A 144,179-nucleotide genomic window follows, 5' to 3' on the forward strand; every position below is an offset into this window, starting at 1 on the left:
TAATGTTTTTTCTTGACTTTAGCACTAAGACCATCATTATAATATTAAGTAGTAGTGTGAAAATGGGCATTCTTGTATGGCTTCTTTTTATAGAAAAATCATTCTCTTTCACCACTGAGTGCGATGTTAGGTCTAAGTTTTTTGAAGATGCCTTTTGTCAGGTTGAGAAATGTTTCTTCTATTCTTAGTTTGTTGTTTTTATCACAAAGGCTTTTGAATTATGTCAAATGGTATTCTTCTGTACCTATTGAGATTTTCATATGATTTTTCTCTTACATTCTGTTAGTATTGTCAACTGCGTTGATTTTCAAACGCTAAAGTAACTTTATATTCCTGGGATACTCTCTCCTTAGTCATGATGTATTCTCTTTATATTCCTGTAAATTTCTTTTTTTAAAGGATTATTATTATTTCTGTTAATGAGGGATATTGTTTAATGCTTTGTTATAATGTCTTTGTTTGATTTTAGTGTCAGGGTAATGTCGGCCTCATAAAATAATTAAGAAATTGTTCCCCACTGAGGTATTTTCTAAAAGATTTTGTAGATGTTTGATATTATTTCTTCCTTACAAGTTTGATAGAATTAACTATTGAATTCATGGGTCTAGAGATTTTTGTGGAGTGTAACTAGGAATTTAATTTCTGTTGAGATATATATATATATATATATATGTTTTCAGGTTTTGTTTCTTCTTGACCCAGTTGTGATCATTTACATCTTTCAAGGATTTTTTCCCCTTTTGCCTATGTTGTCAAATTTATTGGTGTAAAGGTTTTTAAAAGAATATTTCTTTATGAATGTTTTGGTTTAATATTATTTAATTTCTGTAATGTCTTAATTATGGGATCTATAGTCATGTTGCTTCTTTAATTCCTGATACTGGCAGTTTATGTGTTTCCTCTTTATCTTTTGATCTAGGTAGAGTGTTACCAATTTTATTGATTTTTTAAAAATATTAAATTTTGGTTTTATTGATTTTCTTTATCATTTGTGTTTTATTTCACTGATTTCTGGTTTCATCTTTATTATTTCTCTTTTCTACTTGAGTTCTTTTTCTATCTTCTTAAGGTAGAAGCTTAGCTCATTGACATTAGATGTTTCTTTTCTAATATCTAATGCTTAAACTATTCCTCTAAGCATCACTTTAATTGCATCTCACAAATTTTGATTTGTTTTCACTTTCATCCAGTTCAAAATATTTTCTGATTTTTCTTTGACACATAGGTTATTTAGAACTGTTCTGTTTAATTTTTACATAAATTGAAAAATTTCAGATATCTTTGTTATCTTTCTAAGTTAATTCTGTTTTAGTCAAGGAACAAAATCTATTTAATTTTATCCTTTAAATTATTTTGAGTCATTATAAGGTCCTGCATATTGTCTATCTTTGTTACTGTTCTGTGTCTACTTGGCAAGAATGTTATCTTGCAGAGTTTGGGTGGGCCATCATAAACGTCAATTTGATCAAGTTGGTTGAGAGAGTTCTTTGAGTCTTCTAAGTAATTACTGATTTTCTATTTGTTCTATCTTTACCTGAGAGAGGAGTATTAAAACAGCTAACAAAACTATGGATGTATCTATTTCTCCTATCAGTTCTGTAAATCTTGCTTCCTTTTTTCCAGTTCTGTCTTTAAGTTGATACACAATTGATACTATTATGTCTTCTTGGTGAATTTATGCCTTTATCATTGTAAAATGTCATTTATTATCCCTTTTGGTAATTTTGGGGTTTCCCCTCCCTGTGGCACAGTCCAGAAACTGACCGTGCACAGAAAGCTGTGGCGATCATAGGGCTCAGGGCTTGTTCCCTTTCTCCTTGGGATCCCAGTCTGTTGGTTTAGGTCTGAAAGCAGTTGTTCCATACACTTTATCCAGCCTTCTCTTGGTTATGGTGAAAGGTAAGTCCGGATCCTGTTACTCTCCCATGGCTGGTAACAGAAGTGTGCCAATTTAATCGTGACATATTTTATTACTACATTTAACAGATATTTATGGAACACTTAGTGGAAAGTCTGGAAATATCAAGATAAGAGAGTCACAGACCAACGCTATACAAACAAGTAAAAAGTTATAATAGTGTGGCAGCTTTCAGATATGGCCCCCAAATTCTTTTATACTCCTTCCATCGAAGGTTGGATTTTATTTCCTTTCCCCGTCAGTGCAGATGCTGCCACAGCTTGTCCAGTAGAATATGACTGAAACCCTGCTGTGCCCGCCTCCTAGCTCAGGTCTTAGAAACTGGAGGTTTCCTCTTCCTGCCTCTTGCAATGCGCAGCCTGATATGCTGACACGTGGGAGGTTCCCTGGAGGTGTTCTGGGCTGCAGCCCCAGTGACCCCACGGACTGCCAGTATCAGTGGCCAGACAGGTAAGTGTGCAAGCTTTCGAATGACTGCAGCCCCAGGTGTAAAGTCATCCCAGCCTTGAGCCACCCCTGCTGACACTGTGTGGAAGAAAGTCAAGCTGTGCCTGCAGAGCTCTGTCGACTTTTTTGATTTGCGAGCAAAGGAAATGATTATTGTTGTCCTAAGTCGCTAAGGTTGGGTGGTTTTTATGTAGTAAAAGACACTTGGAACAAATATAATACCATTAAGTGCTATGATAGAAACGGCCAATAATCAACTAACAAATACTTATTACATGCCTAGTACAGGTCAGGTGCTGAGTTAGGAAAGGCTTTTGGGAATTGAAATTGAGTGGAGGTTTAGAGAGGGTATGGAATCAGAGCAGGAAAGGCAGAACGAATTGCTTGTTTGAAGACATGGAAAGTATGGGGGCATCAGAAAGACTAAAGTAGAGGGGATGAAAAAAAACTTTAAAAAAATGAGGGACTTCCCTGGCAGTCCAGTGATTAAGACTCTGCGCTTCCTGCAGGGGGCATGGGTTCGATCCCACATGCCACTCAGTGTGGCCAAAAATAAATAAATAAATAAAATTTAAGAATGAGATTTTCAGGGGCCAGTTCTGTAAGGATGTAATGCTAAGGAATTAGAATTTAATTATTTCTTTAATGACTGTATTTCCCATAAGCTATACTCCATAAAAGAGCTTTTATCCCTATGATATTTCCAGCATCTAGTATGGTACTTCGTACACATAAGGAGTTAATAAATATTTATTAAATGACTGAGTGACTGAAGAACCATATGAGAATTTTAAAGGAATAACATAATCAGATTTGTGTTTTAGAAAAATCATTCCAGCAGGGGTGTGGAGAATGGTTTGGAGACAGGTAGGTGTATTAACTCAGCTGCCATGAGAAAATACCATAGACTGGGTGGCTGAAACAACAGAAATTTATTTATTTTTTACCATTCTAGAGGCTGGAGTCTGAGATCAGGGTGCCAGCATGGTTGGGTTCTGGGGAGCTCTCTCTTCCTAGCTTGCAGATACAGGTGCCTTTTCATTGTGTCCTCACATGGCAGAGAGAAGAGAAAAAGGAAGGTCTCTGGTGTCTATTCTTATAATGGCACTAATCCCACCATGAGGGCCCCAATCTCATGTCCTCATATAAACCTAATTACCCAATTATCTACCAAAGGCTCCACTTCTAAATGTCATCACGTTAGGGGTTAGGACTTCAACATATGAATTCTGTGGGGACACGATTCAGTCCATAGCAGTAGGAAAGGAGAAAAACATAGTAGGAGCTGAATGTAATAATTCATCCAAAGGATGATAAGAGTGTGAACTAGAGTAGTGTTAGTAACGTTCTTAGGGTATTTCTTTTCCTAAACCTTAGAATTATAGTTTTTTCCTGGAGTAACTCCACTTGCATGTTGCTCTCTTGTTTTTAAAGACAGAAGAATTTTCAAAGTCAAACAAACAAAAAAAAGGGATTTAACATTTTTAAATTAACCATAGAATTTCATAAACACATATTACAGAAACACTTGAAAGTGTCTCTACAACGATTAAAAAACTATGGTAAAACTAAAAGTGAAACTCATGTATTTAATGTTTCAGGGGATAATAATGGAAAGCTAACCTCAAAATACAAACCACTTGCACTTTTTCTATTTGGTTTTATGTTAAATAATATTTAAAATGTTTATTATTTATAGCACATTAATGATAAAAGCCCCAAAGAGCTATAACCATTCTTCTAGGTCAGAATACATAGATAATGCTATCAAGACTAATAGTCATGTTATTACTTCACTATTTCCAGTGCTCACATATTGATGATCAAGGCTTGAACAATTTGATCACTAGCTTATCGCTGGCAACAGAATTATTCAGCGAAGCACAAAGCACATCCAAATGCATCTTCATAAATATTTGGCTCTGATACATGGCGATTATGATAATGTGCCCCAGACACTAATGCCCGGAAACTTGAGGTAGACACCTGTTTCTGTCAGCCCAGTAATCAAGAACCGGTTTTTGAGAGAGAATGCTCTGCTTCACATACCAAGAGTGATGTTTTGGAAGAACTGTATACTCATCATAATGAAACACAAGCAAGTTTTGGTAATGGCTCCTTAAAATATTAAGAACCGGGGGCACTAATGTACCACATTTTTTACATTGCTGTGTTAACTTTTTTCTGCTCTTGAAAGACATATAGAATCATCACTAAAATATCTGGAAAATATAAAGTGCCTAAAGAGCAAAATATCACAAGTCTTACCATTCAGAGATAATCTGAATATTCTCACCTATTTCCTGTCAGAATTTAAAAGTTGGGGGTATTTTGTAATCTCATATGGTTTTGTAAGCTGCTTTTACAAACTCATGTATTTAGATGTCTGTCTATGTAAATATAGATCTATATTATCACCTTTAATAGCCGGGGAGTTTTTACATTGTGTGTACTATGATTTACTGAACGACTACTAGTTAAAACGATTACTTACATTTATTTAGCACTTGCTGTATGCTGGGCACCTAAGAGCTTCGTTTGTGTGAATCCATTTGATTCTCACAACCTGATTATTACTCCTGTTTCATACCGATGAGGAAACTGAGGCACCAAGAGGGAAGTAGTGTGTCCAATCCCTAAATGTCGGGCATTTTCGTGTTTAACAATGCTCTGATATTATAAACAAGGTTGCCATGAATATATTTGTTCACGTTCTTAAAGAATGTCTTTAGGATGAATTGAAAAAAGTAGAATTGTTGGGTCCAAAGGTACTCACGGTTTTAAAAGCTTGTGTTACATACTTCCAGATATTTCTTGTAGGGAGACTGTAATAATTTCATCCAACATTATGAGTGTACGATTCCCCACATCCCTGACTCTTTTTCATCTTTGTCTCAATGAGAAACACGTATCTAAATGCTACTCTAATCGTCATTTTTCACTTTTAGAAATGGGACTTCATTCTTAATGGATGTTTCTAAGTCCTCGTCATATTCCACAATACCAATCCTGTTGTCCACACGTTGTAAACGTTTACATGCTACATTCGGAAGTGCTCTAATTTTGGTAGACTTACATAACTTCAATTTACATGCAAGATGCTCTAAGTTCCTTCCAAGAGGGATGCAAAATTCTTTAGAAGATGCTGCTTAACATTTCTACAGGATATAATATTTTTGTAAAGTTATAAATAAAATGACGAAATAGTTTAAGTTATTACGAATCACTAATCAATCGGTAGCTCCATTTTTCAGTTTTCTCTTTTTGCTCGGTTTGGGGCGGGGGGGGGGGCGGGTATCGTAGACCTTCTTGCGCTGTGCCACTGCTTTGCCAATCACCGTAATCGCTTAGTGAGTGCACAGTCAGTCAGTAGGTGCCAACGCCCAGCCAGAAGTGCTTTTGACCAAGCCTCCAAAGCGGGCGTTCGGGGCCTCTCGGGAAGGTGCCAGCGCAGCCTCAGCCGCCGCGCGCCCGACACTCCCCTCGTGGGGACTCTGGCCAAGCCGCCCCGCTCACATGACTTCACCGAGCAAGTTCCTTGTCACCGCAGGCAGAGAATTGAACTCACAGCCCTTTTACTTAGATGCCCTCCAGTGAAGGGGCTTCCCTCCCCCTCCCCAGGGACCACAAAGTTGTGACAACCGACGGAACGGGTGGGAGAAAGGGATCTCCCCTCTCCCCAGCCTCGACCCCTTTTCTTTCTACTCAGCCTCTGATTCACGCCTGGGCTCGCTAGTCGGCTTCGGCGCGCCCGGAGGACCCCGTCCTCCGGAGGTTCCAGACCAAAGCCAAAGCAGGAAGCGCAGGCATCACGGCCACTCTCCCGTGTAGCTAATCAAAGCGGGGCCGGGCGGAGGGTCTCTGGAGTTGGGCCGGTTTGGGCGGGGCAGGTTCCGGGCAGGTTCTGGGCAGGCGGCGCCGAGGGCGCCCAGATTCCCGACAGGCTCCGCGCCGGGGGCCTTCGCGGCTCCTTCGCTCCTGTCGCCGCCGCCGACGCCGCGGTAGCTGGGTGTCGGTGAGAGGAGGAGCTGTCGCGGAGCCCTGGGGGTCCGTCTCGGTCGCTGTTTTTGTCTGAGGAGCCTTCCTTCCTCGGTCGTACCCTGACTCCCGCGGTGTCGAGAGGGAGTCCCTGCGGACACCTCAGCACGCAGTGGAGATGCCTCTCTTTGCCACCAATCCCTTCGATCAGGACGTCGGTAGGTGCTTCTGCCGCCCCCTGTCCACCTCCGGCGGACCGCGAGCCCTCTGTGCCCGCACCTGGCGGACGGTCTGGACCCCCGGGCCGGGCGAGTCCTGCCCCTTCCCTGAGGCTCTTTCTGTAAGAGTTTGGAGGAGGTTGGGGGCTCGGCGCATCCTCTTGGAAAGAAGGGGGACTGTGAGAGCCTGGGAAACGGGCCTTGAGCTGGGGCTGTGGGTTCCGAAAGAACTGCTGGAGAGGTGGGTGACGAAGGCCGCGGAGGAACAGCTGGGGCGGGAGCTGGTGCTGGGACGGTGCTTCTGGGAGGACAGAGTTGAGAGCTAGGGAGTCTTCGCTAGCGTAGGATGATAAGCCCTGTGATAGAGTGTTTCCCGGGACACATGTCAGACATCTAGAACTAGGGGAATGTTTTAGGTTGGCTTCCTTAGGGGACTTTAAAATCTGTGATAGAACTGTAGCGGGAGGACAGAGCTTCTGGTTCAGGGTGGACTGTCAGAGATCTTGGGAGAGAATGATGAAGATGGAATACTTGGCAACAGTGTAGACGTCATTGGGGGCCGGAGACACTGGGCTGCCTTCCTTGGGTAGGTCTCAGTACTTTAAGTGTGGAAGAGGACCTGGGATCCGAAAATGCTAATTTGTTCTGAATTTGAAATGGTCTATTTTTGGTTTTCTGAGTCATCGGTTTTAGGTACTGATCATACCAATTCAACAGGTTAGTTTGTGTGTGTGTGTGTGTGTGTGTGTGTGTGTGTGTGTGTGTGTGTGTGTGTGTTTTCCTGGTCTGAGGGTAATAATTACAGGAGTTTGAGTTTTCAGGGAGAGAATTTTGGGGTGATTTGAATGCTCCTAGCATTTGGGGCGCACACGTGTGGAGTGAAAGCAAGTTAAATACCGTGCCTAATTGCTAGAGTAAAGAAGAATAAGGACACCCTAATGGAGTTGCTTTTCATGTCTTTGTATATCTTAATGATAAAAGGTTTGAATCTTCTTTTTAACTCTAATTTACAGCCTGCCACTGAAGCTTGAAGGTTTGGGTTAAGACTAGAAAAAGGTTCAGTCCCATCCCTGCCGCTGCCTAGCTCAGAGTGGAATCATGGGCAAGTTACTGGAGCCCTTTGAGTCCCAACATCCTTGTCTTTAAAGAGAGGGAAGACGCATTCTGTTTGTGGTTCAGTGGAATAGTATGTGTAGCGGGGCCTCCTACAGTGCCTTTATATGGTGGGCAGCGACTAAATGATAGCTTTCTTCGGTTCCAGTTTAAATGAATGTCCTGAATCTTAGCAGTGGATGGAACTTTAGAGCTGACTAGTAATAGTTAATAAATAACTAATTTGGAAATTACATTTAATTTAATAGGCAGTTAGCACACACTGTTTACAGGACACTGCTCAGTGACATAAGAGAGCGATGAGTAAGCAGCATGCTGCTGCTCTCAAGCAGATGTGTAACTTACCACGTTAACTTCCAGGGCAAATGCTTAAAGTAAAACAATTTCTTAACACCTTCTTCTTCTGTTTCCAGCACCTTGATCTAGTTTTCATGTTCGTATGTAATCTAGCTTCCAATTACCCAATCACTTTTATATCCTGTTGCCTTTTGAACCCACATTTCCATTGGATTCTTAATGTCACACCTTTCCCAGTACCTACACCACCCAGTTCAGACACAGGCTCCTTCTTGCTTTTATACTTTTGCTTGTATTATTTCTTCTACCTTTCTTCACCTACTTATGATTAAAAGTCAACTCAGAATCCAACTCATACCTGAGTCATTTCCTTATTACTCTAACCTAGGGTTTCTTATCAGCGTCACTGCAGATGGTTTGGACCAGATAAATGTCTTTTATCGTGGGCGTCTGTCCTCTGCAATGTAGGCTGTTTAGCAGCATCCCTGACCTGTCCCCACTAGATGCCAGTGGCACCTCTCCCCACCGAAACCCCAGTTATGATTTAAAACATCTCCAGACATAGCTAGGTGTCCCCTGGGGGCACAAAATAGTTTCCAGTTAAGAAACACTGCTCTAGCCTACTGTAATCTCCACCCTTTTCAAAACTCCTGCAACACTTTTTGTCTTTACCAAATTATTTCGCATTAAAGATAGTTATATCTTGTATTAAGCCCCTGAACTCTTTTATTGGTTGCCACAGAGTAGGTGCTTAATAAAAGTTTGTTGAATTGAGAACGTATCCATTGGGCCTGTAGACGGTAAGCTTCTTGAGTGTAGGAACATTGCTTTGCTCCAGAAAAGCTTACTTTTTGTTTGTTTTTTTTTTTTGCTTTTGTTTGTTTGTTTGTTTTTGGCCACGCTGCTGTGTGGCTTGCGGGATCTTAGTTCCCCATTGAACCCACATGCACCCTCGGTAGTGAAAGCGTGGAGTCTTAACCACTGGACTGCCAGGGAACTCCCAGAAAAGCTTACTTCTTAAAGTTAGGTTTTAGTGTTTGGATCAATTCTCTCCTCATGATCCATGTATCAAAATATCGTGAAAGTTTATCTAAGAAGACCTGCCGGAGACCCCAGCAAATCATCCTTGGACAGAGTCCAATAGACTCCCATTTAAACTTTTTCACTAGCATGTAGAATATAGTATGTAGAATACATTTAACAATATTTCTTCTTACTTTGTCAGTGAGTATGTCAGTGATATTAAAGTACTCCCACTAACTCACTTGATATATTTATCACTTAACATTAGCGTATAGTTTTACTACTTCAAAATTAATTGCCTTTAGCTTTATTCATCAATAAAGTGAAATGGTAAATTGGAAATTTACATACTGATATATACCACATAACATTTCATATAAAGAGATAAAATACTGGTGATCACTTTTCCTTTGAAGAAGCGCCTAAATATGTTACTAGAATGTGAGCTCCATGAGGACAGGCATTTTTGTTTGGTTTGTTCACTACTGTATCCCTAACACGTAGACCAGTCTCTGGCACTAATAAACATTTAGTAAACACTTACTGAATACATGAATCTCATTTTGGATGTTATATTTCTTGCTAAGTTCAACTCTTAAATTATGAAGATAACTCATTCCATCAAGCTTTTATTTCAGAGTCCATGGTGACTTGTCTTGCCAAACCCATCAGTCAATTCCTAGTTCATTTCTTTGTTGATCTCTTAACATTCCTCTTTGATGTACTTTATTCACTTGGTTTCCAGGACACCAAACTTTTTCTGATTTTCTGCTTAGCTCTTTTTTAGTCTTTTTGGCTTCTCCTTTTTGTGACTTCCAAATCTTCAGTTCTAGAACTTCTTTTTTGAGACTTTTTTTCCCCTTGGAGTCTTAGGAGGCAATTTAGCTTTGCACTAAGAATTCAGACTCTGGAGCTACACTGCCTGAACTCAATTACCAGGTTTGCTGCTTCCCAGCAGTGTGACTCTTTGGGTTAGTTGCTTAGATATTCTGTGCCTCAGTTTCTTTATCTTTAATATGGGATAGAGAGATGATAATAGTTTTTGGTTTCTTCCCCAAACCTGCTCATTCCTTCACTCTTGCCTGTTTCAGTAGATGGCACTGTTGGTATTTACTGCCACTCATCTCTAATGTCTAGGAGTCATCACTGATTCTTCTTTTTCCTTCACGCTTCATATCCATGCTATCAGCAAGATCTTCTGGCTCTACTTTAAAAATATATCCAGAATCTCATCACTTCTCCGTCTCACATCACTATTATCTTACTCCAGCCATCGTTCTCTCTTTCATAGACTGTGGCAGGAGATTTCTAGAAGGCTTCTTTGCTACTACTCTTGCCCCTTACAATCAGTTCTCATTTACAAAGGTCAGTGATCTTTTAAAAATCTTAGGTACTGTCATTTACCTGCTCAGAACCTTCCAGGAGCTTCCGATCCCACTTACAGGGAAATGCAAGTTCCTTAGTGTGGCCCATAGTCTGGCCTTTCCTATGTCTCTGATATGATGACAGTCTCCAAACACTCTCTCTCATTCTAAGCTTCTTGGGTCTGAATATGCCAAGCTCACTCCTGCCTCTCTATCTATATTGTGCTGTTTTCTTTGCCTAGGTTATTTTTCCCCCAGGTATATGTGAAGGTCTTGATGTCCATCACATCATTCAAGACTCTGTTCAGAAGAGTTTCTAAGAGAGGCTTTCCCTGATTACCTTTTGTAAAAAATATCCATCTTTACCCTCTCTGTGTCCTTGTTCCATTTTGTTTCTTTATAGTACTCAGCTACCTCACATTGATTGATTGGTTGGTTGATTGATTGCCACCTGTGTAGAATGTAAACTCCATAAGGACAGGAACTTTTCATTTCTATTCCTAGTACTTCAGGGACAGTGCCTGGTACATAGTAAGCACTCAATAAGTATTTATTAGAGGATGAGTTATTGATATCTTGCTATCTTTCCGGTCTTGCATATCTATTTGGTGTTCTAGTATCACCTAAAAAATCAATCTATCAGAAAACTGAACTTATCTTTCCAGTCTAGTTCTTCCTTCATTATGCAGTTATTTTATAATGTTCTAGTTATGTTGATTTGAAACCAAAGAGGCATCTTTGAATCATTACCCTGCCTCTACCAAGTCATCATGTCTTTGTTTTTATACTACATTGCATTCCTAGTCACACTACTTTGGACCGGCTCGTAGCCTATGGAATTGGACATGTTTTTAGTCTGTGTTGCTAGCCCAGTCAATATCAAACCACAACCAGTTTCATCTTCGTAAATGTCAATGTCACATTCTTCTTCTGCAGTTTAGTGTGATGGAAAAACCTTGCTTGGGCTTTGGGTTTAAATTGCAGGTGCAGCATTTGCTCTTAGTAAGTGGGCAAAATATGGACATAGGCAAGTACAGAACCCCTCTGAGTTTTCCTTCCACTTGTGTGAATAGGGATAAAAATATCTACCTCAAGGAGTTGCTATGAGGAACACTTAAAAAGCACAGGACGTTCTAACTCTTTATTGGAGTTGAATATTCCAATTCAGCATGTTCAAACTCATATTCAAATTTCTCTTCTCAAGTTTGCTTTTCCTCTGTTCTCATGACTGGTACTTCAGTTTACTTAGTCAGATGTGTCAAGAACCTGGGAGTCATTCTTAAATTCTGTAGTTGTAATTTTCTACATCCCCATGGCAAATATATACTGTCTGCTGTGTCCCAGCCACCCTGAACTTGCCCTCCAGGATTCTGGTGCTGCCATAGTCTGTGTGCTTCTCTTCCTGATAGCTCTTGAGTCCATTCATCTGTCCGTCCGTTCAGGCCTCCCATCCTTTCTGTTCTCATCGCCACTGCCCAGCAAGTTTAGCTTGCTCTCTTAGGAGAGTCCGGTAGCTCTGTTATCCCTGCCTCCAGTCTGTCCCCAGTCATTCTCCAGGTGACAGTGATATTTCTAAAATGTAAATGTAATCATATGGCTCCTCTGATTAAAATAGTTCAGTGAATCTACAGCTTTTCACAGGAATTTGAACTTTTCAACATAGCATATAAGACCTTGTAGCATGTGGCTCCTTTTTTTACCTCTTCAGTCTCCACTCTTTTCCTCAAGGCATATTTCCTTGTTGGTCTTACACCACGGCTTTTTCATCTGTGGATCCTCTGAGCTGCCATACCTTTCTCTTCATTAGTCCCCATTAAGGTTGTTTTGAGGAGATGATGCACGGAAAGCACTTAGCCCAGTACCTGCCATGTAGTACGTTCGGAACCTTTAGAGGCTACTCAGATTCTAAGGGCTGGAATCAGTTACTGTAAAAACATCCTCAGGAGAAAAATGTAAAAATCTAGAATACAGGTCTGTTAAAGGTCTGATATCCACTGGGTTAAGAAATTTTGTGCTCATTGTTTCTTCTGTACCTATTTTACTTCTCCTGTAAGCTCTTCTTTCTAATGCGTCTAGATTTTCGTTTCTATGTTGTGCTCTTTTCTGAGATGCTTTCATGCTGTTCCTTTGACACCTACTTCCCTTTCTGGTTAGGAGAGCTTCAGATTGCTCTCCCAATGGAATTTCCCGTGGTCAGGAGGGGTAGGGATATTTGGTGAAACAAACGTTTTTGAAAAATTGATTCCGATCTCAAAAAGAGGGTAATTTCTTTAAGACTTGCTTTTTCCATTGGCCATTTTTGATGAACTTTCATGTCTCCAAACTGATTGAATGACAGTCTTTTTCCTGTAGCCTGAATGTGATGGGCAGTCATCCTCTCAGCATTTCTTACCTCCCCAAATCTTTGGCAGTCATAAATTTTGAGAAAATCAAAAGTAGCTGCTTATCAGAAAAAAGTGCTTCAATCCATTGAGAAGACTACTGAAATTCAAATGAGACTCAGTGTGTGATTTTTCTGGGTACTGCTAGGCAAATTTCTCAATCTCCTCTTTTTGGGTAGAAGGAAAAGGATAATCTGAGGATAAAATGAGATTATTATGAAGCTTCGAATTCTTTAGAAGCAAGTGTGTGTTATTTTCCCACATACCGTGTTTTTGTCTTAGAAAATAAATAGTTTTGAATTCATTTGCTATTCACAAAGCCATGTTGAACTGCTGCTGGTAGTTTATACTTTTCTGATTTAAAAAGTATTTGTTGTTTTACAGTGTAGAAGAACTGCTATAGCTCTTGATCTTGAGGCAGCATCAATAAATAATGTGAACAGTTCTAGCGTTCTGAAATGGGTTGCATTTCTGATCTGTGTATATAAGTCTGAGTCAGATCCTGATCCTGCTTGTGCATAGGAGAATGTTTAGCATAGTATCTGTTAATGACCGTACCAGACACTCCTGGGTTTGCCTTAATTCAGATCATCCTTAGTTATGATAATAGACAATTTGTATTTTAACAGACATAAGCTTGTCATTTCTAGTTAACTATTTACTTTTTAATAAGTTAAGTTTTAATAAGCTTAACTATTTTTAAACAGAGTGATAGGTTTTAAGATTTAAGTGTGTTCTTTTTAAAGAATGCACTAAGCTTTTAAAAAATCTGCTTGGCTACCAGTCAGTGAGGATGATGAATTAAGCGCACTACCAGATCAAAGTGATAACTTGCTTTCCTTTTTCTAAGATGAAGTACAGTCATCCCTCAATATCTGCAGGACTCCCGTAGACACCAAAACTGCAGATGTTCAAGTCCCTTATATAAAATGGCATAATGTTTTCATATAACCTACGTACATCCTCAAATATACTTTTATTTTTTTTAACTTTATTTAATTAATTTATTTATTTAGGCTGTGTCGCAGCATGTGGGATCTTAGTTCCCCAACCAGGGATCAAACTCGCGGCCCCTGCAGCAGAAGCACGGAGTCCTAACCGCTGGGCTGCCAGGGAATTCCCCTCTCATATACTTTTTAAATTTTTTAAATTTTTTATTTTTGGCTGCGTTGCGTCTTCGTTGCTGTGTGTGGGCTTTCTATAGTTGTGGTGAGCGGGGGCTACTCTTCATTGCGGAGCACGGGCTTCTCATTGTGGTGGCTTCTCTTGTTGTGGAGCACAAGCTCTAGGCATGCAGGCTTCAGTAGTTGTGGCTCGCGGGCTCAGTAGTTGTGGCTCACGGGCTCTCGAGCGCAGGCTCAGTAGTTGTGGCACACGGGCTTATTTGCTCCGCGACGTGGGATCTTCCTGGACCAGGGCTCGAACCCATGTCCCCTGCATTGGCAGGTGGATTCTTAGCCACTGCGCCACCAGGGAAGTCCCCACCCCTCCCATATACTTTAAATCATCTCTAGAATACTTGTAATCCCTAATAAAATGTAAATGTTATATAAATAATTGTAAATACAATGTAAACGCTATGTGAATAGTTGCCCACACACAGAAAATTCAAGTTTTGCTTTTTGGAACTTTTTGGAATTTTTTTTCTGACTATTTTTGACCTGTGGATGCTGAATCTGTGGACTGTAAGTGTTAGACTGGAGGATATTGTTCAGGATGACTCACTCAGTCTTCTTGGGCTTCAGAGGTATTGGGAGTTTATGGGATAGGGCTCTGGGATTCCTAAATTAGAGCAATTCCACTTGAATTTACTTCATATATTGGTTTCCTTTAAGACAAATATTTTATATAAAAGAGATTGTTGAATAATAAAGAATTTTACTAATCTTTGTCCCTGTTTTCTGGAAGGGAACCTGTAAATCATTGGAATTTCCTGAGTGATAGGAGTGTCTTTCTAACTCATGGTGGGTTCCTGGGACAATACCTTGGTTTATGCTACAGAGATGACTCAGCATGGGGGCTGGTGGCTCCAAAAAGACTAACCTTTTGATAAAGATGGCTGGGACTTTGAGTCACACGATATCAGCTAGACCTCCAGAAAGGGGGAGGAGGCCTGGAGATTGAGTTCTAGGAGGTGGCCAATCATTCAATCAACTATACCTTCATAATGAAACCCCAATAAAAACTCTGGACACTGAACCTCTGTTGAGCTTCCTGGTTGGTGATACACACTGATGTGCCAGGAGGATGGTGAGTCCCGAGGGCACAGAAGCTTTGCATTTGAGAGCCTCCCAGACCTAGTCCCATGCGTCTCTCTTCATTGGCTGGTTGTCATTTGTATCTTTTATAATAAAACTGTAATTATAAGTGCTTTTCTGAGTTCTGTGAATTATCGAACCTGAGGGGATAGTGGAAACTCCTGAATTTGTAGCCAGTTGGTCAGAAGTGCATGTGGCTGGAAACCCTGGAGCTTGTTTCTGTGTCTGAAGTGAGGGGAGACTTGGGGAGTTCTGTGCCCTCAACCTGTGAAGTGTGTGCTAACTCTGTGTAGTCAGCATCAGAATTACATTGTAGAGGGTTTCTGCATTGAAAAGTGAAATTTGAAAACCATTGAAGTAGATGCTATTAAAGGTCCATGTTTCTATGACGTTTATGGATTCACATTGCAGTTACATGATTAGATTTCTTATTTATTGAGCATTTAGGCTGAAAGCATGAACATTGAAAGAATTACCCAAAATAGAAATTGTTATTTTCAAGGGATTTACAATTATGGAAGCTTGAACAGGTCAGTTTGACTCAGTTACCCTCTTGGCATACCTGCCAGCAAGAACAAATTAAACAGCATTTAAACATTTGCTTTCAAAGTAAACCATTTAGTTTCCAGAGTAATGTTAAGTTTCTCATTATATTTTCTTCTTTTCCCTCTTCCTTTTTGGCAACAGATTCATTTTTTCTTAAAAGTCCAGCTCTGATCAGATTGTTTCCTTGCTCAAGATTTTCTAGGCTTTCTGGTGTTTCTTGAATTAATACAGATGCCTCATTTTGTATTTTGGGTCTTAGAGTGCTTCCTGCCTTTCACAAAGTAGTCTCTATTTCAGCCAGCCTACATTCTTCTTTATATTTCTCTTCTGTTTTCATAACTTTACTGTATTCACTTAAATAGAAATAAGAGTTTATTTTTAATCCTGTTCTCCTCTGTCTTAGTTTCTAAATATATTAAGAATCCTTTCCTGATACTCATTCTCTCTCCTCCCAGGTGTTTACCATTTTTTCAATTTGCTTTAGGCTTTGTATTTTTTGTGTGTGATATTTTTTCTATATATATTCAGGTCTCTATCTGTTGGTTTCATTTTCCGTTTTTAGAGTCTGAGCTACTTCAGATAGGGTCTGGCCTAGACTAGAAACTTATTCCATTTTGTTGAATATCTGTCCAGCTTTTGTAATTTCCTGCAAATAAGTCACCTTACCATGATCTCAGATGTTTTGGACATTTGTGTTAATTCTTAACAGGAATTAATTTGTGTGAATAATCTGCTTTTAGAAAATGGTAGGGTAATTGGACATAGGTACCCTATCTGCCACTACCCATTGGTTATCACCCACTGCCACCTTATTATTTATTCTATGGATAGTTCTCCATGGCAGTGACTTAACGGGTAGGTGTTGCTATAGCCGTTGGGACCATGATATGGCTCAGGTATTGCAAACCTACAAAGAATTTGGACAGAGTTGGCTGTTTGTATTTTCTGCTTTTAAACTGGCTATGACTGACCTCCAGCTCTCAGTAATAAGTCAAAATGGGGAAGTAAGTGTTGCCTGTTGAACGAGGTAGCAGGGCATTGAGGGGAATAGGGGATCAGGAATTTCGTTATCTCATCACCAAGACCTATCATTATAGGTAAGAATCTTGGTAGGGATCAGGCTTTCTACCCCCAAACCATCTCAGGTTAAAAAACATGTAAATATTAGTGAAGATCTTGGAGGTGCTGTCTTTTAACATATCTGTTCTTGGCATTACAGTGCTCCAGTCAAGACAGGTTGCCTTCTGCTTTGGTGTAGTTTTTGTTTCAGAAGATAACAGTTACTTCTTTTTGAAGTTTTTTTCCCTCTTACATAGGCTCTTGTTTGTTCTAAGTTGCTTTCTTCTGCGTTGGATTTGCTAATATTTTGTTGAGGATTTTTGCATCTATTGATATTTTCATGAGAGATATTGGACTGTAGTTTTCTTTTCCACTAATGTCTTTGGTTTTAGTACTAGGGTAATACTGTCCTCATAGAATGAGTTACGAAGTATTTCTTCGCTTCTGTCTTCTAGATGAGATCGTAGAGAATTGGTATAATTTCTTCCTTAAATGTTTGGTAGAATGCACCATTAACCTATCTATGCCTGGTGCTTTCTATTTTGGAAGGTTACTGATTACTCGTTCAGTTTCTTTAATGGATATAGGCCTATACGGATTGTCTGTCTTTTCTTATTTGTGATTTGGCAAATGTGTTTTTTGAGGACTTGGCCCATTTTTTCCTAGGTTATCAAATTTGTGGGCATAGAGTTGTTGTTAATTACTGTGTGCTTTTATTCAACACCACCAAGAAGTTTTTCAGTTTTCAGTGAACACTGACTAGATATCCCAATATTTAGCTCAATTCTGACACTATCTATCTACCTAGGGAGAATATCAGATTCCACAGGTTAAGGGCTCAGTCGTACAAGACTGCCTTCACTCCCCACTTCAGGTGCCAGTCCAGGAGGTTACCTGTGCTTCTGACTGACTGGCTGTAGATTGGAGGCTCCCATGATTCTTTCATGGCTCTTCACCCATAGTAGTATTCATTTAATAGCCTTTTTATGTCCATGAAATCTGTAGTGAGGTCCCCTCTTTCATTTCTGATGTTAATAATTTGTGTTTTCTCTCTCATTCTTTTTTTGGTTACCCTGTCTATCAATTTCGTTGATCTTTCCAAACAACCAATTTTTGATTGTACTGATTTTTCTCTCTTTTCTGTTTTCAATTTCATTGATTTCTGCTCTAAATTTTTTCCTTTTGCTTACTTTGGATTTAATTTCCTCTTCTAGTTTCCTAAGGGGGAAGTTTATGTTAGAGATTTTAGATTCTCTTTTCTGATGTATAAATTCAGATTTCCCACTAAGCATTGATATCAAATGCCTCCCACAAATTTTGATAGGTTGTACTTTCATTTTTGTTTAATTCATAATATTTTAATATTTCTCCGGTTTTTGACCTGTGTACTATTTACAAGTGTGTGTTATTTAATCTTCACATATTTGGGGATTTCCCAGCTCTTTTTGTTAATGATTTCTAGTTTAATTCCATTGTAGCCTGTTAGCAGACATTGTATGATTTCTAGTTTTTAAAATTTGTTATGGTGTGTTTTATGGCCCAGAATATGGTCTGTTTTGTTACGTTCCAGGTGAGCTTGAGCAGAATGTATTCTGCTGTTGTTGGATGCAATAGTCTACAGATGTTAATTATATCTAGTTGATTGATGGTGTTGTTGAGTTCAACTGTGTCCTTAAACTGATTTTCTGTCTACTGGAACTGTCCATTTCTGACAAAGAGGTGTTGAAGTCTCCAGCTATAATAGTGGCTTCATCTGTTTCTCTTTGCAGTGCCATTACTTTTTATTTCAGTTATCTTGACAGTCTGTAGTTAGGCACATGCATGTTAAGGATTGTTGTCTTCTCTGAAAATTGATCCCTTTACTATTATGTAATGCCTCTGTCCCTGATAATTTTCCTTGCTCCAGGGTTGGCTCTGTCAGAAATACAGCTACTCCCACTTCCTCGTGATTAGTGTTAGCATGGTATATCTTTCTCCATCCCTTTATTTTTAATCTATATGTATCTTTATATTTAAAGTGGGTTCTTGTAGATGACATATAATTGGATTTCATCTTTTGATCACTCTGACAATCTCTGTCTGTATTTAGACCATTAACATTTAAAGTGATTATTGATATTGTTGAACTAATATCTACCATATCTGTTACAATTTTCTAGTTGTAGCCCTTGTTCTTTGTTCCTGTTTCTTACACTTTCCCCCTGCCTTTTGTGGTTTTAACTGAGCATTTTATATGATTCCATTTTCTCTCTTTTTTTAGCATATCAGTTATCCTTTTTTTCCTACTTTCAGAATTTACAATATACATTTACAACTAGTCCAAGTGCACTTGCAAATAACATTGTACCGCTTCACTGGTAGTACAACTCACCTTCTAGTAGCAAACTATTCCTAATTTCTCTCTTTTGTTCCTGGTGTCCTTGCTGTGATTCATTTCACTTATACACACGCCTGCACACACACACACACACACACACACACACACACACACACAAATACGTACACACACACGTGTATACATGTCTCCTGTATCCTCTCCTTGGAGAACTTTTTAAAACATTTCTTGCAAAGCCAGTCTGCTATCAACGGGTTCCCTCAATGTTTCTTAGTATGAAAAAGTCTTTATTTCTCCTTTCCTTGTGAATAATTTCACAGGGTGTATAATCCTAGGTTGGTGGTTATTTTCTCTCCACAGTGTTTGATTCCATTCTCTCCACACTGTTTGATTCCATTCTCTCCTTGTTTGCATAGTTTCTGAGATGTCAGGTGTAACCATTATGTTTACTTCTGAATAGGAAAGGTGTTTTTTCCTGCTGGCTTCTTCTTAATTTTTTCTTTATCTTTGATTTTCTGCAGTTTGAATGTGATATGCCTAGGTGTAGAGGTTGGTTTGTTTGACAGGTATTGTGCTTGGTGTTCCTGGAGCTTCCTGGACCTGTGGTTTGGTGTCTGACATTAATTTGGGGAAATTCTGAGTCATACTTGCTTCAAATATTTCTTCCATTTCTTTTTCTCCTTCTTCTCTGGTATTCCAATTATGCCTTTGTTACAGCTTTTATAGTATCCCACATTCTTGGATAATCTGTTGCAGTTTTTTCCCCCCTGCCAGTCATTTTTTCTCTTTGCTTTTCAGTTTTGGAAATTTCTATTGACATATCCTCAGGCTCAGAGATTCTTGCCTCAGTCGTGTCCAGACTGCTGATGAGCCCATCAAAGACATTCGTTTCTCCAGTATTTCTTTTTGATTCTTTTTTAGAATTTCCATATCTCTGCTTACATTGTCCATCTGTTCTTGCGTGTTACCTCCCTTTTCCATTAGAGTTCTTATTAGCATATTAATCATAGTCTTTAAAATTTCTGGTCTGATAATTCCAACATCCTTGTCATGTCTGAGTCTGGTTCTGATGCTAGTCTGGTCTCTTCCAACGGTGGTCTTTGCATTACAGAATGTGGCTTGCTGGAAGCTGGAGACGATGTACTAGATGAAGGGACACCAGCCTTTAGTGGTGTGAGGATCAGGTACTGATAGTCCTGTGATTAGGGCTCAGTGAGCCTCTGCCCCGGGGAGTGAATTTTCGTGTGCTGCTCTCCCTTAAGTTGGGACGGGATGGCTACAGTGGGCTGGAGTTGGATATTCCCCTTTTCCCACGTAGAAGGCTAGAGCAGGCTAGCGTTGGGATTTCCCTTCCCCCAGGTGGGTTAATCTCTGATAAAACTCTAGTTAGTTAGGGGCTGGTAAAATTATTTCTCTTGAGAGTAGGCCTTGTTAAGAAGAGAATACTCTGGTGTATTTCAAAATTATCAGTTTCTCTCCCCCTGCTGGAAAAAATAGGAGAAATTTTCTGTGATATTCACCTTGAGAACTTGGGAGAACCCATGGAAGTAGAACTCACAAAAGGGCTTCCCTGGTAGTGCAGTGGTTAAGAATCTGCCTGCCAGTGTAGGGGACAAGGGTTTGAGCCCTGCACCGGGAAGATCCCACATGCTGTGGAGCACCTAAGCCCGTGCACCACAACTACTGAGCCTGTGTGCCACAACTACTGAAGCCTGCACGCCTAGGGGCCTTGCTCCGCAACAAGAGAGGCCACCACAATGAGAAGCCCATGCGCAGCAACGAAGAGTAGCCCCTGCTCGTGGCAACTAGAGAAAGCCCGCGCGCAGCAACGAAGACCCAATGCAGCCAAAAATAAATAAATTTATTTTTTAAAAAAAAAGCTCACAAAAGTGTGGGGGGAGCTCCCCTGGTGGCGCAGTGGTTGAGAGTCCGCCTGCCGGTGCAGGGGACACGGGTTCATGCCCCGGTCTGGGAGGGTCCCACGTGCCTCAGAGCGGCTGCGCCCGTGAGCCATGGCCGCTGGGCCTGCGCGTCCGGAGCCTGTGCTCCGCAGCGGGAGAGGCCGCAGCGGTGAGAGGCCCGCGTACCGCAAAATAAATAAATAAATAAAGTGTAGGGGCTCCCCAAAGCCTAGGCTTCTCTGGAGTTTTAAGTCTCCGACTTGTGCACACTTCTCCTTTGGTAGTTTGTCAGTTTCAGTTTAGATTTTTGTGCCCTGGTACTGGTTCCTGGAGATGTTTCTGCTCAGGGGCTTCTGCTCTGTTAAGTTGTGATTCTGTGTATCCACCTATCTGTTTGTCTCATTTTGGGGGCAGCAGTTTGCCCTGTGACCTCACTTCTGAGGCATCTAAGAAGAGTTGTTGACTTTTCACTTTGTTTACTGTTTTACTTGTTAGGATGAAGTGAATACTTCCAAGCTCCTTACATGCTGGACTGGAAAATGGAAGTAATTGCTTATTTTTGGTGCCTAAGTCTCAACTATACCTGGTATCTCCTTGTCTAGAAAAGAAATTTGCTTTACCTGCAGAAAGTAAACCATCACACATTTGCTCCGAGGGGGAGAGGTGATTGCTAGAGCCTGTAAGGAAGCAAAGTAGGGACTACCTACATTTCAAACAGCATTAACCGATTTTGCTAACTTGGAGGTCCTCTTTTTCTTCTTCATTCTCAATTGCAGACATTCTTTCTGCTATGAGTACTTGAATTTTCTGAGGATTCAACAGACTGGTTCTTTTTTTATTTTTTAATATTTATTTATTTAATAGATCTTTACTGGAGTATAATTGCTTTACAATACTGTGTTAGAGTGAATCAGCCATATGCATACATATATCCCCATATCCCCTCCATCTTGAGCCTCCCTCCCACCCTCCCTATCCCACCCCTCTAGGTTGTCCCAAAGCACCGAGCTGGTTCTTAAGCTTTTTTTTCTTACTGCCAATACAGGATTCACCGTTCTTGGGTCTTCTAAGTAGTTTACCATGTATCAATGTTGTCCTATAGCTTTTGAGATATTGTTGCTGTTATTGCTTCTCATGTTTGCCTTATCCTTGTGTGTTTGTGTTAAAGAAGAAAAAAGTCCCTTTATTGTAATTAAGAAAGGGATCTAAATTAGGTGATTTGGTTCAATCTGCCATACCTCTGTTGTTGTTTTCAACTTGTCAAGTTTTTATTTAAGGGAAAATATTCAGTTAAAGCTTGGTTTTCTTTTGCTCAGCACTGCTCCCCCACCCCCGCAACAACAGAATCAGCAAAACTAGATAGTTAATTAATTTAATTACCTGAAACATTTTGTTAGAGATCTGTGCCTAGTCATGCTCTTTTGCTGGCAAGTAAAGCTAAGAATTATTTGAATGAAAATATTCCTTATTTTAGTCTTTCTGTGTGCAGAAAGGGATAGATTTGTGCGCATGCGTGTGTGTGTGCGCCTGCGGGTGTATTTTTATAACAAAAAATCAGTGGCCTATTTTTTTTTCATACTAAGTAACAAACAAATGAAGTATAAATGGGGAAAATAATTATGATAGGTAATAAGGGTGCCCTACCTCCTTTTAAAGATGGAGTTAAATATTTCATTAACCAGGTGTTGACAACTATTGTGATTTGTTGATATTTGATTATACTACAGTTTGGTAATTTGAATGCGATCATTTACCTTGTAAAGATTTTTAAAAATAATGTGTCTGCGATTTCTTTTTATAATATACAGAGAAAGCAACCAGTGAGATGAATACTGCTGAGGATTGGGGCCTCATTTTGGATATTTGTGATAAAGTCGGTCAGTCTCGCACTGGGTAAGTGTTGCAAAGTTTCAAAGGATTTTTATTTATTCTTCCTGTTTATTAACATGAATGAAACAAGAGTTAGAAGGTAAAGCATACTACAATCACAATTTAGTTTAAAAAGAGAATGTTTTTGCTAGTGAGATTTGAGGAATCATCCCATTTAGGTTACTCCCTGTAACCAGGAGGGACAACATGACTGGTAACAATGTTGATACTTTAATTATTCTCCCTTGTCCATAATTGCCTTCTGAAATCTAACTTTTCCCACTGATTTTTTAAAAAAATTTTATTGAAGTATAGTTGATTTACAATGTTGTGTTAATTCTTGCTGTACAGCAAAGTGATTCAGTTATACATATATTCTTTTTCATATTCTTTGCCACTGTGGTTTATCACAGGGTATTGACTATAGTTCCCTGTGTTCTACAGGAGGACCTTGTTGCTTATCCATTCTCTATGTAATAGTTTACATCTGCTCATCCCTAACTCCTAGTCCTTCCCTCCCCCCACCCACCCTTGGCAACCTCAAGTCTGTGCTCTATGTCTGTGAGTCTGTTTCTGTTTCATAGATATGTTAATTAGTGTTGTATTTTAGATTCCACATATAAGTGATATCGTATGATATTTGTCTTTCTCTTTCTGACTTCGCTTAGTATGATAATCTCTAGGTCCATCCATGCTGCCGCAAATGGTGTTATTTCATTCTTTTTTATGGCTGAGTGGTGTTCCATTGTGTGTGTGTGTGTGTGTACACACACACAATGGATATATATATCCAATGGAATATTATATATATATATGTGTGTGTGTGTGTGTACACACACACAATGGATATATATATCCAATGGAATATTATATATGTGTGTGTGTGTGTGTGTGTGTGTATTCCCCAAATCTTCTTCATCCATTCATCTATTGATGGATATTTAGGTTGTTTTCATTCCCACTGATTTTTAAAGTCATCAGTGATTTCTCAATTACCAAGTTTTTTGGTTATTTCTGTGTTCTTTTCTTCTCTGTCACATGTGCCCATTCGACCCAACTAATCAGTGACTGTTGAAAGAGAGACAGTTTTAGGGAAATAGAATTGTAAACTTTCTGGCATACAGACTTTTTGGTACTACAGGGCTTTCTCATCAGTGCCTCAAAGGGATTTACTGATGTACAGAGTAATGGTTTCCTTCATTCCTGGGCTAATAACGTCCAGTTATTAGTAGCCACATTTACCCCTTTGTGCCACACAAATATTGTTTTATTTACGTACTTTCATGTGAAGAATGTTTGGGAGCACTGCTGGATTCTGCTTGATTCTTCTGGTGGTAATTTTAACTCTCTGATGGTGCCTTCTCTGGCTCTTCTTCCTTCCCTTCTAAATAGAGATAGTTCCTTAAACTTTCTTTGATCCATTTTTTTACCTGATACTTTTTCTTTTGAAATTTCCCAGCTTTCAAATTTCTTTATGTGACATCTGTAGTTTTAGCTCTGAATCCCTAACTCAAGCACTAATATTGGGGTTGCAGCATAATTTCTGAACATCACACTACATAAGCCGTGGCCTCACATCTAGAATCCTGAACTCATGTCTCCTTTTGCTTTAAACCTACATTCCCTCCTTTGTCCCCTGTCTCTGTTAATGACAAGGTTATTCTTTCATTCACACCTAAAGCCTCAGACTCTCCTCTGCATTTAGCTTTTTACTAAATTCTGTCAGCACGCCTCCATAATATCTCTCACGATATTGATGTCATAGAGTCTCCTTAGTTAAGTTCTTGAACATTGGTCAAACCAGGTGGGGCAGTTTGTGTTTAAGTCCTTTCCACCCCGTCACTCAAGCCCTTTTTAGTACGTAATGTGCTCCCTCTGGCAGGTTCCGAAGATTGTGGCCTTGACCATCCCCTTTGTTGTCTTTGCATCCTTTCCAGCCTGGTTAGTTCCTTAATTTAGTTGATGTTTGAGTAGTTACTGTGTGTTATGTGTCTGTTCCTTCTTCTCTACGTCTATTGGCCCCACTTTACTTGAGCCATCCTTAACCACGCCTAGCCTAGTGAATTAACCTTCTGGCGTTTCCTTCTGTTTCCATCTCTTTTCTGTCCAGTTCTTATAGCCGGTGGCCATATGACAACTCTGACCATGTTACTCCCCTGTCTTCCATACTGAGTTAAGTCTAGTAACCTCCTTAGGCCTCTGAATCATTTATTTTTCATTTACTTCTTTTGTAGTTACTGATCTTTTCAACTCAAATATTTGAACTGCCAGTGCTTTTCTGCTTTATTGTAATGCTTTTGGTCATTGTGTTCCTTCAGTGGCGAATATTCTCTTCTCCCATCTCCTATCTCTGTGTCTCATATCCTTCCAGACCCACTATGGATATTATTTCTTCCACAAAGGCCTTCCTTATCCCTAGTACTGAAAATCATTATCGAAAACCTGAATCCTCAAAACACTCTATCAAAACCAATCTTATTTGTGTTTTGCCTTGTATAATAGTAATTTATATACATCTAGTAGACTTAGATTTGTAGGATGAAAGGTCTATGAATTTTTGTTGTGAGGAGGAAAGCAAATCGCTTAGTGGCTGAGAGCATGGCCTTTGGAGTGAGATTGCCTGGGTTCAGATCCTGGCTCTGACTGCTTAGCTGTGTCACTGGTGGGTAAATAGTAACTTTCTTTTCTAGTTTGCTACAAGAGAATAAAAATAGTATCTTTTTATAGGGGGCTTGTTGTGAGTGTTAGATTAGTTAATATATATAAAGTGTTTATAATAGTATCTGGTGCATGGTTAAGTGGGTACACCTCTGCCTCTTTGTTTTTTTTTTTTTTTAATGGCTTTACAATGTTGTGTTAGTTTCTGCTGTACAATGAAGTGAATCAGCTATATGTATACATATATCCCCTCCCATCCTGCCCATCTAGGTCATCACAAAGCACCGACCTGAGCTTCCTGTGCTATACTGCAGGTTCCCACTAGCTATCAGTTTTACACATAGTAGTGTATTTATGTCAAACCTGCCTCTTTTTGATTAAAATGATATTTTGTGACAGTTTGTCTGTTGAGGACTAGGTATCGACCTAGCTCCATCCCTGTGTATTTTGGAGATAAAACTTTTATCTAGCATTCCAGCTGCAAAGTCCCTCCTCTCTCTTTTCACTCCATCAGTTTTCTTTTTATCTTTAGTCTGGTAGTCTTCATTTTGTAGATACTTTTTATAATAATTTGATTAATTGCTTGAAATGAAAGGACAAACTCCCTTTCATTACTAGAAATAGTCCATATTTTTCTAGTTAAAAAATAAAGTTGTAACCCACCTAAAAATCCTGTATGATGTGTCATGGAGATTTAAAGAGATCAATTTGTTTTTCTTCATGTTAACATTATTATACTAGAAATGATAATCTGTTATTTTTTTCCTGTCTTCTCCTGTGATGAGAACTGTTCAGATCTACTGTCTCAGCAACTTTCAAATGTGCAACAAAGTATTGTAACTGTACTGAGGCTGTACATTACAGCCTCAGAACTTACTTATAACTGGAAGTTTGTACCTTTTGACCCATTTTATTCATTTTGCCCACCCCTCTGCCCATCTGACAACCACCAGTGTGTTCTCTGTTTCTGTGAGTTTGATTTTATTAGATTCCATATATAAGTGAGATCATATAGTATTTGTCTTTCTCTGTCTGACTGATTTCACTTAGCATAATGCCTTCAAGGTTCCATCCATGTTGTCCTTGTGTACTTAAAATGTACTAATTTATAGCTTTAAGTAATTGTTTTCTATTTGCTTTTTGTTGTTATCTAGTATCAGTAGGTTTAGATAATCCTCATTCTTTAATTTTTTCAAATTTACTTTAGACAAGATATTCTCTCTCAGTATTTTTCCTTAGTATTTCATTATACTTTGGAGATTCAAATTGACATTATGCTAAATCTATGAATTTACTTAGGAAGTGTTTTCAGCTTTGCTAATTTAAATAATGAGAGGTAGTTCTGTTTTTTTTTTTTTTGCGGTATGCGGGCCCCTCACTGCTGTGGCCTCTCCCGCCGCAGAGCGCAGGCTCAGCGGCCATGGCTCACGGGCCCAGCCGCTCCACGGCATGTGGGATCCTCCCTGACCGGGGCACGAACCCGCGTCCCCTGCATCGGCAGGCGGACTTCCAACCACTGAGCCACCAGGGAAGCCCTCTGTTTGTTTTTAATCAATATTTTTTCCTTTCCTCTTCCCTTCTTTTCCTTTTTTCTTTTTCACTTATTTTTTCTTCCTTAATACTTGCTCTCTAGTTCCTTTAAATTCTCATTAAGTTAATTTCCAAGCATTTATTTGTTTGTTTATGGAAATGTGATATCTCTTTTTAGCCCTTATTAATAAAGAATTGTTTGAAAAGGATTGTGTAATAATTGAGATGCCATTCTAATATTACTAGGGTTTAAAAAAAATCAAACCCACAAAATTTGCTTATGTGTGTGATTTCTCTTTAAAAATAATGTTTTACATTCATATCCAGTTGTATTTTCATTATTTTCACTTTCTTGCTGTACCTTGATGATTTCATAGTAGGAAATAAGCATCAGGGCCACATTTTGACTTTCATGGGCCGTCAGCACTTTTGTCTTCCTGGTTCCCTTTCTCCATAAAAAAGTAATAAAAATATTTTATGACTGTATTATTATAAAGGCAAGTGCATTATTATACGTGAAAACATTTTCTTTGACCCAAGTTTGTGGCATTCAGCACAGTCACATTGTTGTGGGATCATCACCACTGTCCATCTCCAGATTTTTCATCATATCCCCAAGTGAGCTCTGCCTGTTAAACAACTTACCACTTCCCCCTTCCCCAGAACCTGGTAACCACTTACTGTTTGGTTTTAATTTTTAAAATTATTTCATAATTAGTTATATGGAAAACATGGAAATCTGGTTTATGTTGTCTAGGAATCTAGATATATATGTTTAGTATGGGTTGCTGATGGTAGCGTGAGAATATTGAACCAGTATTGTAGGTTGTCAGTGAAGTATTCTAGGTACCTGGTGCGCTTTAGAAAAGACTGAGACATGTCATTGGTGTGAGAGGGAAAAGGGGACATGAGTTTTCCTGAGGCAAATGTAGATAGGGCAGGTTGAAGTAGAGGCACGTTATGGACGGGAATGCAGTTCATCAGGTTACTTGTATACTAGGCAACAGGCTAGGTTTTTTTTTTTAAAAAAAACATTGCCATATGGTATTAATCTGTAATTTTACAAAATGTACAGATCTATTTAAGAGGACAGATTTAGGGACAGTTGAGGGAACTTTAAGAAAAGCATTTTTATTTCAGTAAGATTCTTTTTTAAACAAAATGATTTGTAACCAGCAATATATTGTAGAATTATTTAGTGCATAAAGTAACTTATATTAAAGTCTTTCTTCCCTAAGAAAATAATATTTAAAAATCCTTTTGGGCCCTTTTAAAGAATTCCTTCCTTCCTTCTTCCCTCCCTCCCTCCCTTCCTTTCTTTTTTTCGAGTCATCTGTTTTGGAGTTATGGTTGTTTGGGAAATATTCTCAATTTTTAAGGGGAAATGAAGAGCCAATTATTGTGAAATTTCATTTGGTCAGAGAACTGTGACCCAGAAACATGGTTCCAGCAGTATTTCGAAAAACCCTCTTTAATTCTTCCTCTTTAAAAAAAATGTACTGTTCTTTGAGCCACACGTACGTGTGTATTTATGTTTGTTGATTTAAAGAAATACTTATGCTTATGAAATATGTACTTTTTTGTTTCAAAAGTACTCACATGGCTCAAAATTTAAAACAGTTTAAAAAGATGAACATTGACAAGTCTAACTTCTGTTCCTGTTTCCCTCCTCCATCCTCTATAGGTAACCACTTTTGTTTCTTTTGTACCTTTCCATTGTTTCTTTACACAAATATGAATATCTTTTCCCTGCCGTAATAGACAATAAGCATATTATACTATTCTGCATTTGTAATTACTTAATTCCCTAATATATCCTGTCAGCCTGAAATGTTTGAATATGCTGGACTTAAAAATTCTGAAAATTTTTTTCTGATTTCCAAAGATATTCACGTGATTTTTAGTGTGCGGTTCTTCCAACGTCTAAGTACTGAAAAATACTTAGCCAGTGATGTCATATGATGGACTGAAAAGTCTCTGTTCAGAATCAAGAGAACTTTCAGAATAATAGTAGCAGTTTTCTTTAACATAATACATAGCTTCCCATAATAAATAGCTTTTGTCTATTAGTTTTGATTGATTTGATTATAATTTCATATATAAAAAATAGATGTGAGGGTGGGTGTTGATTATCCACAATAAAAAGTTAAAGTTAAAACTCTGTAATTGACATCCAGATTAATTTGTGCTATTATTTTATGTCTTAACTGTCTTTGTTTAACTTTAGACAAAAATATAGTTGACTGAGAGTGGACAACGTGATAAACTTTTTTCTTTACTTGGATAAGGGATCTATTTGGATAGTAAGTCTTTGATTTATTCGTACAGAATTAGAAGGAGAAAATGATAGTCATTACTGGTATTTTGTGAAAAATATAAATATAAGCCTTTGGGAAAGAGTTTGTTAAAAATATTTTTCATTGGCTTTATGTTGTCTTGTCCTGGACCCGGGCTTTGACTACTTCTGACCTTTAGCTGGAGGTTGATAGAATATGTCCTGATTTTTTAAGGGAAGAGTAATCTCTGACCTAGACTTCTTCAAGTTGGAAGGGCAGCATCAGTTCTAGAAACAGATTTCTTCCAACATATGTCTTGTAATGATCATACCCTCCATTTACTGGCCTTAGGCTTGAAAGTCTTTTCAGTGTCTGTTAAGGATAATAGCCAGCATTTACTGACTGCTTATTATTTGCCGGCTCTTGTTTAAGTGCCTTATAAACATTTTATTTAATCATCACAACAGCTGTAGGTACTCTAGTTTTTTCTAGTTAACAAATGACAATCTGATTCATATTTAGGATTTTTTAAAATGTAATTTAAACTAGGGGAAGAGTTATAGCAGGAATAAAATTAAAGGCTTTTTTGTAAAGCGTGATCTTGATTTCCTGGTCTCTTTCACTTTCTTAATGTCACAGAATTACTTCAGTTCATTTCATTCTTTTTGTATCAGTCGTTTTTTCTTTTATTTGACAAACAGTGAGTACTGGCTGGGTATCATGCTTTGGGTCTAGAGTGGTGAATAAAGCAGGTACAGCCTTTGTCATCAGCTATGGTAACAATTTGGCCAGTGGAAGATAGAAATAAACAGGTAATGGTCTAAGAAGATAGTGAGCAGAGGGCTTCAGTGGAGAATAAAAGGGAGACCTACTTAGGTTTTTCAGGGAAGCACAGGCGTGAGGGATAACATTTATACTATGATTTTAAAGTTGAGAAGAAGCAAAGAGCTGCAAGCAGAGGTCCCAGGCAGAGGGAACAGCCTTCACGTGAATGCTGCAGGGTAGAGGACACTTGGCGCTTTCTAAGAACTTGAAAGGTACGGGCTAGCTGGAGCAGAGGTGAGTCGCCCTGAGCAAGCACAGAGGTGGGTATAAAGAGAGTGAGTGGGTTAGAGAAATGGAAGATGATAGTTGGAATCCTTGAAATGGAGTTTGTAGACCTTGACGGTTAATAATAAGGTGGAGTCAAAAAGCCAATGGTGTTGGAAGCATCACTTCCGTTAAGACAGAAGTAACATTAGAGAGAGTGGCAGTGAGCCAGGAGTTAAAATCATTGAAAGATGAGGGGGCAGTGAGGTTTTTTAAATGAGAAGATCTGAACTCGGCTGTTTTAGGAAAGAGGGAGGGAGAGTGGTTTTGAAGTAGCAAAGGGAGCAAAGAGGACCCTTCATTTAGGAGGTACAAGAGCCGTGGAAAACTGAAAGCTACCACTTGAGGTGGCTGCAGGAGAAGTGTTATCTTCCTTGGAGAGCCAGTTTTCTGTAGAGCAAAAGGACCAGGGGTAGGGCCTTTTGTTGATCATGGGCTGTGACTTCTAGAGGGTCCAGTGGAAAGATTGCAGAAGCTGGGGAGTAATGGATATGCAGAGCTGTTTAATGATGGAGAGGATAGTCTGGAGCTTCTTGTAGGGACTTGTCTAAACAAGAATAACAGGCATATGTTCTCAAGTTCTCAATTATTGGATCGTAGAGAAAGTTGGGTGCCCAAGACTTGGTCTTGACTTCTGCAGAAGGAACCTTGGAGTCCTGGGAAGGAGTGGTCGGGGCTCCCTTTGACCCCTTTCCATAAAGGTGAAGAGGCTTGAGGTGGGTGGTCTTCCAGAGTCAAAGGTACATTCTTACCGTTTTCTGGGATGAACATCTTTTCCTGTATTTAAGAGCTGTTTGTGCTTCCTTTTCTGTGAACAGTCTGTATCCATCCTTTCCTCATTTCTAGGAGTCCTTGATATGTTAGGGACATATCTTGTTTGTTTTATGAATTGCATATATTTTTCCATTATTTTTTGTTTTTTGTTGTTTTGGCTGCGCCACACAGCTTGTGGGATCTTAGTTCCCGACCAGGGATCGAATCCAGGCCCTGGCAGTGAAAGCGCCAAGTCCTAACCACTGGACCGCCAGGGAACTCCTTCCATTATTCTTTTGACTTTGTTTTGTTGTTTTTTCCATTTAGAAAATTTTGATTTTTATATAGCTGAATTTATCAGTCTTACAGTGTTTCGAATTTTGAGTTATACGAGACTTGCCTTCTCCAGGGTTTTAGTAGAATTATCTCATGTTTTCTTTATGGTTTTGTTTTTTGTTTTATAATTAATAGACTGTTTTTTTTAATACAATTTTAGGTTTAGAAAAAAATTGAGGGCTTCCCTGGTGGCGCAGTGGTTGAGAGTCCGCCTGCCAATGCAGGGGACACGGGTTCGTGCCCCGGTCTGGGAAGATCCCACATGCCGCGGATCGGCTGGGCCCGTGAGCCATGGCCGCTGAGCCTGCGCGTCCGGAGCCTGTGCTCCGCAACGGGAGAGGCCACAGCAGTGAGAGGCCCGCGTACCGCAAATAAAAAAAGAAAAAAAAAAAAATTGAGCAGATAGTACGAAGAATTCCATAACCCACTCCCACCCTTTATATGCAGTTTCCCCTGTTATTAACATCTTGCATTAGTGTGGTATATGTTACAAATAATGAACCAATATTGATACATTATTATTAACTAAAGTCTATAGTTTACATTGGCTCACTCTATATTATACAGTTTTATGGGTTTTGACAAGCCCATAATGACTTATCCGTTATTACAGTATCACACAGAGTAGTTTCACCATCCTTAAAATGTCCTGCACTCCCCCAATTCATCCCTCTCCTTTCTCTCTCTGAACCCCTGACAACCATTCATTTCTTTTTTTTTTTTTTTTACTATTTCTATAATTTCGCCTTTTCCAAAATGTCATACAATTAGGATCATATAGTATGTATAGCCTTTTCAGAAGCCTGTGCACTGCAACGAAGAGCCCACGTGCCACAATGAAAGATCCCTCGTGCTACAGCTGAGGCCCGATGCAGCCAAAAAATAAATAATTATTAAAAAAAATTTTTTTTAAATTATGAGTCAAGACATACCAATTTTATTGTTTTTAGTGATTCCTCTCTCTCCCATATGTTATATTACATTGTATTCTGTTTCACTGAAATATACTCCAGTTTTATATGATCTGGGAAACTCAAAATATCATACTAAATTTAAGTATTCAGTGACTGTTATCTATACTTCCATTAACCCTCAATATTTAGTATGTAGAAGTTTACCTCCTTTTCTGATGAAGTCCTTCGGGCATGTGAACTTGTTCTTTAAATAGCCAAATAACATAATTTGTAGACTATATTCATGTTCCATCAGCTATCTCATAAGAAATACCTATTTAACAAGCTCAGAATCAGAATTTGATATTTGTATTCAGTGTTTTGCCCTTTTCCCCCTTGCGCTCTGTAGACTGTGTTTTATGTAATTTATATTATGAACCAAATATGTACTTTGAATATGCCATTGAATATACAATTATTATTCATTTCAGTTCTGATTTCTTTCACATTTTATAATATTAAGCTTATTTTATAGTTAATGTAATGCCTTTTTGCTTTTGAAAGCCACGCCTTATATTAGACTCCCTTTAGTGTTCAAGGAGGGTTTATATTCTCTGTTAATTAAAATTTTTTTTTACTTTGTTCAACAAAGATTTGAGGTCCCATATCTTTTAGTGTGTGCCTGCTGGGTACTAAGACCTATAAAAGTTATGCATACACATATCCCCTCCCCACTCCACAATACAGTTATACATATATCCCTGAATTGTGAGTTGTAGTAAAGCACTTTTTATAGCATGTAAAAAGAAAATGTAAAGTTTAAATCACTCTAAAGTAGCTTTGAAAGCTAATGTTGTAAAAGTAACTTGATAGAAGAATATGTTTGTGCTTTCTAGAACTAACATTGAGCATCTCTAAGTCCCTGGCATGATTCAGGGAGTAATGTAATAACATACTCAACAGGAAGCATTAAAGTCCCCTTTTACAGATGAGGTCTGTCAAGCCTCAAATCTTTTTCTACTGAATCACAGTGCTGCTTTTGTCTAGCAGTAGATCTCAGCCCAGTGGTGGTTTAGGGATGGTTTTGGTTGTCACAATGACAGGAGGTTACTACTGACATTGATTAGGTGGGGACCAGAGATGTGATACGCCAGATAGTCTTGCACTGCAGGAATTTTTCTGCCCCTATTTAGAAACATACTGTTAGTATCTTTGTACCGTTTCAGTCCTGCCTCAAAGGTGAGGAGAGGTTAACCGTGCAAGCACATTCATGAACTGTGCTATACACTGTTATTTCTGTTACTTGTTTTTAATATTGCTTTTCTTTTATATTTACAATACTTTAAAGAAAATGTCCTATTGTTCTTCTGTCAGGCCCCGTGAGGGGGATAATAAAGAGGTGGTACCCTCTTTTTGAAAAGTTGATTGATCTGAAATCATTGGTTTAGTAATAGGTGCAATAAGTAGTATTTGAATTCACTGCCTTTTCAATGGTAATAATTTCCTCAAGCATATAAAATCTCATCACAGTTTAACCTGTTATCTTTATAATACAAAAGTACTTTTCAATTAAGATGTAGAGATGAGACATATTTTTAAATAAGAGACTTTTAAAAACTTATACAAAGCATAAGATCTCACAAATTTTGACTCCTTTATCCAACTAAATCATTGAATATTTTTGGCTTTCTCCTTATATATTAATGGAAAGACCTTTTCAGGTAATCTCACTAACTGGTGACTAGAGATGAATGCTGAGCTATTTATCTGTCATACTGTACAACAACATACCTACAAGTGGATAGACATTTGTAAATAATGTGGTGACAGTTTTGGAAATGTACTCAGGGCTATTCAAAGAGATTTGAAATTTCATTTTTCTTTGAAAAGAGAACTGTAGGAATGCAAAATTAGTTTTAGTTTTCTTTGGTCCTCTTAACTCTAGATCTGAGCTACATCCTATGCATGTTTAACTTTCTGAATTTAACTGTATTCTTTTGCAGCCCCCTCAATTTTATTTTTCTTCAAAACTTGTTCTTCTGTCCATTTAGTGAGCTCTATGTGCTGTCTTAAATTCCAGTTCCCCTTTCTCTTACCGAGTGTGTATATCTCCCTGCACTGAGTATGACTCTTGCTCAGAGTATACATGTTTTAAACAACATGGCCCTGAATATACAAGCCATCTTCTTCACCTGGTGCTCAACATAACAGTTTTGCTTCAGTAATTGAGGAGAAATTGCCTGTATTGAGCATATTTGGGAGATGGCAGAATATGATCTGCAACAGTAACTCCCTAATCAAAGAAAATTGATTAACTGCCATTTTTGCCTTATTATCCTTACTTTGGAAACTCAGGAAACAGTACAATTCCATTACATTTTACAGTGGTGTGATTTGTGGTATGATCATTTATCACATAGTAAGTTAAGAGAGTTATTTTGGGGTTGGAAAACTGGGAAGGGTGAGAGAGAGTTCTTTCCTTGTTCTTGTCTGTATCCTTGACCTCTCCTATCTTTTTGTTTTCCAATCTCAAGATAAGGCAGAGAGAGGATGAGTCTTACAAAATGTTTTAAAATACCAAAATGGAGTTTTGGGAAGGGTTTTGAGAGAGATCAGGATTTGACTACCCTTTACGAAAGGTTGGTGGTGGAAACTGTTGGTAGACTCCTCTAAATGCACATGCAGATTTTATCTTAGCAGGTAATTTTACAAAATGCTTCATTAGTATGTATCAATAGTCCCTTTCCTCACATCCTGTGCTCCTCCCAGCACTACTTACTATGCATTTTCCCCTCATCACGTAATTTTTCAGAAATAGATTTTGCGAGTGCATGTACATTTTCCACATAGAAAGCAAACTCAGTGGAAGATGCAGAAGTTGGTAACAAATAGAGCTTTATAATGACGATTATTCAGTTATTCTAAATACTAATTATTGTACAACAGTGAAAATTCGTGTCTTTCCCATTTAGTTCAATGACTTCTTGAGCATCGGCCATGTTGAAGACATAGAACCTGAAAGATGGAGAGTGGTGTGGAGAGAGGGGAGCTGGAGTGAGAGGGTCTAGTGGAGAAGAGCCCCCTCCTAAGGCTTTCTTTTCGTGAAAGCCCACAGTACAGTGTATTGAGGTGGCCTGGAGTAATGTTGTGAATAATGAAACGGACTTTGATGCTTTAGTTCATCAGAGCTGACATATGCCGAGGCAGCTGTGTCCATTCATGAAAAGCCTGTTCTCTTGTCTGGTCTAGGATTCAAGGAGAAGACAGTAGAAGCCACAACTAGATGGAAGTACTGCCTTTTTTTCTCACTCTTGTATTAAGTACGTGTCCGAGATCTATGCATAAAAAGATAATGTTTGGATGAACATAGTTTTGGCTGGGCTGACCATGCTTCCAATTTCCCTTGGATAGTTTCACTCTATGCCTGCTGTTCTTGTATTACGCCTGGTTAGCACCCCCTTTCACTCTCAAAGGGGCACTCGTATAGATGATAAATTGTACAGACACTATATTTGTAGTCCATTTTCATTTGTCATTGAGAGGATAGTAGCCATAGACACCTACTTTAAATTCAATTATAACTCTTAAACCTTTTTAAAAAGAATATTTTAACTATAATTTTTTGTTGAATTGTAAGATTTATAATGAAATATATATAAATATACCTTCACATCTGTATTTTACTTATCGTTTTGTGGAAATACTGAAAAGCTGAATTGAAAAAAAACACGGAACAGAATGAGGTCGTTAAATACTAGATTTTTGTGGGTCACTTCTGTTGTTTAATAGCGCCAGTTTTATACACAGTTCTGAAGGGATTTTTTTTTTTAGCTTATTATACCTAAAAAGATATTGCTTTGTTGGCATACATAAAGTGTTTGTCAGGACTTATAAACGTTCTGGTTGGCTTTTTTGGGCATTATCCTTTTTATGGATGCAATAGCCAACTTTGCTTTGGTTCCAGACATGTCCTTGCCTTGGTTTTTAAAATTGGCTGTGGTTAAACATTTCAACAGTATAGAAATTAGTGAAATAAAAAGTAAAAAGTTCCATTTCAAAGCCCCTTTCTCCATCCTCTTTTCCAAAAGTCACCACAGTTTAGATTTCTTTCTTTAAAAAAAAAAAAAGTGTGGTTTATGAACAATACGTCAAAAATTTCATTTAAAATTTGGTGGTAAAGCAAGTATTGAGGATTATTTTCTAAAATGTTTTATTCACTGAGCTGAATCATCTTTTGATCGCTATTTTTAAATGATTTGAATTTTGGTATTTAGATAATTTGGCCTCTGCCAGTGCTTTGAAATGATAATTTTGTATTTGTCAACATGCTTTTCACAACTGCAAAAATTAGCATGAGGTCACAGATTCTGGCTCCTAAAATAAGTCCAACTGTAAAAAAGGCAGAATCTAAATAATGTTATATTATTTCTTCAGTCTAATGATGATGCTTTTAGACACTTTTAATACAAAATCAGTAGAATAAGAGCTGCAGAATCATGAGTTGAATGCTTGACATATAATAGGTATCCCATAAATACAATTTTTCCCCCTCTTTTTTCCATGCTCTTTAGGTGGAAAGCTTCCCAACAGGCAGTGAAACAGCCTTAGAAACAGAAATTTTATTTTTTATTCTAATATCTCCCTATTAAAAATGACTTTTTTTCTGTTTATCATTAGTAATTGCATTTTCAATTCTTAAAGAAATTTTTTAGGACAATTATTCTTACTGGCCAATTTTCCCAGGGCTCAGTGTTGTTCAGATCACTTGATACTGTTTTCTCTTTTGTATGTGTGTGTCCAACTGTCCATTTCCTAAACTTCCATCCCAAGTGGAAGCTCTGTATGTCTGCAGTTAAATAGTAACTGTCCATTTCCCCCTTCTCTTAGCCACTGGTGACTTCTATTTTACTTGTATCTCCATGAATTCGCCTGTTTTGAGTACCACGTATAAGTGGAACCGTGTAATATTTCTCCTTTTGTGTCTGGCTTATTTCACTAAGTATGTCTTCAAGGTCCACCCATGTAGCATGTGTCAGAATTTCGTTCTTTTAGGCTGAATAGTATTCCATTGTATTTTGTTAATCTGTTCGTCTGTTGGTGGAGATTTGGCTGTTGTGAATAATGCTGCTCTGAGCATGGATGTACAGATGTCTGCTTCAATCCCTGCTTTCAGTTCTTTTATTTGCGTATTCAGCACATAGTGGTGGAGTTCCTGTGTCACGGGGCAGTTTTATGTCTGACTTTGTGAGAAGCTGTCAGACTTGTCCACAGTGGCTACGTTGTTTCGTTTCGCATCGCCGTGGGCACCGCTGTGCATAAGGGTTCCCATTTCCCCACATCCCCGGCTGGTTGCCTCTTCCTTTTTAATGTGAAATCGTGTCTCACTGTGATTTCATGTGCAGCTCCCTAATGATGCTGAGCGGTTTTTCTTGTGCTTTCTGGCCATTTATATCTCTTCTTTGGAGAAATGCCTGTTTTGAGTCTTTTGCCCATTTTTGAATTGGATTATCATTTTTTTGTTGTTGAGAGGTAGGACCCCTTTATATATTCTGGATATTAATCCCTTATTAGATACGTCCTTCCGTTTCTATCAGGTTAATTTCATCCAATTAGTTAATTAGTTCATTTTATATATTTTTTCTTCTCTGGAAGTTTTATCGGGTTCTTTTTTGTATACCACTTCTTTCCTTTGCTATGTTGATGATTCCTTGTACATCCTTGATCATACTTAAAATAGCTTATATAATTTCCACATTTTCATTTGACTGAGTTTTCTCCTAGTTAAGTGTCACTTCTTCCTACTTCGTGTCACGTCTGGTAATTTTTGATTGAATGCTTAGTATTATGAATTTTATATTGTTGAATGCCAGGTTTTGTCATACTCCTGTTAAAGAATATTGGACTTGATTCTGTTAGAGGTTAGGCCTGGATCAGTTTTATTCTTCTGTGGCTTGTTTTTTAAGCTGTTATTGGATGGATTTAGGATAGTCTTTTGGGATGGTGTAGCCCTATCACCAAGGCCTAAACGCTCTGCTGCAAGGACTGTCCACTTTGGTATGAGCTCTGACAGCTGTGTGAGTTTTGGGAACCCTTCAAAGTAGAGCTGTCAGTCACTTTTTGTCCAGCCTGGTGGGCAGCAGACCTCAGTGGACCCATGCAGGTATCTAGCACTCTTTCTTCATATAGCTCCTCTACTCTGTCCTGCAAATTCTAGCTCCCACAGCCTGCCGGAATTCTGATTTCTGTCCCCTCACTTCAGTAAGATCACCACCATCTTCCTGGGATCAGCTTCTCTGTGCTGAGATCCAGAAACTGCCTTTAGACAGAAAGCCTATTTCGCTACCTGGAAAGTGCCCCTGGGTAGAAAGCTGAGGCAGACGTCTGTTTATCTAATTTGTGTTCTTTCTTAGAGATCATCATTCAGCGCTACCTGTGGCCTGATGTCCCAAATGTATTTTAAATATATTTTTCCAGTTTTCTAATTATTTACAACAGGAGTGTAAGTCTGGTTCCAGTTATTCCATCGTGACTGGAAGTGGAAGTCTTGGTCTGTCATTTTATTTTCAAAACTTTCCATCTAGAATTAGCCCAGGATGCCTTATCTATGATCGTTAAGGAAGAGCGCCTGTTAATTTTGTTTGAAAAATTTAAAGGAACTTTTTAGTGTACAGTTTTTCAATTGTGTCATTAGTAAGAATTAAACTTCTCTACCATATTCTCCCTTTTGTATCATAGTCTATTGCCTTTTATAGTTAAGGGGAAAAAAAGTAGAATGTACTACTAATTGTTACATTTCTTATTTTTTAGACCTAAAGATTGTCTTCGGTCTATTATGAGGCGGGTGAACCATAAAGATCCTCATGTTGCTATGCAGGCTCTGACTGTGAGTGGTTTCATTTCAAGATCTACTGCAAAATTGTCTACCGAAATTGAGCCCTTTTAACTCCCTATTTTATTCTTTTAGCTTCTAGGAGCGTGTGTATCAAATTGTGGCAAAATTTTTCACTTAGAAGTATGTTCAAGAGATTTTGCTAGTGAAGTAAGCAACGTATTAAACAAGGTAAGGCACATTATTTCTAGAAATGAATTAGCACTGTCTTCTTTCTTCATATATTTTATTGTTCAGTTCTTCACATTTTAAATCACAAAGGACTAGTCTGTGCTTTTTTTTAACTCTTTCTAGGCTACGTCTGTCCGTGTATACGTCCCTGTTAGGTTTTGCTGAGGAGACTACACATTTATGTAACTTGGAGATTTGGTTTTGGCCAAGCCAGATTAGAATATATTTAACCTCTTTTCTTCACCATTCCTTTCTTCTGATGAAAAATATGTGTATTTCTCTGAATAAGAGGTACCAGTTTACTCTAGGCACAGTTTTTATAACCATTTTTTTTTTTTAGTCACAGAGGTCATCTACTTAACTGAATGTAGAGTTAAAAATTCAAATCCAGCAATTTAAGGAATTAAAAAAATTTAATTTACTAAGTAATATGTGAGTTTTCTCAGTAAAAATTCATGCATTCTAAAGGTAATTATTTCTGGCCTTTCTGGGGGGGGATAATTATATATAAAAAATGTTTTAAGTGTTAAAAGGGAAAATGCTTCATGTTTTTTGGAAAAAATGAGTATTTCCAGATTTTAGTAGGAAATAGTACATAAATAAGAATTTAAAATTCTGTACTCCTTTTAGAACATGGTTATGTGATAATTTTTTCCTGTTCTGCTTTATTCAGTTATTCAGTTATATTTAGGTATTTTGTGCTAATTATTTACCATTCTTTTGATGTCCTGAATGTCCATCAAAATGTACAACGGTTTATGAAGAGATTCTAATGTAATATTTTCCTTAATTGAAGATTTGTACTCAGTATTTAGTAACGTGAACAACTTTAAAAAGCAAACAGTTGCGTATAGGAGAAAGAACTCTTTATTTTTCAAATATTTTACAGCGAACATATTGGTTTTATACTTAAGGGGGAAAGGTTATTTTGAAGAAATGAAGTTTCCAGGAATATCGGCATATAGTAGACCTCATGCCAGGCCTCAGATAATTAAGTAACTGGGTAAAAACACAGCCATGCACATTAAAAGTCAGGAATTAGGAATAAAGGAATTGTACTATTTATTCTCTCTTTCCAACTTAGTTTTCATTGGTCTGCAAAAAAGAAAACAAACTTTTCTATGTCTTCCTCATAGACAACACTTGCTTAGTTGCAAAATACTCTGAAAAGTCCTGTCTTTCTGACCTCCAGAATAAGTTACTATATATCTAATGTCTTAATATGTTATGAGGTATGTGATAGTATCATCTATTTTTTTTCATAGTGTGGAAATAAAACTAGTTTATTTCTAGTAACTATCTGTATTTTCTTATGTGTCATCTATAGCTAGGGATAATTTATTATTTAAAAACAGATCTGCAACACTTTATAAGTTTTATATTTACGGTATCTGTATTAAATCATTTGCCAGGAAATTAGTGCTTTTTTATTAATTTTTTTTCTCTATTTTTAAGGGTCATCCTAAAGTGTGTGAAAAATTAAAGGCTCTTATGGTTGAATGGACGGATGAATTTAAGAATGATCCACAACTTAGTCTAATATCAGCAATGATTAAGAACCTTAAGGAACAAGGTGTTACATTTCCAGCTATTGGCTCTCAGGTATTTTATATAAATTTGTGTGTGTTCTGCAGTTCATTTCTCTAAAGTAGCTATGTTTATTTGAGTTTTTCCTCCAAACCCAGGTAGTTTTTAATACTCCAAAGGAATTTTTGTTAATAATCTTGCATATAGAGTTGCCAGAAAAATACAGTGGAATGTTAATGTGTTCCAACTTCTATTTCCCCACTGTTTCTCCTTCTTTATTAATGAATTCATTTAACGTTTTTGCAATTAAAAAAATTTTAATATAATTTTAATAATACAGACAAAATTGCTTTATTAGGTAATACTGACATTCTTGTTAAATGCTCTTGGTGCTGTAATTTTATCTACAAAGAATGACAGCTCAAAAATCAGGTTTCCTTAAAATTTAAGGATGTGTTTAGAGGTTCTTTGGATTATGAAATTTATGAGCACCTGTATTAAAAAATGGTAGGGAGATAAAAGGGGGTCATTGGGAAGAAAAATTCCCCTTAAGAGCTGACCAGCACGTACGTGTCTTCTTTCTTTTTCCTAATAAATATGATTGACTGAAAGACTTAACTTGCCTTAAAAAAAAATTATTTATGTAATGAGCTCAATCTCTAATTTACGTCATATAGGAGAAAAAAAGGAAGATTATCTCTTTTATTCCTTTTCTATTCCGGTAACCATCCTTTAGGGTGCCCAGCTAATAACTAAGTAGGCTTAAAGTGTGTGGTAACTTACTGCACTGTCTTTCCCCATTGTATGGCTTGGGGTAGAATATAATGAGTGATGTGAAAGCATGAGCAGAAAACTCTTAGTTGTAGAGGGCTCACATTCAGGGTTTTGACCATTTCAAGGGAATTATGAAGTGGTTCATCCAGACTTATCTAGACTTTCTTCCCAAGGCACTTCTAATTTATGTAGGTACTCTTGAGATGTGAAAACCTAGAAATATATTTTGGAGATAAAGGAAGAGAGGATATTTTTCTTCTTATTTGAAAAAATTTGGCTTATGAATAGTTTTACAATGATAAATTACATCTTTGAGAAGTAGTCATTCATAATTGATAGCTCATTTTTACTACCTCAGAATAATTTCTAAATCTGTATAATTAAGGAATAATTTTATGCAAAATAATCCAAGATATCTTATAATAAGATATCCTTGACAATAGAAGCAATGTTTAATTATCGAAGAGTAGACTCACTGTGGAGAACCAAAGAGTGTAGTTGCTTAGTGGAATGGCAGGTTCTGTATTCTGAGAACCTGTTCCAGAGCTTGTTACTTACAGTGTGGTTGGTTGGCCATCATCATCACCGCCTGGAAGCTGGTGAGAACTGTAACATCTCATTCACGGGTGGAAATGTGCCTCCATAGCAGTGGATTCATTGTGTCCATTTTAACAAGCCCCCCGATGACTCTGTTTTGAGCAGCACGACTCTTGAGGACAGCTTTCAGTGCAGGTGAAAACTGCATTTCAGTCCACAAAGGAACAAAACTGCATTTCAGTCCCTGTAAGAGAAGGAAGAAGAGTTACTGATCCATTTGATACGTAGCTTTGTTTGGTTAACCTAGAATCTCAGATAGTTGTGGGAACAGCTCTAGTGATCCTCTAATCTAATCCCCTCATTTTACAGATGAGGATACTGAGACCCAGAATGGTTAAGTGACTTGCCCAGGGCCACAGCTAGTAGTTGACAGAGCTGGAACTAGGACACAGGCCTCCTGACTCTCAGTCCAGTGTTCCTTCCACTACACGATCCTGCCTTCCGTTTGATATTGAGGTTAGTAGATATGTGTCTGTCCGGACTAGGCTTCGAAGGACAAGAAGTGGAGTGAACACTGGCAAGAGCGTTTACGTACTAATTGGTGTAGATGTGAGACTACTCTCCTGTTCAGAAGATTCAGGGTGTAGATCAGCAATAGTAAAGTTAAGAGTTACTTTTCTTTTTTGCATCTAGATCTTATAAAATATGTGAAAGCTCATTTTGTTATAGTTGCTGTCTTTCAACCACAAGAAATATGTAAAATGCGTATAAAGTAACCTATGATGAGGTAGAATGGCGATGTTTTTAATAGTAGTTTCTGAAGAGGTTTTCATTGAAAACCATGTTTGTAAAGAGCTTCATGTTTAATTAAAAAAATCTATCATCTGGGATCAACTGCAGAAGTCCCTCCAAATCTTACAGTCACTTAGTTGCTTAAGCTGTTACTACATTTTAATCAGACTAGACCTTTGTTAGCGTATTTTTAAAAAAGTTTCTGGAAACGAGAATTTTTTAAAGTATATTTTTTCATCCAAGTACAGAAGAAAATAATATAAAAATATTAAGAAAAGTGATACTTGAGTCACCTAACTCTTGCTGCTGTGGTTCTCTTAGCACTGACTTTGGACACTGAGGTTGAAGTGATGCTGGCACTGCTACTGTGTTTGACTGGTTAATCAGACAAGTAGCGTTGCTATACTTGGAACCTGATGATAGAAAGGAACTTTGAAAAGAGAGCAGTTCAGGAATGTAGAGCTTAATATAGCTTGTTTCTGCACTTCCTACTTGACCAGTAGAGATCCCTTCTCAGAACACAAAAGATCAATATGTCTATTTTGTGAAGTTCACAAATTGTGAAAAAAAATTCATATATAACAATAAAGCTTGCCTCTGATGAAGCATATGTTCAATTTTCAGAAGTGTATGATAATTAAAACATTTTTATTTAAGGAAGTTTACAACTAGAGGTGGGTCAGATTGAGAGTGCTTGAAGTTCTATTCACTGAATACAAAAGCTCTCTTCTAATCAGCTTTTCTAAAAATAAATGCCTTGTGTATTTGTTTGACATTATAAATATATTAAGTGAAGACTATTGCACGGTATTTACTATAATGTTGAATATTTTGCCTTTCATTTACTCAACAATCATTTATGAGCTCTTGTAATATTTAGCCCCATATACCCTCAAGGAACATGCAGCCTGGTTATGGAGACAGACATGTAAGCAGAGAATTATAATAGGAGCTGAGATTTATTGCCTGTTACTATGTACTGGGCAGTGATCTAAGTGCTATGCATTTGGTAATTTGAATATTTTTTAGAATTTCATTTTTCTTAATTGATGGCTTTGGGAATTACAGTATACATTTGTAACTTGTCACAGTCTATTTTGAGTTAATAGCGAATTATTTCACGTAAAATGTAGAAACCTTGCAACTGTAGAGAGTTTATTTACTCCCTACTTCAGCACCCTTTGTGCTGTAGTTATCACATGTATGGCATGTATCACCTCTGCATACATTTTAAGCCCAGGAGACAACGTTATATACTCTGTGATTTAAACCCTGAATGGCCTTCATTGCATCTGACTTTGGAAGCTACGTGTGCTGATTTAATCCTCATGACAGCCCGTGGTGTGTGGGCCATTGTTGTCCTCATTTCGTAGATAAGGAACTTGAGGCCAAAGGAGGCTTTTAGGCGCTCAGGGTTCATGTGTTAGAAGGTGGTGCATCTGGGGTTTGAAACGCATTAGCCTGACTCCCCATTAGCCTGATTCCCCAGCTTGCGTCCTTAACTGTCCTTAACTATCCGAATCATATAATACCTTGTTTAAAAGTGTTACCAGAGGGGCACAGAGGAGGGAAGGCTTAATGAGAGGGTTTAGGAACGTTTCACTGAGAAAGTCATTTTCAGCTGTTCACTGACTGGTGGGTTGAATCTCACTAGGAAACAATGTGGGTGGAGTACAGTGAGCCAGAGGGGAGGACGTCATGAGTAGAAGCAAACGTGTGTCACAGCGTGTGTGTGTGTGTGTGTGTGTGTGTGTGTGTGTGTGTGCGCGCGCGCGCGCACGCGCACGCCAACAGTTTCTGGTAACTGATAGAGTGGTTGAAAAATGAGGCTGGAGTCTCATTGGCCTCAATGGCCACACAAAAACTCAGCAGCCATTAAGACTTTAGAAGCTTGTAATTCTGTAAGTGTGAATCAATGTATGTATTTATTTACTTGTACACTACCTTATATACAAAATATGTTTAAGAGGTACAGTAATATATTGTCAAAATTAACTGCTAGTATTTTGGTTTATAAAATAGTATAATTTTTTTTTTTTTTTGCGGTACGTGGGCCTCTCACTGTTGTGGCCTCTCCCATTGCGGAGCACAGGCTCCGGACGCGCAGGCTCAGTGGCCATGGCTCACGGACCCAGCCGCTCCGCGGCATGTGGGATCTTCCCGGACCGGGGCACGAACCCGTGTCCCCTGCATCGGCAGGCGGACTCTCAACCACTGCGCCACCAGGGAAGCCCGAAAATAGTATAATTTTATGAGCATTTGTATTACTGTATATCAGTCTGGATTCCTAAAGATAACATTCTGACTTTTGATCTGGAAGGAAACAGTAAAACTCTTGAATAGATATTTAAAAAATTTTTAAACTGCTTGTTTTTAAAGTAGTCACCTCCTTCCCACTCTCAACCCCTTTTTGTTGAAATCTCCTCTAGTCTGTCTTCTCTGGTTTGTATAGTGTCTGCTTCTAGTTTAACCTCTTCACACAAACCTGGGAGAGTGTGGCTAGACTGTTAACCCTAAGAAAACAAACTCTCTCAGTCTGTTTTCTCCAGTTCTACCTGTTCTCTGGCTCCTTTCAAAGAGGAGGCTGCTCAGGTTCAGATTTCTTTCTTGTTCAGAAGTCTGTGGTGGATTGATGGGAAGGGTCTTGTGGGTTCTTAGATTAGTTGGGGGTAGGAAAATTTGAGAACAACTTTCAAATATCATTTTCCTTTTTTGTGTGTTAGGCTGCAGAACAAGCAAAAGCAAGCCCAGCTCTGGTAGCCAAGGATCCTGGTACTGTGGCTAACAAAAAAGAAGAAGAAGATTTAGCGAAAGGTACATTTTTAAGTCCCTGATCATGGAAAGAAGATAGGTCTCTTACTTGATGTTTATTTTCCCCCAAGATATTTAAAAATAAAAGAAATAGGAGTTCACAGCTAAAGTTGAAATCTACTTGTTCTCCTTTGTTCCTCTCTTCAGTGTCACTTTTTTCCTCTCCTCTTCCGAGGCAACTGCTATCATGTATGTCCGTTCAGTCTATGTTTCTATAATGTTTTTACTACACTATCTATGTGTCCATAAACAATACCAAATACTTTTTTGTGTCCAACAAATTCTTTTTCATAAATAGTGTACTCTAGGTATCATCTACAACTTGTTTTTTTCATGCAACAATATGTTTGAGATCTGTTCATAATGAGACATGTATATCAAGTTCATCTGTTTTAACCGCTGTGTAATATTCCAGTGAACTAATAAATATCTGCTGTAATTTATCCTCCTACTGATGGACAGCTGGGTTTTCTGATTTTTTTTTTTACTATAACAAGTAAGCTGCACTAAGTATCCTTGTCCACCTTCTCTTGTGTGTGTGTGTGTGTGTGTGTGTGAGAGAGAGAGATTTTGTTTTGTGGTATTGTTGGCTTATGGAGTAGGTACATCTTTAACTTTGCTAAATAATTATAGTATTTCCTTTTCTATCAGCAGTGTATGAAAGCTTTTATTATTCACTTATTCTTTTTAGACTCATGACATTTGCTATTGTCAGAGTTTAATTTTTGTGAATCTGATGAGTTTGAAATGATACCTAATTGTTTTTAATTTTTATTTTCTTGATTGCTAGTGAGGTTCAGTCCTTTTTTGAACGTTTATTAGCTGTTCTGATTGTCTCTCTTTCTGTTTTTTTTCTAATAATGATGTATAGAACATCTTTATTTTGGATATTAATCTTTTGCCTGTTATATCTGTTATAGATATCTACTCTTGGGTTTTGGCTTGCAATTTAAACTTTGATAATGGCATGTTTTATTAAACAAGTTTTAAATTTTCATGTAGTCAAAATTTTTCCTTTTCTTTTATGATTTTGGGTTTTTTTTTTAATGTCTTAAGATATTTTTCTCTCCCCCAGGATCCTGAAAGATATTTTTCTATGATAATTTTAAAGTTTTGTTTTCCCATCTGGTCTCTTATTCATCTAGAACAGAAATGGAAGGGAAGACGGGGTTATGTGTTGCACTGAAAGCAGGGTAGTCAATTCATTAAGATTATGTTACAGAGCCTGTGTGACACATGGTGATGGCCTGTATTAGGGGAGGAGATAGAGCAGACACGTTTGAAATCTATTTTGGGGGATTTGTTAGGTGAGACTTTACTGTAGTTATTTCCAAATTCCAGTTCTTAGACTAATTACCTAAGAATGACCTTTGGAACAATAAAATGTAGGTTCTCAGATACTTCCTTTGAGACTCCTATTTAGTAAGCCCCCAGTGAAGGATTCAAGCTTGGGACTTTGGACTTCCCAAGTGATTTTGTTTATTATTTGGTAAACTTAAGCTACAGAAATACATTGAAAAGATGAAAGAAAATATAAAATATCTGCAGCTAAATTAAACAAAATTGATTTGAGTTTATGTCTTTTTATTACCCAGAATATTTAAAATTGTACCTGTTCAGTAAAAATAGTCATCATGCTGTTCAGTTTTTTTTTTTAGTTTATTTTTTAAGCTCTCAGTGTGAGTGAATGAATAAAATTGATGACATTATTTTTGTTCAATATATTATATCAGAATATGTCGTAGTTTCCCTCTACATTATTAGAAGAAGAATACTTTTTACCTTCAGATATCTTTTTGTACTTCTTAGGATTGCTGGGTATATTAACATTTAGGGTCTTTTTAAACCCATTATTTTCCAGCCATTGAGTTGTCGCTGAAGGAACAAAGGCAGCAGTCAACCACCCTTTCCAATTTGTATCCAAGCACATCTAATCTCTTAACTAACCACCAACACGAAGGCCGAAAAGTTCGTGCTATATACGACTTTGAAGCTGCTGAAGATAACGAACTTACTTTTAAAGCTGGAGAAATTATTACAGTTCTTGATGACAGGTGATGGTTACTATTAAGTTGAACATTCATGTGAAAATATATAACATATTCTGTGTTTCATATTATTCTTGCTGAATGCCTTATCAAACGTAATAAAATCAAATACTGATGCAGGTAGTTTTTCTGTAGGACGGTCGGTTGCTTTGCTTGTGTCATACTGTCTGGATTCGTATTTTGTAGCTTAAGTTTTCCTCGTCTATCATTTAAATGGGTTTTATATGTCTTGGAGGCCTAGTTTACTCTATTCATTTTTGGTTCCATCTTATAATATAGATTGTTAAATTAGTAAAAAAAAAAAGGTTAAGATTTTAGAAAATACACCAAATATATATATATGTATATATATGGAATTTATAAGAAATACAAAATATATTGAATTATTTGCACAGAATAGTATATCAGTGTGGAACAAATTCATTTTACATGGTGTTATATACATTATATCATAGGGGAGGTGATACAGTGCATCTGTTTTTTTACTACAGCTTTATGTTTACTTGAAAATTAGTTGTTACTGATGATTATTACTCATAATGAAGTGCTAAAATTTGCAAGTTTTTTTTTTTTTAAGTCTTTATTTTTTTTAAAGGGAGAGCTGACCTGGCAGTTTTTTTTTTAAATAAATGTTTACTTATTTTGTTTATTTTTATTTTTGGCTGCATTGAGTCTTTGTTGCTGCATGCGGGCTTTCTCTAGTTGTGGCGAGCGGGGGCTGCTCTTCATTGCGGTGCGCGGGCTTCTCATTGCGGTGGCTTCTCTTGTTGCGGAGCATGGGCTCTAGGTGCACAGGCTTCAGTAATTGTGGCACGCGGGCTCAGTAGCTGTGTCTCATGGGCTCTAGTGCGCGGGCTCAGTACTTGTGGTGCATGGGCTTAGTTGCTGTGCGGCATGTGGGATCTTCCCAGACCAGGGCTCGAACCTGTCTCTCCTGCCTTGGCAGGCGGATTCTTAACCGCTGCACCACCAGGGAAGCCTAAATCTTTGTTTTTGAGGTTGGATAAATGCATTAGGTTTTTTTGTTTGTTTCATTTTAATATTTATGTATTTATTTATTTGGTCGCACCGGGTCTTAGTTGCAGCAGGCGGGCTCCTCAGTGTGGCTCACTGGCTCCTTAGTTACAGCACGCGGGCTCCTTAGTTGTGGCAGGCGGGCTCCTTAGTTGTGGCTCCAGGCCTTCTTAGTTGTGGCACATGGGCTCCTTAGTTGTGGTGTGTGAACTCTTGGTTGTGGCTTGCGTGTGGAATCTAGTTCCCTGACCAGGGATTGAACCTGGGCCCCCTGCATTGGGAGCATGGAGTCTTATCCACTGTGCCACCAGGGAAGTCCCTGCATGTGGTTTTTAAAGATCAATTCAAATACATTTAAGATTATTCTTATAGTATCACAGTTACATACTAATATGTTTTCTTGAATGGAAGAAAATGAAGTAAAGTTTGAGCTGGTTAGCTGGAAGTTGCACAAAACCTTGATCATTCATTCATTCAAAAAGTATTTATTGAGCACTTGCTAGCTTTCCTTATCCTAGGTGCTGGGGATCCAGTGGTTAGCGTGGGTACGCACCCGGGAGTGTGTTCCTTGTGAACATTTTGTGCTGTAAATGGTGTTACTGTCATGTGTGTTCTCTTGTGGGGGGGAAAGTTTCCTAATGTGTGCTAGAAAGAGCACTGATTAGGAATGGAGGTCTGGATTCAGAGCCTACCGTCTATCTTATTATAAAGGATTCTCACGCGGGAGCCTATGAACCATTCGAAGTTGACATTTTCAAGTGTGGGGACCTCTGTTTGAGGGAGAGAGTTCAGAGCCTTGTACTAGATCCTCGAAGCGTTCGCCAGCCTTCCAGAATATGAGAAAGAACTGTGTGTTTAATAGCGTCTTATCTTCTCTGAGGCCTCGTCTCTAATTTGTAATAATGATACATTCACTTCCTCCACTGGATTGTTGTGAGCTTCAGATCTGGTAATAATATAGGTTAAACACTATAAAAGGTAAAGGTACATAGAAATAAAAGTTCTTTGTTATAGTAAAGCATTCTTTCTTGTTTCTCTTAGTGACCCCAACTGGTGGAAGGGTGAAACCCATCAAGGCATGGGGTTATTCCCCTCTAATTTTGTGACTGCGGATCTCACTGCTGAACCAGAAATGAGTAAGTATTTTCCAGCCTGTCACTGGATGATGATCCACAATTCTCTCTGAAATTCAGCTTTCTGGAACAGAGACTCTCCAAAGTTAGTGCCTCCAAGGTGTTTATTAAAAATGCAGCTCCCCAGTCAGATTATTTATGAGGAGTCATCTAATCATCTAAGAATTGAAATCATCTGTCTACCAAGATTATCTTAAGACAGACTATGGACTTTTCTTTAAGAAAAAAAAAAAAATATATGTATATATATACACATATATATATGTATGTATGTATACATATGTCATTATAAAAATGCAGATTAAGAAATGTTATAGAATTTATGCATTATGTATTTTTGGTATCATCAGTTGATGAAAGGGTGACAAATGCAGTGTAACCTTATAGAGAGTTCTTCCTATTCAAAGGTTAGCTCATTTCTCTAGTGTCCAGCCCCAAATTTGGAAGCAGTGGCCTCTTAGCAACTTAATAGCTTTCCTAAGCCACCATGTCAGATATTCAGAAGGAGCTATAACGAATCATGTCAATAACTTTTTGAGTTTCAAACCTTTGCTGACTAGGAGAAACAGACTAGAAAGTGGGGCGAAGGAGGAAAAGTGATATTACTGGCAGGCGTAATCATTGCAGGACATGTAACTGCCAGTAGTCTATCGAAATATTGGTAGGCGGTTCACTGTATTTCTAGGCAATACTGTAATGAATCTTCATAATGATGATTTTGTGGCATCAAGATTAAGTCACAACCTTCCTCTTTTTAAGGAAACAGAAATATGTTCTAATCTAGAAAGATTTCTGTAGCGACTGAAATGGTTAGAATTTTAAGAGTTTTTTTGTAAGTAAGTTGGTAAGCTACAGTTATCTTGGCAAAATATCTCATCTTTCTATAATGCCAGGTAGAAGAGATCAAAGAAAGTTATAAATCACGATCTGCTTTGGTCATTTTTAGTTTACAGGAATTTTAAGAAAAGATCTTTGTCTCAGTTGTCTTTTTATTTCCAACAGTTCTTTGTACTGAATCTTATCCAGAATACAGACTATATAAATGTTTATACAGTAAATGAAGCGCAAGTGTCTGTGTATTAACAGTAAAGATACACTTTTCTTTGAAAACATAAAAATGCTTCTCTTTCAAGAGAAGGCTTTAATAACAGACCAGATGTTACAGATCTTTGATAAAGTAATGCCCTCTCCTAGTTATTGTTGGGATGTCTTGTGTCACTTTTATAGAGACAGATTGTGATACCCATTCCTTTAATAAAGTTCTCTTTGGTAAACTCAGAAAACGTCCTGTGGAACCTTGTTTAGATGGCAGTGCATAACGTGCTAACTTTTTAATCTGGGCTGATGGTGGTGGGGGATTTTGCTTGATTTTTGGGTTTGGGTTTGTTTTTTTTTAAATCTTGAAATAGCTGTTGGAAAGGATGGAATTGTCTTGGACTTCCATTCAAGAGGAGATCCAAGATCTCAGGTAGATAAAGTAGCCATCTCATCTTTTTTTCCCATTATATAGAAATGTAGCCTTAAAATGAATATTCTAGTTATTTTCATGTGTTTCACTCTGGACCATGTAAAAGAGAAACCAGAGCATCAGAGCTTATACAGTGGAGTTACAGTTCTCAGGCTTGGAAAATGAGTGTTAGCAAGATCCTTGTAGCATCGTTCTTTAGGAGCAAACAGAAGCCCATTTCACTGAATGTGTCAATTAGAAGTGCCTGACCTACTTAGCTTGTTTTCGTTTTGGAGAGGCAGTAAGATTTCGTGCAAGCACTGTATTTTATATATGTATATGCATAAACACATCTGTGTGTGTGTGTAAAATATTATTTATACACACATACACATAATATACACACAAACATACACATACATACAAAGTAATAGTATTAGTCCCTGAGAGAAAAAGCACTGCAAACTTGTCCATGGTCAGCTGTTAGGATGTGAAGTCTACCATGTGTTTCTTATGGGTAGCAGCCAATGCAGTGCTGTCCCAGCTTTCTGCTTGTTAATAGCTCAAGATATGAAAGCAAAAATATGTATAGCATATGGCTCTTTTTCTTCCATGGGAAAGTGAAATCAGCTGAAACTGGTTTTGTATGTAGAGTTTTACTTTATGGTGACTTGTGTGGGATGACTATATTCCTTATATTGGAAATTAACCTATTTTCCATTTATATTCTATAGCATAGAATACATAAGTGATATGACTTCTTGTTCTCGGAGTAAAATCACAGGCCAGATTCCAGTAGTGTGGGCTAATAGAGCTAGAATGATTGGCGTTCAAATCCAGGCTTTGCCGTTTATTAGCTTTCTCCTATGCAAGCGTTCTTAATCTTTCTAAGCCACTGCTAACCTCATTTACAAGATGGGCATATCTCATAGGATTGTATTGGAGCTTCATTGGGGGAAATGCAATATTCCATTAAGCATATTTAATAGTTTAATTAATATTATTTCCCTTCCTTAATTCTGCCCCTTTCCCATCCCCCTGATTCTTAATTTTTATGAATACTGATTGACTACATTGATACCAGGATGAAAAAATCCCAAAAGGAAGTTCATTCCTTTAAAGCTGTATGTGTTTCTCAGTATTACTTTGGATAAGATTAATTACTATGTTAATCATAACCTTATACTTGCTGGTTAATGTTACATTGAATCTTTTTAAAGATTGCTTTGTTGAGCAAGAGAAATACGTGCTTCTGGTTTGCAGATCCCCTAATAACCACCTTTTCAGTTGCAAGAATAATGTAACTAAAAAATACAGACTGATTTAGTGGAAAATTCAGATCCCTGCCAAGGCCACTTGTAAAGCTCTCCACTGGCCTGGGTGTCATTCCCTTAGTTTAAAAAAAAAGACTGAGTGGCGTGAGGGGAATATATAGCTAACTTCCCAATTCATTACATTGAAAGAGCGTGGCCTGTGGAAAAGTGGAGATTTTTCTTTGAAAGGACTGGTAATTTGAAAAGAGGATTTATTTTCAATAGCAGAATTCATTTATGCCATTGTAAAACTTTGCTTTCTGTTCAGCAGTTTACTAAACTCTCATATGTAATAGGTGATTAATCTTTGTTCCAGAAATACAGTTCTTATTTTTAGTGAAGTATCTGTTATGGAAAACATAAAATCTTTAGAAGAAAAAATGAAGAAGTCTTCACAGAATTTCATAATGTCATGTTCTGTCATGGTTGCCTAAATCTGCAACCGAATTATCCCTTAAACTGAGTTTCTCAGATTGAAGGGAATACAAGAAAAATCCAAGTTCTCTCCTTAAAGTGCTTTTAAATAAAATTTTAAATTTATAAGGAAACGATAAATGTTACATGTTTTACAGTTAAAACGGAGAAGAAGACGGTACAATTTAGTGACGATGTTCAGGTAGAAACGATAGAACCAGAGCCGGAACAAGCCTACATTGATGAAGTGAGTGATTTCCTGCCTGAGAGCATCATACTGAATTCACCATTGAAGTTGCAATGGTTTTCTTCTCTTATTTAAAAAAAATTCAGTACTTGATTAATGCATGTGTTTTGTTGTTATACAACTTCAAATACAGACGAAGCAAAGATTCTCCTGGAAAGTTCCTCCCTAGTCCCATTCTTACCATGTCAGTGCTTATAGTTGTACCTCATTATTTTAATTCCTGCTTAATATTCCGTAGAATGGACTTATCATGACTTCATTATTCTGTTGTTGGACAGTTAGGTTGTTTTCAGTTCTTTGTGTGTTTTTTGCTATTACAAACACTATCATAATGAGACTTTTTGGGTATATTCAAAAGAATGTGTGACTTTTTTTTTTACATCTTTATCAGATTATAATTGCTTTACAATGTTGTGTTAGTTTCTGCTGTATAACAAAGTGAATCAGCTATACGTATACATATATCCCCATATCCCCTCCCTCTTGAGCCTTCCTCCCACCCTCCCCATCCCACCCCTCTAGGTCGTGTGTGACTTTTATTTTTAAATGCTCTGGAAATTATATTCTTTGTAACATTTTAAACTAATGATGAAAAATGAGATGTCATCTTTAAACTATGTGAGGGGATTTGTAGGTTTTTAGCCTTTTTTTAGAGGAGCCAGAAGCAGAAAGTTTGAAGAGCGCTGTTTTAGCGAAACGGGTTGTAGAAGCTGTGCTGAGAGCCCCCAGAGAATGTACTGGAGTCAGGGAAAGTTAGGTTTGGCTATAGCATTCCATTGGAAAATGCATGCTAGCGGTCTATCTAGAAACCTCATTTCTCTGATAGTAGACAATTTCAAATAGGTTGTAGAATTCTGTAAACAAAGAGAAGAGAAATTATCCATGTATTAGTTGACCCTCACTCTCATTTTACTCCCCTCTCCTTTTTTTGGCTGTAGGCAAACTTTTCTGACATGTGCCTTCTTTTTTAGACTACTTAAAATGAAAATTGTGAATCTTTTACGTTGAAAAATAATATCCATTTCTAAATATGGAATTCTTTTGACTTCAGAAGAGTGTATTAATATACGTGTGTCGTTTTCACTCTCTAGTGATTAATTCATCTCTCAAACTGTTATCCTTCTGTACAGAGTATAGAGTTTTGTTTTGGTATAAATAACTACTTTGCTTAAAATTGGTACTCTTTAAATTATTTACCTAAGTAACTATACTCAGTAGCATAACCATTTAAAAACCATGAATGGAGAAAAGTTTGTAATTATTACAGTAATATTCTTTGGTACATGAGATCTATATTTTGGTTTTTTAAAACTTGCGTATAGATACATCTCTACTAATGTAATGTATAGATGTATTTATGTAATGATGCCTTCATTAGTTCTGTTGGTCTTACAGCAAAAGATTCTGAAATAGATCTGAGTCATTGCTTTGAGATGCCTTCCAGCCTTTCACATAGGAGAATAGAGAAGCCATAAATCTTCCTCCTTTTTTTGATGACAAAGTGAAGCATTGGTGGAAAGAGAATGTAGAGTAAATCCTTCTGGTGCTACTTAGAAGAACAGCTGTACCAGAGCTGAGCTGTGCCTTACTGAAACAGCTGCTGTATTCTCCCTTGTAGAGAAGTAGTAATGGAGCTGTTAGTCATAAGTACTGCCAGCTTGAGAGAGAGGTTACACCTGTCAGCATGGCAAGACTACAGCTGCCCCTAAACAAAGTGACACAGAAGTCCACTAGCATGACTTAAGAGATTAAAGAACTCACATGTTGTAAGTTTAAATGTTGCTCTATTTCTTCTCATCTAAGAGAATTTCTGGTAGCCGTTTCAAAAGGGCTCTGACTTCACATGATAGTAAAGAGAACACACGGACGGTAAATACATAGAAGCGAAATTGAAGTCTTCATATCTGTGCATTACAGGATTAGCCACTATCTAACGAATGAAGTGAGAAGGTATTGTTGCATAATGATTTGTTACTTTTTATAGTAACAGTTTAATTTCTGTAGGATAAAATGGACCAACTGCTACAGATGTTGCAAAGTACGGATCCCAGTGATGATCAACCAGATCTTCCCGAGTTACTTCATCTTGAAGGTAAACCTTGTTTTCCATTTCCCTTGCAAATAAAGAATAATTAGGATTAAATCTAGTGTTCTGTTACAGAGTGGTTTTATATTTAAATAAAATTGAAAATGATATAAACAATGTTAACATTTCTGACTCTTCTGTGACCAGTCTCACGTTTATATGCAGCTTAATTGAACCTTTGGTAGAATTCAAATTCATATACTTTTCTACCCAAATTAAATATTTTATTCAACATTTAAAATGTTATAAAATGAAAATTGGTATTAAAAATTTCTGAGATCAATACAGTCAGTCTAAAGTATTGATTTTATAAATAGCTAGGAAAATCAGTCTTGGGTTCTGTGGGCTAAGATTAATTAATAGAATTTTTATTATTCCAAATTAGGTCTTTTATTCCTTAAACTACATGAATATCCATCAGAGAGTTGCTTTCTTTTGCTGCATTTTCTTATATTTCTTTAAATCTTGTCATCTTAGCCATGTGTCACCAGATGGGGCCTCTCATTGATGAGAAGCTGGAAGATATTGACAGGTAAAAGAACATGCGCTCCGTCTGTACTGTGTACCTTCTTCTCCACAGATCTCTCCAAACTGCATATTGGAATAGAGCTGCCTTGTATTTTATTTTATTTTCATTTTAAAGATATGCCCGTTCTCATTCACTTGTTTTCTACTTGATGTGGGAATTAAAATTAGACCCATCTGCCCCCACTCCTGCTTTTAAATGAGGATTTATTTGACTTTCATTATGTTAGTCTGTTTTAAAAATAAGGGTTAACTATTATAATCATATTTGCTGTAAGCGGCATCATCAGGGCCCACACATGACCCATCTGTTATTAATGAGGGAAACCTGGATATTTGAGGTAAAGTCAAGTACAATAAGCTAGAGTCCTTCCAGCACAGCACCTAAATCTGAAACAGTTTTGGTTGCCTTGGAGCTAAACTATAGGATATTTTTTTTTTCATTACAAGGTTAAATTTTTAATAATGTCTACTTACACCACTCTTTGCCATTTTTGCTATTTTGATGCATCTTATTATTTAGAACATTATATCATTTAAATAGCAGTTATGTGTCACATTATTGTATATTTCAGAAAACATTCAGAACTCTCAGAGCTCAATGTTAAAGTGATGGAGGCCCTGTCCTTGTATACCAAGTTAATGAATGAAGATCCAATGTATTCCATGTATGCAAAATTACAGAATCAGCAGTATTATATTCAGTCATCTGGTGTTTCTGGTTCTCAGGTAAGCTTTTAAAAATGCAAGTATTTCATTTTAAATTCTCAAATATATTTGAGATTATTTGGAATAGCTGTGTTTTTGTAAAAAGTGAAACTTTCTAAAAGTGATGTTTGGAGTAAAAATAAAGTTAAAAAGATTTTTTCACTTGACAAATACAATGTGTAGTATGCTAGCTATAATAATAGTTCTTGTTCTAAAAAATTATTTTTCTGCAGGGGTGCACATCAATCACTGTCAAGCTTTAAAAAAAAAAAAAAAAAACAGATACTTTGACTCTACCCAGACCTATTGAATCCAGGCATGAGGCCCAAACATCTGTATATTTTTAAAGCTTCATATCTAATTATCTAGTTAAGAACTACAATTTTTGTCTGTCTGAGTAAAATTTCTAATTATTACTAAATTCTTGTGAGTATCTACCGTTTTCAGTTTTATAGTGACTTTCTTTAATCTGCATTTTTTCCATTCCTTTACATGAGAATGTGTGTAATGCAACAGAGAGCGCTTTTTCCTCTCGTCATGCCCAGCAACTATTTCAAGAGCCCATTTCCCACAAACTCTCTAAGTTCAGGGTATAGGGAGTAGTTAGTCAGACGCAGCATTTTATCCATGTAGGGTAGCACAGACTTTGTGTGGATGAATTTTGTTTGACGCAGTCCACTTCTGGAGTGAGGGGCCAGAACCCTGGAGAAGAGCAGCCAGGCCTGAGAAACGTGAGGCTGGATGACACCTGCCCATGGGTCTTGATGCCAGTGTGAGCCAGCAGACAAAGAGAAACCCTTCACGTTCAGTTCGCAAAGTACAAACAGTTGTATTTGTGAGGACTGGACTAGCTGCGTCCATAATGAAGACCTTTTGGATTCTGTGTGTAGTGAGTCTCGTGTGGCTTAACACAGCCTTCAGATGATTGTTGTTTTGTTTCCTGGTGAGTGTGTTACTGTCCTGACAGCTGCTACAAGTCTCACTCCCTGGACAGTGGAGTTCTGTTTTCAAACATGTGAAATGGAAGGATCTAATGGATACTACAGAAAATTAGAATATTATGTGTGTTTAAGATTCGGGGGGCACTTAAGACTAATCTCTTTAGCTTAAAACAAGTATAGTTTTTAGGTGCAGGGGTACGCAAACAATGGCCCAAGGGCAAAGTCCAGCCTCCCACCTCTTTTTTAAAATCAATTTTTACTGGAACACAGCTGTTCTCATTCGTTTCTCCATCGTTGCTGGCTGCTTTCTCTATGGGCAGAGCCCAGTAGTTTCAACAGAGCGCACATGGCCCACAAAGCCCACCCCATTTACTGTCTGGGCCCTGGACAAAGAAGTCTGCTGACCTTGCTTTAGGAGGATAGCTTGCTCTATGTTCAGTAAGCTGTAACTTAGGAGATATATCTCTGTGTAGATGCCTAGAAACAAATGCAGACTGTTGCTGTAATGCAGTGAATTCAAACACACTTCTTCAGCATTTGGGGGTTCATTTTAGGGAGATACAGTATCAACGTGGAAAGAGGGATTATATTAGTATAAAATTTCAAGGTAAGTTTCTTTACTGCTTCTGTACGGAGACAGACACGAGTTTAGCTAATGTTTCCCTAAAAACAAAAATCATCAGAAGCCCACTTCACTGAAAAGCACTTTTTAAAACGCCTGTCGTAAAGCAACTGTACCCCAATTAAAAATAAATAAATAAAATCTCCATAAAAAAATAAAATAAAATGCCTGTCACCAGAAGGAACTCAGAAAACCATTTCAGAGATGTAATCGTTGCTCTTTTGTAAGTGAATGCATGCCTGTTGAAATCCGAGGGACCCTAATGTGTTTTGTCTCTGACTGTCCTAGGTGTACCCGGGCCCTCCTCAAAGCGGTGCCTACCTGGTCGCAGGGAGCGCGCAGCTGAGCCAGCCCCAGAGCTACAGCCTTCCCCCAGAGCAGCTGTCTTCTCTCAGCCAAGGAGCCGTGCTGCCTGCCAGCCCAGCCCTTCCTAGTCAGCAGGCTCAGGCTTCCTACCCCAAGTAATGTGATCATTGGCTCTTGTTTGCTTTTAGTGTTGTTAAAACTCTCAGGTGCCCTTGGTCGTCTGTAATCATAAAAAATGGATAAGAAAAATCCAGGGTAGGTGTCATCACTGATGCCAGACGGTCAGCCCCGTCTGTGGTGGCAGGTGGGTTCTGTAGGAACCCCCTGCAGTGCTGCAGTCCTAGCCAGCATGCCAGCCCTCTGTCCTATTGAGTTCTTGAACTGCTGTATTCTGGTTTTAGCTTTGTGTTTTTTATATTCCTTCCATCATAATTTCTTTTGTTTTAATCTGAGTCTGTGATAATATTTGTTAAGAACTTCAATGTAACTTAAATTTATTTTGATAACTATAATTTAATGCTTTACACAAATTTCACATAAAAGCTGAATGTTCCTGTGGTTATTATTTTAGAATTTATAGTTCTGGGCTGTCTCTTAAAGACAAATATTCCCTTCTTTTTACCCTGTGTGGGAATTTAGTATATATCACAGCACGATAAACCACATGAAAAGAGACAGTACAAGAAGCTGTACGCCCCTGTGGTTCATGGGGCGAGTAGCTGAGTATGAAACGACAGGCCCATTGTTCTGGTCATTTACTTAGAATGCCCCATCATGTAAATGATTATATTTATATAATCATATATTCATAATTTATAAATGCCTTTTCTACTTCAGTGGGCATCTAAGCTGAAGTCATCACTTTGGATCGAATAGGTAGGCTTAAGAATTCAGCAGTGTGTAACTCCAGAGGTCATGATGTTCTGACTCACAACAGGAGTTTCTTGGTGGCACAGGTACAATTTCTAGGGACCTTTCCATCAATGTTGGAGTTGCCCAGAATGCTCCTATACTGCCCTCACTATTGTATTGTTCATCCTCCAAAGAGTCACACTCTAGGGATGCTTGGGGATTGTCAAACATGATTTTGTGGTCACATCTCGTATTCTGAAGTGACCTTAAGAAGGATGGTGATGCGGAAGCCTGTTACAGGCATGAAACAGCAGCAACAAGAAAACAGCGCCGCCTACTGGGTCATGTAGCTTAGGAAAAAGTTAGCTCTAACTCTGTTTGTCCAAGGACTTCTGTTTCTTTTCTTTTCTTTTTTTTTAAGTCTCAGTTTGGTAAAAAGCGAATACCCTTTCATGGAAATTGGTAGGGAGCAACTATTAGGAGAGTAACATGCTGCTTTAAAATTAGATCAAAGTGAGTAGAGGTAGGTATTGCTGAGAAGTTAGCCAGGGTACTCGAGTAGTGTGTATAGGAACCTCTCAGATACTTTAGTATTAGCCAGAAGTGCCGCCTCTGTCCCAGCTAGTCCTCTGTTACCATGTCACATGCTGCTCTGGATGTCTCATTACTGGAGATTACTTGGGATCCATTCTTAGTTCAGAGCCTTGAGGAATTATCCTTGTAAGTGAGATTCTCTGTTGGGAGGTTCTTAAACCGTGACGTGCTGTAGAGCCAGAGCACCTTGCCCCTGTTTGTTGGGGGCTGCTCTGTTCTCTTCTGCCATTTGGATGCGAGACCCCCGTGCAGGACCCGCGCTGTGTTCAGGGCCTGGCTTCTGACGTGCTGTAGCTGTAAATGTCACCTCTCCAGAAACACGAGCACATTTCAGTAGGTGCTTTTTGCAGAGCATTTCCTTGAAACGTTTAGCCCTCTTCGCCGGGCTAATTGCTGCTTATTCTTCAGCTCTTAGCTTAGCTTCGTCTTTACTAGAAGCTTGTCTTGCCTTCGCACCTCGCCAGCACTGTTCCTCCTCTGATGCCGTCTCAGGCCCCCAGCACCTCGTGTTATCGTGTCGTCCTCTGTATCTCCACTAAACTGTCATATCTTGAGAGCTGGAGCGGCAGCTTTCACCTTTAGAGCCACACTATGTAGCACAGAGTTTTACACCTGGTAGGAACTCAGTAAATATTTGATGGTAATTTCAAGGGCTGTGTTAGGCCAGTGAGATATATGTTTCAATACCTTGAAAAGGCTTCACACAGGCTTTGAGGCAATTTTTTTTTTTTTTTTTGTGGTATGCGGGCCTCTCACTGTTGTGGCCTCTCCCGTTGCGGAGCACAGGCTCCGGACGCGCAGGCTCAGCGGCCATGGCTCACGGGCCCAGCCGCTCCGCGGCATGTGGGATCTTCCCGGACCGGGGCACGAACCCGTGTCCCCCGCATCGGCAGGCGGACTCTCAACCACTGCGCCACCAGGGAAGCCCAAGGAGGAATTCTTTCCCCCCCCCCGTTTTTGGTAGGCAGGTTTTTTCATGTCCCTCAGTTTGTATCTAGGAGGCAATTTCTTATTCTTTTATATAGAATTTTGGCTTCAGGGTGGTCACTTTTCCAGACTTCTGTCACCCTAGGGTGATATTACTGATAACTGGGGATGGTGGTACTGATACAGTTTTCTAGACCTACCTGAGTGATGGTGGCCACGATGATACTAAGGTGACCAAAGCTACGTACTTACTTGTCGGTTATTTCATTTTACATCTGTTAAACAGATGTTTTCTGTCTGAGTTTGACGTTGTAGGTATGTGAGATCATACGGTGTTTGTCCTTCTCTGTCACAGGGGCAAGGTTTCCTTCTTTCTCACGGCTGAATACTATTCATGTGTGTGTGTACCTCTATCTCTGCCTCACACCTTCTTTACCCATTTATCCCTTGACGGACCCTTAACTTTTCCCGTTTCTTGGCTATTGTGAGTAATGCTGCAATGAACATAGGAATGCAGATACCTCTTTGAGATCCTGATTTCAGTTCCTTTGGATATATGCCCAGAAGCAGCATTGCTGGATCATATGGTAGCTCTATTTTTAATTTTTTGAGGAACCTCCATACTGTTTTCCATACTGACTGTACCAACTGCGTAGATGTTCTCTTTTCTCTACATCTTCGCCAGCAGTCCTTACTTCTGGTGTTTTTGATCAGAGCCAGTGCAACAGGTGTGAGGTGATACCGTGTGGTTTTGATTTTATTTTTCTGGTGGATAGTGATGTTGAGCGCCTTTTCATGTGCCTGTTGGCCATTTGTATGTCTTCTTTGGAAAAATGTTTATTCAGGTCCTCTGCCCATTTTTTAATCAGGTTGTTAAGTTGGTTTTTTTTTAACATCTTTATTGGAGTATAATTGCTTTACATTGTTATGTTAGTTGCTGCTGTATAACAAAGTGAATCAGCTATAAGTATACATCTATCCCCATATCCCCTCCCTCTTGTGTCTCCCTCCCACTGTCCCTATTCCACACCTCTGGGTGGTCACAAAGCACCGAGCTGATATCCCTGTGCTATGCAGCTGCTTCCCATTAGCTATCTGTTTTACATTTGGTAGTGTATATATGTCCATGCAACTCTTTCACTTCGTCCCAGCTTACCCTTCCCCCACCCCATGCCCTCAAGTCCATTCTCTACGTCTGCGTCTTTATTCCTGTCCTGCCCCTAGGTTCTTCAGAACCTTTTTTTTTTTTTTCAGGGTTCCACATATATGTGTTAGCATACGGTATTAGTTTTTCTCTTTCTGACTTCACTCTGTATGACAGACTCTAGGTCCATCCACCTCACTACAAATAACTCAATTTCATCCCTTTTTATGGCTGAGCAATATTCCATTGTATACATGTGCCACATCTTCTTTATCCATTCATCTGTTGATGGACACTTAGGTTGCTTCCATGTCCTGGCTATTGTAAATAGTGCTGCAATGAACATAGTGATACATGGCTGTTTTTGAATTATGGTTTTCTCACGGTATATTCCCAGGAGTGGGATTGCTGGGTGATATGGTAGTTCTATTTTTAGTTTTCTAAGGAACCTCCATACTGTTCTCCATAGTGGCTGTATCAATTTACATTCCCACCAACAGTGCAAGAGGGTTCTCTTTACACCCTCTCCAGCATTTATTGTTTGTAGATTTTTTGGTGATGCCCATTCTGACCGGTGTGAGGTGATACCTCATTGTAGTTTTGATTTGCATTTCTCTAGTAATTAGTGATGTTGAGTATCCTTTCGTGTGTTTGTTGGCAATCTGTATATCTTCTTTGGAGAAATGTCTATTTAGGTCTTCTGCCCATTTTTGGATTGGGTTGTTTGTTTTTTTGATATTGAGCTGCATGAGCTGCTTGTATATTTTAGAGATTAATTCTTTGCCAGTTGCTTCATTGGCAAATATTTTCTCCCATTCTGAGGGTTGTCTTTTTGTCTTGGTTATGGTTTCCTTTCGTGTGCAAAAGCTTTTAAGTTTCATTAGGTCCCATTTGTTTATTTTTGTTTTTATTTCCATTTCTCTAGGAGGTGGGTCAAAAAGGATCTTGCTGTGATTTATGTCATAGAGTGTTCTGCCTCTGTTTTCCTCTAAGAGTCTTATAGTGTCTGGCCTTATATTTAGGTCTTTAATCCATTTTGAGTTTATTTTTGTGTATGGTGTTAGGGAGTGTTCTAATTTCATTCTTTTACATGTAGTTGTCCAGTTTTCCCAGCACTACTTATTGAAGAGGCTGTCTTTTCTCCATTGTATATTTTTGCCTCCTTTATCAAAGATAAGGTGACCATATGTGTGTGGGTTTATCTCTGGGCTTTACTTTCTGTTCCATTGATCTATATTGTGCCAGTACCATACTGCCTTGATTACTGTAGCGTTGCAGTATAGTTTGAAGTCGGGTAGCCTGATACCTGCAGCTCCGTTTTTCTTTCTCAAGGTTGCTTTGGCTCTTCGAGGCCTTTTGTGTTTCCATACAAATTGTGAAATTTTTGTTCTAGTTCTGTGAAAAATGCCATTGGTAGTTTGATAGGGATTGCATTGAATCTGTAGATTGCTTTGGTTAGTATACTCATTTTCACAATGTTGATTCTTCCAATCCAAGAACATGCTATATCTCTCCATCTGTTTGTATCATCTTTAATTTCTTTCATCAGTGTCTTATACTTTTCTGAGTACAGGTCTTTTGTCTCCTTAGGTAGGTTTATTCCTAGGTATTATATTCTTTTTATTGCAGTGGTAAATGGGAGTGTTTCCTTAATTTCCCTTCAGATTTTTCATCATTAGTGTATAGGAATGCAAGAGATTTCGGTGCATTATATTTGTATTCTGCTATTCTACCAAATTCATTGATTAGCTCTAGTAGTTTTCTGGTAGCATCTTTAGGATTCTCTATGTATACTACCATCTCATTTGAAAACAGTGACAGTTTTACTTCTTTTCCAGTTTGGATTCCTTTTATTTCTTTTTCTTCTCTGATTGCTGTGGCTAAAACTTCCAAAACTATGTTGAATAATAGTGGTGAGAGTGGGCAACGTTGTCTTGTTCCTAATCTTAGTGGAAATGGTTTCAGTTTTTCACCACTGAGAATGATGTTGACTGTGGGTTTGTCATATATGCCTTTATTATGTTGAGGTACGTTCCCTATATTGCCTACTTTCTGCAGAGTTTTTATCATAAATAGGTATTGCATTTTGTCGAAAGCTTCTTCTGCATCTATTGAGATGATCATATGGTTTCTATCCTTCAGTTTGTTAATATGGTGTATCACATTGATTGATTTGCATATACTGAAGAACCCTTGCATTCCTGGGATAAACCCCACGTGATCATGGTGTATGATCCTTTTAATGTGCTGCTGGATTCTGTTTGCTAGTATTTTGTTGAGGATTTTTGCATCTGTTTTCGTCAGTGATATTGGCCTATCGTTTTCTTTATTTTTGACATCTTTGTCTGGTTTTGGTATCAGGGTGATGATGGCCTTGTAGAATGAGTTTGGGAATGTTCCTTCCTCTGCTATATTTTGGAAGAGTTTGAGATGGATAGCTGTTAGCTGTTCTCTAAATGTTTGATAGAATTCGCCTGTGAAGGCATCTGGTCCTGGGCATTAGTTTGTTGGAAGATTTTTAATCACAGCTTCAATTTCAGTGGTTGTGATTGGTCTGCTTATATTTTCTCTTTTTTCCTGGTTCAGTCTCGGAAGGTTGTGCTTTTCTAAGAATTTGTCCATTTTTTCCAGGTTGTCTGCTTTATTGGCATATAGTTGCTTGTAGTAAGCTCTTATAATCCTTTCTATTTCTGCAGTGTCAGTTGTTATTTCTCCATTTTGATTTCTAATTCTGTTGATTTGAGTCTTCTGCCTTTTTATCTTGGTAGTCTGGCTAATGGTTTATCAATTTTGTTTATCTTCTCAAAAACCAGCTTTTAGTTTTATTGATCTTTGTTATTGTTTTCTTCATTTGTTTTACATTTTTTTCTGATCTGATCTTTGTGGTTTCTTTCCTTCTTCTGACTTTGGATTTTTTTTGTTCTTCTTTTCTAATTGCTTTAGGTGTAAGGTTAGATTGTTTATTTGAGATGTTTCTTGTTTCTTGAGGTAGGACTGTATTGCTATAAATATCCCTCATAGAACTGCTTTTGCTGCATCCCATAGGTTTTGGACCGTCGTGTTTTCATTATCATTTGTTTCTAGGTATATTTTGATTTCCTCTTTGATTTCTTCAGTGTTTTCTTATTAAGTCATGTATTGTTTAGCCTCCACGTGTTTGTATTTTTTACAGATTTTTTCCTGTAATTGATATCTAAGGTCATAGCATTGTGGTCAGAAATAACACTTGATACGATTTCACTTTTCTTAAATTTACCAAGGCTTGATTTGTGACCCAAGCTATGATCTATCCTGGAGAATGTTCTGTGAGCATTTGGGAAGGAAGTGTATTCTGTTAGTTCTTGGATGGAATGTCCTATAAATATCAATTAAGTCCATCTTGTTTAATGTATCATTTAAATCTTGTGTTTCCTTATTTATTTTCATTTTGTTTGATCTGTCTCTTGGTGAAAGTAGGGTGTTAAAGTCCCCTACTATGATTGTGTTACTGTCGATTTCCCCTTTTATGGCTGTTAGTATTTGCTTTATGTATTGAGGTCCTCCTATGTTGGGTGCATAAATATTTACAATTGTTATATCTTCTTGCATTGATCCCTTGATCATTATGTAGTGTCCTTCTCTGTCTCTTCTAATAGTCTTTATTTTAAAATCTATTTTGTCTGATATGAGAATTGCTACTGCAGCTTTCTTTTGATTTGCATTTGCATGGAATATCTTTTTCCATCCCCTGACTTTCAGTCTGTATGTGTCCCTAGGTCTGAAGTGGGTCTCTTGTAGACAGCATATATATGGGTCTTATTTTTGGATCCATTCAGCCAGTCTATGTCTTTTGGTTGGAGTATGTAATCCATTTACATTTAAGGTAATTATCGATATGTTTTCTTCCTATTACTGTTTTCTTAATTGTTTTGGGTTTGTTATTGTAGGTCTTTTCCTTCTCTTGTGTTTCCTGCCTAGAGAAGTTCCTTTAGATTTGTTTTAAAGCTGGTTTGGTGGTGCTGAATTCTCTTCTTTTGCTTGTCTGGAAAGGTTTTAATTTCTCCATCGAATCTGAATGAGATCCTTGCTGGGTAGAGTAATCTTGGTGTAGGTTCTTCCCTTTCATCACTGTAAATATGCCCTGCCACTCCCTTCTGGCTTTCAGAGTTTCTGCTGAAAGATCAGCTGCTAACCTTATGGGGATTCCCTTATATGTTGTTGTTTTTCCCTTGCTGCTTTTAATATTTTTTCTTTGTATTTAATTTTTGATAGTTTGATTAATATGTGTCTTGGTGTGTTTCTCCTTGGATTTATCCTGTATGGGACTCTCTGCACTTCCTGGACTTGATTGACTATTTCCTCTCCCATATTAGGGTAGTTTTCAACTATAATGTTTTCAAATATTTGCTCAGTCTCTTTCTTTTTCTCTTCTTCTCTGGGACCCCTGTAATTTGAATGTTGGTGCATTTAATGTTGTTCCAGAGGTCTCTGAGACTGTCCTTAATTCTTTTCAATCTTTTTTCTTTATTCTGCTCTGTGGTAGTGTTATTTCCACTATTTCATCTTCCAGGTCACTTATCCGTCCTTCTGCCTCAGTTATTCTGCTATTGAGTCCTTCTAGAGGATTTTTAATTTCATTTATTGTGTTATTCATCATTGTTTGCTGTTTCCTTCTCCTAGGTCCTTGTTAAATGTTTCTTGTACTTTCTCCATTCTGTTTCCAGGATTTTGGATCATCTGTACTATCATTACTCTGAGTTCTTTTTCAGGTAGACTGCATACTCCCTCTTCGTTTGTTAGGTCTGGTGGGTTTTACCTGCTCCTTCATCTGCTTCATATTTCTCTGTCTCCTCATTTTGCCTAACTTACTGTGTGTGGGGTCTCCTTTTCACAGGCTGCCGGTTCGTAGTTCCCATTGTTTTTGGTGTCTGCCCCCAGTGGCTTGTGTAGGCTTCCTGGTGGAGGGGCCTGGTGCCTGTGTTCTGCAGGATGAGGCTGATATTGTCTTTCTGGTGGGCAGGTCCACGTCTGGTGGTGTGTTTTGGGGTGTCTGTGAACTCAGTATGATTTTAGGCAGCCTCTCTGCTAATGGATGGGGTTATGTTCCTGTCTTGCTAGTTGTTTGGCATAGGGGTGTCCAGCACTGAAGCTTGCTGGTCCTTGAGTGCATCTGGGTCTTAACGTTGAGATGGAGATCTCTGGGAGAGCTCTCACTGGTTGACATTACGTGGGGCTGGGAGGTCTCCGGTGGACCAATCTCCTGAACTCAGCTCTCCCACCTCAGACGCTCAGGCCTGACACCCGGCTGGAACACCAAGACCCTGTCAGCCACATGGCTCAGAAGAAAAGGGAGAAAAAAAAAGAAAGAAGGAAAAAAAATTACAATAAATAAAGTTATTAAAATAAAAAAATATTAAAATAAAGAAATAAAGTAATAAAAAAGAAAGGAAGAGAGCCCCCAAACCAATAAACAAATCCACCAATCATAACAAGCACTAAAAAGTAAACTAAAATAAACATATAAATCAGAAACTAGTCAGTTGCATACAGCAAACTCCAAGTCTGCAGTTTCTCCCAAAGTCCATTGCCTCAATTTGGGATGGTTCGTTGTCTGTTCAGGTATTCCACAGATGCAGGTACATCAGGTTGATCGTGGAGATTTAATCTGCTGCTCCTGAGGCTGCTGGGAGAGATTTCTCTTTCTCTTCTTTGTTCACACAGCTCCTGGGATTCAGCTTTGGATTTGGTCCCGCCTCTGCGTGTAGGTCGCCGGAGGGCGTCTGTTCTTCGCTCAGACAGGACGGGGTTAAAGGAGCCGCTCATTTGGGGGCTCTGGCTCACTCAGGCCAGGGGGAGGGAGGGGTACAGAGTGCGGGGCAGGCCTGCGGCGGCAGAGGCCAGTGTGACGTTGTGGCAGAGGCCAGCGTGACGTTGCACCAGCCTAAGGCGCGCCGTGTGTTCTCCCGGGGAAGTTGTCCCTGGATCACGGGACCCTGGCAGTGGCGGGCTGCACAGGCTGCTGGGAGGGAGGTGTGGATACTGACCTGTGCTCGCACACAGGCTTCTTGGTGGCAGCAGCAGCAGCCTTAGCGTCTCATGCCCGTCTCTGGGGTCTGTGCTGATCGCCGCGGCTTGCGCTCATCTCTGGAGCTCGTTTAGGCGGTGCTCTGAATCCCCTCCCCTTGCGCACCCCGAAACAATGGTCTCTTGCCTCTTAGGCAGTTCCAAACTTTTTCCCAGAGTCCCTCCCTGCTAGCTGTGGCGCACTAGCCCCCTTCAGGCAGCGTTCACGCAGCCAACCCCAATCCTCTCCCTGAGATCTACCCTCCGAAGCTGGAGCCTCAGCTCCCAGCCCCGCCCGCCCCGGCGGGTGAACAGACAAGCCTCTGCGGCTGGTGAGTGCTGGTCGGCACCGATCCTCTGTGCGGGGATCTCTCCGCTTTGCCCTCCGCACCCCTGTGGCTGCGCTCTCTTCTGCAGCTCCGAAGCTTCCTCCCTCCCCACCCCCCATCTCCACCAGAGAAGGGGCTGCTAGTGTGTGGAAACTTTTCCTCCTTCACAGCTCCCTCCCAGCGGTGCAGGTCCCGTCCCTATTCTTTTGTCTCTGTTTATTCTTTTTTCTTTTGCCCTACCCAGGTATGTGGGGAGGTGGTTGCCTTTTGGGAGGTCTGAGGTCTTCTACCAGCGTTCAGTAGGTGTTCTGTAGGAGTTGTTTCACATGTAGGTGTATTTCTGATGTATTTGTGGGGAGGAAGGTGATGTCCATGTCTTACTCCTCCGCCATCTTGAAGGTCCTCCTGAATTCTCCTGGATGGCTCCAACAAGGATGGTTCCCAGGGTAGTTTCTTGTGGCAGAAAGAATTCAGAGACAGAGGGGAGGTCAAGAAAACAAAGTGATGATTTATTTAAGCGATGGATTTTTGGTTTTTTTGCCATTGAATTGTATGAGTTCTTTATGTATTTTGTGTATTTTGGATATTTACTCCTATCTGGATATTTACCAGATAATGTGATTTGCAAATATTTTCTCCCATTTCACAGGTTGCCTTTTGGTTTTGTTGATGGTTTTCTTTGCTGTGCAGAAGCGTTTTAGTTTGATGTAGTCCCACTTACTGATTTTTGCTTTTGTTGCTTGTGTTTTTGCTGTATATTCAGGAAACCGCAGCTGAGACCAGTCTCAGCAACCTTTTTTCCCTGTCTTTTCTTCTAGGAGTTTTACAGTTTCAGGTCTTAAATTTAAGTTTTTATTGCATTTCAAGTTCATTTTCGTGTGCGGTGTAAGACAGGGGGCCTTTTTCATTCCTCTGCGTGTGGTTATCCGGTTCTCCCAGCGCCGTTTGTTGAGGAGACTATCCTTTCCCCATTGAGTACTCTTGGCTCCCTTGGCAGATACTAGTTGACCATTGATTTGGAGTTTCTGAGCCTCAAGGCTCTTAGGGGCTAATGGAGGCAAACACACACAAAGTATGTTGTTACAACACAAATTACAAATAAAGGTATGTGCAGAGTGCTTGAGGAGCCTCAGGGTTCAGGGAAGATTTCCAAGAAAAATATGCTCTTAAGACTGGAGGAAAAAGTAAGAATGATTGTCTGTCATGGACAAAGATGTGGGTCTCATGCTTTTGTTTACCTGACATGCTGTGAAATGCATGGTACCCATGGAATGGATGAAATGGGGAGCAGTGAAAACGCACGGCGCATGTTGGGCATTACCAGTGGTGCAGTGTTACTAAAGGGTTAAAGTCTCTGGGGGAGAGGTGAGAGAGACGCTTGGACTTATTGACAAGGATAATGGATGGTCCAAGATACCATGTTAAGGAGCTTGGGTCTTGTCTGGGAAAGCCCGTAAAGAGCTTCAGATGGTGATAGTGTTGATGGATTCATAGGGACTAGATTAGGAGCTGGTGGGCTAGTATATTAGGCAAGAAATGATGAGTGTCTAACTACAAGATAGGGATGAGAAAAGGGTTATTTAGAGATGAGCAAATGATTGCCTATGGGTAACACGTTGGGGAGATAGTGCAGAGCAGAGATATGAGAGAATTGCTGGGTTTTAACCTTTGAACAACTGGGTGGATGGTAGAACTTTTAAGTTGAGATAAGGAATATAGTACAAAGTGGGAATGATTACAGTGATAGCTAACATTTATGGGGTAGTAAGCACTAGGTGTTGTGCTGTATGCTTTATGTGTATTAACTCATTGACGGTAATAACCCATGAAGTAGCTACACTATTATCCCCATTTTATAGATGAGAAAATTGAGGCAGGGAGCAACGGCTAAGGTCCCATTTAGCTAAGATACAAAACTAGGCATTTTGGCACCAGAGCTTAGCACTTAGTCTCAACATGATAACAATAGCATTGTTGTGACCCTTATCGATGTGACCAATAGCATGAAACCTGAGTTCTTGTAATACTTTATATTTCACAATACAGCACTTGTGGAATGATAATGGGTGATGCCTTTAAGCATGACTTACGTGGTTACATTAGTTGGTGGAATATAGTAGCAAATGACTATCTGTTATAATAGTGAATTGGTTTAATTTGTGCAAAGTACAAGAGTATTGGATTTACCAACATTGATTTATAAACAATCTAGGAATTGAAGAAAAGATTAAAAATAGGCAGTATTTTGAAAATTTTAGGCAATTGCCCATTGTATAGCTTGTTTTACATTTTTCACAGAGAGGTGGGGGGGAAATCTGCTTGTTAAAGCTTTTCGTATTTCTCTTTGTATCCTGGTGTCTTACACATAGTGGAAACTCGACTGTCAGGTTGGGGATGGGAAGAGAGGAAGCCGAGACATGAATCAAGACAGCTCGAAGGAGTTCTGGTCGGTGGGATGGGATCCGTGCACAGTGGGGGGCACCTTGCACAGGAGCACACTGGCAGGTGGTCGGTCCCAGCAGGAGGCGAGGCAGGATGTAGCCGTGGGTGTGGGTGCAGACAGTGGGAATATGTGTTAGTGGGAGTAGATAGAAGGTCTCTGTTGTTTGCTTCTCTGTTTTCAGGGAATAAGACAAAGGAGGATATCAGGTCTTCATCTCCCCTAGTCTTCCAGCACTGCTCTTAGGGACCAGCCATTTCCGTGTGGCCAGACCCAGTGGTCACTTCCTTTTTGAAATACTTTCTTCACTTGGCCGTGACCGTGCTCTCTTAGTTTTCCTTCTGCCTTATTGCCACTCTTCAGCCTTCTTTGCCAGTGCCTCTTTATCTCCCTGACTTCTAGCTCTAGAGCTCAAAACGCGGAGTGCTTTTTCCTCTGTCTGCAGTCGCTCCCTGGGGGATGTCATTCAGGTCCCTGACCCTGAACGCCGCTTGTGTGTGCCGATGACCCCCGAATTCGAGCTCCGAGCCCTTACCTCTCTGCTGGGCTCCAGACCCGCATAGCTGACCACCTGCTCACTGGCATTTCTTGGCAGTCTCCTAGGTATCTCACTTGACATGTCCAAAACTGTGCTTGATTCTCCCTCCCCAAATCTGCCGTGGCCCTTATCTGTAGTCTTTTCCTTTTCAGTGAATGGCTACTATACCAGAGTAGAGTAGGACTTAGTTCTAAGATTTTACGTCAGACATGATGTAAACTTCCTTTGATGGAAGTTCCTTCAAAATCGGACCCTTCCCTCCCCTTTCCTCCATGGCTCTCGCCAGCCGCCCGACGGGCTCTCACAGGGACGATTCCAGCAGCCCCCCTGTCAGGTCACCTGGCTTCTGTCCTGGGCCCGGTGAGCCTGTTAAAGCCAAGTCACATCGCATCGCTCCTGTGTCCACAAGCAGCCAGTGTGTCTCCGTCCCACTCCAGTACACGCCAGAGTCTGCACGGCCCTGCATCTGCGGCTCCTCCTCCCTGCTTCTGCCGCGTCGCTCCGGCCGCGCAGGCCTCCTTGTAGCTCCTTGAACATGCCGGGCCTTTTCTCTTCTCAAGGGCCTGCTTTTCTCCTTGCCTGAAAGCCTGTTTTCCTAGCTAATCGGTGTCACTCCCTCCCCCTCTTTCCAGGTCTCTGCTTCAGTGTAGCTGTGTCTGAGCAGCCTCCGGGACCACCCTGGATACCCAGGAATCTCTTGTCCCAGGAACTCGGGGGTTCTCCCACGATGCTTTACGTTTCTTTATACCACCTCTTGTTACTAACTCTTGACATATTATACATTTTTTTTATCATCTTTTTTATCCTGTTAGAATGTAAGCTCCATGATGATAGGGACGTTTCCCCCTTCCTTCTTGATGATATCCCAGTGCCTCAAATAACAGCGTTTGTCACGTTAAGCTATTTACTAAGTATTTATTGAATGCGTTGCATGAATGAGTAACTGTTTCATGAACAGCTTTCCTGTTCATCTCTAAACGGCCGGGTAAGTCAGTGTTGACCTAACCGAGTGTTCTTTCCCTTCCACAGCACGATGGGCACTTCCGTTCAAGGAGGCACGTATCCCAGCCAGGCTTCAGTGTATAGTCCTCCTCCTGCCACCCCCGACGTCACCATATACCAGAACGCAGGGAGCAGCCTGTCCCAGGTGCCGAACTATACTTTACCATCGGCGCTGCCCCAGCCGCCTCCGCCCCAGCAGCCGTACTCTCCGAAGGCCCTGCTGTAGGGCTGGGATTCCTCTTTGTGGCAAATACCTGCTAAACGCCGATGACAATGTTACGAGATTCTTTGATATCTTACGATTTGTTTATCCTCAGCTTATAGGAATCGTATCTTGGTCAGCAAGTTCCAATATTCAAGAAGGGAGACCTCTCTTCAATTTGCACTGACTTTTTAGAGGTCCTCCCCTCGCCCTCCCCCAGAGGAATGAAACTACTTACAACATCTAATTCCTTTCGTAATATGAAAGAATCAGTGCAAGATTATTTGTCTCGTAAAATTACCTGGTCTGCAGAAAGTCAAACTGGCAAGCACCGTTGTGGCAGATGTGTGCATAGATCGCTGTGTAACTTCACTCGTGGCCACTTTGAACCACGGTGGTGATCATGTGAATATATTTAACACTGTTAACTTAATTGACATTGCTGTTTTATTTTAATCATGAGCAACTACCATGTTTCATAATGTTTTGTGTAAATTTAAGAGAATTACACTGTCCTTTTGAACTGCAAGAGAACAACGCTGTAGCATATGTACATGAAGGCATTATGTTGTCCATGTTTCAGTTTCCCATTAAACTGAACCTTCCTTGGAGTAATTGTGCGCTGAACACACGTATGTTATGTCGTTGTGTGGCCTCTGCATACTACTAGCTGTCATCACACCAGCGTACAGTAGCTAAATTTTTGGTGCATTTATAGGAAATGATGATGTTCCCTTTTAAACTTTTACATTTTGGCATGATATTTCAGAATACTGTGGGACCATGAGACAAAATTAAGTTGGACCACATTCTTTATATCTTACTTTTAAAGAAATAATGTTAATTTACTTTTTCCTAGTTGAAGATAGTAATTAGGTTTCTAAGCTGTATACTGTGTTTATTGGTGGCAGTGACACCAAAGATAGAGGCAATGGATAGAAGCTTTGAAACTGGAAAGAAAACATGAATTACACTACGTTTTCAAAGTCTCTTGTAATTATTTAGGCTATAACAAAATTTGATTCATCTGTCTTATTCCACTGCTAGTCTTTTAAATATGTCTTTAACACAGTGTATCCTTCAATTCTTCATTAAAATGGATGTAAGTGGATGTTTCAAAGTCATCTAGATTCCTGGCTTTGCTTAACAGTTTATTTATTCTTGTCTTTCAAACGGGATTTATGGGCTGCTCTCTCTCTTAAAGTTCTAAATGGAATTATTTTGGCTTCTTATTCAGGAGTAGTTTGAATGAATGCTTTTCTTTTAATCCTTATGTAATACGTTTTCTACTGACATTTTAATCTCCTTAAATATTTATAATTTCCCTAGTTTTGTGCTATTATTTAAACAACTGAAAAATTTAGTTGAGCATCGTAGTAAATGAATTGATTTAGTAACAGGTGTCACACCATAATTGAAGATTTAATTTATATTTTCTGAGACTATTATGATCAGGTACTTGCTTTCCTTTTGGCAAATGATTCCGTCTTTGGCAAGGTAGGTTCAAATTTAAATCCTCATCTTCAACTTAGGGTGTTTCACCCTAGTGTTGTGTTTTCCTGAGTTTAGAGTACGTTGCCCTCAAATAGTAATTTTAAAATTTGAATTCAAACTTTACATTAAAATTTTTTTAATACGTTGTTTTTTGATGAACATTGTCAAAACATTGTACTCTTTCTCATTCCAATTTGAATACTCTAGTTTAAGTGATACACTTCGTCTCAAGTCATATTGTATTTTTCTCTTTGTCTTTTGATGAATTCCTGTTTACCAATGGCAAATGTATCATTTTTCCCATTTTATTTTGATATGCTTCATGATGTAAAATTAATGATATATTCCCTAGTATGTGTTTTGCCCTGTAAAAGTCAAAGAATGGTGAAATGAGAAAAGACTCCCTTTATTACAATGCATATGCAAGTTTCTTTACCTTTATAAAGATTTAAATGATGAATACTTAAAACTGATACTATATTAGTTTGCAGTTTTCACTTATTAGGTATGAAAATAGCAGACGGAAAAAATTCCACTGAAAGGGAACCACTGTATTTTCCATCTTTCAGATGACATGGCAAGGACGGAAATAGGAAAGGACCAGTTAGGAGCACAGTGATTTTGTTCTGCAACCAGTGTATGTGTTGCACTTCTGTAAAATCTTTCTTTAAAAGATAGCTGTCCCTTTTTAAAGGGAATAGGATTATTTATAAAGAGAACTAACTATAATATGAATTTCTGTGAAGCAAATTTTACTTCTCAGTTTGTTTCCTTTATAAAGTTTGTGTATCCATAAGCCAGTGACATTTGAATGGAAAAATTCAGCCCAGTTATATACTATCTAGCTTGAGTAGCCAACAAACCCCACAGTCAGTTGGATGGACAATATATCAGTGCCCTAAACCTACCTAGTGGGAATAATATGTAGTATGTCCTTACCGTGATTTTACAGTCTTTTCTAACTCCCTCGTCCTGCTTCACCGTTACCTGTCTCTCCTACTCAGTGATGAACCTTTTCCTGTGCCCGGAGATTCCCTTCTTTATATTAAAAACTTCTGCACCTTGTTTCTATACCTCTTAATTTTTGTAATTAGAATGCTTAATAGACCCCTAACATTCTTTTCTGATAGATACAATTTTCATATATGACATGTGTATAATTCAGCATGAAACTATCTTTAGTCCCAAGCTTCAAGTTTATACAAGATAAATTAGTGTCCTATATGATAAACCATGCAACTGCAAAAACTATATAATTATTTTCTAAAATGAGGTCCATTGGTATAATTGGTCAAATTTTTACTTCCTTTTTTTTTTTTTTTTTTTTTGCAGTACACGGGCCTCTCACTGTTGTGGCCTCTCCCGTTGAGGAGCCTATGCTCCAGAGCGCAGGCTCAGCAGCCATGGCTCTCGGGCCCAGCCGCTCCGCGGCATGTGGGATCCTCCCGGACCGGAGCACGAACCCACGTCCCCTGCATTGGCAGGCGGACTCTCAACCACTGTGCCACCAGGGAAGCCCAAATTTTTACTTCTTTAATACATTAAAATTAGTTTTCTTTTTCTCATCTTACCAATTGTATTAACAATTATGTAGCATCCTGTTATATAACTCTTTAAATATTTAATAACAAAATTATAGTTTAAATTCTTCACTCATATCATTTTCTAATTAAAAAAAATTTTTTTCATTGTCGATGAATCCTTGTACCCTTTAGAATAAATATATAAAAGAAACTTACCTAAATATTTTCTCAAAGACGTTATGTTCAGTTATCTTTTATTTTACAATCATGGTTCGATTAAGTGTTCTAGTCAACTATCTAGATTATTTTCTATGCTGTTTATAATTACATGCCCCCCTGTTTTTAAGCAAAGCTGCCTTGAGTTTTATGTATTCTTTTTTAGTGTGGTCTTCCTTTGAAATTATAATACTTAGTAATTTTTTTCCCTGAAGTTTTTCTAGCTTCAGCAATATTTTTTCCTTATAATATTCTAGAGCATTTTAAATCTCAGTGTTTAAAATATTAGGTTTCCTTATTGAACAAAACCTAACATTTTATTGGTGATAACTTGTGGTCATACTGTTTGTTCTTGGTTGATTTTTCAACTCCCTAGCTTTATGTTAATACTTCCCTCTGCCATTATTCTGTTTCCTGCTTCTTTTAGAGTCAAGAGTTTCTGATAAAGATTGCAAATGAAATTATTGTGTCGGTAAGCCCTTGTATAAATGCGAAAGCAACTGATTCTAATAATCGTTTGATGTTCAGAGACTTAAAAAAAAAAGTTATGTCTGTTTAGAAAAGAGTATATGCAAATTCATTGATCTGCTGCCCTCATCAGTAACAAATACCTTTTGAGTTTATAGCCTCAAAATGTGTCTATGTATTTACAAATTATAGAAGTTCTACTGTAGTAGAACTAATACATATAGTACTAATAGTATTAGTATATAGTATATATATAGTATATACTATATGTATTAGTACTATAATAACATATACTACTAATACATATAGCACATTATGAAACACACCAAAAATAGAAATCTTACAGGGCCAGAGATAAGTTATTAATAGAAATTCTAATATTTTCTTCCCGTATCTCTGGTTCATTTAGTCTGTGCCCTAGGATGTATATGCCCGATTTGGAGACCACTGTTTCAGAGATTAAGATTAAGCAGAGGGGAGTACGATGTTACTAAGTTGGCCCTTTGAAGTCAGTATCTGATACTACAGGTGGTGCTTTTCCCAGTAACTCTTACATTGAGAATTTTGAGACTTACAGAAAGATTGAAATAATGTATTGAACACCTGAGTACACTTCGTCCTGATTGACTAATCATTAACATTTTGTCACATTTGCTTTATCTCTTTATGTATGTTTATATATACGTGTGTGTGTGTATCCATGTTTGTGCATAGGTGTGTCTGTATGTGCATATGCACATATACCTTATTGTGTGAATAGACAAAGTTACAGACTTCGCACTAAACTAGACACCTAAGCATTTCATCATGTATTTTGTAAGGATAAGTACATATTCCTTCATAACCTAAACCGTTGTCACATCTAAGAAAATTAACAGTAATTCTGTAATATTCTTACCAAACATCCCCAAACTGTTTTATAGGGACAGTTTTTTAAAAATCCAGGAAATATATCACATTTTTAATGTCCATTTATTCTCTATTAATCTGGATTGATCTCTTCTTTTTTTCCCCGCCTTTTTAAAGATCTACACCAGTTGTCTCATAGTGTGTCCCACATTCTGGATTTATCTCTTCTTTCTTTATGATGTTATTTAATTAACTTGATGCACTGTTCTCATTATAGTACTCTTTATTATTAATTAATCCCCCCAAATTGCAGTCAGAACTATGTGACTTATGGTTACAGGGGATGAATCTAAATTTTTAAAGCTCGTATCAGAAAACTGTACATATAAATGAACATTGTTAGCCTAAAGTATGGTTATTCTGTATAAGAGGCGGTGTGCTCAGGCCATTGATGCTACCGTGGCTCAGTACAGTTTTGTGTTCTCCCTTTCAAATTGCGTTCAGAGTACCTGAAGAAAATTTGTGCCCTTGAAAAAAATAATTGGCTCCCCTTGTCCACCATTCAAAACCAAATGAGCTTTTCTCAAGCTTGTGAATGTACCTGATTCACTCCGGATGGCTTTTAGGTATTTTAGAAATGTCGTCAACAATTATAGCACTTTGTTTTGGGATGTGTACGTTTTGGCATGTTTGTTTAAAAAGACTTCTCTTTACCTTTTAGTCATATCTTCTATTAAGATATTGAAATCACTTCAGAGGAAGGGAAATCCTTTCTTTTTAAAAGTTCTAGTTTTTACTTATTTTCCTCGAATTGGTTGCCAAATTGGAATCAGGCCAACTAAAATTTATACCCACAGTCAAGTTAGAAACACATGCAAGTTACAATAATGTACACTATCAGGTTGTGAAATAGCTTGTTTAAGCCCTTACATTATTTCAGTTGGTTAATGGCTTTTAAAAAAATAGAATAAATGTTTGGAATCCATTGTTTCTGTGGCAGGATATATGAAGTTTCTTAAGTGCAGGATAATTAAATATCTTGTTACTTTAAAAAGAGATATATAAACAATTGAGAATGTTTTTGATTAATTATGTGTAATATTATGTTAGGCATTTAAGATGCCAAATGTGAAATGTCCATACGGTATGATGATTTTCCTCAGAACTAAAAATACACAAAAAATACCTATATACTGGTTTTGGATTTTGTTCCTTTTCCCTCAGAGAAAAATAAGTTTCAATTTAATATCTTTGATATTCTGTGATTTAAAAATACAATGATAACACTTAGTTGTGAAACATGACTGAAGAAGTTGTAGTGAAGAATACAGGTAAATTCATTTAATAATTACCAAAGAAGCTTCATTATAACAAGTCCATTTCTATAAATGGCAGACGGCACAGGATAAAATGAAAGATTTCAGTATTTGCATTGTAAAATGTCCATTTTGACCACATGGGTTTTTTGTAAAGGATGTGGTAATACTTTTGGTTGAAGAAAAGAATAAGAACTAAATTATGTTATGGGAGTTTATTGGAGTTCTATTCTGCTATGAAGTGGAAATTTCAGTTCATTGCCCTAGGAATTTAGGTTTTAACCCAGATATATCTTTTCTCAAAAGAATATCTTGCTAGATATGTGATCCTGGGCAGTTCCGTCAATCTCTTGGGCCTTCTACTTATTTATAAATTGTAGTGTTAGTGTAACTGTTACATGATCCTTTGAAGCTTGCAGAAATTTTGTGCTTCAGATCCTCAGCCTCCCTGCCATTCAGCCTGAATAACTCATCTGTGCCACTGCAGTTACCTCATAGCTCAGAAAAGGAAAAGGTACTGAAACTCGGGAACATGTTTCCAGCACACGGTCATAACAGTATACTCCCTGTGAGTAATCTGGGGATACCTGATGTTCATTAGTAAACTCCTGAGCCTTTTGTTGATGTTTGAGTGACCCCACCAGGAACATCTGCACTTTGAGTAGAAGCACTTTCATTTGATAGTACTTTCACTTTCATTGGGGGAAGAATTAAATAATTACGACTGAAGCATATACTGTTTTCATATCTTCAAGCTAAAGGAGAGAGGTAGCATTGGACTCTATGAAATTTTACCGTTTTTGATGTTCTTGTAGGCAGAGTTGGGTTTATTGACGTGAAAATGATGATGAAGCCAACATACTATATACTTGCCATCCTTTGGCTCTTTTATTTACTAAGTAAGCAGATTACCTGAAATGTTAGAGAACTATGGAAAGTAGCAGTTTCCATCTTTGAGGCTGGCCAAGTGAGTCTTTTTCTAATAATTCCAAATAAGGTACACAATCAGCAACGGCATTTTTTTACATCACAAATATTTGGCCTAGAAAAATGTCATTATACATTGTTACAAGTTATTAATGTTAATACACATAAACATTAGCCGTTAAAGGTTTTTTTTCTAGTCAACTTTTTTCTTGTATGTCAATCAGTTACATGTGTCTGTTATTTTATATAGTTATATAAAACAATTCCAAGGGTAAAATATATATTTTTTAATTTTCTTGTTTGCACTTTAGTCAATTACATACCCTGCTGGCATTAAAGAAAATTCTTTCCTAAATTAGTTTATGCTGAATCTGATAAAAAAGGCTTATATCAAGTATTCAATAAGGTAGATGATAAGCTTTTTCAGAGGGGGGGAAAGACAAAATTTCCAATTGTTATCACTGGTTGTGTCATATTCTCCCTTTGTAAGCAGGAATAGTCACTGACTTTTCAGAATCTTTTTTGCTGTCTCATGCTAATTTTTTCAAGAATAATTCCGGGAGTTTATTTTATTGTTTATTTTAACTCTTTTCCAGCACTTGTATATATTTAACTATGAGGACCTATTTGAAAAGCAAAAAAACACCCCCAAATTTTATTTTATTTGCAACATGACTCTGTTTATGCTTTCAGTGGGGAACATTAACATTGGGTAAGTGTCCAGTTTATACTAAATGTTTGTTTTATGTATGTTATAATTCACAGTGGTCAGGGAAATTGTTCTCAAAAATTAAGCAGAGAAGCGTAGATTAATAGCTAAAGGAGCTGAGTTTAGGCATAAAACATTTGTTTTTAACAGTTTTGTCAAAAACACTTTAAGATTAAAAACTTTGAAGTATTATTTTCCATTTTTGACGAAGAGGTAAGCGTCATTAAATTAAAATTAACTAGCATGATCTAAATTACTGTGTGTAGTATGTTTTGAAAGTCATATTTCTAAATATTCTTTTTATCTAGTAATTCACAGCTTATTAATCAAATGCTATGTATAACTCATTTTTTTTCTGGGTATTTACAGCAAGAGCTATTGTCTGAGAAATGTAAGATTCTATACATAATGTTTGAAATCAATTCAAGGGCAACCTTAACGTTGTCTAGCAGATAACTCCTGTATATTGGACTTGAATGGTTGTAATTTTGGTGACCTGGAGCTCATAATAGAATACAGGAAATTCTGCTGTCATTCGTGTATGTGCTCTAAAAATCACTGTGCTGTGCATAACTGCAAACTAAAAAAGCCTTCGGTTTTGTGGGGAAAACTGGTTAAACCTCAGCAATGACATACTAAAGAGTAAAAATAAGAACCTAATTTAGGGATTTCCCTGGTGGTCCAGTGGTTTGAACTCCGAGCTTCCACTGCAGGGGACACGGGTTCGATCCCTGGTTGGGGAGCTAAGATCCTGCAGGCAGTGCAGCGTGGCCAAAAAAAAAAAAAAAAAAGAAAAATCTAATATAAACAGTATTAACTGTTCTACATGTTAAATGGTTTCTAGATCCATGGATATTACAATAAATATGGCACTTTGCCTTGAAAGAGACCTGAGGCATGCCTGTGGGAGTGGGTGTGGGAAGGGTTGTATTTGTGGATTGACTGAAGGTGGGCGGAGGGCCCGCTGGTGTCGGAGGGCAGGTTGCGACACCAGACCTGGGTGAGCTGAGGGCGCTGGTGGTGTGAGGTGTGCACGCGTGTGTGTTTTGCCTATTCCTGCGTGTGTTTTGTGCGTTCCTGTGCTGCTCAGTTTAGCTGGGTGCAGTTTTCCGCACTTCCCCCACCATTTCTCCTGGACAAAGCCGCGCAAACTGGAATTTGCATTTTGCTTACATTGTTCCTCAGTGTTCTCTCCTGCAGCAAGCTTTGTTTTCCAAACAGTCATTATATGAAAACTGACTCTCAAAGTCATTTAGAGATGGAGAATGAGTGGCTAGTCACTATTAATTTCTAACTTAAAAAAATACCTTTTATACTTTTAAACGATTGATAAGAATTATGGATATCTAGGATACAAAGCTTTTTTTCCCCTACTAGATCAGAAAGGATCCCAGTTGAGCATGTGAGCACATTCAAATTCAAAGAATTATGCGTTTTGCTTTATTATGGTGAGAATATATGCCCTACAACCTTCCCCTCTCCTTCCAAAAAAGAAAGGAAAATTAAGGAAAACCATCATATTCTGAGTTAAGTGGGCATAGCCATCATGCCATTATTTCCATTGATTTTTAAAATTAACTATTAATTTGTCCTTCAGTTGGCTGACTTTTGAATGTGTACCAGGTTTTCAAGGTTTACTAACTGATTTCTAAATTTTTACCTATTTCGCAGCACTAAATGTAGTAGAAGTACTTTTACAAATCAGAAAATATGAATACAGGTTATTTACATGTTCATTTTGACATCAACAGATTTTTGTTTTGTTGGACAAAATTCCTCCATTTATTTCTAAAGCATACTGTGTAAATGAGCGAGTCTTCCTAGGGGTGAGGTTATCCGTGTTGGTCACATCTACACTGGCTTATTGCATTCACTTTTCCTGGTCCTCAGTTTAATCATCTATAAAGTGAGTTATGTCTCTTAAGTTCTGTTCCAGCTGCACTTCCTCCAGGTGATGTGAAAAACAGCATCGCTTTAATTTTATTTATTTAACAAGCACTTGTGTCGTTCTTACTGTGGGATGGGTACCACTCTAAGTGCTTTTCAGATAACTCATTTAAACTAGGGTGACGTTGGAGGTGAGGAAACTGAGGCAGAGAGTTTGGTAATTTGCTCAAGGTCACCCAGCCAGGTGAAGGCGAAGCGGGGGCTCAAACCTAGGTAAAGGTTGCACTCTTGTCCATCAGTTTGTCATTGAAACATTGATTCACTCTGTACCGTGTGGAAACTCTGGATGCAGCTGTGGAGAATGAGGCAGGCCCCTGCTCTCCAGAATCTTCTCACTAAGGGAGGATTTTGTACTCGTGTGTGTGTGAGTGTGTGTATCCCACATAAGGACTCCAAGGTAGATATCTGTGAGCCTACCACATTAGAATGTAAAAATATACATTTTCAGGTTAAGTAATTGGTTCCATGTTTCTAACTGGTTTATTTAAGATGGCTTAAATAAACCACAGGGTTCTAATCTGATGGTGGTAAACTAGGTGAGATTCTTTCAGGGGACTATGGAGACACGATAGTCAAAAGGCCTACTTAATTGATACCTAAGATTAATGATATGTGTAGAAATTAAAATAGTTATGCTGAATCATTTACCTTAAAAGTTCTTAGTCAAACCACATCCCCTGTATGTATGTTAATATGAGCTTCTTGAGGATCGGAATGGAATCTTTTTCATCTTTTTATCTGTATTGTACCTAGAATAATATTTTTCCTACTGTATTCACTTAAGTGTTGAGTGAATGATCAATTCAGTTTTACAGTGTGCAAGATGATTCTGCAGAGAGCTCTGTGTCTGTCAGGGACCTGCCAGGAAGTCGAATTACACTCAGGAGGTCAACTGCACAAGCTTTCGTGAAAGAACTACTTACTGAAGACTAAGGGAACGAGCAAGGGAAGTTGAGGCATCCTCTACCGTCAGGACCCCTGAGTCAAAAGGGGTAAGTGCTTCATAGCAATGCACGGAGCCCAGTGAGAGCTGGACTCATTGGAGGAGGGACAGACGGACAGAGCTGTGACTGGCACAGCAGCAGGAAAGAGGCGCAAGGGGAGTGAATACCCTAGTGTCCCCTGCTGCCCTCGGATCTCCTGCTGGGCCGCTCATTGGCTGAACCCAACTGGAATACAGAATGATGGGGACATCCATGTGGGGGGACAAATGGAGAAGAGCCAGCATGGGAGAAACATATCTGGATGTGTCTCAGTCCACTCAGGCTGCTATCACAGAATGCCATAGACCAGGTGCCTTATAAGTAACAGAAATTTATTTCTCACAGTTCTGGAAGCTGGGAAGTCCAAGGTCAAGACACTGGCAGATTCAGTTTATGACGGCCTGCTTCCTGGTTCATAGCTGTCTTCTCACTATAACCTCTAACGGCAGAAGGAAGGAGGTAGGCAGCTCCTTGGGGTCTCTCTTATAAGGGCACTAATCCCATTCATGAGAGCTCTGCCCTCATGACCTAATCGCCTCCCAAAGACCCCACCTCCAGACACCATCACACTGGGGCTTCGAATTTCAACATGAATTTTGCGGGGACATAAGTATTCGATCTATAGCATGATTGAAGCGTGCATTGTCATTGAATGCAATTTGATTCACTGCTTGCAAAAATATGAAAAATTTTCCTCTATCAATTGTATTATCACATATTTTATGAAAAGCCAGACATGTTCTAGGTATTTTCCAGTTAATCGTTTAATATTCACATTGCTAAGAGTTGACATAAAGTACTGAATTTAAATTATCAGTAGGTGGGCTTCCCTGGTGGTGCAATGGTTAAGAATCCGCCTGCCAACGCAGGGAACACGGATTTGAGCCCTGGTCCAGGAAGATCCCACATGCCGCGGAGCAACTAAGCCCATGCGCCACAACTACTGAGCCTGCGCTCTAGAGCCCACGAGCCACAGCTACTGAGCCAGCGTGCCACAGCTACTGAGCCCGTGTGCCACAACTACTGAAGCCCGCGCACCTAGAGCCCGTGCTCCACAACAAGAGAAGCCACCGCAGTGAGAAGCCCGCGCACCGCAACAAAGAGTAGCCCCCGTTCGCCTTGCTTGCTGCAACTGGAAAAAGCCCGCACGCAGCAACGAAGACCCAGTGCAGCCAAAAATAAATAAAATAAATTATCAGTAGGTGGTGCTGCTGAGATTGAATCCAGAAAAATCTATAACAGACACTTAACTGAAAGATTAGGATTCAGACAGGTTATGTGGGAAAGAATGTGACAGAGCCGTCAATTTCTGATTTATTGTTTTCCATGACATCTGAAAAGCAGTGATTTTTAGAATTTTGATTTACTTAATATGTGGAATATTCTGGATTTGCCCAACAAAGGAGCAGCAGTGGATGTGTCTCCACAGAATCTGAAGGATAGGCATGTTATAGATCATTTTCTGACATGCTACACTGGGGATTAACTATTGCCTTCTTGATTCATTGCTTTGAGATGTAAGCAATGAATCAAAATGTGCATCAAGATTTTTTAAATGGTTCGATTTTAACTTCCTGGAGAAGAGAATTACATGCAATTTAACAAGTGCCCCCAGCAGTCCTTGTGGTCACACTGGTTTGGAAAATGCTGACAACATGCAGCCTTCTTCTGGCCTACGTTTCCTTATACACTCGGCCTGAGTTTTCACAAACGTTCTGGGGTCACAGTCACCTTTGAAAAGGTGAAGAAAGCTGTGGACCTTCTCCCCAGAAAAATTCTCCCACCTAGAGTGTTACATGTAATTTCAGGTGTTTCAGAGATATTTACTTATTTATTTATTTACATTTATTTATTTGATGTGGACTTTTTTTTTTAAAGTCTTTTTTGAATCTGTTACAATATTGCTTCTGTTTTATGTTTTTGTTTTTTGGCCGCGAGGCATGTGGGATTTTAGCTCCCTGAACAGGGATCGAACCTGCACCCCCTGCATTGGAAGGCAAGTCTTAACCGCTGGACCGCCAGGGAAGTCCTTCATAGATATTTATAGTCCATCTATAGAGGCTATTTTATGAACCCCTGTCCTATAGAATAAGTTTAAAACTCCTCAGTCTAGATATCGAGGCTTCCCCTAACCTCGGCCCACCCCACTGATGGACCCTTTTGCCCCATTATTTCCATCATAACTCAGGAGGTGTGAAGATGAAAAGATTTTATAGATTATGTTCTTGACCATAATGGAAAAATTGAAATCAAAGAACCTGTATGGTTTCTGTACAGCCTGTGTGAGTTCTTCATACTACAGAATACAGTCTATTGAGGAAATGATGTAGGCAGGATTTCATATTTTGCATCATTGACATCTTCCAGGAAAAAAAAATGGTAAAGGAGATTGCGTTGACCTGTTAAGCCACTGTTTTCTAGACTCAAAGACAAGCCTTTTATTTCGAGCATAATTTTAGGGCCATGGCGTACCACAGGGAAATGTGTTCTGGCAGCACTGTGGTGAAGCATGAGGGTTCACGTCAGGCTTCTTCAGTCTTTTTCCAAAACTTCCTTTGGCATCACCAGGCCTGGATTCTACCAGCAGAGCTGTCAAGTCACTCAAAGTTTTCTTTTTATTATTGAGACTAATAGGTTTGTTACTAGTCTGAATCAACTTAGCAGTTTGCTACTGACTGTAATATAAGTTCAAAGTATTATTATCAATACAGAGGAAGGTCTATAGACTAATTCCAATATCTTAGGTCAGATCCCAAATAGATATTAAAAATAGAAATCATATCTGGGCCATCACCTCTGTGATGGTGATTTAACCACTACATTGTGTTCACTTCTATATTTATTATAATGATTAGCTAGCTGTTTATGTAAAATTGGTTTATCCAAGCTTAAGTAATATAGGGAAAAAAAACCCATAACTCATGTTGAGTGGCAAGACAAAGTTTTTAAAAACACATGCAGAGTTTTAAAATGTAAACTTAGTTCTTTGTATATATGAGATTTTCATTTATTTATTTCCCATGATCTCGTTTTTTTTAATGTATTTGTTTATTTATGGCCGTGTTGGGTCTTCGTTTCTGTGCAAGGGCTTTCTCTAGTTGTGGCAAGCGGGGATCACTCTTCATCACGGTGCGCAGGCCTCTCACTATCACGGCCTCTGTTGTTGCGGAGCACAGGCTCCAGACGTGCAGGCTCAGTAATTGTGGCTCACGGGCCCAGTTGCTCCGCGGCACGTGGGATCTTCCCAGACCAGGGCTCGAACCCGTGTCCCCTGCATCGGCAGGCAGACTCCCAACCACTGCGCCACCAGGGAAGCCCCCTTGATCTCATTTTAACAATAGTGTAAAGTTGAAGATGGAATTCAGCAGATGTTTGAGCACCAGGGGGATCTAACAACAACTAAGTGGACAGAAAAAAAGTTGGCATAGCAGGCCTGACTGCCATTTTTTTGAAAGTCCTGTTTCCAAGGTTGGCCCTTGGCTGGCATTTGGGAACTTGGATTTGAGGAGGGTTCCCACCATTATCACAACTGACAAGAGTGGCTCACTGGGCCTAAGCTATTTGCACAAATGATGTGGTTTATGCTGAACACCTGCTTTCCTCTGGGAGTCTGGAATCTGGGGACATGTCAGGTAGAGCGTACCTACATGATCAGCCCCAGTAAAAACCCCAGGCACTGAGTCTAGAGAGCCTTCCTAGTTGGCAACATTACACATGTGTTTTCACAGCTTGTTTCTGGGGGAATTAAACTCATCCTGTGTGACTCTGGACCAAGGACTCTTAGAAGCTTGTACCTGGTTTCCCTGGACATCCCCCTATGTGCCTTTTCCCCTTGCTGGTTTTGCTTCAAGTCCTTTCAGTGCAATAAATTACAGCCATGGGTACAGTATGCTGAGCTCCGAGAGGCCTCCTAGTGAATCATCAAAACTGCGGGTGGCATTGGGATCCCTACAACACCACAAGATCCCGTCACTGCCTTAAAGGAGGTCACGAATGTGTAAGGAAAGAAAACGTACTTTAAAACTACAGCACGAGGTAGAATTTAGTAAGGCATTCAGTACTATAAGAAGAGATAAGGGCTAATATGGCAACTCGGGAGTTAGATACAGGCTTTAGTCATTTCAGTGTTTTGGAGCAAAAGTTTTTCTTCAATTTTATTGTGGTAATAATCGGCACACAAAAAAACCCACGTAACTAACGTGCACCCTTTTGTGAGTTTGGACGTATGTATATATACTCGTGTTACCATCACCACAATCGAGGTGATAACCATATCCATCATCTCCGAATTGTCCTTGTGTCCCTTGGTTTTGTTTTTGTGGTGAGAACACTTAATATGAGATTTACCCTCTTAAACTTTTAAGTGCATAATACTTTAATATTAACTACTGGCACAATGTTTTGGAACCCATCGCTGGAACTTACCCATCTCATATAACTAGCTTTATGCCCGTTGAACAACAACTTCCCATTTCTCCATCTCCTGGTACCACCATTATATTGTCTACTTCTATGTGTCTGGCTATATTAGATGCCTCATATAAAAGGAATCACGCAACATTTGTCCTTCTGTGACTGACTTATTTCACTTATCATGTCTTCAGTGTTGTTGCAAAGAGTAGGGTTTCCTTCATTTTTTTAAGGCAGAATAGTATTCCGTTGTATGTATATACCACAATTTCCATATCCGTTCGTGCTAGTGGACACTTGGGTTATTTTCATTTCTTGGCTGTTATGAATAAGGCTGCAATGAATGCAGGAGTGAAGATACCTCTTCAAGATCCTGATTTCAGTTCCATCCCGGAAGTGGGATTGCTGGATCATCTGGTAGATGTATTTTTAATATTTTGAGGATGCTCCATACTATTTTCCATAGCAGCTGTACCGTTTTACATTCCCACCAACAGTGTACAACAAAGATTCCAATTTTTCCATATCTCTCCTCACCAACCCTTATTTTATTTTATTTTATTTTTTTTGGATATTAGCTATCTCAACAGATGTTGTCTTGTTCTAGATTTGAGAGCAAAAATTTTGCTTTTTCACACTGAGTATGATGTTAGCTGTGGACTTTTCATATATGGCGTCTATTGTGTTGAAGTAAGTTCTTCTATACTTGATATAATTTTTAGAGTGCCATGAAAAAGTGTTGAATATTGTCAAATACTTTTTTCTGCACGTATTGAAATAATCACATTACTTTTTGGTCCTTCATTCTGTTAATGTGATGTTGTCACATCGATTTGCATATGTTGAACTATCCTTACATCCTAGGGATAAGTCCCACTTGGTCATGGTTTATGATCCTTTTAACGTGTTGTTGAATTAAGTTTGCTAATGTTTTGTTGAGGATTTTTTATATCCATGTTCATCAGGAATATTAGCCTGTAGTTTTTTGTTTTTTTCTTGTGTTTTTGTCTGGCTCTCCTATTAAGATGATGCTGGCCTAGTAAAAGGAGTTTGGATGTGTTCTCTCTTCTATTTTTAGAAGAGTTTGAGAAGGATTGGTATTAATTCTTCTTAAATTTCGATGATAGAATTTACCTATGAAGCCCTCTGGTACTGGGCTTTTTTTTTGGTTGTTGGGAGATTCTTGATTATTGATCCAATCTCATTATTTGTTATTGATCTGTTCAGTCTTTCTGTTTCTTCTTGACACGGTCGTGGTAGTTTTTAACGTTTCTTCTAAGTTATCCAATTTGTTGATATATCATTGTTCATAATAGTCCCTTATTTTTTTTTTAAATTTCTGTGGCATCAGTTGTAATGCCTCCTCTTTTATTTCTGATTTTGAATTTTCTCTCCTTTTTTTTCAGTTCAGCTAATGGTTTGTTGATATGTTTATCTTTTCAAAAAATGAACTAGTTTTATCTGTTTTTTGTATTGTTTTCTATCCTTTATTTCATTTCATCAGTTTCTGCTCTAGTCCTTATTATCTCCTTCTTTATGCTAATTTTGAGCTTAGTTTGTTCTTCTTCTGTTTACTTGAGGTGTAAAGTTAGGTTGCATGAGATCTTTCTTAATGTAGGTGTTTATCACTAAAAGCTTCCTTCTCAGTACTGCTTTTGCTGTATCCCCTAAGCTTTGGTATATTTTGTTCTTTTTTTTCATTTGTGTCAAGATATTTTTAAATTTCCCTTTTGACTTCTTCTTTGACCCAGTGGTTGTTCAAGAGTGTGTTGTTTAATTTCCATGTATTTGTGTGTTTTCCTGATTTCCTTTTGTTACTGATTTCTAGTTTTATTTCATGGAAGAATGCAATAAAATAAACTAAAAAAGATTTCAGTCTTCTTAAATTTGCAGTGACTTGTTTTGTGACTTAGCATGTGATCTATCCCAGAAAATGTTCCATGTATGCTTGAAAAGAGTATATATTCCACTGCTCTTGGTTTGGAATATTGTGTATAGGCTGTTTATTGTGTTGTGCAAGTCTGCTGTTTAATTATTCATCTGCCATCTGAAAGGTACATCCATTGTTGAAAATGCAGTATCATAGTCTCCTACTCTTATTGTATTGCTGTCATGATATGTCTTGATGTATTTCTTTGTGAACTGATGATTTTCCATAGTGGTATGCTTTGATTTCCCTCTTCTTTATCTTTCTTGTATCTACTGTTAGATTTTGCTTTGTGGTTACCATGAGGTAAAACATCTTAAAAATATAAAAGTCTATTTTAAGCTGATAAGTTTGATCACTTATAGAAATTCTACCCTTTTACTTCCCCCCACTTTATGTTTTTGATGTCACTGTTTATCTCTTTTAATATTGTGTATACATTAACAAATTATTGTGTCTACAGTTTTTTTGTGTTTTTTTTTTGGCCATGCCATGCAGCTTGCGGGATCTTAGTTCCTGACGAGGGATCAAACCCGGGCCATGGCAGTGAAAGCTCAGCGTCCTAACCACTGGACTGCCAGGGAATTCTCTGTCTTCTTACTACTTTTGTACTTTAACCTTTATACTAGCATAAATGATTAACACACTACCATATTACAGTATTAGAGTATTTCAAATTTGACTATATACTTTACCAGTGTTTTATCTTTTCATGTTTTCAAGTTACTGATTAGCATCCTTTCCTTGATGAAAAAAAAACTTGGAAGAACTACTTTTAGTATTTCTTATAGGGCAGATCTAATGATGATGGAATCGTTCAGATTTTGTTTTTTGAGAAAGTCTGGATCTTTCCTTCATTTCTGAAAGACAGCCTTGTTGGGTAAAGTGTTCTTGTTTGGCAGGGTTTTTGTGTTTGTGTGTTTGTTTCCCCAACACAGTGAATATATCATCTGACCCTCTCTTGGCTGGCAAGGTTTCTGCTGAGAAATCTGCTGATGGACTTATGTGGGCCCTTATATGTGACGAGTTTATTTATCCTTTTTCTTTAATTGTCTCTTTGATCTTAGGCTGTTTTATCATAATGTATCTTGGAGAAAATCTTTTTGAATTGAAATTTCAGGACGACCTGTTAGCCTCATGAACTTGGGTGTCCAAGTCTCCCTCCAGATCGAGAACTTCTCAGCCATTATTCCTTTCAGTGAGCTTTCTGTCATTTCTCCCTCTTTCCTTCTGTGACTCCAATAATGTGTAGATCGTTTCTCTCAATGGTGTCCCACAGTTCTTGGAGGATTTGTTGACTCTTTTTCATTTTTTTTTCTTGGGCTGCTCTGACTGAAGGATTCCATATGACCTATATCCTAGTTTACTAACTTTTTCTGTTGTGTGATCAAGTCTGCTATCAAGGCTCTCTGTTGAGTTATTCACTTCATTTTATTCTTCAACTCTAGGATTTTTTTTTAATAGTTTCTGTTTCTTTGTTGAACTTCTTATATTGTTCATGCATTGTTTTCCTAGTGTCCTTTAGTTGTCCCTGCTTTAAGAGGGTTATTTTGAATTCTTTGTGAGACTGTTCATAGATCTCCCTTTCTTTAGGGTCAGTCACTGGAGCTAATCATGTTACCTTGATTATTAGTGATCCTGTGGCTTTGTGTTGGTTTCTGTGCATTTGAGGAAGTAGGCACCTCTTCCGGTCTTTACAGATTGGCTTCAGCAGGGAACGCCCTTTACTAGTGAGACATTCCAGGTGAACCATCTGGTGGTGTCTGTGGTTGGCCTTGCTGATGGAGGCCCTGGGCTGGCAGCTCTGGTGCCTGGATCAGCAGATGGGCAGGCTTGGTGCCTGAGTCCTTGTGGTCAAGCCTGGATCCTGGCTCCACAGAGCCAGCTAAACCTGGGGTGTGAACCTGGGGTGAGCCCAGTGTCTGGGTCTGCAAGTGTTGGCTTGCTGCTAGGCTGGGCACCTGGCTTCATGGAGCTAACATGGTGCTGGGGTGGGTTGGGAGCCTGGGTCTGTGATAGCAGACCTGGCACTGGGCCTGGCCGGGAGCCTGGGTTCATGGGGGCCAGTCTGGTGCCAGTGCTGGGATGGGCTGGGATCCTAGGTTTACAGCAGCCCACCGGAAGCCTGACACCACAGGAGCCACCTGGGGCTGTGGAAGCTGGCAGTGCTGGGTTCTGCAGTGAAGCTGGGTGCTCACTTCATTCTCCTGCCACGGGAAGGGTGTCTGTTTCCCCAATGGGCTGCCCAAGTTTAGGTAACTTCACATAATGTGATTATCTTTCCTGCCATCTTCAATGCTCTTTTCTTATTTCTGTGCTCCATCCAGGTGCTGTAATCCCTCACCTGGAGCTCTTAGCTCCTCTGAAGGTATTTTTACAGGTGGATAGTTGTTCCAGCGGATGTTTCTGGGAGAGGATGGGCACTGGAAATTCTAATACTGCCGTCTTGCTGATGTTACTCCATCCCATTTTGTTCCTGTGTTCTCCTGATTTTGCTTAGTTGTTTATCTGTGTTCTTTGTAGTCCATGGGGTTTTTTAAGATGATTAGTTTGAATTCTTTGTCCGTCTGTGGAACTCCATTTCTTTAGGGTCAGTAACTAGAAGTAAATGTTTCCTTTGGTGGTGTTATGTTTCCCTGATTCTTGGTGATGTTTGTATCCTTTGTTGGTGTCTGTGAATTTCAAGACCGTCTCAACAGGCTGGCTCCAGAAGGGAAAGGACTTCGTCAGTGTGACTCAGCCTGGCCTGGGATCCTGGGATTCTGTATTTTGGTGGCATCCACAGGCAGGGAGGGTTCACTTCCAGGGTCCTTGGGGTCTGTAGTTCAACAGTGCTTGTGGGGTTTGTGATGGGCAGGACTGGCTAGTGGGGTCTCTAGTTGAATGGGGCCGGCTGGTGGAGCTCTGTGGTCAGGTGGGGTCGTTTGTGTGGCTGCGGTGCCGTCTCTGAGATCTGTGTGTACTAGCCGCTGAAAACCCCTACTTGTTTTTAACTTCTTAACCGTCTCCAGGTGGTCTAGCTGTGCCAATTTCTTCAGTTTTCTGCATGAGATGAGACAGAAGTGGGCCTCCTGAGGAGTGCCCTGAAATGCTGGGAAAGTTGGATATGCACCTTGGTCTCTCTTTTCTCCACTAGAGAAATCATGGGCCAAAGGGGATCCTTCTTGGTGTTGATGTGCCGGCTTGGGGGGCGTTGGGGGACAATGCAGACAAAGTGAAACTGTTCTTCTTATCCTTTTAAATGTGATTTTTCTTAGTTTTCATGCTCTACTGGGGTGCTGTAGCCTCTTCCCTGGGTTCTGGAATTCTCACAAAGGCATTCTTGTCCATGGATAGTTGCTAAACTGGTGTTTCTGTTGGGAGACTAGGGCTGGGGACTTCCCATTCCACCATCTTGCAGATGTCACACCTTGGAGCAAACTTAAAAGTCTATTCTATTAAGACCTTTGAAGGAATCTTCTATTTCTCTAGCTAGACTAGTTTCTTGAGCTCGAGAATGTGCCTGCTTTTATTCAGGAAACTTTATCTGAACCTCTGGGTTGACCACGTCCCCTTCCTCTCTGCACTGAAGATGACTCGGACACGCATCTCTCATTGCACTCGTACTGAAATGATTCGTGGCTCTATCCGTCTCTTCAACCAGATCGTAAGCCTGTAAGGGCAGAGAGCATCATGTCTTGGTCATCTTTGTATCCTTGCATTAGCATAGTAGCTAGCATAGAGAGTCCACTCAGTTCATTTGTGAATTCATTATGTCACTCATTCAATGAATAATTATTGAGATCTTACTATGTGCTAAGCACTAGTCTAGTATGAGTATATAACAGAGAGCAAAACTGGTAAAAATTCCTGCCCTAAAGAAACTTACCTTCTAGTTGGGGGAACAGACAATTAACGTAATAAATAAGTCAAATAAACGTTATGCTATTAATAAGTAAAAAGAAAAAGTGGGGAGAAGGATAAGAAATTGAAGAGGGAGAATATTGGAGTTTTGGATAAGCAGTCTCACTGAGAAAGTGTCATTTAAGTAAAGACCTAAAGAAAATGAGGTAGTTGGCTCTTTGGATATCTGCAGGAGACAGCAGCAAGGAGGAGGGCTGGGTGAAGCCTTGACGCCTGGCGTGTTTGAAGAATATTGAGAGAGAGTAATAGGAAATGAAGTCAGAGAGAAATGTACTGAGTGGTAGGGCCTTGAAAATTCTGGTAAAGCCTTGGGCTTTTACTCTAAATGAGATGAGAAGCCAATGGGGGGCTTTTGACAGAGAAGAGATCAGCTGACTTACTTCATTTAATGTTTATCAAACTAAATAGTCCAAGAAGACATATTAATTATGTACATTTATAGTCTAAATGGTAATTTAGGTCAGAAGATTCCAAACCCACAATATCTTTAAAACTATCCTCTTAAAACAAACCAAAACAAACCTGCACCGTGCAATGGATTTAGGGAGCATTGCATTTAGGCCAACCACTTAGAGATTTTGTTCTAGCTAGATTAACCAAAATAACTGGATAATTGTCACTTCTGGTATATCTACTCACATTGTTCTCAAGTTATTTTATCTTAAGTAAGGAACAGTTGGAGTGCTGCAAACCTACCATCATATCCTTAACCATGAAGATTTGGGAAATTTAGGTTCAATCATTCTTGTGAACTTTGGGATGAATATGTGGTAGTTAATTAGGGCTGCATCTACACTCAAATGGATTTTATTTCTTTGCTTAAATTTGTCACTTTGGAATACTCAAAGGTCAACTAGATTATTGTAGTCCCTTAAAAAATAAAAGCTGAGAATTACTGTAAAGAATGAAGTGACTTCCTGCCCCTCTTTAATATTCTGATTCTTAGGTCCCATTTATATACCACTACACACAATTTGTGTTTATATAGCAGGAGTGGGAAGTTTTAGTTCTTCCTTTCTTTCCTGCTTTCTTGACATCTGGACAATTATGATAGAAAAAATTTTACAAGAGAGCACCATTACTTTTAAAAAGTAAGGACATTCTAGGGCTTCCCTGGTGGTGCAGTGGTTAAGAATCCGCCTGCCAATGCAGGGGACATGAGTTCAAGCCCTGGTCCGGGAAGATCCCACATGCCGCAGAGCAACTAAGCCCGTGCACCACAACTACTGAGCCCACACCCCATAACTACTGAAGCCCGCATGCCTAGATCCCATGCTCTGCCGCAATGAGAAGCCCACACACCGCAATGAAGAGCAACCCCCACTCACCACAACTAGAGAAAGCCCGCGTGCAGCAACAAAGACCCAACGAAGCCAAAAATAAATAAATAAATTTATTAAAGAAAAAAAAGTAAGGACATTCTATACAATTTGTTAATTTGAAGCATAAAGTCACTAGATACCAGATATTAAAAGGGTTACAAGAGTGAATATGCTGTCGTCTTTGCTCTTACAGAGTTGTTTATTTATAAATAGCCAGAGAGATGAAATTAATCCTTTCCCTATAATATGAATTTGTATAGTCTGGACTATGACAGCATAACATTAGTAAAGGGGCTTATATCACATGGTAACATAATCTTACTGAGTTTACTTCAGGTGATTTATTTGATGACATCATCTTATGAGGATCAGTAATGTATTTTGGAAATACTCTTTGGAAATGATAAATAATCAGTAAATTAAGCGTAGGGACACACTTTTGCCTCTTCCCTGGGCTCTTCGTAGATCCAGCTTGATCCCGAGAGCAGTTTCACTGCCACCAGACCCTGCCTTTTTGCATATCAACACCACGTGATCACAGGAAACAAGCCACGGATATGCCAGAACATTCCTGGCAGTTTGTACATTTTGTTTCACAGAATGAAATGCCGAAAACAATGAGCAAAACTTGAGATTACAAATGATCTTACTAACAATTTAAGAGACTTTCAATTTTTGACTTCCTGCCTGCAGGAAGGAAATGACAGTTGGAAGTGTGGAGAACAGGTGCTACCCTGGACAGCATGATATCTTCTGCTTACTAAAATAAAAAACACTGCATCAACACTCCTGTGTGGAAGTGAGTTCTAACCACAAGACTCAGTCTTTCCACCACAGACCCAGCTTCAGAAAACCAAATCTGTTTCCTACCAGGAAGTTGTTAAAGCCAGCATTAAAGAGCAGACTCAGGGACAGATTTCTTCAAATCAGTCTTGTGCAAATCCAAGTAAAGAATTTGGGTGGTTTGAAAATGTCCCCCTCCGTGTCCTTCTAATTACTGGCAGTGCAATTGCATGGTGGACTCATCAGGGGACTTAGAAGGGAAGGAATCAGGATTGGCATAAACTGGTCCCAGCTGAAGGGGTAGGTGATCGTAAACCCTCTCTTGTATCCCTTTGTCTTTGTCTCCGAGTCAGGGGTGTGGCATTATTTTTTCCCCAGTAGCTTAATGCTGGCATCATGGCTTTCTTTTTCTTTGGCAAGCTCGCTAGTTACTCTATCCCTCATGAAGGAAACTTCCCTGCCTCCCATTCTGTTCTGGAAAATTTAGACAAATGATACTTTGGAAGGGCTGAGGACCCTGAAATGATTAAAGGCTATGCCTCGGACCAGACAATTACCAGACAGTCCTCTCCAACGTCCTTCATTAACGATGCAAATTCATCATGGATATGCATTCTTGAGGGCATGTGGGTTGGAAAATGTTGGGAAAGACATTGTAACATTGGGACCTATAAAGTCTTTGTGAATGCTTGTAAGGGGCATAGTCTTTTCTGAACACGCATCGTGAGATTAACAAGCTCTGCAATCCCTTGGAGCCATGGCTATCTAGGAAGGAGACATGGCGGCTGTCATTGGGACCACTCAAGGACATTGAAACTCATGAGCTGAGTGAACAGATTGTATTGGGACAGGTAGTACATGATTTCTCCTTCTGAAGGGTCAGTGTAGGAACTGCATTCTCTTGGAATGAAAGACGAGTTAGCCATTTTCACAGCCTAGCACATTCTCCCCGCTGCCCACCACTTCTCTTACCCTTCATCTGTTCATTCCTTCCTTTCCCAAGTATGTACTAAGGGCCTATTGTGTGCCAGGCATTGTGCTGAGAAATGATGGTACAAAGATGAAAGCAGATGTTCTCTGCCTTCAAGGAGCTTGCAGTTTTGTAGGGAAACCAGTGTGCAAACATTGTAGGGAGACAAGTGCTCCAGTGGGAGTATTTGAAAGCTATTTTACATACAGGAGGAAATACTCGCTTCTACTTGGAGAAGGAGAGTAAGGAAAGGTTTCACAGAGGCTAAAACCCTTAATCTGGGGCTGAAGGGTGAAGACTACACTTATTCACACTGTCCTGTGAGGTCAGGAGAAGACATTCAAATTCAACCCTAACTGCCCAGGGAGGAAACAGTTCTTCAGGGCATTCCCCCATCTCCTGCTTGCCTCTTGGCTATTTCACTGCTATTAACTACAGCCACTGCAGGGATAAGTGGGAGTGAAATTTGTTCATTTTGCTTGGAAGTGAGGGAAAACAAATTTGTGGAAGGAAGATTCTAAAAGATAGAGCACAACATTTTTATTAAGCTGGGATTTCTTTGTTCAATTGACTTTTTTTTTTTTTTGTGGTACGCGGGCCTCTCACTGTTGTGGCCTCTCCTGTTGCGGAGCACAGGCTCCAGACGTGCAGGCTCAGCGGCCATGGCTCATGGGCCCAGCCGCTCCACGGCACGTGGGATCTTCCCGGACCGGGGCACAAACCCACGTCCCCTGCATCGGCAGGCGGACTGTCAACAACTGTGCCACCGGGGAAGCCCCAATTGACTTTTTAATTTTTTTTTTTTTAAGATGTTGGGGGTAGGAGTTTATTAACTTATTTATTTATTTTTGCTGTGTTGGGTCTTCATTTCTGTGCGAGGACTTTCTCCAGTTGTGGCAAGTGGGGGCCACTCTTCATCGCGGTGCGTGGGCCTCTCACTATCGCGGCCTCTCTTATTGTGGAGCACAGGCTCCAGACGCGCAGGCTCAGTAGTTGTGGCTCACGGGCCTAGCTGCTCCGTGGCATGTGGGATCCTCCCAGACCAGGGCTCGAACCCGTGTCCCCTGCATTAGCAGGCAGATTCTCAAGCACTGTGCCACCAGGGAAGCTCCCCCAATTGACTTTTATTAGTCTAAAATTATTTTCTAATTTTTATGCTTGTGAAATATTCCAACTATGCAAATATTAATTTAAAAAACAACGCAAAAACCCCTCTGCCCCAACTCACCCATTCCCCAGGGATATCACTCTTAACAGTTTGGTGGACTATCTTTCTGGACCTTAAATTTACATTTAAATCTACAACTATAGTATTTCAGAACAAACATCCATTTCTTCTCTCTCCCACCCCTCTCCCCACCTCACTGCATCATGAAAATTCTTAAAATTATTTTTCAGAGAAAATACAATTATACTATATAAAGAAGATTGCTGTAACAATATATAGATCTTGCTTTGAGTCAATAGAAAAATCGATACATAAGTTCATTTGTGCCATTATTTTTTTAGATTCCATATATAAGTGATATCATGGGAAAGAATCTAAAAAAGAGTGGATGTATGTATATGCGTAACTGATTCACTTTCCTGTACAGCAGAAGGTAACACAACATTGTAAATCAACTATCCGGCAATAAAAATTTTTTTTAAAAATAAAGGTTTCTTAGAATTCCCCTGTGAAACCAAAAAAAAAAAAAAAGAGGAAAGAAAAGAAAAGAAAAATCAATGCAGGTCAAAATTCACCTCTAATCAACTTGACTTTGATTTTTTTTCAATCCTCTCCTCTGAATCATCCAGTAGTTTTACATATTGTATCTGTATGATATTTGACCCCTGCTCATAAACACATTTTTCTTTTTTTTTTGTCTTATATTCAAGCCCTTTGGTTGCAAAGAATGGAAGCCCTGTTTTGTAAGAATACAGGTGACCTGGAGAGTCGAGCAGCTGGGGGACTGGTTTTCTTTGTGTGCTTGTATCGCCCCATCGATCTGTCCCAGTCAGCTCACTCTCTGGATTGACCTCTATTCCCTCACCATTTGGCTTCCATTTGTTCATTCATTCATTCACTCATTCATTCATTCACTCATTCATTCATTCACTCACTCATTCATTCAGCTAGTTACTGAGTTTGACCACATGTCAGGGGTGGTTCTAGCACATACAGTTTGAGCCGCTCTGATCCTGACTCAAAATCATGGCCTCCTTTAACTCCACTTGTCAAATTCTCCACGTTTTTTAGTTCAGATTCCTGTGGGTGAGAAAGTGATTGGCCTAGGTTATGCCAGGCCACGTTTAGACGGCTGGACCTTCTGTAGCCCCGTGCCTGTTCATCCAGATGTGGCTAGAGGAGGGGGGTGGAGGCCTGGGCAGGGTAGGGCTGTCCAACTCACTCCGTACACCTTCTTAGGTCCTACCTGTGCGTCTGTGTCATCTCCCTACCAAAGCGTAAGTCACTCACTAAGCCTCTACCATGATCTACCATGATGTTACAAGGGTAACACAATCAGTCTTTCCTTTACATGGAGTTGGGCTCGTTGTGGGCAGAGGACAACAGTCATAAACTCCCTGCCACTCAAGGAAAGCACAGCTAGTATCAGGGTGTTCCCTGTGGTGGAGAACAGCTGGTCCCATCACGTGAATGTAACACTCTTGGCCTTATCTTTGAAGGTAAAGGTGAAGAGAAAATAGGAACTGGAGGAAGATTAGAGGCGAGAAATATAAAGTGAGTCTCAGTTTCAAATTCCCGTACATGGAAATAAATGGAATTACAGTCCAGGTAAGATCCAGGCTGTTTTTACTCGACACCTGTCTTCAGTTACTCAGATCACAATTCCTATTAAAACGCAAAATTTGTGGAAGAAATTATAATACATTGTAGCACTAGATGACTCAAGACCGAGGGTTAGGAGGTTAAAATCTAGTTTGTATCTAGTATCATTTAAACAGAAATTTTGTCAGGAATGATACAGAGAACTGATGTCAATGGCATGCTATTAGAAATAGTTGCCTTGACAGAACCGCTGCTCAGATGGTTTTCTGCCCCATCCTTTCGTATTCTTGCTGTCCTTCCAAGTCTCTTCTTTCATTTGTGAGGGCTTCTGCTCCACGTCAGTGGATTCGAGGTCAAAGAGGGTAACTTGACCGCTGGAGGAGCCACCTGTCTGATTACCCTGCAGTGGGAGGGCAGGAGGTGTGACTCCTCGGGGCCACCCCCAGAATCCTGGGTGCATCCTGAGAGCCAGGCAGCCCCGGGGTCCCTTCTGCGAAGGGCCTTGGGGGAGAGAAGCTGAGAGAAATGCACGCGGGGGTCGGGTGGTGAGGTGGGGTGGCATCTGACACAAAGCCAGCAGGTAGGAGGGGTTGGGTCAGCGTGTGTGGGTGCCGGACTCTCCTCGTCGCTCCTGCACTTGCTGTATCAGGCTCCTCTGTGGCGCCCAGGTGGCTTCCCTGTCTCTAGGTTAATACCATTCCTGCCCTCCCTTCACATCAGCACCATCCCTCCTTTCCAGGTGTTCAAGTGACTCCTCTGTTCAGAAAATGCTTTTTAACACAGACACACACATGTGCACACACGCACACACACACGCCCCAAATCCTTCATGGGCCGTGGACGTTCTGACCCCAGACGATTTTTCTAGCATCACTTTCCCTTGGGTCCTGCCATACACACCGGACTCACCGCCATTCCTCCCTCCTTGCTTCTTTGCCTGCCTGAAATGTCACTGACACCCCAACACCCACCTTCGGGCCTCATCATCATCTTTCCCTCCCCTTCCCACAGCCCAGAGAGGGAGTTCTCTGGGGTACCATGGCATTTAGGCTATACTTCTGACCTCAGTTAATTTTTTGTTGCCGTAGGTTTGTTTCCTCCATGGATTGTGAGCGTTTTCAAGGCAGGAACCTTTGTCCCTCATTCACTGTTGCACCCCACACCCAGCAGAGTGCTCATCACAGCTGTTCCAAAGCGGTTTGCAAAGGAGGGATATTCATGGGGACCACTGTTGTCTTTTAAATATTTGATATTTGCTTTTGGACTAGATATAGATAACTCTGCATGTGTCGGTCCTGACAACCAGTTCCTCGTATCGCCATGTTAGCTTCCTGACCCGCAAAATAAAAATAATGCTGGTCTGTGTTGCATAGCAATCAATGTGCAAGAACAAACAAATATTTCAAGTACCAGGAAGAAGTCTTGTTAGGAGACTGGCAAAGTGAATCCAAACTCCCTTTTCAAGCACTTGGAAGAAAAATGAGGGGTCATTCTCCTAGATGAAGACTCAGATTTTGGGTTTTTCTCTTTGCCTGAATTTGCTTAGATATAAAAATAGGGGATTGGGGGCTTCCCTGGTGGCGCGGTGGTTGAGGGTCCGCCTGCCGATGCAGGGGACACGGGTTCATGCCCCGGTCCGGGAGGATCCCACATGCCGCGGAGCGACTGGGCCCGTGAGCCATGGCCGCTGAGCCTGCGCGTCCGGAGCCTGTGCTCCGCAACGGGAGAGGCCACAGCAGTGAGAGGCCCGCGTACCGCAAAAAAAAAAAAAAAATAGGGGATTGGATTATGTCTCTTCTTCCCCTTTAACTCTAAAATTATATTATTGCAATGGTTCTACTTAACAGGTGTTAAATATTACATAAATGTTTTTTTGTGCTCAAATTCACAATAAAGACTACATTAAAAGACCCCGCTTTTACCGATGCTCCAAAGCATATTCTGAAATTCATTTGACTTGTAGTAACGGATGTGCAAACACATTAAGTGATCACTTCCACAACTGCTCTGTTTCTTTAAGAGACCTCGGTTGTTAAGTTGGAAGATCACTGAACCATATGAGGGTCAATAAAAGAATAAAAAGTCACTGGTTAGTGATTCGAGTACAAGGAACTTGATCCCAGTTCAGTGTCTGTGTGTCCATATGCCGCTCCCGGTTAGAGTGGGAGCGTCTGGTCCCCAGGTGCTCGCCCTTCCAGGATGGCTTCGAGGAGACTGATGAAGCTGCTGTTCTTTGAGCTCCTTGAGCTTGCTGCCTTCTCTGTCCCCACGCTGGTGATAATGGAACAGTTTGCCGATGCCTATCAAAGCACAAGGGGTACGCCTGGCAAAGCGCATTATTGGCTGATTGTTTCCTGTTCCATCGCCTATGTGTCTTCAGTGACTCTTTTGATTTGGGTTCCCGTGAAAGTTCTCTTGTACAGGAAACGTCATCTTTACCAAAAAATCAAAGGATGGTAAGTAACAGAATTCTTTAGCAGGGAACCCCTGGGATGCTTTCAAAGAGATTTTCTCATGTACTCTGGGTAAGGATGTTAGTGTAGCACACAGGTACATAATGGGAGATTAAGGAGAGGTAATAATCACTGTTTATATAAATGTGTTCCTATTATGGTATCTTCTATATTTTTTTATCGGGTCATTTTTTACTGACATGTGTTCCTAAGAGCTAGCATGAATCTCTGATACTCTGAGTAGTAATTGTTGTACTAATTCCTCTGTAGACAAAACTGCACGAAGTTTTCACAGTTAATTTACAGAAATCATAACTGTAAGGTTCTAATATAGAATTTTTTCTTTTGTGTAAAACTGAAAGTAATGTCTGTTAAAATGTTTATATTGCATTATTTTGTAGCTCTAAGACGTCCTTTGAGCATTAACCAACTGAGATTTTTAAGCAAATTGGTTCCTTTACTTAGATTTTAAATAATTTGCTATGTTGGTAAATTCTATTACCTTGGTGAGGGAGGGGTAAGTAATTCAAATAATAACACAAATATTTTAAATAAATCAAGGTTTAATATGGATTGAACTCAGTTTAACTAATGACTGTATTGATCCATGTAAAGGTAATGAGAACATATAATTTCTGATCCTCATATATTTTTCCTTTTAAATCTTCAGATCTGGTTCTTGTCATCTGGGATTTCTTTGTTTTCTTTGATAAGTTAAATTTTTCTTTCATACTAATTTTTCGTTTTTGTTTTTTTTTTTTTTTTTGGCTGCATTGGGTCTTCGTTGCTGCGCTCAGGCTTTCTCTAGTTGCAGCGAGCAGGGGCTACTCTTCGTTGCGGTGTGCGGGCTTCTCATTGCGGTGGCTTCTCTTGTTGCAGAGCACAGGCTCTAGGTGCATGGGCTTCAGTAATTGTGGCACATGGGCTCAGTAGTTGTGGCTCACGGGCTCTAGAGCGCAGGCCCAGTAGTTGTGGCACACGGGCTTAGTTGCTCCGTGGCATGTGGTATCTTCCCGGACCAGGGCTCGAACATATGTCCCCTGCATTGACAGGAGGATTCTTAACCACTGCGCCACCAGGGAAGTCCCCATACTGATCTTTTAAAGTTGAACAACATAGGGACTTCCCTGGCGATTCGGTGGTTAGGACTCTGTGCTTCCACTGGGGGGCCTGGGTTTGATCCGTGGTCAGGGAACTAAGATTCCGCAAGCCACACGGTGTGGCCAAGAAAACAAAGTTGGACAACATAGAACACATTTGAAAAGCGAGGAGTCGGGAATTTTAACCCAAGCAAAGGCAGAAATGTAAAAGTAATAGACACAGCAGTATAGCGAGAAATCCTGTGGCAAGGGTGTGGCGGGGGAGGCATGAAGCGTGGGGCACAGGAAGGGCTCTTTAGGTACCGACACTGGGTGTCAACCCCCAAATCACCAGGGGACTCTGTGCCCCGCGGGCAGAGCTCCTGTGAGGTTTCTGAAAATAGATCACGTGGTTGGCATCAATGGGGTTTAGGTGTTTTCCAACACTTGACCCAAATCCTCAGCATCAACTAAGGGGTGGGTCTGAAGCTGAGCTGGGCCCTCCACCCCTCACACCCGCTAGGAGTGGCTTCAACTGTTGAAGACTCCTGGCCAGGCTGGGGAATGTGTAAATGAGTACAGGAGTAAACCAGTGGCAAGCTGGTCACGCCCAGGAAGGTGCTCTTTGAGTTTTTTTACATTGGCTCAATCCCTAGGACCTTAGGTCTGAATATCATTCAGGCAGCAAACCTTCCCATGTTGCTTACTATTATTAATATAATATTATTGTTATTGTCATTAAGCTATAATTGCTTCTTTACTGATCACTTATTATGTACTATAAAATTTATGTATGAATTTCATTTCATCCCATACCACCTTGTGAAGTATATATATTTTATGAGCTTATCATTATTATTTCCAAGACGAAACTGATGATTAGAGAGGTTAAGAAACTTACCCGGTCAATTGACAAGTGAGTGAAAGGACTATACTTTGGACCTAGGTCCATCTGATTCTGTAATTGGTACTTCTAACCACTACCTGAAACTGCTTCTTTGAAGGATGAGGTCCCAGTCTCTGGGGGCAATTGAAACTAAGGAAGAGAAGTAGTCTTTCATTTCTACCCCCTAGTGTTTGTGTTTGTGTTTGTTTGCTGTTTTTGTCTGTACATCTGGTCCAGCTACTCCCCTTGTGCTAAGTTGTCTTCGACTGTCACAACAATTACATCTTCCAGTGATTTCTTTTGGGAAATACTCTTCCAGTCTTTTTCTTCTATTTGTGGGTGTGGCCGGCCATGAGTGTTCTAAATAGTTTTAGATAGAGGACAGGTTATCTATGATTTCAGTGAAACTGTTCCCTCATGACCTCTTTTATGAGCCATTATTATCTCTTACTGGCCTAGAAAAGAAGAAACTGTTACTGAGTACTAGTCTAGGAGCCTTACACATTCCGCACCATTAAAGTTAAACTTTATGACAACCTAGTAGGTATGCATTAGTATTCTTGTTTTATAGATGAAGAAATGGAAACTTGAACATGTGATTAACTTTGTCTAGTGACAAAGCTTATAACTGGTGGAGCTGGGACTGGTGAGCCCACACTGATCTTATCGTGTGCTGTTTCTTCTAACTTACGCAACTTCTCCTGTATTTTTTCTGACTTTGAATGCAAAGTGTGTTTCAAGAAAAATGCAATTCTTCTAGTGTCATTAGGATACATTTCCCCTAAAGATGTATATTTGGATGTTATATATGGGTCCCAAAAACGAGTATAGGATATTTTAATATATGTGGTAACATAGCGTGCGTGTGTCATATAACCTGATTCCTAGATGAAGATGATGCAAACATTATTGCTACTATAGAAAGTAGGGATTGAAAGTATGAATTATTTTTGAAGAATACTTAAATAGTTGTTTATGTGAGATTTCACAGATTCTTAGCATTCACAAGTACACTGTCGATGGGCCTATTTGAGAACCTCTCTGTATGTCCACGTTGGCGTCATGGGCCCTGTGAGGCTGGTATTCAGGAGAGAGTGAGTCAGCCAGCTAGTGAAGCCCTGACAATATGGCTGAGGGTTGCAGACCTGAGTTCAAATCCCAGCATTGACCCTGATTGGGAGACGGTGTGTGAGTTCTTTAAATTCTTTAAATTTTAGTTTTCTCATGAGCAGAACAGGGACGACCTAGTTTCTTTATTGGGTTGTTTTAAGAAACTGAATAAGATTATGCATGTAAAGTTCTGAGCACAGTGCCTGGCACATAGTAAGAACCCAGTGAATATTAGTGTTATGACCTCAGACTGAATCATGTTTCCATTGAAAACATGATCTAGGGTAATCCTCAGAATGACTCTGAGAAGCAGTAGAAGTAATGATAAAAGTGATAAAACTGAAGAAAATTCTATGTTATAAGTGATACTCTGCATATCTGGAGAATCTTGTAGGTCTCTTTTATCCTTTGAGAGTAATGAGGGTCAATAAAGTGGTATCATGAATATCTTATAAAGTATTTTGCATATATACATAACATGCTTTTATTTATTTTTTATTTTTTTTTAAATTGAAGTATAGTTGAGTTATCATGTGTGTTAATTTCTGCCACATGGCAAAGTGATTCAGTTATACATATATATACATTTTTTAATATTCTTTTCCATTATGGTTTATCTCAGGATACCGAATATAGTTCCCTGTGCTATACAGTAGGACCACATTGTTTGGCCATTCTGTATGTGATAGTTTGCATCTGCTCATCCCAAACTCCCAGTCCATCCCTTACCCTCCCCCATCTCCCGCTCAGCAACCACAAGTCTGTTCTCTACAGTGTGTGTTTTATTTTTCATTTTCTCACTTGACCTGCATGCCTGTGTTGTAAAGTTGAGGGAATGGATATAATTGCCATTTTATAAGGCAGGAAACAATGTCAGAGAGCTTAAGACACACACTAAACCAAAAGTAGTCTGAACTTTTATCTGGTGTTCTTTCCTTTATTCTTGTTAAACACTTCCTCATTCTTTTGGAATGATTGTTCCTTTTTAGGGTTGCCTGTCATAATTTATCAAAGACTAGGGAGCTGGTTTGAGGAACGAAGAAAAGCTATTTATATCCACACCAAATTTTATATCCCAGTAAATAAGAGGAATCTTTGCCCGGGATATCAGTGCATAGGTGAAAACATTGACAAACTAGCCGGAAACTGAAGCAGATTTCCTCAGACAGGGTACCTTGGGGCAGAATAATCCTGGAGGACTTTTGGGGATTCCCAGACTGCTGTGGAAGTCAGGGCTATCCTGGACGGTGCTAAGTTAGAAAGACTCCAGCATTTTGGAACATTTTACCTTGTTTACATCCTTAACATATGCCCCCAGATTTGCTGTTGATTTGTTTCAGGTGGCAGTGGTGGTAGCAGCAGGAATAGTTATAGCTGTCATCAGAGTAAAATAAGAGAAAATATTGGCTGAACAATTACTGTGTACCAAGCAGCGTTGTAAACACATCGCCTGTATGACTTCAGTTAATTCTCGAAGATTTTTGAAGAAAGCTTACAGTGCCCATTTAACAAGTGCGGAAATTGGGGCACGGAGGTTAAAAGACCACCCAGCCAGTGGGTAGGGAGCCAAGCCCAACCCCAGGGTGTCTGGGGTCTGAGCCCCTAAATGGTCCACAGTAACACACACGAGTGACAGGCTAACCCGAGGAGGGAGAGCTCGCTCTTTTCAGCACCTCTGAGAAGGTCATCGGTGAGTTACCACGAGCTAAACCCTGGTGCTTAACAGTTACCTCTTCCCAGAGCATCCCCTTTCTTTCAGTCTGTCTGTCATCTTCTGAAACACTCAGGACTGATCATTTTCTCCTCCTTGATTACAGGCTTTCTCTGCTTGTCCCACAATCTCCAGTAAAGCGGCGTGAGTGGATTCACTTTTGCTTTTCTCTGCTGCATATGCAGTGTCGCCAGATTCCATGAGTTCTTTCTCTTTCATCTCTTTCTCTTTCATTCAGGACCTTGCTCTCCGTGGCTGTTTTCCTCTCCCCAGTCAGGCGCTGATTTCCAGGGAGGTGTGCACTTGAGGTTCTGGCCTAGTTCCCCAACTTTTCACCTGTTCAGGTCCAGCGTCACATCCCTTGTTCTGGTCGCTTGTGTTCCAAAGGAGGCACGAAGAGCATTTTATTAACCTGCTGCGGCTCTGGCAGCCTTCACCAGCTGCTGTCCTTGCCTTGGGCCTCTCTGTCCCCCTCATTCCCTCCCAGTCCTGTTGACAGAGTCATAATCTGCTTGAAAACTGGTGTCTGCGTGTCAGTTCCACCTTTAAAACTCTACGCTTCCCCTTGCTTGTAGAATTCAGTGTTGGCATCATTCTGAAGCTGGAAGGCACCAGAGCGTTCATCTAGGGCACTATTTCTCACAAGACAGTCTGCCTCTGATTTTAAAGGGAATTTACGACTTTTTGTGTCTCTAATTATGAGAAGAGCCTTCCTTATTTCCTTGTATTGAAATAAACTCTGCCACCATGTAGCTTCCTTCCAATCTTCCTTGTACATGTCATATCCTCTGCCCCCTTTATATGCCAGTGAATTTGGCCATGGCCGGGAGCTCCACCCATCGCCCCCTGATTCCCGCTTTTTATTGCTTTCCTTTTTTTTTTTTATAAGATGCATCAAGTATTTTATTTATTTTTTTTTGAATATTTCTTTGAATTTTTTTAAATTGGGGTATAGTTGTTTTACAATGTTGTGTTAGTTTCTACTGTACAGCAAAGTGGAGTTCCCTGTGCTATACAGCAGGTTCTTATTAGTTATCTATTTTATACATATTCGTGTATATATGTCAATCCAATTCTCCCAGTTCATCACCCCCCACCCTCTACCCCTCACCCCCCAAGATGTGTCAAACATTTTAATTCGGAAGTTGCGTACTTCAACTTGCATAGAAGAATTTGGCCTCATCCATCAATTTCCAGTGATCCGACACTTGCCAATTGCAGAGTACTGTCGTTGTTATGAGATTACGCTGGCGTGGCTACAAGCAATTAATTAGCCCCATATAATGGTCACTCTCAGTAGCATGAGCACATTTCTTTCTCTTTTTAAAAAAATTGTATGGGACTCTAGTTGGTGTACAGTGTTGTGTTAGTTTCAGGCGTACAGCAAAGTGAATCAGCTATACGTATACATATACCCCTTTTTATTGCTTTTCGAGCACTCTCATCGGCTCTCATAAACTGTCCCTTGTACAGTGACGACTCCCCACGTTGTGTTTCTAGGGGTGACCTTTTCTCTGAGCTCACTGACATCTTCTCTTCTCCAGTGTCCAGGCTCCATCAGTATTTCTTGTCTTATGATTTCTGGACCTTTTACTCTTTGGGATGCCTCCTTGGGATGCTGGTTGGCTTGTTAATGTCTGAGTGTGGTCTCATTGATACCACACACCTTCAATTTATTACAAAGCACAAGAACGCGAAACGTGGCAAAACAAGGTCTGCCTGTATATTGGTTTTAGCCAACAGTTCTAAGTTTTAAGGCTTGGCAATAAACCTCTGTGTCTGGACACTGTCCTCTGGGCTCATCAAGGTGAAGGCTCCACCCTCTGGGCCTTGGGCAGCAGCCCTGCTCTCTGGATCTGAGGAGGGAACCCCTGGGCCTGTGGTGGCAGCGGCAGCTTCCCTGGCCTCTGCAGCATCATCAGAGTCGTTCTTCCCTTTTCTTGAAGGATAGTACATATTTGCATCCATATAGCTCTGTTTTAGCCTGTTTCCTGCCGATCGTACCCAGAAGTCTCACAGCCTTTCTTCATTTCGTCCCATCTCTGTCCCCCTTCAGTGCAAGCTGTCAGGGTTTCTGCTGAGATGGTTGATTGGATTCGCAAGCCACACCCTTACTGTTGTCTCCAGAACATGCTGTCTCATTTTTTGTGTCTTTTGCAATATGGATAGGGTGAGAATTTTCTGAATCTTCAAGACTGGGCTTTTTTTTGTTTAACAATTCCTTCTTCAATTTCTCTCTCTCCTCTTGCATTTTACTCTAGTCAACAAGGAGAAACCAGGCAGTGCCTTCAACACTTTGCTTAGAAATCCCCTTAGCTAAGTGTCTGAGCTCATTGCTTACAAGTTCTCCTTTATACTCAACAGAACACATTTCAGCCAAGTTCTCTGTCACTGTATAAAAAGGATCACCGCTCTTCCAGTTTCCAGTAACACAGTCTTCATTTCTGTCGGAGATCTCACCAAAAGGACTTTTAATATTCATGTTTTTAGCAACATTCTGTTCATAATAATATATGTATTCTCTAGAACAGTAGAGGCTTTCTGTACAGCTCTCCTCTTTCTGAGCTCTCCCCAGAATCTCCTTTAACTTCCATATTTCCACTAACATTCTCTTCTGGATAAACTAGCCTTTTTCTATCCTGCATCTTCAGACTCTTCCAGACTATCCATTACCGAATTCCAAAGCCACTTCCACATTTTGGGTATTTGTTACAGCAGTATCTCACTTCCCTATAGCAAAATCTGTGTTAGTTTCCTAAGACTGTCATAACAAAGTACTTCTAACTGGGTGGTTTAAACAACAGAAATTTATTGTGTCACAGTTCTGGAAGCTAGAAGTTCGAGATTAAAGCGTTGGAAGGCTTGGTTCCTTCTGAGGGCTATGAGGGAGAATCCAGTCCAAGCCTCTCTTCTAGCTTCTTCTTTTTTTTTTTTTTTTAACATTTTTTTAAAAATTTATTTTTGGCCGTGTTGGGTCTTTGCTGCTGTGTGCAGGCTTTCTCTAGTTGCGGTGAGAGGGGACTACTCTTCATTGCAGTGCGCGGGTTTCTCACTGTGGTGGCTTCTCTTGTTGCAGAGCATGGGCTCTAGGCACGTGGGCTTCAGTAGTTGCAGCATGCAGGCTCAGTAGTTGTGGCGCACAGGCTTAGTTGCTCCACAGCATGTGGGATCTTCCTGGACCAGCGATTGAATACGTATCTCCTGCATTGGCAGGCGGATTCTTATCCACTGTGCCACCAGGGAAGTCTCTCTTCTAGCTTCTGATGGTCTGCTGGCAATCTTCGGCATTCCTTGGCTTATATAGATGCATCACCCTGATTTCTGTCTTCATCTTCATATGGTGTCTTCCTGTGTTTCTTCATGTCATCTTCCTTCTGTACATATCTGTCTCCAAATTTCCTTTTTTATAAGGCCACTGGTCTTTTTGGATGGGGGCCTGCCCTAATGACCTCATTTTAACTTATTACCTCTGTAAAGACCCTATTTCCAAATAAGGTTACATTCTGAGGTCCTGGGGGTTGGAACTTCAGCATGTCTTTTAGGGAGGACACAATTTTACCCATACCACTCATTAATAAATTAGAAGCATATGTTAGCAGTAAGTCAAGATTTTCAAATACAGGTTATCATTATTTCTGCTTAAATAAAACACAGATTTGGATTAGTATTCACTTATTAACTAGTCTGTTCATTCATTTAGCATTTATTGAATTCCTACTCTGTGCCAGATATTCTCCAGGGTTATGGGGTTCTTGAACTTGGATGAGAAACAAGTTACATCTCTATTTTCGATAACCTCTGATTGAAAGATGGCATTTCTTTCCATTATGAATGTTGGTAACAAACCACAGTAGTATTAGCAGGACCTGCAATTTTATTACATAGGTTTTTTTTCATATCACATTACAATTGTTGCAGATACTTCAGATTATGGTTTATGATCTTCACTACCTTGAAATTATGAGAGACTACAGTTTCCACTAGATCTTGAATGCTCCAAAGAAAATTAGGAGACACTGTATTCTTAGATAAGTGTATATATTACTAACTCAAAATTTTAAAAGAATGTGGATAACTGTATTACTTTTTTTTTTTTTTTTTTTTTTTTTTTTTTTGTGGTACGCGGGCCTCTCACTGCTGTGGCCTCTCCCGTTGCGGAGCACAGGCTCCGGACGCACAGGCTCAGTGGCCATGGCTCACGGGCCCAGCCGCTCCGCGGCATGTGGGATCTTCCCGTACCGGGGCACGAACCCGCGTCCCCTGCATCGGCAGGAGGACTCTCAACCACTGCGCCACCAGGGACGCCCAGATAACTGTATTTCAATATAATTGCTTTGTTTTGTAGTCTATGTATTTTGTGCATTTAAAAATTCTATTCTGAGAAGGGTCCATAGGATTTAGCAGATTCCCAGGAAGTTTATTGTACAAAAAAGATTTAGAAACATTGTTCTAAATGCTGGAGCTAAAGTAATGAACAATTCAGATAAGGTACATAGTCCCATGGAACTTACCTTGGGGATAGGCACACAGGAGCCAGACATGTAAGATTATGATCTAGATTTAGGTCTACGATCTAGAGACACCCTGGCAAAAAGGAAGAGCCAGTGTAAGCCTCGAAGGTGGGGCAAGCTTGGTGTGACCACAGAATAACCAGGGTGCTAGTATGGCAGGATTAAGTGGATGGTGGGGAAGAGGCAGGTCATTCTAAGTGAAGAGAGTAGGAGAAATAAGAGAAAAGAAACCACATCACGTAGAACACTTAGGCAACAGTGACAGGTTTCAATTTTATTCTAATTACATTAGTCATACATTGAAAATATTTTTAGAATCTCTAAAATATACAAATGAGTGTATTTTGTGGTAAAATACACCTAGCATAAAATTTACCATCTTAACCATTTTCAAGTGCACAGCTCATTGGCATTAAGTACATGCACATTGGTGTGCTACCATCGCCACCATCTATCCACAGAACCCTCTTCATCTGGCAAAACTGAACCTCTGTAGCCATTAAACAGTAACTCCCCATTCCCCACTCCTCCCAGCTTTGGTGATTTTTGAGCAGGGCAGTAACAAGAGGTGTTTTACATTTGAAAAATCAGACGTTTGCTCTACGGAGAAAATATTGCTAGGCAAGAAGAGGGACACTAACAGGAAACTGGTTATGAAACACTGCAGATGAGATATGATAGTGAGAGAACCACGGTGTTAGCAGAGGTTGATTCAAAATACATTTTGGCATTAAATCATCAGACAGCATTTGATGATGATTGGCATGAGTATGGGTTCTTTTTTAGGCATGTTAATTTTGAGTTGCCTATTAGATTAGACATCTGAGTGGAGGTGCCAAATAGATAGTTGGGTGTCCAAGTCCAGAGCTCAGGATAGAGGCCAGTGTATATATACTATAATCTGTTTGTGAGTCATGGGCAAGTGGGTGGTGTTTAAAGCAATGGGATTGGCTGAGATCATCAGGGGAGATAATATAGATAAATAAGGGGTGCAGGAATAATCCCTGGGGCACTCTTATTTTTTAGAGGTCAAGCTGAGAAGAGGATTTAAAATTCCATCTTACTTCTGGTTTTAGCAGGTTGTGCTGAGTCTGGCTATGAGAGATGGGCTATCCAATGCCCTATCTTATGTCTATACCTAGAACATCTAGGATGGGACTGGGGTAGAGTGAAATGGTGGGACCAAGAAGAATTCTTAGTCATTTGTAAGACTCCAACAATACTTTTTGAACTTAAACACATACTATCCTATATATGTAATTCATATAATACGTATTTAACTTAGGAAAGAGGGGGTAAATATTTCACTATAGAAAACCTCTGAGTATATTTTATCTTCCCATAAATTAGTGATGTTAAATATACATTTTAATTCTCTCTGTCATGATAGACTATTATATATTATATCTCAATAGCTATTTGTTTGCTTGATCATGCAAGGCTTAAAAAGTGGTCCAAAAACAAATTTAAAAACTATGTGATTTTTATGTCTATATGATTTTTTTTTTGGGGGGGGGTGGTTCACGTAAAAAAATACAGGTGTTTTCACTCTAAGTCGTCTTTAACTATCCAACAGTATATTGTTTCTAAATATATTGTTTGAAAAATCAGTTTTACAACATGGGGTATAGTATCACTTGAGAAGGTCATGCTGTTCTTTTTTTCAGTTGGTCGCCAGACCCTGAACTCTTGGGCAGGATTCTAATGAATGAATTTTGAAAATATTGAATGTCATTTGCCTTGTACTGTGATGCTTTTAGCAGTCGATGGTTTGCTAATTATTTGGAAACCTCTCACCCCTTTGTTCTAGAAAAGCATTCCGGCTTTTGTGTGTGTTCCCCTTTGCCATACTCAAACATTTGGGAAATGGAAATAGGGAAGTAGTAGCTTCTTAGAAAAACTATAGATGAATGGAACAGGAACTGCAAAATTGGCAAAATGTAACAGGAACTGTTGATCTTGTACATTATTGCTTTTGCTTATTTTTTCTCCTTTGCTAGGAGACCTGTTATGATGATGTGTGTAATCCTCACCACACTTCCCAGCTTCAGCTTCTCTATAGCAGTGACCAAGGTATGGAATTTTGATTTCTTGTCCTGCAAGATTTTGAGTTTTTAAAATGTCCCCTGTTATTAAAATTTCATAGAGTGGTGTGCCCAAACAAATTTCTTGAAGTTTATTATCTCCGGTCTTATTCTAAGTTGCAATATATATATTTAAGGTACTAAGATCATTGTTACCTCTGTGATTGTGGAGGAAAGTATAGCAGCCAATTAGAAAAATTGCTTCTGTGTTTGTATGTGTGAGAAAGGAAAGTTATTTGAAAATAATAAAAAAGCAAGGAATTTGAGAGTACATCCACATGTGTTTCTTCTAACCTGATGTTTTTCATGAGTGTCCTCGGTTCTAAATGGAATATCCAATCAATATCCAAGGGAACAACCACTCACATGCTAAAGCTTTGATAAGATTCCATTGACAAATAATTTGTACACGATGTTTATTTGAAAATAAATTTGAGTTTATGTTTCAATAAATGCAGCTACAAAGGGACTCTGATGAATGGATATCTGCAGGGCAGGAATACTATAGGCAGAACTTTCAGCCTGTGAGGACTCTATTACCCAGAGAGTTCAAAGCAGAATGCCCTGCTAATCTTATTAATTTTCAAGGTGCTGTGAAAGATTTCATTTTTTTAAAATTTATTTATAAGATTTTCATTTACATGCTGAGCAGGTAGTCATTAAGTGCTTATTACATGCCAGGTACCGTGTTAGAAACTGAGGATAGAGCACTTAGAAAATTTGACAGTCTCTGGCCTTCAGTAATTTTTTATTGACAGTAGAGAGAAAAATAAACAGGCAGCTAGAATAGGTATGATCAGTTCTGTGAGAGAGGTGAGTACCAGGTAGTGGATGACATCATTAGAAATTACATGACTGTTGGGAGATGTCCTACATGTAGCATTAGGACAATACATGAACACACAGAATAACCTCAGAAGGCCATACAGATGGACTTTGCATCAAATTGCAACACACAAATATTTTAATCTAGATTTATCATTTTCTCCTTCCTCCCCAAAGACCTTGTAAAGCACTTGGGAGGTTCCCAAGAGCTTTGAAAATTCAGTGTACAACACTTTCAAGGAACACCACTATCACAGATGATGCTCTATCTACAGTTTAGTTGCTCTTTTGGGGATTCTTTCCCGTTATGTCTCACCCGCTGTTGGATATTTTTCTTTCCTTTTTTCTTATTTTTCACTGAAATCTAACACACAAACAGAAAAGCTCACACAACATAAATACACAATGTTAATGGAATACCACAAAGCAAACTCCCATAGAAACACTACTCAGGTCAAAAAATAAAACTTTGTCAACGCCCTAAAAGCCACTTCCAATGACTACCTTTCCCTCCATCCCAAAGGTAACTTCTATCTTAACTCCTAATACCACAGGTACCACAGGTTAGTTTATCTGTTTTTGAAAGTTTTATAAAGGGAAATCAAATTATCTATTATCTGTCTACCTACCTATCTATCTAATTTGTATCTGGCTCCTTTTATTCCAAAGTATGATTCATTCATGTTTTTCTGGTTAGCTGTAGTTCATTCATTTCCGTTTCTATATTTCATTTCATTTTATGAATTTATCGTAAAGTATTTTACGAATTCATCATTTTATGAATATATCACACTTTATTCATCAGTTCTACTCTTTGTTTTTAAATGGGCAAAATATTTTAATAGGCATTTCACAAAGAAGATCAACAAATAGCAAACAAGCACATAAAAATATGCTGAACAGGGCTTCCCTGGTGGCGCAGTGGTTGAGAGTCTGCCTGCCGATGCAGGGGACACAGGTTCGTGCCCCGGTCCAGGAGGATCCCACATGCCGTGGAGCGGCTGGGCCTGTGAGCCATGGCCACTTAGCCTGCGCATCCGAAGCCTGTGCTCCGCAACGGGAGAGGCCACAGCAGTGAGAGGCCTGCGTACCACAAAAAAAAAAAAAATGCTGAACATTATTGGTCATCAGAAAAATGTAAGCTAAATCACAATGTGATACTACTACATACCCACAAGAGTGGTTAAATTTTTTTTGTTGTTTTTGTTTTTTTTAAGTTAATTTTTATTGGAGTATAGTTTCTTTACAATGTTGTGTTAGGTTCTGCTGTCCAGCAAAGTGAATCAGCTATATGTATACATCATCAGTTCTGCTCTTAATGGCCATTTCAGTTTCCAGTTTTTGCTGCTGTGAATATCCTGGAACATGTCTCTTGGTGCCCATGTGCAAACATGTCAGTTGGTTAAATGTGTAGGAGTAGAACTGATGGGTCACAAGATGTTCAAGTACTCAGATGTAACTGACAGTGTCAGTTCTTCAAAGAGAGTATACTAATTTAGACTTCCACCAGCAGAGAACGAGCGGTCTTCGTGTTCCTCATCCTCAGCAGCACTTGCATTTTTTTTTTTTTGCGGTACACGGCCTCTCACCGTTGCGGCCTCTCCCATTGCGGAGCACAGGCTCCGGACGCACAGGCTCAGCGGCCATGGCTCACAGGCCCAGCTGCTCCGTGGCATGTGGGATCTTCCCGGACCAGGGCACGAACCCGCGTCCCCTGCATCGGCAGGCGGACTCTCAGCCACTGCACCACCAGTGAAGACCAGCACTCGCATTTTAAGTCTTTTTATTTTAACCATTATGGTGAGTATATTCTTGAATTGCATTGTAGTTTTCAATTGCATTTCCCCAATAATTAATGAGATTGACCATATTTTTCATCTTGCCCATTTTTCCTAATGTCTTGCTTATCTTTAAAAATTGCTTTGGAAGAATTATTTGTATATTCAGATTTCAAGCCCTTTTTTGATTATATGTATTGCAAATACCTTTTCACTCTGTGACTTCGTACTCGTTTTTTTTTTTTCGCGGTACGCGGGCCCCTCACCGCCGTGGCCTCTCCCGTCGCGGAGCACAGGCTCCAGACGCGCAGGCCCAGTGGCCATGGCTCACGGGCCCAGCCACCCCGCGACACGTGGGATCCTCCCACACCGGGGCACAAACCCGCGTCCGCGGCATTAGCAGGCGGACTCCCAACCACTGCGCCACCAGGGAAGCCCATGTGACTTCGTACTGTTAATCGTATCTTTTGATGGAGAGAAGCTCTTAATTTTAAGAGTCCAATTTCTTTTCTTTATGGATAGTTCTTTTGGTTACTTGTTTGAGACGATTTTGTCATATTGTGAATCTGAACCTTGAGGTCCTGAAGATACTCTCCTATATTATATTTTGGAGGCTATATTATTTTGGCACTCTCTTTTAGATTCACAATCCACCTGGAACTAATTTTTGTATATGTTGTGCCGTAGGGAATCAAGCGTTTTTTCCCAAATAATATCTAATGAACTGAGTACCATTTATTAAAAAGCCTGTCTTTGCCACATTTATTTGCAGTGCTGTCTTTGTTATAAATCAGATGTGGGTATACCTGGTCTATTCTGAGCTTTCTTTAATGTACTGCCTACTTCTCTATTCCTGTACCAACACCACACTGTCTTAATTCTTGTAGCTTTATAATAGCTCTTTATATCCAGAAAAGTAAACATTCCTATCTTCTTTTTCTTCTAGAAATTATTGCACTTGGTATCCGCATATTCATTTTTTTAATTTTTTTTACATCTTTATTGGAGTATAATTGCTTTACAATGGTGTGTTAGTTTCTGCTTTATAACAAAGTGAATCAGTTATACATATACATATGTTCCCATATCTCTTCACTCTTGCATCTCCCTCCCTCCCACCCTCCCTATCCCACCCCTCCAGGCGAGCACAAAGCACCGAGCTGATATCCCTGTGCTATGCGGCTGCTTCCCACTAGCTATCTACCTTACCTTTGGTAGTGTATATATGTCCATGCCTCTCTCTCGCTTTGTCACAGCTCACCCTTTCCCCTCCGCATATCCTCAAGTCCGTTCTCCAGTAGGTCTGTATCTTTATTCCTGTCTTACCCCTAGGTTCTTCATGACATTTTTTTTTCTTAAATTCCATATATGTGTTAGCATACGGTATTTGTCTTTCTTTCTGACTTACTTCACTCTGTATGACAGACTCAAGGTCTATCCACATCATTACAAATAGCTCAATTTCGTTTCTTTTTATGGCTGAGTAATATTCCATTGTATATATGTGCCACATCTTCTTTATCCATTCATCCGATGATGGACACTTAGGTTGCTTCCATCTCCGGGCTATTGTAAATAGAGCTGCAATGAACATTTTGGTACATGACTCTTCTTGAATTTTGGTTTTCTCATGGTATATGCCCAGTAGTGGGGTTGCTGGGTCATATGGTAGTTCTATTTGTAGTTTTTTAAGAAACCTCCATACTGTTCTCCATAGTGGCTGAACCAATTCACATTTCCACCAGCAGTGCAAGAGAGTTCCCTTTTCTCCACACCCTCTCCAGCATTTATTATTACTAGATTTTTTGATGATGGCCATTCTGACTGGTGTGAGATGATATCTCATTGTAGTTTTGATTTGCATTTCTCTAACGATTAATGATGTTGAGCATTCTTTCATGTGTTTGTTGGCAGTCTGTATATCTTCTTTGGAGAAATGTCTATTTAGGTCTTCTGCCCATTTTTGGATTGGGTTGTTTGTTTTTTTGTTATTGAGCTGCATGAGCTGCTTGTAAATTTTGGAGATTAATCCTTTGTCAGTTGCTTCACTTGCAAATATTTTCTCCCATTCTGAGTGTTGTCTTTTGGCCTTCTTTATGGTTTCCTTTGCTGTGAAAAAGCTTTGAAGTTTCATTAGGTCCCATTTGTTTACTTTTATTTTTATTTCCATTTCTCTAGGAGGTGGGTCAAAAAGGATCTTGCTGTGATTTATGTCATAGAGTGTTCTGTCTATGTTTTCCTCTAAGAGTTTGATAGTTTCTGGCCTTACATTTAGGTCTTTAATCCATTTTGAGCTTATTTTTGTGTATGGTGTTAGGGAGTGATCTAATCTCATACTTTTACATGTACCTGTCCAGTTTTCCCAGCACCACTTATTGAAGAGGCTGTCCTTTCTCCACTGTACACTCCTGCCTCCTTTACCAAATATAAGGTGACCATATGTGCGTGGGTTTATCTCTGGGCTTTCTATCCTGTTCCACTGATCTATATTTCTGTTTTTGTGCCAGTACCATACTGTCTTGATTACTGTAGCCTTGTAGTATAGTCTGAAATCAGCAAGCCTGATTCCTCCAGCTCCATTTTTCGTTCTCAAGATTGCTTTGGATATTCGGGGTCTTTTGTGTTTCCATACAAATTGTGAAATTTTTTGTTCTACTTCTGTGAAAAATTCCAGTGGTAGTTTGATAGGGATTGCATTGAATCTGTAGATTGCTTTGGGTAGTAGAGTCATTTTCACAATGTTGATTCTTCCAATCCAAGAACATGGTATATCTCTCCATCTATTTGTATCATCTTTAATTTCTTTCATCAGTGTCTTATAATTTTCTGCATACAGGTTTTTTGTCTCCTTAGGTAGGTTTATTCCTAGATATTTTATTTTTTTTGTTGCAGTGGTAAATGGGAGTGTTTTCTTGATTTCACTTTCAGATTTTTCGTCATTAGTGTGTAGGAATGCAAGAGATTTCTGTGCATTAATTTTGTATCCTGCTACTTTACCAAATTCATTGATTATCCCTAGTAGTTTTCTGGTAGCATCTTTAGGATTCTCTATGTATAGTATCATGTCATCTGCAAACAGTGACAGCTTTACTTCTTCTTTTCCGATTTGGATTCCTTTTATTTCCTTATGTTCTCTGATTGCTGTGGCTAAAACTTCCATAACTATGTTGAATAAGAGTGGTGAGAGTGGGCAGCCTTGTCTTGTTCCTGATCTTAGTGGAAATGCTTTCAGTTTTTCACCATTGAGGATGATGTTGGCTGTGGGCTTGTCATATATGGCCTTTATTATGTTGAGGAAAGTTCCCTCTCTGCCTACTTTCTGCAGGGTTATTATCATAAATGGGTGTTGAATTTTGTCAAAAGCTTTCTCTGCATCTATTGAAATGATCATATGGTTTTCTCCTTCAATTTGTTAATATGGTTTATCACATTGATAGATTTGCGTATATTGAAGAATCCTTGCATTCCTGGAATAAACCCCACTTGATCATGGTGTATGATCCTTTTAATGTGCTGTAGGATTCTGTGTGCTAGTATTTTGTTGAGGATTTTTGCATCTATGTTCATCAGTGATATTGGCCTGTAGTTTTCTTTCTTTGTGACATCCTTGTCTGGTTTTGGTATCAAGGTGATGGCGGCCTCGTAGAAGGCATTTGGGAGTGTTCCTCCCTCTGCTATATTTTGGAAGAGTTTGAGAAGGATAGGTGTTAGCTCTTCTCTAAATGTTTGAAGAATTCGCCTGTGAAGCCATCTGGTCCTGGGCTTTTGTTTGTTGGAAGATTTTTAATCACAGTTTCAATTTCAGTGCTTGTGATTGGTCTGTTCATATTTTCTATTTCTTCCTTATTCAGTCTTGGCAGGTTGTGCATTTCTAAGAATTTGTCCATTTCTTCCAGGTTGTCCATTTTATTGGCATAGAGTTGCTTGTAGTAATCTCTCATGATCTTTTGTATTTCTGCAGTGTCAGTTGTTACTTCTCCTTTTTCATTTCTAATTCTGTTGATTTGAGTGTTCTCCCTTTTTTTCTTGATGAGTCTGGCTAATGGTTTATCTATTTGGTTTATCTTCTCAAAGAACCAGCTTTTAGTTTTATTGATCTTTGCTATTGTTTCCTTCATTTCTTTTTCATTTATTTCTGGTCTGATTTTTATGATTTCTTTCCTTCTGCTAACTTTGGGGGTTTTTTCTTCTTCTCTAATTGCTTTAGGTGCAACGTTAGGTTGTTTATTCGAGATGTTTCCTGCTTCTTAACGTGGGCTTGTATTGCTATAAACTTCCCTCTTAGAACTGCTTTTGCTGCATCCCATAGGTTTTGGGTCGTTGTGTCTCCATTGTCATTTGTTTCTAGGTATGTTTTTATTTCCTCTTTGATTTCTTCAGTGATCACTTCGTTATTAAGTAGTGTATTGTTTCGCCTCCATGTGTTTGTATTTTTTACAGATCTTTTCCTGTAATTGATGTCTAGTCTCATGGTGTTGTGGTCAGAAAAGATACTTGATACAATTTCAATTTTCTTAATTTTACCAAGGCTTGATTTGCGACCCAAGATATGATCTATCGTGGAGAATGTTCCATGAGCACTTGAAAAGAAAGTGTGTTTTGTTGTTTTTGGATGGAATGTCCTATAAATATCAATTAAGTCCATCTTGTTTAATGTATCATTTAAAGCTTGTGTTTCCTTATTTATTTTTATTTTGGATGATCTGTCTATGGGTGAAAGTGGGGTGTTAAAGTCCCCTACTATGAATGTGTTACTGTTGGTTTCCCCTTTTATGCCTGTTAGTATTTGCCTTATGTATTGAGGTGCACCTATGTTGGGTGCATAAATATTTACAATTGTTATATCTTCTTCTTGGATCGATCCCTTGATCATTATGTAGTGTCCTTCTTTGTCTCTTCTAATAGGTTTTATTTTAAAGTCTGTTTTGTCTGATATGAGAATTGCTACTCCAGCTTTTTTTTGGTTTCCATTTGCATGGAATATCTTTTTCCATCCCCTTACTATCAGTCTGTATGTGTCTCAAGGTCTGAAGTGGGTCTCTTGTAGACAGCATATATATGGGTCTAGTTTTTGTATCCATTCAGCCAATCTGTGTCTTTTGGTGGGAGCATTTAGTGCATTTACATTTAAGGTAATTATCGATATGTATGTTCCTATTCCCATTTTCTAAATTGTTTTGGGTTCGTTATGATAGGTCTTTTCCTTCTCTTGTGTTTCTTTCCTAGAGAAGTTCCTTTAGCATTTGTTGTAAAGCTGGTTTGGTGGTGCTGAACTCTCTCAGCTTTTGCTTGTCTGTAAAGGTTTTAATTTCTCCATCAAATCTGAATGAGATCCTTGCTGGGCAGAGTAATCTTGGTTGCAGGTTTTTCTCCTTCATCACTTTCAGTATGTCCTGCCACTCCCTTCTGGCTTGTAGGGTTTCTGCTGAGAGATCAGCAGTTAACCTTATGGGGATTCCCTTGTGTGTTATTTGTTGTTTTTCCCTTGCTGCTTTTAATATGATTTCTTTGTATTTAATTTTTGACAGTTTGATTAATATGTGTCTTGGCGTATTTCTCCTTGGATTTATCCTGTATGGGACTCTCTGTGCTTCCTGGACTTGATTAACTATTTCCTTTCCCATATTAGGGAAGTTTTCAACTATAATCTCTTCAAATATTTTCTCAGTCCCTTTCTGTTTCTCTTCTTCTTCTGGTACCCCGATAATTTGAATGTTGGTGTGTTTAATGTTGTCCCTGAGGTCTCTGAGACTGTCCTAGTTCTTTTCATTCTTTTTTCTTTATTCTGCTCTGCAGTAGTTATTTCCACCATTTTATCTTCCAGGTCACTTATCCGTTCTTCTGCCTCTGTTATTATGCTATTAATCCCATCTAGAGTATTTTTAATTTCATTTATTGTGTTGTTCATCATTGCTTGTCTCATCTTTAGTTCTTCTAGGTCCTTGTTAAATGTTTCTTGCATTTTGTCTAGTTTATTTCCAAGATTTTGGATCATCTTTACTATCATTATTCTGAATTCTTTTTCAGGTAGACTGCCTATTTCCTCTGCATTTGTTAGGTCTGGTGGGTTTTTATCTTGCTCCTTCATCTGCGGTGTGTTTTTGTGTCTTCTCATTTTGCTTATCTTACTGTGTTTGGGGTCTCCTTTTTGCAGGCTGCAGGTTCGTAGTTCCCGTTGTTTTTGGTGTCTGTCCCCAGTTGCTAAGGTTCGTTCAGTGGGTTGTGTAGGCTTCCTGGTGGAGGGGATTAGTGCCTGTGTTCTGGTGGATGAGGCTGGATCTTGTCTTTCTGGTGGGCAGGTCCACGTCTGGTGGTGTGTTTTGGGGTGTCTGTGGACTTATTATGATTTTAGCCAGCCTCTCTGCTAATGGGTGAGGTTGTGTTCCTGTCTTGCTAGTTGTTTGGCATAGGATGTCCAGCACTGTAGCTTGCTGGTCGTTGAGTGAAACTGGTTGCTGGTGTTGAGACGGAGATCTCTGGGAGATTTTCGCCATTTGATATTATGTGGAGCTGGGAGATGTCTTGTGGACCAGTGTCCTGAAGTTGGCTCTCCCACCTCAGAGGCACAGCACTGACTCCTGGCTGCAGCACCAAGAGCCTTTCATCCACATGGCTCAGAATAAAAGGGAGAAAATGTAGAAAGAAAGAAAGGAAGGAAGGAAGGAAGAAAGAAAGAAAGAAAGAAAGGAAGAAAGAAAGAAAGAGAGAGGAAGGAAGGAAGGAAGGGAAGAAAGGAAGGAAGAAAGGAAGAAAGAAAGAAAGAAAAGAAAGATAAAGTTATTAAAATAAAAAATATTAAGAAAAAAAAATTTTTAAGGAAAAAAAAAAAACGGACAGAACCCTAGGACAAATGGTGGAAGCAAAGCTATACAGACAAAATCTCACACAGAAGCATACACATACACACTCACAAAAAGAGGAAAAGGGGAAGAAATCATAAATCTTGCTCCCACAGTCCACCTCCTCAATTTGGGATGAGTCGTTGTCTATTCAGGTATTCCACAGATGCAGGTTACATCAAGTTGACTGTGGAGCTTTAATCCGCTGCTCCTGAGGCTGCTGGGAGAGATTTCCTTTTCTCTTCTTTGTTCTCACATCTCCCGGGGCTCAGCTTTGGATTTGGCCCTCCCCCTGCATGTAGGTCGCCGGAGGGCGTCTGTTCTTCGCTCAGACAGGACGGGGTTAAAGGAGCAGCTGATTCGGGGGCTCTGGCTCACTCAGGCCAGGGGGAGGGAGGGGCACGGAGTGCGGGGCGGGCCTGCGGCAGCAGAGGCTGGCGTGACGTTGCACCAGCCTGAGGCACACCGTGCGTTCTCCCGGGGAAGTTGTCCCTGGATCCTGGGACCCTGGCGGTAGCGGGCTGCACAGGCTCCCCGGAAGGGTCTCTGGTGTCCGCGCTGTTAGCCGCGGCTTGGGCCCATCTATGGAGCTCCTTTAAGCAGCGCTCTTAATCCCCTCTCCTCGCGCACCAGGAAACAAAGAAGAAAAAGTCTCTTGCCTCTTCGGCAGCTCCAGACTTTTCCCCGGACTCCCTCCCGGCTAGCCGTGCGCACTAACCCCCTGCAGGCTGTGTTCACGCCGCCAACCCCAGTCCTCTCCCTGCGCTCCGACCGATGCCCAAGCCTCAGCTCCCAGCCCCGCCCGCCCCGGCGGGTGAGCAGACAAGCCTCTCGGGCTGGTGAGTGCCGGTCGGCACTGATCCTCTGTGCGGGAATCTCTCCGCTTTGCCCCTCCGCACCCCTGTGGCTGTGCTCTCCTCCGCGGCTGCGAAGCTCTCCCACTCCGCCACCCGCAGTCTCCGCCCGCGAAGGGGCTCCTAGTGTGTGGAAACCTTTCCTCCTTCACAGCTCCCTCCCACTGGTGCGGGTCCCGTCCCTATTCTTGTGTCTCTGTGTGGACTTTCTAGCCTTTTGGGATGTCAGAGGTCTTCTGCCAGCGTTCAGTAGGTGTTCTGTAGGAGTTGTTCCATGTGTAGATGTATTTCTGGTGTATCTGTGGGGAGGAAGATGATCTCCGCGTCTTACTTCCGCCATCTTCCCCTCGTCTCTCATGTTCATTTTAGAATCAGCTTGTCATTTTCCACAGAAAAGTTGGAATTTTCATTGAGATTGTATCAGATTTTATCATTTTTTAAAATCTTATTTTCTAACTCTTTGTTTTTGGTGTGTAGGAATAATTTATCCATTTTGTGGAGATTTTCCCCATTTATAATCATATAGTCTATGAATAATGACAGTGTGTTTTTCTTTCCAATACTTCCACTGTTTATTTCTTTCTCTTGCCTTGTTACACTGGCTAGGACCTCTAGTACAGTGTTGAATAGAAATGGTCATGGTGTAACCTTTGTCTTATTCTTGATCTCAGAGGGAAAACTCTTAACATATCACCATTAACATGATGTTTGTCATAGCCTTTTTTGTAGGTACCTTAAACAGTTGAAGGAAGTGCTCCAAAGCCGAGCTGGGTTTACCCAGCTCTCTCTTCTTGGAAGACCCAACACTCTAATGTTTGCCCCCCTAGCTCTTTGAGCTAGGACTCTCAGAGGCTCTGCTTAGCAGTTGGGTTGGGAGAGATTCCCCATTCCACTATTCCAGGAGCCTACTGTTAACTTTTTATGCACATTTACCAAGCTCTGTCTTTAACTGAAAGCTCTTCTATTGGTATGAACCCTTATTACATCTTTAGAAATGGTTCAAAACCTTGTGGGGTTGAGCACCTAAAAAGCTGAAAACCAAGCTTCTAGTCTTTTAGTAAATGTATGTATAATTAATTTAGCACTGCTTTCAAATCTTCAAAGAATTGTGAACAAAGAAAGTACAAAAATTTAATGCTTCTAAATGGTCTTCTGAAAACAGGTTCAAAAGAATATTAATGGTTCCACTGATATGTTACCTGACCTGCCAGTCTCTTTGGTTCTGACCTGCTTGATCATGGTTGATATTATTGAAAAACTCAGGACATATCCTCTTAGAGGGAGGCAAAAGAGTAAGTATTCTTTTAAATACAAATATTTTTTAAAGTTTCACATATAGTTCACCTTTCTCCCACTCTTGTCTGTTGACATGTTTAATGATATATTTTAAGAGCTAAGATTACAGATAGAAGATTACAAATGAAGATATCCAAATGTAATTGTAGCTATACAGTTATTCTTTTTTGATTTTGATAGTACTGACAAATGGATAAAGTTACTAAATATTTAATACTAAATCTTTAATGTTTATTCTAACATGAAAATTACCTAAGTAAATTATTATAGATTTGTATTTTTAGGAACTCTCTCAAAACCTTAAGTTGAGATGAATAGAGAGTTTAGTCTGCATACCTTTGATACAGGAATTAATATGACTGCTGCAGATACGTCCTAGAGATTTCTGTGTTTTTAATCGTGGATTGTCAAAAAGCTACAGATCACACTCAAAACCAAGATATGCCACATTCTTCCAAAGGGAGCAGTTGAAACTAAATATTGGTTGGCCTTTAAAAAAACTATTTTGTTAATTGAATATTTTGTTTGGTCAGTCAAAAATTCCCTCAACTTTCATTTAATTTTATGTGATGGTATCTGTGTTTGATTTACAGTATTTGCATGGTATGGTTATTGTATGGCAAAGATTTTGCATTTGAAACGGGTAGGTTTTGTTAATCATTCCCCGACGGAGTGGATGGGAGAAATTGAGTGAGTCACAGGAGAACGCTTTGGGGTAATAGGGCGACTACTACAACCAGGAAGGAAAGCACTAGACTCATTTCTTATGAGCCATCACCCCTCCAGTCACTCTTGCTCCTCAGATTGAAAAGCAAAACTGAGTTGGAGGCCACCAGGAAACCTGACTCTGAGCCTCATATTTTGCACTTTGCCCTTGGGTGGCGGATGATAGACTGTTAAGTTTAACATAACACAGGTGACAAGGTAGATAAGATGGCAGCCAATGAGTCTGTTGAAGAAAAGGTACTCCCAAGGTACATCTGCCCTCCACAGACAAGTGTATTTGTCTTAAACTGAGGATATTTGGGCATCGCCAAACCCTTTACTACTTCTGTGGACTGCTTAATGACAAGCCCATTTTGAAATTGGACTGTTTTTAATGAGTCTGTATTTTCCATGTTGATGTGAAGTTGCTACGTTTTTAGTGAAAATTCTCTTTTAAAAAATGCACATGTATATTTTTGGGAATCATTTATTGGCGTTTTATATTTTAAGTGATGAGTTGGATTTTTAAAGGGGCATTTTCTTTGTATTCAGAAGTAGTGATGAAAAGAGAATCAAAATAAGAGAACCTCAAGGAAGAAGTCAGTCTTGGGGAGAAGACTCTAGAACATCTTGTTCAATTGCTGCTTCTTAGTTGAAGTGCCTCTTTCTTGAGCTTTTTCTTCTCTGCTCAAACTTAGGAAGGCTAATGTCTGGTTAAATAGCGCCACCGTTTAATAAAATCACACTTTAACATACTAGCATTCATTCAAAATACCTTTGTAAATATTAATTATATGTGTATTTAATTTTTGTGCAAACTTTGAACTCAATTAGTCTCCTATACTCATTTTAACAGGCATACTAATAAAATCAATTGTGTGAATTTTTAACCAATGGGGTATTCTCATTTATCCTCTGGAACGTAAATTAATACATAAACTCATAAACATAATACATAAATCTGAAAATAAGCAAGTATGCTATAAATATGGTTTCACTGCATGTGCTACCTCAGAATCAAAGCAGTAGGGTGAGGGTGTGTGACAGCAAAGTTTAGAATAATTTGTGTCCCTTTAGAAAATGTTGAGAAAGAAGTACATTCTCTTCTGTGCTATCCAGATAGTTTGACATGCATCCATACTAGTCAACTTATAGCAGTTTTCACTTTATACCAGATGAAACTAAGGTACTCTGCAATGCTTGGATTTATGGACACACTTGCACTACCCTACCTAGAAGTACAGTTGATTTACAATGCTGAGTTAATTTCTGCTGTACAGCAAAGGGGTTCAGTTGTACATATATAAACATTCTTTTTTTATATATTCTTTTCCATTATGGTTTATTACAGCATATTGAATAGAGTTCCCTGTGCTCTACAGTAGGGCCTTGTTGTTTGTCCGTTCTCTATATAACAGTTTGCATCTGCTCATCCCACGCTCCCAGTCCATCGTCCCCCACACTCCCTCCTAACTATACTGTCTTAATTCCAAGCTACCAAAGTTTGATCTTTGTATAGTTTTTCTTTTTCTAAATTTAAAAATAAAAGTTCTATATTTGACATATGCTTAAAACAATCTTTCGTGGCCCAAAGAATCCTTTCTGCTAACTTCATACTACCAGTTGAAATACCTAAGTATCAAGTGGTTACTAAGCCGTAACATTTAAGTGGATCATTTCCCATAGACTGGGGCTCACTTGGGAATATTTTTTGGAACACAGATCTCTGAGGCATGGCAATCTCACAGATGCACATAGCACCTAATAGTGTCAAATCCCGGTCATGAGAATAAATAATAAGAATACACTATATAGCCTGCATGTCCCCCACTCTTACTAGTATGTGGGTACAAATGGACACACTTTTACATTTCCATCTGAATTTTGCTAGCTCAGTCCCAACCTGTTAGTGACTGGACCTCCATTTCTCTTCCTCTCCCATATTGTTCTCTCTCCCATGTTTTAATTTTTTTGGCTGCGTTTTGGGTCTTCGTTGCTGCGCGTGCGCTCTCTCTAGTTGCAGCAAGCGGGGGCTACTCTTAGTTGTGGTGTGCGGGCTTCTCATTGTGGTGGTCTCTCATTGCAGAACACGGGCTCCAGTAGTTGTGGCCTGTGGGCTCAGTAGTTGTGGCTCACAGGCTCTAGAGCGCAGGCTCAGTAGTTGTGGTGCACAGGCTTAGTTGCTCCGTGGCATGTGGGATCTTCCTGGACCAGGGCTCGAACCCGTGTCCCCTGCATTGGCAGGCGGATTCTTAACCACTGTGCCACCAGGGAAGCCCCTCTCTCCCACTTTTAAATGAGACCCTAGATGGGTCTCCCGTGGTCTCATTTGTTGGTCTAGACTGTTGAATATCCTCTTGCCCCTACTTTCCTCTCAGCTGTCTTTCTCATGTTCAAACAACTTTGTGTGCTATTTTCCCACCACCCCTGCTCGACTCTGCTCCAAACACCCTTAGTTACTGCTGTTTCTTGCCTCTGGGATATTGCTTGATGTTCTGCTGGTGGTTTGAATTGATTACCTTTCCCCTGCCATTGGAGTATTGACTTCCCTCCCCTGAGTTCTACGTTCCTAGAGAAGTCCCACACAGAGTCATGGAATAGCTATTTTCACTTAAAAGCACAACGCTTTTATCCCCAGAATGTATATGGAATCACAGACTGTCTGGGCTTTAATGATTTCAAGTAATGGCCATTCAATCGACTGGAAACCACTGTTTCCTCTCCTGCCACTAGATGTTATGGCTGATTCTGGTAGAGCTAGACTCCTTCTTCTTTGGGAGTGGCTTTTTTTCTGAGGAGCCTCATAGTTTGTCCTTACATCAGCCTCACCTTTATTGTCTGAACCCCAAATCATGGTCACCGTTAGATTCTCCTCCCTGCCCCCACCAAGATTCCTTAACTCCCATATAAACCAGTGACTGCAGACAGACATATAAGGGAGTCTGTGGTTAGGAAGTGAGTTTTCAGTTCTCCCTGCAGGACTTATTAGAGTAGCATGAACCCAGCTTGGGCACCATATTACAAAGCGGTATAATAGCGTATCGTGGTTAAAGTACTGTAGGGCCCCAGGTGACGGCAAACTTCATTTTATCTAAGGTGCTGGACGTCAGAAAAGACTAAGGGGAATACCTGGAATTTGTACGAGCTTGTAGGCAGACATGGTGAAGAAAGCTTTCTCCACAGAAGGAAGGTTGAGTCTCTAGAAACTCAGGTGTCCATGTAATAAGCGGGCATGTTCGGGAAGCAAAAATAACTTCGGCTGCATTTCTCACCCTGAGCAGGCAAACCTAGCGCTGGAACGGAAGTTGCCTTCTCTTTTTTTTGTGGTACGCAGGCCTCTCACTGTTGTGGCCTCTCCCGTTGCGGAGCACAGGCTCCGGAGCGCAGGCTCAGCGACCATGTCTCATGGGCCCAGCCGCTCCGCGGCATGTGGGATCTTCCCGGACCGGGCCACGAACCCATGTGCCCTGCATCGGCAGGCGGACTCTCAACCACTGCGCCACCAGGGAAGCCCAATCTCCAAAAGGTGGAGATTATTCTTGTTATTACATCTTCTACTGCATCATTTTTGTTGGCTGAAAAATATTTCCGTGTATTAAGGAGCCATGACTTATTAACCTATTGTTGGACAACTAGATTTTCCCCCTAGTTTTGAGCTATTGTAAACACGACTGTTAATGACTTGTTCGGAAGTGAGAAGGGTTGAGAAGAAAAGGACAAGGATGTGGTTAAAATGAGTAAGGTGGTGTTTGTTTGAGTTGGGCAGGGGAGACAAGCCAGGTTAGAGGACACAAGTGTGGATGGTGCAGGGGGTCTATGTTTACAGGGACCCTGTGCTGTGTATGGGAGCCATCAGCCACTGTGCGAGGTAACTAGCCAAGCAGAGGCTGGGGACAGAGTTAACTGCTGCTGGGCGGCAGCCGAATGATGTCAGGATGATGACCATAGACAGTGTCCTCAGAAGACCCTGAGCATCCGCACATGCCCAGACTCCTTGGCAACAGCGCTTGCGAGAAGAAAGGCACAATTATGGACTGGCTGCTCATGAGGACAAACACAGAGGGGGTCGCGGGGGTTGTACCAAGGGGGTGGCAAGATGGTTTGGCTATATTAGGGCTATCTGCATAGTCAGACGTGACTGGCTAGAAGTGAGATGGACAGGCTGTTTGAGTAGAAACCATCATAGCTCTGCAGAGGAGGCGGTTTCCAGCAACACATCAGGAACAGGTGCAGCGTAAGGTTTTCAACTAAATCTGCTCTCAGTGGCCCTACTCCAGTTCCTTCCGTGTAGCCTCAGAGACTTGAACCAAGTGCTGCAGGGACTTTGGCAGCACAGATGATTTTTTCTTTAGGTGAAATGCCTCCGTGTGCGACCTCGGGCTCAAAGGGTATGCAAGGTTTTAAGGCTGGCACCTGTAATTTTTTTAAAGTTCTCCAAGCAATTCTGATGCCCACCTTGATTGAGAGCCTTTAATTATACATTAGGAACTGAGACAAAAAACAAGTTAAAAGCCGAGAGATGAAATCCAAATTCCGAAAGGAACCTCCTTTCCAGATTTCCTTGGAATGGAACTCATCCCTCTGTAACCAAACAGAATGTAAGAGACGTCACAGAAGGTAAAAGAAAAAAAAAGGGGGAGACACTACTTTTCTCTGAATAAAATGAATGGCGTTTTGAGTCCCCCTTTGCTTCTTTTTCAGAAAAAGCTTATCACACAATCTGAGCCCAGTACGTGAGGTGGGTTTCCATAAGTGTTTTGCAATGTGGTTAGAGAGTACGTGTGAGGAACACTGTGTTTGCGGCCATGCCAAGAAGGGGGAGGATTTCCTTTTAAACCCTCCCTTTGCTATTTAGAAGAAGGAAGTTTCAGGAAAGTATGTCAGCTCTAGGATTTTTTCCCCTTCTCAAGAAGCAAGTAGCCATTTACCGGACTGGGAGTGAGAGAAGGGTAGAATTTCTGATTTATACCTTCTACAGAGAGACCAGCTGTCAGGATTAGGACAGTGTAGACCGAGCCAGAAACTGGACTGCAGTGGGTCCCTGTGTCAAAAGGCATGGGGCATCAGGAGCTGCCAGAACTGAGTTAGGACTCCCTTTAATTAGGACAGCTTTCCACGATTGTAACGATTTGGCATTTAATTGTTAATTTTTTCCTAGGGAGGTAATAAAATGTGTGAACAATTTTAATGCATAAAGTGAGATTTTTGAGAATTGCAAGATATTTTCAAAATAAATATTTTCGAGGACTCTAAGAGTAAGGGAACCTAAAGAATTCAGCATGCATTACTTTATAATAGCAACAAAATTTTATGGCTCCAGCAAGAACTTAAAGGCATAGGTCACTGATTTTCAGTATCTTGATTTCCTTGCACAGGATTGAAGAGAGTGATACAGGTTGTTGAGCTGGTGGCCAGACAGCCTTTTGTTTGCATCGTGTATACATCAGTGGTAGGGTCCAGTGCATAGGGACACCAGTTTGCTCAGACTCTGCTTTCACAGGTGATTTTAGGCCCCCAAGTCCCCCCTTTTCAGGTGGGATGGATGTTCTAAAGCAGCGGTCCCCAACCTTTTTGGCACCAGGGACCGGTTTCGTGGAAGACAATTTTTCCACGGCCCCATGGGGGGCGGCAGATGAAGCTTCCCTCGCTCGCCCGCCGCTCCCCTCCTGCTGTGCGGCCCGGTTCCTAACAGGCCGAGGACCTGTACCCGTCTGTGGCCCGGCTGCTGGGGACCCCTGCTCCAAAGTATGCTTCCTATGAACTCACAAACGCTTTCTTCTGGGAACCACGCATCGGCGCTTTCATCCCCTGCCTGGTGCCTCCTACTGCCGCCAGTGCCCGGGAGGCTTTTGAATCCCTTGAGCCACCCCTGGCACCCCTGGGGATGCCGGCCTGAGTCCAGAGGCTGTGCGGGCGCTGTGCCGCGCATGCGCGCACTCTGCTGGGCCCACAGCCAGCGGTCTTCCCTTACCGTTGAGCTGCACGGTCCCCAGGTTGCGCTGCCAGGAGCTCCAAATGCCTTTCAGGGGTTCTTTACCAAATCAGTCCGTGGTCTCGCTTAAAGGGCTCCATCTAGCACCCAGGCCAGAGGACAGTCTGTGCAGGATTCCCAACTCTTCCTGTGATGGGAGGGGATTGAGAGCATGGGGGCCGGGGTTGGGGGGAGGGCGGGTATTATTCAGCCTGGCTTTGACGCTTTGGCTTACCTGCCTTAGTGCAGTTTTTTTTTTTTTTCCTCCAGAATGCGCATGGCTCCATCATGCTCATAGTCTCCGGAACAGGAATTCCTCCCATCTTTTATGCAGCAAATCTTTATGGAGGATCTGTTCCATACCAGACACTCCACTAGGCTCTGGGAGTGAAGTGATGGGTGAAAACAAGCAGAGCCCCCATTGCATGGAGCTCACTGTCTAGTGGGTGTGGTACCACGTTTCTGAAGGACACTAACAAATACCTATGATTAAAACTGAGGTAAGGGCTCGGAAGGCCACAGATCAAGCTCATTCCCACATGTGTCCATTTTTGTCACCCTGATTGGGCTCACACTGGGGATTCTAGCTCTGGTCTATATCCAAGCACTTAACTAGTAGAGGAATTTCAAACCACTTAGAAATCTAGAATTATTTATTGTATATATTAATGCATATTATATATAATATACTTATTACATTGTTAGCATAATTCATATTATCATTATTATAGTATACATACTATATTAATATAAATGTAGAAAAATAAGTTTTCTACTTATGTACTGTAAATTAAATTACATTCTCTCAAAAACAAATACTGTATGCTAAACACATACATATGAAATCTACACACAAAAAAAATGGTTCTGAAGAACCTAGGGGCAGGACAGGAACAGAGACGCAGACGTAGAGAATGGACTTGAGGACACAGGGAGGGGGAAGGGTAAGCTGGGACGAAGTGAGAGAGTGGCATGAACATATATACACTTCCAAATGTAAAATAGATAGCTAGTGGGAAGCAGCCGCATAGCACAGGGAGATCAGCTCAGTGCTTTGTGACCACCTAGAGGGTGGGATAGAGAGGGTGGGAGGGAGACGCAAGAGGGAGGAGATATGGGGATAGATGTATACGTATAGCTGATTCACTTTGTTATACAGCAGAAACTAACACGACAGTGTAAAGCAATTATACTCCAATAAAGATGTTTAAAAAAAGGGAAAAAAAATAAATTAAAAAAATAAATTAATTACATTCTCTGATATAAACACATATCAAAGAGGAGAAGGACCAGAATATCCCAAATGAAAAGCTGAAGATTAGAAAATGAAGAAAGTTTTCTCAACCTTAACAAATGGAATTTTTAAGAATCGATAATATTGTCAGTTTTTAGCAATTCGTGTCCAGTATTAGAGGGAAAGATGGTCTTTAAACTACGAAGCCTTCCTGCCGTGTCCTCAGACAAAAGAATTCCCTTAGAATTTCACATTGCCTAAAATTCAGAAATGAATTTATTTCTTGTCAGATTTATGCAATGCCTAGCAGGGAACTGGAACTGAATCTGAGGGCTTTTGAATTTACCAGATCACAATACAATGCCTTTTGTAAAGGAAGTTGTCACAATTGTCTCACAACTGAGAATGTATGCCCAAGAAGTCTTGCAGAACTGATGATAGGTTGAATTCATTAGTATTATTAATTATTATTATTTGATGAAACCGTGCATACAGTTTTGAGCACAGAGAGTAGTACGCTGGTCAGTGTTTAAACAACCGTCTCTCCGGGTGGGGGTGGTGGGGAAGCCCTTATTTGTAGCATTTGCCAATTTTTTTCCGGGGTGAATACTCTCACAGTGACCAATTTACAGATACCAAGGTGGTATCGCTGAGCACTGATCACGGAGTTGAGAAGAGGTACACATGGCTATCAGCTGGTGCAAGCTGTCTCTGCCTGCATAGGGTATATCTGTGCAGTAGCATATTTCTTTGTGAATAGGCAAATCTAAGAATTAAAGAATTAGTCTCTGTTAGTTTGACATTATGTCTCCGAAGTTTTGACCTCCCCTGATATATGGGATACTGGGTAGCAGTGTAACTATAACCAAAGTTTAACTGTAATCACTGTTTACTGCATTCTATTTTCTATTCTCTTCTAATTCATTTAAAACAATTATTTAATGCACATAGGGCTGTTTCTCTGTGTCACGCACTATTTTAAATGCTTTACCAATGTTGACTCAATCCTTCATCATAACCATGCTGGGAGGTCGGCGCGGGGTTTTGTCATTATTACTTGGCAGTGACGTTACTTGTCTTCCCAACCTCAGACATGCTCCTCAAAGGAAACTGTGTATAGACACAGGTCAGCGAGTTTAGTCAGTGGAGACGGTGAAAATAACAGTGTTTGTAATTTGCATTTTAAACACTTAAGAGTATCAAAGTGTTTATTTTAGATGGAGTGTATTTTATTATTTATTTGTATATTTGTTTTATTTTTTTAAACATCTTTACTGGAGTATAACTGCTTTACATTGTGTTAGTTTCTGCTGTATAACAAAGTGAATCAGTTATACATATACATATGTCCCCATATCTCCTCCTTGAGTCTCCCTCCCACCCTCCCTGTCCCACCAATGTAGGTGGTCACAAAGCACCCTGTTGATCTCCCTGTGTTATGCAGCTACTTCCCACTAGCTATTTTACATTTGGTAGTGTATATATGTCCATGCCACTCTCTCACTTTGTCCCAGCTTACACTTCCCCCTCCCTGTGTCCTCAAGTCCATTCTCTACATCTGCGTCTCTATTCCTGTCCTGCCCCTAGGTTCTTCAGAACCATTATTTATTTATTTTTAGATTCCATATATATGTGTTAACATACAGTATTTGTTTTTCTTCTTCTGACTTACTTCACTCTGTATGACAGACTCTAGGTCCATCCACCTCACTACAAATAACTCAATTTTGTTTCCTTTTATGGCTGAGTAATATTCCATTGTATATATGTGCCACATCTTCTTTATCCATTCATCTGTCGATGGACACTTAGGTTGCTTCCATGTCCTGGCTATTGTAAATAGAGCTGCAATGAGCATTGTGGTATATGACTTTTTTTGAATTATGGTTTTCTCAGGGTACATGCCCAGGAGTGGAATTGCTGTGTCGTATGGTAGTTCTATTTTTCGTTTTTTAAGGAAACTCCATACTGTTCTCCATAGTGGCTGTATCAGTTTACATTCCCACCAACAGTGCAAGAGGGTTCCCTTTTCTCCACACCCACTCCAGCAGTTATTGTTTATAGACTTGTTGATGATGGCCATTCTGACTGGTGTGAGGTGATACCTCATTGTAGTTTTGATTTGCATTTCTCTAATGATTAGTGATGTTAAGCATCCTTTCATGTGTTTGTTGGCAATCTGTATATCTTCTTTGGAGAAATGTCTGTTTAGGTCTTTTGCCCATTTTTGGATTGGGTTGTTTGTGTTTTTGATAGTGAGCTGCTTGTATATTTTAGAGATTAATCTTTTGTCAGTTGTTTCATTTGCAAATATTTTCTCCCACTCTGAGGGTTGTCGTTTCATCTTGTTTATGGTTTCCTTTCCTGTGCAAAAGCTTTTAAGTTTCATTAGGTCCCATTTGTTTATTTTGTTTTTATTTCCATTTCTCTAGGAGGTGGGTCAAAAAAGATCTTGCTGTGATTTATGTCATAGAGTGTTCTGCATATGTTTTCCTCTAAGAGTTTTATAGTATCTGGCCTTACATTTAGGTCTTTAATCCATTTTGAGTTTATTTTTGTGTATGGTGTTAGAGAGTGTTTTAATTTCATTCTTTTACAGCACCACTTATTGAAGAGGTTTTCATTTTCCATTGCATATTCTTGCCTCCTTTATCAAAGATAGGGTGACCATATGTGCATGGATTTATCTCTGGGCTTTCTATCCTTTTCCATTGATCTATATTTCTGTTTTTGTGGCAGTGCCGTACTGTCTTGATTACTGTAGCTTTGTAGTATAGTCTGAAATCAGCAAGCCTGATCCCTCCAGCTCTGTTTTTCTTTCTCAAGATTGCTTTGGCTATTCGGGGTCTTTTGTGTTTCCATACAAATTATGAAATTTTTGTTCTAGTTCTGTGAAAAATGCCAGTGGTAGTTTGACAGGGATTGCATTGAATCTGTAGATTGCTTTGGGTAGTAGAGTCATTTTCACAGTGTTGATTCTTCCAATCCAAGAACATGGTATATCTCTCCATCTGTTTGTATCATCTTTAATTTCTTTCATCAGTGTCTTATAGTTTTCTGAGTACAGGTCTTTTGTCTCCTTAGGTAGGTTATTCCTAGGTATCTTATTCTTTTTGATGCAATGGTAAATAGGAGTGTTTCCTTAATTTCTCTTTCAGATTTTTCATCATTAGTGTATAGGAATGCAAGAGATTTCTGTGCATTAATTTTGTATTCTGCAACTCTACCAAATTCATTGATTAGTTCTAGTAGTTTTCTGGTATCATCTTTAGGATTCTCTATGTATACTATTATCTCATCTGCAAACAGTGACAGTTTTACTTCTTCTTTTCCAGTTTGGATTCCTTTAATTTCTTTTTTGTGTCTGATTGCTATGTCTAAAACTTCCAAAACTATGTTGAATAATAGTGGTGAGAGTGTTCAACCTTGCCTTTTTCCTGATCTTAGTGGAAATGGTTTCAGTTTTTCACCATTGAGAACGATGTTGGCTGTGGGCTTGTCATATATGGCGTTTATTATGTTGAGGTAAGTTCCCTCTATGCCTACTTTCTGGAGAGTTTTTATCATAAATCGGTGTTGAATTTTGTCAAAAGCTTTTTCTGCATCTATTGAGATGATCATATGGTTTTTATCCTTCAGTTTGTTAATATGGAGTATCACACTGGTTAATTTGCATATACTGAAGAATCCTTGCATTCCTGTGATAAACCCCACTTGATCATGGTGTATGATCCTTTTAATGTGCTGCTGCATTGTTTGCTAATATTTATTGAGGATTTTTGCATCTATGTTCATCAGTGATATTGGCCTGTAGTTTTCTTTCTTTGTGACATCTTTATCTGGTTTTGGTATCAGGGTGATGGTGGCCTCGTAGAATGAGTCTGGGAGTGTTCCTCCCTCTGCTATATTTTGGAAGAGTTTGAGAAAGATAGGTGTTAGCTCTTCTCTAAATGATTGATAGAATTCGCCTGTGAAGCCATCTGGTCCTGGGTTTTAGTTTGTTGGAAGATTTTTAATCACAGTTTCAATTTCAGTGCTTGTGATTGGTCTGTTTATATTTTCTGTTTCTTCCTGGTTCAGTCTCGGAAGGTTGTGCTTTTCTAAGAATTTGTCCATTTCTTCCAGGTTGTCCATTTTATTGGCATATAGTTGCTTGTAGTAATCTCATGATCCTTTGTATTTCTGCAGTGTCTGTTGTTACTTCTCCGTTTTCATTTCTAATTCTGTTGATTTGAGTCTTCTCCCTTTTTTTCTTGATGAGTCTGGCTAATGGTTTATGAATTTTGTTTATCTTCTCAAAGAACCAGCTTTTAGTTTTATTGCTATCATTTATTGCTATGTTTGCTATCATTTCCTTCATTTCTTTTACATTTATTTCTGATCTGATCTTTATGATTTCTTTCCTTCTGCTAACTTTGGGATTTTTTGTTCTCCTGTCTCTAATTCCTTTAGGTGTAAGGTTAGGTTGTTTATTTGAGATGTTTCTTGTTTCTTGAGGTAGGATTGTATTGCTATAAACTTCCCTCTTAGAACTGCTTTTGCCGCATCCCATAGGTTTTGGACTGTCGTGTTTTCATTGTCAGTTGTTTCTAGGTATTTTTTGATTTCCTCTTTCATTTCTTCGTGATCTCTTGGTTATTTAGTAGCATATTGTTTAGCTTCCATATGTTTGTAGTTTTTACAGGTTTTTTCCCCTGTAATTGATATCTAATGTCATAACATTGTGGTCAGAAAAGATACTTGATACGAGTTCACTTTTCTTAAAATTACCAAGGCTTGATTTGTGACCCAAGATATGATCTATCGTGGAGAATGTTCCATGAGCACTTGAAAAGAAAGTGTATTCTGCTGTTTTGGGATGGAATGTCCTATAAATATCAATTAAGTCCATCTTGTTTAATGTATCATTTAAATCTTGTGTTTCCTTATTTATTTTCATTTTGTTTGATCTGTCCATTGGTGAAAGTGGGGTGTTAAAGTCCCCTTCCATGATTGTGTTACTGTCGATTTCCCCTTTTATGGCTGTTAGCATTTGCCTTATGTATTGAGGTGCTCCTATGTTGGGTGCATAAATATTTACAGTTGTTATATCTTCTTGGATTGATCCCTTGATCATTATGTAGTGTCCTTCTTTGTCTCTTATAATAGTCTTTATTTTAAAGTCTATTTTGTCTGATACGAGAATTGCTACTCCAGCCTGCTTTTGATTTGCATTTGCATTGAATATCTTTTTCCATACCCTCACTTTCAGTCTGTATGTGTCCCTAGGTCTGAAGTGGGTCACTTGTAGACAGCATATATATGGGTCTTGTTTTTGTATCCATTCAGCCAGTCTATGTCTTTTGGTTGGAGTATTTAATGCAATTACATTTAAGGTAGTTATCGATATGTTATGTTCCTATTACTGTTTTCTTAATAGTTTTGGGTTTGTTATTGTAGGTGTTTTCCTACTCTGTGTTTGCTGCCTAGAGAAGTTCCATTAGCATTTGTTTTAAAGCTGGTTTGGTGGTGCTGAATTCTCTTCTTTTGCTTGTCTGGAAAGGTTTTAATTTCTCTGTCCAATCTGAATGAGATCCTTGCTTGGTAGAGTAATCTCATTGCAGCTTTTTCCCTTTCATCACTTTAAGTATGTCCTGCCACTCCCTTCTGGCTTGCAAAGCTTCTGCTGAAAGATCAGCTGTTCACCTTATGGGGTTTCCCTTGTATGTTATTTGTTGCTTTTCCTGTGCTGCTTTTAATATTGTTCTTTGTCTTTAATTTTTGATAGTTTGACTAATATATGTCTTAGCGTGTGTCTCCTTGGATTTATCCTGTGTGGGACTCTCTGCACTTCCTAGACTTGATTGACTATTTCCTCTCCCATACTAGGGAAGTTTTCAACTATAATCTCTTCAAATATTTTCTCAGTCCCTTTCTTTTTCTCTTCTTCTTCTAGGACCCCTATAATTTGAATGCTGGTGCATTTAATATTGTCCCAGAGGTCTCTGAGAGTGTCCTCAATTCTTTTCATTCTTTTTCTTTATTTTGCTCTGAGGTAGTTATTGCCAGTATTTTATCCTCCAAGTCACTAATCTGTTCTTCTGCCTCAGTTAGTCTGCTATTGATTCCTTCTAGAGAATTTTTACTTTCGTTTATTGTGTTGTTCGTCATTGTTTGTTTGTTCTTTAGTTCTTCTAGGTCCTTGTTAAACATTTCTTGTATTTTCTCCATTCGATTTCCAAGATTTCGGATCATCCTTACTATCATTACTCTGAGTTCTTTTTCAGGTAGACTGCCTATTTCCTCTTCATTTGTTTGGTCTGGTGGGTTTATACCTTGCTCCTTCATCTGCTGCATGTTTCTCTGTCTTCTCATTTTGCTTAACTTACTGTGATTGGGGGTCTCCTTTTCACTGCCTGCAGGTTCATAGTTCCTGTTGTTTTTGGTGTCTGCCCCCAGTGGGTAAGGTTGGTTCAGTGCGTTGTATAGGCTCCCTCATGGAGGGGACTGGTGCGTTTGTTCTGGTGGATGAGGCTGGATCTTGTCTTTCTGGTGGGCAGATCCAAGTTTGGTGGTGTGTTTTGGGGTATCTGTGATCTTATTATGATTTTAGGCAGCCTCTCTGGTAATGAGTGGGGTTGTGTTCCTGTGTTGCTAGTTGTTTGGCATGGGGTGTCCAGCACTGTAGCTTGCTGGTCGTTGAGTGGATGTGGATCTTAACGTTGAGATGGAGGTCTCTGGGAGAGCTTTCGCCGATTGATATTACGCGGGGCTGGGAGGTCTCTGGTGGACCAATGTTCTGAACTCGGCTCTCCCACCTCCAAGGCCTAGGCCTGACACCCGGCCAAAGCACCAAGACCCTGTCAGCCACATGGCTCAGAAGAAAAGGGAGGAAAAAAAAGAAGAAATAAAATAAAATAAAATAAAAGTGATTAAAATTAAAAATTTTTTAAGTATTATTAAAATTAAAAAGCAATTAAAAAATAAGAGAGCAAGCAAACCAATAAACAAATCCACCAATGATAACAAGTGCTAAAATCTAAACTAAGATAAACATATAAATCAGAAACTAGTCAGTCGCATACAGCAACCCCAAGTCTACAGTTGCTCCCAAAGTCCACCTCCTCGATTTTGGGATGAGTCATTGTCTATTCATGTATTCCACAGATGCAGGTACATCAAGTTGGTTGTGGAGGTTTAATCCGCTGCTCCTGAGGCTGCTGGGAGAGATTGCCCTTTCTCTTCTTTGTTCGCACAGCTCCCAGGGGCTCAGCTTTGGATTTGGACCTGCCTCTGCGTGTAGGTCACCTGAGGGCGTCTGTTCTTCCCTCAGACAGGAACGGGTTAAAGGAGCCACTGATTCGGGGGCTCTGGCTCACTCAGGCCTGGGGGAGGGAGGGGTACGGAGTGCGGGGCGAGCCTGCGGCGGCAGAGGCTGGAACGACATTGCACCAGCCTGAGGCACGCGGTGAGTTCTCCCGAGGAAGTTGTCCCTGGATCCCGGGACCCTGGCGGTGGTGGGCTGCACAGGCTCCCCGGAAGGGGGGTGTGGAGAGTGACCCGTGCTCGCACACAGGCTTCTTGGTGGCGGCAGCAGCCTTAGCGTCTCATGCCCGTCTCTGGGGTCCGCGCTTTTAGCCGCGGTTCGCACCCGTCTCTGGAGCTCCTTTAAGCAGCGCTCTTAATCCCCTCTCCCGCGCACCAGGAAACAATGGTCTCTTGTCTCTGCGGCAGGTCCAGACTTTTCCCCGGACTCCCTCCCGGCCAGCCGTGGCACACTAACCCCCTGCAGGCTGTGTTCACGCCGCCAACCCCAGTCCTCTCCCGGCGCTCCGACCGAAGCCCGAGTCTCAGCTCCCAGCCCCGCCCGCCCCGGCGGGTGAGCAGAGAAGCCTCTCGGGCTGGTGAGTGCCGGTTGGCACCGATCCTCCGTGCGGGAATCTCCCTGCTTTGCCCTCCGCACCCCTGTTGCTGCGCTCTCCTCCGCGGTTCTGAGCTTCCCCCTCCGCCACCCGCAGTCTCCGCCCGCGAAGGGCCTCCTAGTGTGTGGAAACCTTTCCTCCTTCACAGCTCCCTCCCACTGGTGCAGGTCCCGTCCCTATCCTTTTGTGTGTGTTTATTCTTTTTCCTTTTGCCCAACCCAGGTACGTGGGCAGTTTCTTGCCTTTTGGGAGGTCTGATGTCTTCTGCCAGCGTTCAGTAGGTGTTCTGTAGGAGTTGTTCCACATGTAGATGTATTTTGGGGAGGAAGGTGATTTACACATTCTACTCCTCCGCCATCTTGAAGGTCCTCATTATTTTTTTAATCTCTAAAAGTACTTTGACTGAAAGTGCTTTGTGTGCTTCATATGTTTTTAAAATTTTTTTCATAAGACTGTGACTTTTCTTCTATTCCTGATTTTTTTTTTTTTTTTTGTCTCAGCATGTTATATTTAAATCATTAGCAGTTTTCTTTCTCTAGACCATTTTCCCCTCAGGGAAAAATTGATTTCAGGGACTGTGCATCAAGACTAGTCATACTTTTTCTGAATGAGTCTTTAATTTGATCTTCTGGTTGCTGTAAGTTGAGTAACAACCTCATTTCACATCAGCTGCCTTGACGGCCTCAAGAGCCTCTTTGATGAATCCCCAGGTCCTCTCTAGCTCCCGTGCCCTGCATTGTCCTCATCTTTGGTGAACTTAGAATAAATTTAGAATCAAGTCCAAAACGTTTATCGTGGCCCATTAGCTCCACATCAGCTGGCCTTGCCACGGACAGTGTTGTCTAGTTCTTAAGGGTCTGAGGTTCACGCTCCATCCCTCTCCTTGCTCGCTGTGTGACCCTGGAAACAATCCTTAATCTCCCTCTGCCTCAGTTTACTCATCTTTAAAATGGGAACATAATAGTATCTACATCATAGAGGTTTATTATTATTATTCTTATATTGAAGTATAGTTGATTTATAATATTGTGTTAGTTTCAGGTATATAGCAAAGTGATTCAGTTATATATATTGTATATATTTCAGATTCTTTTCCATAATAGGTTATTACAAGATGTTGAGTATAGTTCCCTGTGCTCTATGGTAAATCCTTACTGCTTATCTGTTTTATATATAGTAGTTTGTATCTGTTAATCTCATATTCCCAATTTATCTCCCCCCACACCTTTCCCCTTTGTTAGCCACATCATAGAGTTTTTCTGAGGATGAAGTGAATGGATGCATAGAAAGGGCTTAGAAGGGCACCTGGTATAGAGAAGACACTTAGTAAGTCTTAGCTTCTCTCCTCTTCTTCCCTCTCTTGCCCCCCACCAGCCCCTCACCACACTCTCCTCCTTTCAGCTCATTTTAGCTGAAGGAGCTTTACACCTACTCTTCCTAACACCTGGAAATTTCCTTTCTCCATTCTCACATAATTCATTCCTATTTATTCTTCAGTCTCTGCTTAACTGTCACTTCCCAGATCCAGGGGGCGGAGTGGTGAAGGCAGGGACATTATCCGCTGCGTCATTCTCAATGCCCAGCCTAAGCTTGGAAAAGCACTCTACAGTGTGTCTGCTAACAGCAGACAGCTTGGGTGTCCAAGTGTTCTAGCCCTTAACCAACATCAGGTGCAGTCTTTTGGCCACACCATGCGGGGATCTTAGCTCCCCAACCAGGGATTGAACCTGTGCCGCCTGCAGTGGAAGGTGAAGTCTTAACCACTGGACCACCAGGGAAGTCCCCGTCAGGAGCAGTTTTGAAGCTGTTGTTTGGAGAGGCAGTTTTGAAGCCTGTCCCCCTACTAACGGCGCTACCTAGCACTCGCCTGCTGTTGGCACTTGAGTCCAGCCCCCTTCCCATTCAAAAAGGCCATTTTACCCCAAGCTGAGATTTCCCTTTTCCAAGTTGCCTTTATACAGTGAAATTTTTGAATGAATAAAATTAAAATGTTGATTTCATTTAAAAAGTTCATTTTTAGTAGCAGCATCATTCCTGTCTTGTTTTTAGCTGCCCTTTTTTTGTGATTCTTCTCTCTCCTTTTGCTCTCTTTTTATTTAAATAACTTTTATTGCTTTCTTTTTCTCTTTGCAAGAGGAATACATGTCACTCTAGAAAATTCCTCACTCCTGATTTGTTGTGTTGTACTTACACTTTCCCTGTAAGTGATCTAAAACTTTTGGGGAACAAGTTAGAGATAGAAATACATCACTATGAAGAAATAATAAAGCAAAAGAGGTGTGAGTTACCTACTTAAACATTTATCTGTTATCAAAATTGCATTTCCTGGGCTTCCCTGGTGGCGCAGTGGTTGAGAGTCCGCCTGCCGATGCAGGGGACATGGGTTCGTGCCCCGGTCCGGGAAGATCCCACATGCCGCGGAGCGGCTGGGCCCGTGGGCCATGGCTGCTGAGTCTGCGCGTCCAGAGCCTGTGCTCCGCAACGGGAGAGGCCACAGCAGTGAGAGGCCCACGTACTGCAAAAAAAAAAAAAAAAAAAAATTGCATTTCCTTATTTATTTGGCATGCATGGTGAGGAAATAAAGTTGTTTTGGCGGCTGGCATAAGCTGTGGGGAACTATGCAGCAGGCCTGCTATTTTTACTTTTTATTTTTTATGTGTTGTATTTCTTTCTTTTAAAATTAATTAATTAATTAAGTTTTTGGCTGTGTTGGGTCTTCATTGCTGTGCACAGGCTTTCTCTAGTTGCGGCGAGTGGGGGCTACTCTTCATTGTGGTGCGTGGGCTTCTCATTGCCGTGGCTTCTCTTGTTGCGGAGTACGGGCTTCTAGGCGCACGAGCTTCAGTAGTTGTGGCACACTGGCTCAGTACTTGTGGCTCTTGGACTCTAGAGAGTAGGCTTAGTAGTTGCAACACACAGGCTTAGTTGCTCCACAGCATGTGGGATCTTCCTGGACCAGGGTTCGAACCCATGTCCCCTGCATTGGCAGGCGGACCAGGGAAGTCCTCTACTTTTTACAGGGCAACGTAAGCCTTTAAGGAAGTGAGTAGATTGCTCTCTTTGTGTTGATATCTTTTACAGATTTTGCACAAGTAAATATAATTTTCCTCAAATAGAAACCCTGACAACTAACAGCAACAATAAAAAGAATTCCAGCTATAAGTGGAAATTTTAAAAATAATAATTTGGAGGGAAACTAATCATGGAGCCGAAGGGAATAGTATTGAATACATGAAGGTTTATGTGACTGGAGGATAAACTTGCTGGTCTGTTCTAATGACCAAATGAATTCTTGACATCCTCAGCTCTACCCTGCCCTTTGGGAGGCCAGCAGAGCTTTCCAGCTCATAGTTATAATGCTTCTTACTTGGAAAGAGGACAGCAGAGACCCTAAACTAGTCCCCAAATCTAAACTAGTCCCTAATGAGCCGTGGAGAAATATGAGGCTGATTTTACCAAATACACATGGATTAGGGCTTTTGTATTTCATTAAAAATGAACCCTAGCTAAGAATTCGTTGTTTGTACCAACAGCTCTTATCCTCAGATATTACGACTCCCAATGACTGTTTAAAAAATGTTATTGTGTCACTTCTTAGATTGCACTTCCTGGCTTTGAAACGATGCTGAATTTGCAGTCATCCTCAAAAGCCCAAATGATATGCTTTGTTCCTCATATTGACAAAGGAATTTGGATCTTCATTTGAACACCTTGATCTACTACGAGAGGTGAAGGAGAGTGCTCTAAGACTTGACACACTCTAAGAAACGTATTTTCTATATTGATTTTTTTTTTGGTAAAGTAAGAG

At 39.8% G+C, this 144,179-nt stretch overlaps 2 protein-coding genes across 2 annotated transcripts in view; both read left to right on the forward strand.

Annotated features, from left to right (window-relative positions):
* The first annotated feature begins 6,369 nt into the window (after positions 1–6,369).
* Positions 6,370–74,819, forward strand: STAM (signal transducing adaptor molecule). Its single transcript, XM_082649027.1, has 14 exons — positions 6,370–6,561; positions 22,647–22,731; positions 39,050–39,125; positions 39,207–39,302; positions 40,758–40,904; positions 45,656–45,746; positions 47,605–47,797; positions 49,847–49,941; positions 53,271–53,359; positions 55,364–55,451; positions 55,923–55,977; positions 56,546–56,699; positions 58,530–58,702; positions 72,443–74,819. Exons 1-14 carry the CDS (start codon positions 6,522–6,524, stop codon positions 72,639–72,641), a joined length of 1,581 nt encoding a protein of 526 aa, XP_082505153.1. The 5' UTR covers positions 6,370–6,521; the 3' UTR covers positions 72,642–74,819.
* Positions 74,820–101,333: 26,514 nt separating this feature from the next.
* The window catches only part of TMEM236 (transmembrane protein 236), a gene marked incomplete at both ends in the record, with an annotated part of 45,822 nt that continues 2,976 nt past the window's right edge, over positions 101,334–144,179 (forward strand). Inside the window, 3 exons of the mRNA XM_082649182.1 lie at positions 101,334–101,590; positions 112,885–112,957; positions 124,427–124,556. Of these exons, the coding sequence (XP_082505308.1) occupies positions 101,334–101,590; positions 112,885–112,957; positions 124,427–124,556 (460 nt within the window). The remainder of the gene's footprint in view (positions 101,591–112,884; positions 112,958–124,426; positions 124,557–144,179) is intronic.

This window comes from Grampus griseus (genome assembly GCF_964374135.1).
Source record: "Grampus griseus genome assembly, chromosome: 2".
NCBI classification, from domain to species: Eukaryota; Metazoa; Chordata; class Mammalia; order Artiodactyla; family Delphinidae; genus Grampus; species Grampus griseus.

What these genes read in the sequence shown, in the direction of transcription:
- STAM (XM_082649027.1), top strand. Translation starts at nt 6,522, where the DNA reads ATGCCTCTCTTTGCCACCAATCCCTTCGATCAGGACGTCG. An exon ending in TAAGCAACGTATTAAACAAG is followed by an intron (nt 39,303 to 40,757) that starts GTAAGGCACATT and finishes TCTATTTTTAAG; the next exon opens with GGTCATCCTAAAGTGTGTGA. An exon ending in CGAGTTACTTCATCTTGAAG is followed by an intron (nt 55,452 to 55,922) that starts GTAAACCTTGTT and finishes TTGTCATCTTAG; the next exon opens with CCATGTGTCACCAGATGGGG.